At 43.6% G+C, this 144,179-nt stretch overlaps 4 protein-coding genes across 9 annotated transcripts; 2 read left to right on the plus strand and 2 right to left on the minus strand.

Annotated features, from left to right (window-relative positions):
• The first annotated feature begins 5,860 nt into the window (after positions 1–5,860).
• TNNC2 (troponin C2, fast skeletal type) lies at positions 5,861–30,711 on the plus strand. 2 transcript variants are annotated; one of them, XM_075277439.1, is made up of 6 exons: positions 5,861–6,008; positions 28,369–28,423; positions 29,495–29,638; positions 29,900–30,014; positions 30,114–30,250; positions 30,394–30,711. In XM_075277439.1, the coding sequence occupies exons 1-6, from the start codon at positions 6,006–6,008 to the stop codon at positions 30,423–30,425; spliced, it is 486 nt and encodes a 161-aa protein (XP_075133540.1). In that variant the 5' UTR covers positions 5,861–6,005; the 3' UTR covers positions 30,426–30,711. The 2 variants fall into 2 exon arrangements, with proteins under 2 accessions (XP_075133540.1, XP_075133538.1); XM_075277437.1 differs by lacking the exon at positions 5,861–6,008 and adding an exon at positions 27,795–27,941.
• An 11,746-nt stretch (positions 30,712–42,457) lies between these two features.
• Positions 42,458–65,209, plus strand: LOC142208747 (regulator of G-protein signaling 9-binding protein-like). 5 transcript variants are annotated; one of them, XM_075277430.1, is made up of 4 exons: positions 55,396–55,662; positions 56,984–57,064; positions 57,158–57,456; positions 61,126–65,209. In XM_075277430.1, exons 3-4 carry the CDS (start codon positions 57,192–57,194, stop codon positions 61,656–61,658), a joined length of 798 nt encoding a protein of 265 aa, XP_075133531.1. In that variant the 5' UTR covers positions 55,396–55,662; positions 56,984–57,064; positions 57,158–57,191; the 3' UTR covers positions 61,659–65,209. The 5 variants fall into 5 exon arrangements, with proteins under 5 accessions (XP_075133535.1, XP_075133533.1, XP_075133531.1 ...); XM_075277434.1 differs by lacking the exons at positions 55,396–55,662; positions 56,984–57,064 and adding an exon at positions 42,458–42,606; XM_075277432.1 differs by lacking the exons at positions 55,396–55,662; positions 56,984–57,064 and adding an exon at positions 42,458–42,565.
• Positions 65,210–72,364: 7,155 nt separating this feature from the next.
• On the minus strand, positions 72,365–78,131 carry UBE2C (ubiquitin conjugating enzyme E2 C). The gene is made up of 6 exons (XM_075278773.1): positions 77,912–78,131; positions 77,775–77,802; positions 77,605–77,691; positions 74,157–74,361; positions 73,564–73,623; positions 72,365–72,527 (listed from the first exon to the last, which is right to left on the minus strand). Exons 1-6 carry the CDS (start codon positions 78,010–78,012, stop codon positions 72,469–72,471), a joined length of 540 nt encoding a protein of 179 aa, XP_075134874.1. The 5' UTR covers positions 78,013–78,131; the 3' UTR covers positions 72,365–72,468.
• A 6,019-nt stretch (positions 78,132–84,150) lies between these two features.
• On the minus strand, positions 84,151–99,835 carry DNTTIP1 (deoxynucleotidyltransferase terminal interacting protein 1). The gene is made up of 13 exons (XM_075277436.1): positions 99,688–99,835; positions 95,619–95,689; positions 95,415–95,511; positions 94,369–94,467; positions 94,225–94,290; positions 91,254–91,310; positions 91,109–91,170; positions 90,052–90,097; positions 87,021–87,079; positions 86,857–86,917; positions 84,645–84,716; positions 84,496–84,551; positions 84,151–84,373 (listed from the first exon to the last, which is right to left on the minus strand). Exons 1-13 carry the CDS (start codon positions 99,769–99,771, stop codon positions 84,265–84,267), a joined length of 939 nt encoding a protein of 312 aa, XP_075133537.1. The 5' UTR covers positions 99,772–99,835; the 3' UTR covers positions 84,151–84,264.
• Between the last annotated feature and the right edge of the window lie 44,344 nt (positions 99,836–144,179).

Here is a 144,179-nt window from a genome sequence, read left to right on the forward strand (position 1 = left end):
GGCTGACTGTCATTGCACGGAATGTTTTAAGACACATTTCTTTAGCCTTAGACAATGGGGAAAATATCTAAACACTGGTGTTTTGTGTGTCACTCTTAATAAATTTCTAGGTCTGAAACAATATGTTCCTGGATTTTTAAGAGGCTCCAGCCTTTTAATATTTCAGGCGCACCCTGGTACATCAGAATTGAAATCTATATAAGTCAGGACCCAGAGATTTCAGATATAACTCTGGTGTATTCTGTGAGTTATGGTAAATTTGCTGGGCCGAGGCATCCCTGTCTGGCCTGCCTTGATCTTCATCCACTTTTGTAAAATGTGGCGAGCAGAAAGCAGAAAGAACAATGTGGTAAATCTTTGGCGCACGAAAGGGTCATGTATGTGCCACATTTAGGGAGTATTCACGTGTAGGAATTTGACGCTGAATTTGTCAAGCGGAAAATTTTTGCTTCAGGAATTTGAAGCTGATTTTTTTACACTGAATTTGAAACGGAATTTGACACTGAATTTGGAGAAGAGTACCACTGTATTTTGCCCCCTTACACCCATCTATGACACAAGTCTGGCGAAGATGGATTAGTAAATTCCTCCCAATATGTGTAACCCATTGTTCTCGAATTGTGAAATCAAATTTTATGTAATTACTACAGTATATTGTAAAATAGGATTTATAAAGCATATATAAAACCTATAACTCATGACATCATCAGTGTATTGTCATTCATAGTTACCTTAGAGTATAATAAGCAGAGGTGCAGTAATAAACAGTTACACTTGTGTCAAAGCATCATGAGGCCCCATGTGATCATTGAGGGCCAATCACAGGCCTTAGCAGAGGACCCCAAAGGACCGCCAGATGTTGCAAGGGAGCCCGGAAGAGGTGGAGGAAGGTGAGTGTAACTGCATACCTCCCAACTATCCCGGATTCAGTGGGACAGTCCAAGATTGTGGGTATTGTCCCATGGTCCTGGTCGGCAGGAGGTATATCCTGATTCAGCTCATCTGATGAAATGAATACAGCGATGAAGCAGGAGCTGTCCGCGGACAGCCACTGCTTCATCACTGTGCTCCTGTATGCACCGGACCTGGGTGCTGTAGACGCCATGTGATGACATCACTCACATCGCGCCTGCAGCTCCGGTAACAGTCCAGAGAGGCAGACCTCAGACAGAGCAGCAGGGGAGAGGTAAGTATCAGTGTTTTATTATGTTAATCTGAAGGGGCAAATAGACGGTGAACATTAAACTGGAGGTAGATGAAATGTTGACACTAAACTGTGCGCAGATGGAGGCAGGTGCATTAAATGGGGGGGTTGATGAAAAGGGGACATTAAACTGGGGTTGGTGAAGGAGGAGACATTAAACTGTGATCAGATGAAGGAGGAGACATTAAACTGTTATCAGATGAAGGAGGAGACATTAAACTGGGGTGATATGAGGGAGGAGACATTAAATTGGGGACAGATGAAGGGGGACATTAAACTTGAGGCAGATGTAAGAGGTATTAAACTGGGAGCAGATGAAGGGGGACATTAAACTGGGGGCAGATGAAGGATGGCAGATAGAGCATGATATTAAACTGGGGGCAAGTTGGAAGGGGACATTAAAATGGGGGCAGATGGAGGTGGATGTTAAACTAGGGACAGATGAAGGGGAACATTAAACTTAGAGCAGATGAAGGGGCATTAAACTGGGGGCAGATGGAGGGGGCATTAAATTGTGGACAGGTGAAGGGGGGGCAGATAGAGCATGACATTGTACTGGAGGCAAGTTGAAATGAGACATTAAACTGAGGGCAACTGGAGGAGGACATTAAACCATGGGGGTACCTGGAGGGGGACATGTCCCCCTCTAGTTGCCCCAGTTTAATATCCCCCTCTAGTTGCCCCCAGTTTAATGTCCCCATTCAACTACCCCTACATTTTAATGTCACCCTCCAAATGCCCAAGTTTAGTGTGCCCCTCTAGTTTCCCCCAGTTTAAACTGGGGCACCAGGAAAGCGACTTCATACTTTGTTGTATATTGGAGATGGACATTATAATGTGGGGGCCTATAATTTGTTACTGTAGGAGCATTATACTGTGTGGGGACACATAGAAAAATGGATTGGAGTGGGCAGGGTCAACATATAAGTGGATGGGGCTAAATTTGCCCCAGCACGCATGGCGTGCCGCATGTACTGTCCCTCTTTCTGTCCTTTGAAAATTGGGAGGTATGTTACTGATTACTATGTGTCCGCTCCTTTCCTGGGCCTTCACTTACTATACTCTGGGGTCTAAAGAGAAAAGTTCAAGTTACACCTAAGTATACTTATATAGAAAGTAAGCAGTTCCTTGTATTATTTTTAGCGGAGTTAGACATAGAGAATAAATTTGCATTTATTGCACAAATCTTGATTTTGGTGAACTTCCCATTTTCTTGACTTGTACACATTGCTGTCAAATCATTACTACTGAAACAAGAAGTAAGTTTCACATGAGCCCCATATTCTATGTACAGAGTCTTAGGGTGCATTCACACTGAGTAAACGCTAGCTTATTCTGAACGTAAAACACATTCAGAATAAGCGGCGTCTAAAGCAGCTCCATTCATTTCTATGGGAGCGGGGATACGAGCGCTCCCCATAGAAATGAATGGGCTGCTTCTTTCACTCTGTGCAGTCCCATTGAAGTGAATGGGGAGTGCCGGCGTATACGGCAAGCTCTGCTCATGCCGGAGCGTACACGCCGGCACTCCCCATTCACTTCAATGGGACTGCACGGAGTGAAAGAAGCAGCCCATTCATTTCTATGGGGAGCGCTCGTATCCCCGCTCCCATAGAAATGAATGGAGCTGCTTTAGACGCCACTTATTCTGAACGTGTTTTACGTTCAGAATAAGCTAGCGTTTACTCAGTGTGAATTCACCCTTAGGTAACAGATATTTTTCCTTTGGAAATAGCAGTGTTTTCTATCGATTGGTTGAGGATGACTGGTATTTGGCAGGCAGGCTGTCACTGCACTCTTGTAATACAAGATGGACATGCCGTTAGCCACAACTATGTAACTTCCTCCATGACCCTTGTAACACCCACACTCAGGTCTGAAATATATCTGACACCTGTCTTGGCTGAAGTCTATGTATATTAATCTAGAGCCGTGGTCTCCTACCTGCAGCCCTCCAGCTGTTGTGGAACTACAACTCCCAACATACCCCAAAGGCAATTTACATTTATTTTTAATTTACCTTCAATTGCACCCGCTGTTACTCACGGTTATGACTGGCACGCCATAGGATTTGCTCAGCGACCTGTTCTGCCATAGCACAGAGGGTGCCAGCTCATATCCTTAGATACATGAGATTTCACTGTATAGTAAAAGTCTCCATCTATTATGGGTCAGTAACAATGTAACTGGAAAGCTTCTAGCCAACATGTAGCTAATCCCAGACATACAGAAAATAGTTTTTGCTGCCATCTTTAGTACTACAGGTAATAACAATAAACTTGTGTGTATTTCACTGTTTATGCCATGTTTTGCTTCTAGGCAAGTATAGCATCTGCTGAGCGGCCAAAACCTAAGGGGGGCCATTTTCAATGAGCTGCTGAAATTTCCCCACTGTGGGACTATTAAAGGATTATCTTATCTTATATTATAATAATGATAACTATATATGATAGAAAAGGGTGTAGAAAATTGAATACAGCACCATTCCATTTCTATGTAGCCCTATGGGTAATCCCACATTCCTAATTTGCAACACTACTGTACAGTATTCCTGTGCTGTTACATCATATTGGCATTATACTTGCACTGAGACATTGTAATGCCTGCACGTGATATCATATGTTTCTTATTGTATGCAGTGATGTCACTGTGTACACGGTGAGCTTTTATTTGTGTGTCTTTCTGATATCAGTAGTGTACTGTACTGTATATTGCCACTATGGTGTGACATCACATTGTGCTTTATCTGACTACTGTGTCATCATTATGTGTATTCTCCCTGTACTGTGATATCACTGTGCACATTGTCCCTGTATTGTGATATCATTGTGGCAATCTCCTAGAACTGTGACATCACTGTGTGTATTATCCCTGTACTGTGACATTGCTGTGTGCATTATTCCTGTACCAAGACATCACTGGGGTACATATTCTCCTCATACTGTGACATCACTGTGTGCATTATCCCTGTACTAAGACATCACTGTGTGCATTATCCCTGTACTGTGACATCACTGTGTGCATTATCCCTGTACTGTGACATCACTGTGTGTATTATCCCTGTACTGTGACATCACTGTGTGTATTATCCCTGTACTGAGACATCACTGTGTGCATTATCCCTGTACTGTGACATCACTGTGTGCATTATCCCTGTACTGTGACATCACTGTGTGCATTATCCCTGTACTGTGACATCACTGTGTATTATCCCTGTACTGTGACATCACTGTGTGTATTATCCTGTACTGAGACATCACTGTGTGCATTATCCCTGTACTGTGACATCACTGTGTGTATTATCCCTGTACTGTGACATCTCTGTGTGCATTATCCCTGTACTGTGACATCTCTGTGTGCATTATCCCTGTACTGTGACATCACTGTGTGTATTATCTCTGTACTGTGACATCACTGTGTGTATTATCCCTGTACTGTGACATCTCTGTGTGCATTATCCCTGTACTGTGACATCACTGTGTGCATTATCTCTGTACTGTGACATCACTGTGTGCATTATCCCTGTACTGTGACATCACTGTGTGCATTATCCCTGTACTGTGACATCACTGTGTGCATTATCCCTGTACTAAGACATCTCTGTATGCTTTATCTATTGTGATATGACTGTGTACATTCACCCTGCAATGTGATGTTACTGTGTGCACTGTCCCTGTACTGTGACATAACTGTGTGCATTATCTCTGTACCGTCACATCACTGTGTATATTATCTTTGTACTGTGACATCACATTGTGCATGTTCTCCGCATTGTGACGTTACTGTGTGCACTCTCCCTGTACTGTGACATCATGGTGTATATTATCTCTGTACTATGACATTACTATGTGCATTCTCCCTGCATTGTGATATCACTGTGTGCATTATCCTTTTATATAAGGGAGACTAAACTAATCACAAGCTGAACTTGCTACCTGACAAAAGACCTTTCTGCCGGCTGACTGGCATTGTGCGGAATGGGAATGTGTGTAGTAGCTGCAGTAGTATGTTGTAGTAACTTTTTCTTGTATACAGAACATTAGATGAACTAAAAAGTCATTGTACAAGCAGGCAGTGAATATACTGTATGTAGAGAGGATGTATGCTCTTCTAGGAGGTAGAAGGTTACCTGATGCTGCGTTCAGAGTGGCACTGGATATTTAGTATTAAGACCCTACAGTTATCTCCTCTCTGTTCTTATTCCCTTGGCACTGCCCGGTGTGAGATGCCAGTCTATGTGCCTACAAGTCTTTTAACTTAGATTGTACCATTGCTGGTCACGTTTGCAGCTGCTTCTATTTCTAATCTGTTGCCTGGTGGAAGGGGCTGTGGGGTCATCTGATACTTATTCTTCTCTGGCCCTCCAGCCCTTGTCATAAATCCGGGGGATACAGCTCTGTCAGGGGAGGGCTTGCTTACAGAGAGGGGGGATGGCAAGTACTGGAAATTCCCTTTAACTATTTACAGTGAGAAGAGTACCATGTGTTCATACTTGTCACTGACCCCTCCCTCTTTACCTGGCCTTTTATTTTTGTGTTGGCCCCCCTCCCTACAACACAGACTAAATTTGGTCAAATGCCTGTCCCTCCAATCAGTGGTCAGCTGGCATAGGATTGGAAGTGGGGGGGTGTAGTTGTTAGTGGCATCCAATCAGGGGCGAAGTGGGAGCAGGTGTGTGAATGGGCACAGTACAAATTACAGGCAACTCTTTATAGAGAAAGCTTTGGGTGTCTGTACCGAGGAGCTAGCACATACCTCTGCCTGTCCATTCTCTCCGCAGGCATCGGGGTCACCCACCAGGATGGTAAGTGAGCAGACACCTTTGGATTATACCCATGGGAAATCAATGCTGGAGTGGTAGGGGGTAAACATGGCAGCGGTGTCCAGAGTAACATGCCTGGCAGTAATGAATAGTCCACATGGGCTCGGTCATTAGTCATTGCTGAAATAACTCTCGTCATCAAGAAACTTTGCACGGCCCCTGAGGGTGAAGGATGGAAATCAATAGTCAATAATGCACAGGGTCACGCTGAACAATGTTCACACTGTATTTCTACAATTCCTCGTATATAACGCATACCCTAGAATGTTCTCCCATGTTACGGATATTTCTAGAGGGAACACTACTCTCTGGAGATTTTCCATCCAGCTGACCTTTATAGAAGAGCAACTTGTCTCAGATGGAAATTATTTTCTGACTAATGCAGCCGTGACTTGAGCTCCGAGAGTGGAAGTTTATTGATTATGGAAGGATTTGGCGTATCTAGTGTCAGGGACGCTTCCTGCTGTAAAATGCTAAATATTCCAGGGACAAGAACTGTTGATGTTTGCCGCTGTACCATACTGTACAGTCTGAATGCATAAGAAAATGTGCAGATGTAGCAGAGCTGAATTGGCCACTTCACACTTTAATGCAGTGTCATTTGATAGTTTGCTACATTGACTACGGTTTAAAGAGGGAGCCACGTTTAACTTGACTTTTAATGCGTTAAGTAAACAGTTACTAATCTCACATTGCGGAAAAGCTGGGTTCTTTTGTTTCTATTATGGAGATTTCGCTGCGTCTTATTTTTTTGAGCCAAAGCCAAGAGTGGATTTAGTAGTGGGGAGAAGTAGAAATGCCTCCCCTATATTTCCCATTCCTTCTTTTTGGCTTTGGCTCAAAAAACCCCCCCAAAAAACGCAGCTTATCCACAACATATGTAAAAAACGCTGCGTAAAAAAACGCAGCAAAGCGCTTACAATTTCATGTCGATGAGGAAATGCAGAGTTTCCATGGGTAAAATTAACATGCTGCGGTCTCGCTTACTTTGCTGGGACTTTAAAAGGTAGTTTTTTTTATTTTTATGCTGTTTTTCCGCAATGTGTGGCCTCAGTTTAACTCAACTTTTTTCCATTGCATTCAATAGCTTTTGTTGTGAATGATCACAGTGCAGTTATCAGATTCAAGTTGAAGATGGCTACATCCGTACCTAGGATATCACAAGGTTTTGTGATGACAAACTCAGCTCTGCTATGTATGTTAAATTTAGAGCTGATATTAACATGAGGCTGTAGGCAGAGTGAAGGCAACGTGTGTGTGAATTACGAGTGTGTTTATGGGGTCACATGGGGGATTTTTTTGCAGAGCCTGGTGCCCGGGTTGCAGTATGTACATAGGGTATGTATGGCAGGAGAGGAGGGGATGCATAATAGATATAACACATGTTATAAGTATTATGGTATTGGGGTCACACATGGTGACTAACGCTAGGTCCACACCTGCGCTTGGATTTCCATTCTTCAGGTCCTTTTTGGTCGCTTCCACTCGAAAAATGGAAACCCAATCCGCTTAAAAAGCCGTTACCTGCCTGATTTAAGGATTTTCTCTCTGTATTTTTCACGTGGAATGGGGGACGGAATCCCTGAACGGAAACAGTGCACGGGTGTAAATCCAGCCTTAGCGGGTATTTACATGCCGCAGCAGGCACAAATACAGCTGTGTGTGTACATGTAGCTAGAAGCGAGTGATTAGAATGCAGATCTAATGAGAGGAGGTCAAGACTTGGGAGCGAAAGGTTGTATGATATGAGGATACGAGGTGACAACATTGCAACTGCCATATTATGTGCGAAGTATGTGATAGAAACGATCGGCGTCTGACACATGGGCAGGATTGATGTTGTTTTGTTGCATTGTGTTATTATCATTATGTTTATATAAAAATACTAAAGTTCGATATAAGAACAATATTATTCATTCTCACATGCTGTTACTGTTAGTAAAAGATCATGGACACAGGCGCACCCATAGAAATGTGGCATCTCACTGTATACCTCCAATACAAGCATAGACATTCTTTCTGTAGGATTCTATATGTTCCTCCTCTAGATGACATATTATAGGATCATATTCCCCTAAACAAACTGCTTCTAATATGGTGTATGTTGTACTGTGCACATGGGCTACCTGCATATGACCCTGTTGTGGACAAGTAGTCTAAGCCTACATTCACACAATAGTGAATAATGGTCATGTGACGTTATTTTAATGGTCCATTGTAATGGACCAACAAAATATCACTCGTCCTATTCTTGTCCATTTTCACAGACCCCCTCGTACATTGAAATATATGGCAGATCTGTGAAAACAGGTGCACCTTGGTGGCAAATGGCCATGAAATATGGATGATTTTCACAAATTTGATTGTTAATGAAAAATGAACAAGTGATGGCCGTTTTTGTAACATCCATCACACATCTGACGCCTATAGAACATATTGAATTCAGTGTATCTATTCACATGTCTGTTTTTCACAGCCATCAAAAAATCTGACATGCTATATTTTTGTCCGTTTTCACAGACACATGGATTAAATAGAAATGAATGGATCCGTTTTTAAATGATACAGAATAGATTGATGTCCATTTTTACTTCTGCTAAAAACGGATCAGTGGGTTGGGTAAAAAAAGAAAGACTAATGAAATGCATCCGTTTTTCTTAACCGACTATTAAAAAATTGATGCAAAACGGATGACAGTCAGCCATCAAAAGTGGAAAAATGGAATGGATGCAAAATGGCCATCAAAAACGGATATTAACATAGTTTTTAATAGACGTTGAATCCATCAAAAACATCACTGTGGTGTGCATAAGGCTCTAAAGAGTGCGTTCACACGATGTAAAGTGGAGCGTGATCTGGCACGTCTACGCGTGTCAGCAGTTTGTGCGCTCAAAAAGATCCCATTGATTTCAATGGGAGTTACGAGCGTATACGCCGCGTTATTTTGCGCCTGTAATTTTGCGGCGGCGTATACGCTCGTAACTCCCATTGAAATCGAAGGGATCTTTTTGAGCGCGCAAACTGCTGACACGCGTAGACGTGCCAGATCACGCTCCACTTTACATCGTGTGAACGCACCCTTAGGCTGCCTTCACACGAAGTAACGTGCTGCGTGATCTGGCACGTATACGGTGTGTGAGAGTTTGTGCACCGTATACGCTCCCATTGATGTCAATGGGATTTAGGATCGTATACGGCGCGATATTTTGAGGCCGCAAAATCATGACTGCAAAATAACGCGGCGTGTATGATCCAGGCTCCCATTGAAATCAATGGGAGCATATACGGCGCGCAAACTCTCACACACCGTATACGTGCCAGATCACGTGGCACGTTACATCATGTGAAGGTAGCCTTAGACTATAATCACATGATTGTGGAAAGAAACAGTCATCAAAAACGGGTGAAATTGTCAATTTTTTGACAGCGGTTTTGCGTCTCTCTGGGATCTATTTTCAGGGATCCTTCATTTTTCAGTCTATTGAGGGATCTGTGAAAGTGGACAGATATAAGACATGTTCTATTTTTGACGGTCTGTTAAAATGGACCGCCAAAGAAGCAGACATGTAAATAGTAGAGATGAGCGAGTACTGTTCGGATCAGCCGATCCGAACAGAACGCTCGCATAGAAATGAATGGACGTAGCCGACACGCGGGGGGGTTAAGCGGCCGGCCGCCGTCAAAGCGGAAGCACCAGGTGCATCCATTCATTTCTATGAAGCGTGCTGTTCGGATCGGCTGATCCGAACAGTACTCGTTCATCTCTAGTAAATAGACACCTTGAAATCAATGTGTTCTAAAAAAGTGAGACGACCATTACAAAAACAGCCATCACACACCCATTTTTGACGTTTGTGTGAATATAGACTAAAGTCAGCCATGCACAAGATGTAAAATTTGGCAGAATTTTTCACCATTTTGGGCAACAGTCGTTTAATAAATAACAGTCAATAATTGTTTTATGGCAAACTTCTCTCTGACAAAAATGGATCGCTTGGGTTGGAAATTGCCAGCTGTGGGTTGGCTGAAAACATGTTTGGGCCAGGGTCATTTACCATTTTGTGTAGTCATTTTTATTTCCTAACTGCTAGGCTGTTCAGTTGGTTATGTTGATGGAGGGATCATTCATAAGAACAATCCCACCATTGATGGATCTCAGCATCTTGGCCAACTTTTTACTAATGTGCATGGCCAGCTTTTTGCTAGGTTCCCACTGTACATATTCCAGCAGATTAGCCACTGTGGACTTACTGGCGGCCAATCTGCTGTGATGTACAGTAGCAGCAAAGTGGATGAGATGTAAATGTCATCCTATCCTATGGTAAAAAAGCCTGCCGCGCAATGTGACCTGCACTTGAATTTAAAAAAAATGCAAAAACCCGACATATGTGAACCTACAATTACCAGACTAATCCTGGCAGAAAGGATTGACAGGTCACTGTTGTCGAGGTTGGTATCACTCACAGGTAGGATTAAGGGTTGGTGGGCTCAGGGGTAAAGGTTCAATCAGATGGTGAGAGATACATGTGAATGTGTTGTGAGAAGCTGATGGTTCCGTGTGAAGGTTCTAGGAGGTATCATCTTCCACTCAGACATGTGCACGCTTTCCAAGTAGCACAGCTGCATTTTACAGACCCTCCTAAGCTCACCACCTTCTTCTGGCCCTCGTCCACCGCAGTGACACATTACTTCCAGTACTGAGACAAATGCACATTGAAAAGTGAGGAGTCACTTCAATGAGATCTATCTTCGGCACAGTAAAAGATCCCATTAACCAAAACCAAATACGATCCATCTGGAAGACAAAAGGGTCAAAGTTATACTTAGAAACATAATGACAAGCCCTTTTTATTGTGGATTTTTCATGTTTTTCCCCTTTAAGTATTTTGGCCTTATTTTGGTTTACTTTATTTTTTCCTTTTTTTTTTTTTTTTTTTTTAGATTTTTTTTTTTTAAGTTCTAGGTTATGTGATACGATACATTTCCTTTCTTCTAGGATCCACTATTGCTCAAAATAATTCACTAATCCTCTACAGTGTTCCCTGAGACATTATACTATGTAGCAGTGGCCACCCCATATGTTATATCACAAAAATAGTCTCTCTTAGAAGGAATGAAACTTAAAGAGGACCTTTCATCAGATTGGGCACAGGCAGTTCTATATAATGCTGGAAAGCTGACAGTGCGCTGAATTCAGCGCACTGTCGGCTTTCCCGATCTGTGCCCCGGGTAAAGCGCTATCGGTCCCGGTACCGTAGCGCTTTACAGTCAGAAGGGCATTTCTGACACTTAGCCAGGGACGTCCTTCTGCCTCGCGGCGCCTATTGCGCTGTGCTGTGTGAGCGGGGAGGAACGCCCCCTCCCCTCCTGATAATACTGGTCTATGGACGAGCTGTGTGAGCAGAGGGAGGGGGCATTCCTCCCCGCTCACACAGCACAGCGCGATAGGCGCTGCTGGGCAGAAGGGCGTCCCTGGCTAAGTGTCAGAAACGCCCTTCTGACTGTAAAGCGCTACGGTACCGGGACCGATAGCGCTTTACACCGGGCACAGATCGGGAAAGCCGATAGTGTGCTGAATTCAGCGCACTGTCAGCTTTACAGCAGTATATAAAACTGCCTGTGCCCAATCTGATGAAAGGTCCTCTTTAAAGTGGCCCAGACTTACTAATGGACAGGAACTACGTCAGATTTATCACAGTGACTGATGTTGGATGATAAATCTGGCGTATCTTCACACCGTCCAGTCTACATATATACCACCTTTTAGTTAGCTCATTTTGAGTCTCAATTTGTCTATACTTTTAGGCCGAGGCCCCACGTTGCGTAAACATGAGAGTTTGCCCACAGTGGAAAAAAAAATCCAGCGTTTTACAGTCACAGCAAAGTGGATGAGATTTTAGCAAATCCCATCCCCACTTTGCATTAAAATACGCGCCGCGGACCCGTGGCGATTTTCAAAACTGTCACAGTTTTGGAAATCGCAGTGTGTAATTATACCTCCGAAAACGCCAACCTTTTCCCTATAGGTATAATTGAAGCAGAAAGTCCGCAGAGCGAAATTCTGTGAACTTTCTGTTAAAAGTGCTACGGGAAGAACCGTAAAAAATGCTTCCGGACGAGGGATTCACTTTGCAGGTATGGTGTAGCACCTTATTTTTTGCTGCAGTGTTTCCACCGCAGCCAAAATGGTGCGTTTTTACAATGTGTGGCTTCAGCCTAAAGTGGACTTCTCTGTAAAAACATCACATTTTTAGATATCTGTCTTATACTGGGTGAATTCACATGCTGCAGCTTTGTTGCAATAGTTTCTGCGACCATCTTGGGATGATTTCACACAGCTGTTTTTGTGGTGAAAGCCAGTAGTGGATTAGGAACAAAAAAGGGAACTATAGGGGATAGATTTTAGACCTCATGCACATGAACAATGAAAAAACGGATACGAAAAATACATCCGTTTTTCCAGAGCCATTTTTGCATCCATGGGCCATCCATCTACATGGACTTGAGTCTATTGACGGATCTTTGAACACAGACTAAAATGGGAGATGTCCTATTTTTTGACTGGTGTTCAAAAACCAAATTTATGGACCGCCCCAATAAACAATGTGTGATGGTTGTCATAAAAGTAGCTATTTATCACTGTAGTGTGCATGACGCCTTAAGCTATGGGATGTATATGCTGTAGGCTTTCTGCCGTGAAACAATGGGCAGTAAAGGGGATGGGACCTAAATCCTAAATTCTTATTCACACTGTGCAATAACTGTGCAGCATAAATTGACCTGCAGTGCAGATTTTCTGCTTTGAATTTGTTCCACGGATTTCATGTCTCGCAACACCTAGGGTGAAATCTTTGGCGTAACAACACCAATGATGCTATAAATTCTGTGTCAAGAAATGCACCAATTTTTTGATGCTACAGGTCTAGATGTGGATTTTTTGATGTGAAAAATTCACATTGTATCAGGCTTTGCCTCCAGAACTATAACAAAAACTGCAGTGACTCTTTATCTAAGACTGCTGTGTGTGAAAGTGTGAAACCACCCTGTTATGTCAGAAAATATTGGCAATAAATTGTCACGCATTAGCTAGGCCCACATATACTGTCTCTGTTGCCCATAGCAACCAATCACAGTGCAGCTTTCATTGTCCATAAGCAGAATATGAAATCAAAGCTGCACTGTGATTGGTTGCTATATGTAACAAAGGCTGTGTCTTCATTATAGAGCCCCATAATGGTGTCTAATCTGCCGTGGGTACATTTATTAACCATCTGTGGCAGAAGGTAGCGCTCATGGCGCCATACGTGCCTTCGGCAGACTGACTTACAAGATACCTTCATGGACTACTATATCTTCAGATAATGTGGTCATATGAGACAATTCAGTCGGCCGTGTGTGGTCCAGGTAATATGGACAATGTGAAAGACCACCTTCGACTTGGCTGAGCCAAACTATAACACCGTGAGTTGTGGCCCAAGCATGTGTCTGCCCTCCAGTAGTCATAATATGCTGTGAGTACAGGGCAGTATACCTGGAGTCAGGTTGTAACTTAAAGCATCATAGGTCAACATGATGGAGTAAGTTTGGTTCAGTCGAGCTGCGGTCGGCCCTGACCGATCCTTGACAAGTAATTTCGGTGGGCTCTATATTTACAGTTGCACAAAAATAAGACCACACACAGAGAAACACACAATTACAGGAGAAGCGAGTGGTCTGGACCACATAAAGGCGGGCACGCCTAAAACCCCTAAACATGTCCTTTAATTATACCACTCCCTGCTTAAGCACACCTTTAACCCTTTCATTGTCAGCAAAGCCATCAAAAGAAAAGCTCATTAGATTGCTGAAGAACTAACAACTTAGACACATAGGGGGATATTAATGAAGACTGGTGTAATGAATTCCAGTCTTCATATCCCTGTCGTCAGTGCAGGAGCACAGTGTACGCCACTCCATCAATGTGGCGGTTTCTCCGCTTTTAGCTGGCATAGATTGTAGTGATCATTTGTGTCAGTAAACTGACGTAAATTATATTATTTGTTTGTTGCGACCCAAATTTTGCGACCTTTTTTTTACCCCAGATATCTGGAATAAATGAATAATAATTCTTCCCCATGGAGTCTACCATCACACTGACATCTTCACTATAGATCTGCTCCTGCCTCCATGTGCATTCTGACAGCAACCTGATAGCCCCACAATGAAACAGTGCCATCTGCTTTGTGCTTTGATGTCTGTGCGGGGTAGGAGAGGGGCAGGGGTATGGGGCGGTGGGGTATGCATCTTATGTCTGTCACTTCTATTCCTAGTGAGGGACAGCTGCTTTTTACACAAGGCTGAGAGGGAACAGGTGTCGGCTCCTTCTCTTATTTATAGCTGGGAAGAAGAACACTAGGAATCTTCTTAAAGACTCTTACATTATCAACCTATATAATGACCAGGGGAGTATATTACCAGCGCTCTAAATAGTATACAGGCAGAAGCTTCTCAAATGTATACATCTCATAATAGCAACTAAGGGAAGATAATGTACTGCATATATAAATAGATCTATATCTATCTATCTATCTATCTATCTATCTATCTATCTATCTCCTATCTATCTATCTATCTATCTATCTTCTATCTATCTATCTATCTATCTATCTATCTATTATCTATCTATCTATCTATCTATCTCCTATCTATCTATGTATCTATCTATCTATCTATCTATCTATCTATCTATCTATCTATCTATCTATCTCCTATCTATCTATCTATCTATCTATCTATCTCTCATCAAACTATCTATCTATCTATCTATCTATCTATCTCATCAAACTATCTATCTTCTATCTATCTATCTATCTATCTATCTATCTATTCAAACTATCTATCTATCTATCTATCTATCTATCTATCTATCTATCTATCTATCTATTCAAACTATCTATCTATCTATCTATCTATCTATCTATCTATCTATCTATCTATCTATCTATCTCATCAAACTATCTATCTCCTATCTATCTATCTATCTATCTATCTATCTATCTATCTATCTATCTATCTATCTATCTATCTATCTATCTCTCTATCAATCTATCTATCTATCTATCTATCCATCTATCTATCTATCTATCTATCTATCTATCTAATCGTATCTATCTAGCTTTCTAACTATACAATGAATATCTCCATTCTAACAACCATGTATATAAACATATATGTGTATGACGGATATTCCAGACTGTAGTAATGGAGGCTATGTGTAAATTTTTCTAGTGATCTGTCCCAGTTTACAGCATTTTCAACACCTCTGACATATCTGTTATATATATTATAGTAATTTTTTTTTATTCTTCATGAAATAACAATTCTACAGCATCTTTTCTCTGAAATCTTGTACCGTTCCTCTGTTATTCCTCTTAGAAATGTGGGAAAAAATTCAAAACTAGGTGTCATCTCTCTTGTCCCTATCCAATCTGCACTGCCACTGTTGACTGGGCAGTGTAAGCCCTCGTTCACATCTGCTTTTGTATTCCGTATGGGGAGAGTCTGCATGGAGACACCCCCCCCCCCCCGAACGGTATACAAACGTAATTGCAAGCGCTGTGCTGTAAAAGCACACAGACCCCATAGACTATAACGGGGTCCGTGTGCTTGCTGTGCACTGCCCGCACAAATCATGTCCGCATGATTCATGTGGGCAGTGCATGCCAAGCACTCGGACCCCACCCATTATACTCTATGGGGTCCGTGTGCTTTTACAGCACAGCGCTTGCAATTGCGTTAGTATTCCGTTCGGGGGGTCTCCATGCGGACTCTCCCCAAACTGAATACAAAAGTAGATGTGAACAGGGCTTATGAGTGCACAAGTACACACCACCAACTATAAAATATCCAGTTGTCAATTTAGTCATAGATTTCCAGGAGGAATAACGGAGGAACAGATGCTCTGAAATGATTATTTTACAAGCAATACAAGTAGTAACTAAAATAGATATGTCTGGAGTCTGATTGGAGGGAAATTCCAAGTGTGAAATCGTAACCTAAGTTATGTCATAAATTATTGGCCTAGCGGGATCTCAGCAGGTTAGGTAACAAGATGTTAATACCCGAAAATGGATCTGGTCATTGAGTGTCTATATCTATTTCTAATTGCGCAATAAGACCAGATCATTAAAGGCCCCAGTGTTATATGACAAGAAGATATATTGGGACGCCAGCTGATGATAGAATATACATTATACAAGTCACATGCAGAGTAATGGGTGTCGGTTGCAGTGTCCTGTATACCTACAGACTCAATTGTACCCATGGTATATATTTATTCCTATCTGCGGTGGTAAAGAAGACCCTGCTATCAAAGTGGCCTCAGCGGGTGGGGACTTAGCAATATATTTGCTTCTTTGGTTACACAGGTATAGTGAGCAACTTATCCATGTGAAGGTTACATGAACATGAACGGGTGAATGTGCCAGGCCCATTGTAAAGAAACACAGATGTCACATGGATGATGCTGCCAAAGCCTCCAGGGATCCATAGTTTTGGTTCAGTGAACTCAGGCCGTGGATTCTGAGGCAGATTCAGCGCCAAAAAATTGTGTGAATGGCCCCTTTGTGTGCTAGCCATGAGAAACGCAGCTAGAACACTGATAATTCTCACATTTACGTACATGGAGCCTTAACCTGGTACTACAGCTCAATCCCGTACTCAGTCAATGGTAGGAAAAACGATAACGGGAACACTGGAGTGCTAAAGCCCCTTCATTGTGATGATCAGTGGGTTCCTTGCGGCCAGACCCCCATACTAAAATACCAATGGCCAATCTATATGATAACCTCTTGCAAAAGGCTTTTTGTGTGTGCCATGAAGATTGCCTTAGGAACTTGACTATAATCGATATCTGTCAGTTAACATGAATATATATCAAAATAGTACCATATATACTCGAGTATAAGCCGACCCGAATATAAGCCCCTAGACCCCTAATTTTACCACAAAAAACTGGGAAAACTTATTGACTCGAGTATAAGCCAAGGGGGAGAAATGCAGCAGCTACTGGAAAATTTCAAAAATGAAATTGGTCAGAGTTTTTGGGTGCAGTAGTTGCTGGGTGCTGGGGAAGGGGAGGGGGTGTTTTGGTCGTGTGTCTGCCCCTTCCCTGAGCTTGAGGACTGTTTTTTTTTTCCCCCCACTTGGAATTCAGTCTGGCTGAATATAGGGGATCTGCAGTGCTCCTATTAACCCCTTCCCGACGGAACAGGAGCACTGCAGATCCCCTATATTCAGTAGACACAGGGATACCTAATCTGTTTGTGTTTCACAGTCATTTTCTACTTTGCATGTATTCTAGGGAAAAGAGGGATTTAGAACTTTTATTTATTTATTTATTTTTTTAAAGCTTCTTTTTTCCCCCCACTATTTTATGGGAGATTCTATACATTGATATTGCGGCTGGTCATAGACCCCCCCCCCCCTCCTAAAAATATATATATATATATATATATATATATATGTTTTGTTTTTTCTGACTCGAGTATAAGCTGAGGGGGGCTTTTTCAGCACAAAAACTATGCTGAAAAATTCAGCTTATACTCGAGTATATACGGGTAATTTGTAAAAGATCCTGCCATCTAGTGCTTTCAGCTCCTATGCACACGTATGTATTTTTATGGTAACAAATAACCTTGGAAAGTCTGATCCTTTAGGGTAAGTTCACACAGGGTTTTTTTGGTCCGGAGGCCGCCTCAGGTTCCAGACCAAAATACGGGTAGCTGCGACTGGATGCCAGTGAAGTGCACCGACATCCAAACGCGCACTCCGCTCTGGATTAGACCCAAATAAATGGCCCTACTCGGGAGGGGGCGTCTTCAGGCGGATGTTGCGAGACAAATCCGCCTGAAAGAATGAGCATGTCACTTCTTTTTTCTGGGAGCCGGAACAAAAGGCTCCTGGTAAAAAGAACTGCCCGGCTCCCATTGATTTCTTTGGGAGCCGTCTTTTTGGTCAGGACTTTGAGGCGGATACAGCCTCAAAATCCTGACCAAAAACCCAGTGAACTTATCCTGAGTCATCGTCTGTTCCATCTCCATCTACTTGATCAAATGTGTATGATGAAGGAGGTGTCACTGCAGCATTAGGGTTAGTGCACACGGAGTTTTATCAGCGCCAAAAAACTCTGTATTGAAGGAATAAAAAAATAAAATAATGTAGAGGGGGGCCACACGGTGGCTCAGTGGCTAGCACTGCAGCCCTGCAGCGCTGGAGTCCTGGTGTTCAAATCCCACCAAGGGCAAAAAACCATCTGTAAGGAGTTTGTATGTTCTCCCCGTGTTTGCATGGATTTCCATCCCATATTCCAAAAAGACATACTGATAGGGAAAAATGTACATTGTGAGCTCTATGTGGGGTTCACAATCTACATTTAAAAAAATAAATAAAATAAATAATGTAGTTAGTTGTTGTGTGAATGGACATGTCTGTGAAAAAACAGCACAGACAGCACATGTGTGATATCTGTGTATTGTCCGTGATCCATGCACTTCATTAGTGACCATGTAAAGCAATAGGACCTGTCCAGATTTTTGCCTTTGAGCTCACTGCCCCCTGTAGGGAAGGTTGTGTGTATGGTGCCATAAGAAAAGAATGGGCCAATATGTTAGCCCCTAGTCTACGTCCATAGGGTACCAGTTGCCTATGTAGATGCTCCCTCTGCTGGTTTTTATTGTAACTGCAATATCTGATGCTTTTCTTACCTTACAAGCAAATTCTGTTGACCTATCGTCTAAAGAAAACTCACACACCACTAACATAACCCAGTAATTGTGGCAAAAAAAAAAAAAAAGAAGCCAAAAATGCAGTGTGAGAACCCAGCTTAAAATCTGGATGGTCCGCTGAACGTGTATGGTTCTGCATAGCTAAATGACTGCTGCCCCCTAGTGGTTGACATTTTGTATTGCAATACTGTTGCTATTAACCCCTTCCCGCCGATGGCACTTTTTGACTTCCTGACCAAGCTCAATTTTTCAAAAATGACATGTGTCACTTTATGTGGCAATAACTTTGGAATGCTTTAACTTACCAAAGTGATTTTGAGATTGTTTTTTCGTAACACATTGTACTTCATGTTAGTAATAAATTTTGGTTGATATGTTTTGTGTTTAAAGAGGATTTATCACCAAGCACATAATACTAAACACCATACATAATTTATTCTCGCTGCGTCCCTGAACAATATGGCATTTTGTTTTCTAAATCCTGCCCATCCATTCAAAAGATATGATCCTTACATATAAAGTAGATATACTTGTATGCAAACTAGTTCTAGTAAAGATAAAATAAAAGGTTACCGCCCACTTGGAGAATAAGAAGCTACCATATAACCTACCAGGGGCCGTATCTTTTGCGCAGATGGGACAGATTTATTAATAAAACAGTCCCCAAATTGATAGAGGGCACAGCAAGAGTCAAATTATGTATGGCATTTAGCATTTTGCAGTTGGTTACAGGTCCTCTGTAACCCTTTCCCGACATGTTGGGTATTTAAACATGGCGGCCTCTCAGGAGCAAGTCAGCCATCATAGCTTCCAGTTTTCTTCTATATTATAATCTACAATCAGAGCGCACAGCTAACGCCTTGGTCAAAGATGACCAGGACGCAATTTTCTGGGCGCCGCCATTTTGGAGGATTGGGGTCATGGCAGTTGGGAGTCTATGGCCCCCATATTTGTCTACCATAGAGTGCCAATATTTTACAATGCAATGCATTGTATTAGTGATCAGGCCCCTTGGTGTTCAAGATGCCTAAGGGGTCTAAAAAATACAGTAAAAATATTTTTTTTTAAAAGAAAAAAGAAACAAAATTTCAATTTCCCCTCTTTTCCTAGAACACATATAAACAAACACACACATTAGGTATCCGTGTGTCCGAAAACGCCCGCTCTACAAACTTATAAATATATTTTTCCCTTAAGGCCCCTTCACACGTAGTTTACGCTCCGTTTATTCTGTGTACGCTCGGTGTATTCTGTACATTTAACACGTGTAAAATGTAGTTAGCCATTGAGTTCAACGGCATGTTCATATAACGTGTGTCTGCACGTGCGCAAAAAGACGCGCGTTACACGAACATGCCATTGAACTCAATAGCTAACTACATTTTACACGTGTATTTTTACACGTGTAAAATGTACAGAATACACAGAGCGTAAACTCGTGCGAAGGGGCCCTTATAGTGAATGCATTAGCAGGAAAAAAAAACAGAAGACGCATCGCCATTTTTCCACTGTTATGCTTCCATATAAATTTGGATAAAAAGCGATGAAAGCGATAGACATTCCCCAAATTCCCCAAAGTACATCTGGCCCTGCAAAAAAAAAGGTGCCCTGTGCATTTTTTTTTCTTATATTTTTTCTTATTTCTTTTGTCATTTTTTTTTTTCTTTCAGTGACATCTTTTGGCTACATTTAGGGGGGTGCCATACACAATACACACAATAGTTGTTTTCTAGGATGGGCAATGCTTATAATGTGCAACATTTGGGACTAAAATGGATAGGGAAATGTAATTATATTGTAACAATTTACTCTGTAGCATATCCAAGGTTCTAGTTCAGTCTTTCTCAAAGTGGGCGATAACGCCCCCTTGTGGGCGCTGGAGGCCTATAGGGGGGCAGTATAGGGCACAGAGAAGATTGGGGGGCATTGAAGCGGTTTAGGGGGGCGATGGCTAATTTAAAGGGGTGGTATCATAACAATGATTCTATCTATACTGCTTGTTAATGTGGATTTAAGACTTTTCCTAAATACATTGCTTCAGCAAAACTGCTTTGTTTGTCCACTATCTTACTTTATTCACTTCATTATGGACACTAGCACCTGGCCCCCTGCTCATTGCTGAGGGAGCCACATGACGTAGCTCCCTGCTGTGTGGGGGTGGCTGAGTGTACGGAGCCAGCCTGTGTCTGCACCACACATACACATCACATACACATCACCTAGCTCCCTGCTGTGAGATAGAGGGGGGGGGGGGGGGTGTGGAATAAGTGTTGCTTTCTTATATAAAGCAGTCTAAATCCTACTGGGCTAAAGGACCTGGTCTCTCTGTTCACTAGGATAAAGCTTTATTATATAGAGCAGGCTGCTAGTGGGCAGAGGAGCCAGGTCCTTTAGGAAACTCCGTACAAGGTAAATCCAAGTCTACAGGACCTTTTGATGACATCACAGGCCCTTCAGTCATCCCATAGGATCACACTATGTGGTGGGCGGAGCTACACACTAATTTGGGGGTAGGGCTAATTGACGCGAGCAAACAGGAAGAAAGAAGATTTTTAGGCAGCTTAGAAGGCAGATCAGCTTCATGAGGCTACCCCTTTAGAATTGTTTTTTTGCTTTTAACACAAACTTTGCAGATTTGCAAATCGGTTGCAGATTACCGAACACGGTGACTTACGGCTGTTTTTGAGTAAATTCGAGCCTGATATTAACAAACTTGTTAAAAATCATCAAATTCATCCTTCACATTAGATTAGTTTTAAAATTAAAATTGAAATGTTTGTTTTAATAACATGAATAAAAGTTTTCCTAATATTACAAAATGGTGTTTTACATTACTCTCATCAGAAAGTCTTATTTTCACATGACACACATAATTTAATTATTAACATAATGACTGCGATTGTGATTCTTAAGATGTAGTAAAGTCAAAAAATTTGGTGGGGGGGGGGCGCTAGAAAATAATTAATTCTCGAAGTGGGCGGTAGACAAAATAAGTTTGAGAATTTCTGTTCTAGTTTGACATTTGACAAAACATATATTGCCACCTAGAGGTTGTAGCTGTGTACTGCAGTACAGTATATAATTGGCCGTATACTTTTCTCAGGTTTTCCCTACTGAGTATAATTGGGGTAAAAATTTAATATTAAGAATTTGCATCATAACACCTTGAAAAAAACCCACTTTTTTTTGCTTTATATTTAAGTATTGTTTTGTACTCGACATTGGATTCACAGTTACCTAGACTTAGCTAAGGATCCTTGTACATGGCACAGACCCTGGACAGTGCTATAAGGAGCCCTGAAGGACAAATAGGATACAGTGTTTTCTAGTAGCAGCTATTACAATATCATTCACATACTGCACAAAAAATCTACAGCATAAAGGATCCCTATTATGGATTTTTTAAAATATTTTTACCTAAAGTTGTAACTTCAAGCTCCTGGGCCCCAAAGGCGTAAACCCCCTACCTACCATTCAGAACAGTGGTAGGTAGGGGCCCCATAGAGGGACCTTTGTGGGGCTAATGTAGGTGTCGTGATTATATAATGCATTTCAATGAAATTGTATTAGTGATCAGACCCCCTGGTGTTCAAGATGCCTAGAGGGTCTAAAAACTACAGTAAAAATAATAAAAAAACAGTAACAAAATAAAAAAGATACATAAATACAGTGAAACACATACACATTTGTTATCCCTGTGTCCGAAAACGCGCAGTCTATAAACTTATAGGTAGTAACTGCAACCTCTGCACCCCCCTATAACTATAGCTATGCCCCTGTCTGTAGCAATTCTGAAACTTGCAGGAATTATTCTATAATCTCTGTGTTTAGTGTTGTTTTTGCTGCTGCAGATTTTCCATTGCAGAAAATCCAGAGCATACAATTCCCATGTGAACATACCTTTAAGGCTATAGCCCCACATTGCGGAAATGCAGAATAACAAGAACTCTGGTGACAGCTGTAGCCTGGTGCCATTGTATCCTGATTTTGCAGACATCTGTATGTATTTGCCTTGGAGCTTTCCCTGCTGTGATGTTACAAGTTTGCCTTCTTAGTTATATCTATTTCTGGGACATCTGGATGGCCACCATTATTGACCCCCATTGTATCTACAAAGGGGAAGTCACCCCTAGTCTCCTGAGTGACACACGCGCCTAGTTATACAGTGACGCACACCCTGCTCCCATACTGTTAGATATACTAACCGACTAGCCATTCAGAATAAGGACAGCTGAATGTACAAATGAGGGATGTATCGAAAGACTGAATGCTTTCATTTGGGGGGAATACACCTTATATGGATTGCTTTACACCTTCAGGTTGTGCTGTGTTTTTTGAGCTGAAGCCAGGAGTGGATCAGCAGGAACGAGAAATATAAGGCCTTTTTTTTATTATTTCCCATTCCTTTGAATCCACTCCTCAGTTTGGCTTTTGAAAAAAAAAAGCAAAATCTGCGCTCAAAAAGCAACAAATATATTAAGAATGTTTTTTAGGAACATGCTGCATTTTGACCGCAGTGGAAATGTCGCAGCAAAAAAACCTGCATCTTACATTCCCATCCACACATTGGAGAAAAAAATCTGCACTGGACACGCTATGATTTCAAAAACCTTTATGTTTTTGAATATCACGTCATGTCAATTATACCTACAGAAATGCCGGCGTTTTCCATATAGGTATACTAGGGACAGAAAGCGCTGCGGAAAAAAACACTTTTGGGTTGCTTTTCTGCTATTTTCCAGAAGGGGGCAGGGTGGAGTCGTGATGTGGGTCACCGTCTCACTTAGATATATGATCGCGAATGACGCATGAAATCTACACCAAGCTGGCACGGAGTTCAGCATGACCCCGCTGGAGGATGCAGCTGGTTTATGAAGAGGAGCGCGCCTTGTTACTAAACATAAATCTCCCCCATGCTGTTTTCCCTCTGCGGACTTTCTGCTTCCATTATACCTAGAGGGAAACCACCAGCGTTTCTGTATGTATAATTGACATACTGCAACGGTTTTGGAAAATCGCAGTATATCCGCTGCACATATTCCACTTCTGATTAGGCCCGAATGAATAGGCCTAAACAGGAGCGTGTCTTGAGCCGCGGATGCCACAGCTGAATCAGCCACGGAATCCGCGGCAAAATACGTCATCTCACTTCTTTTTTCCGCTACTAGCTAAAAAAAAAAAAAGAGAGAGGCTCCCATTGAAGTCAATGGGAGCCATTTTTGCAGGCGGATTTTCAGGAGGATTCTGCGTCAAAATACACCTGCAAAAAACTCTGCGTGAACATACCCTTAGGCTGGGGCCTACATAGTTTCTGCCGTGTTTTTTCCCGTAGCGCTTTTTGGCTCTTAGCATCAAAGATATAGGAAAAATGCTGAAAATTCTGCAGCTAAAATTTTTTGAAGATGCAGCTTTTCCGTGGCTCTTTTATCCCCCACAATATGTGGATGAGATTAATGAATCTCTTTAACTTTGCTAGTTCTGAAAAACAAACATGTTTCCGCAGCAGCCAAAAATGCTTCATCTCTGAAACATTGGGCCTTAGCCATACACATTGCAGAAAAGTTTTTTTAACGTTTTTAAATATTTTTTTTTGTTTCACATTTTGAGTAACTTTAAAAGGAATGGGAAATGTACAGTATAGGGAGCTCTTAGGGAGCCTTCACACGGAGTTACGCTCCGCTCATAAAACTCGTTCAGAATGAGTGCGTAAAAAACAGCTCCCATTGATTTCTATGGGTGCCGGCATACGCGCATATCACATTGAAAGCAATAGGGAAAAAAGCCTCCCATTGATATCAATGGGGAGCGTACATTCAGAATGAGTGGAGCGTAACTCCGTGACCAGGCTCCCTTAGGCTGAGTTCAGACAGAGTTTTTTGTTCAGTATTTTGAGGTCGCCTCAAAATCCTGACCAAAAAGACGGCTCCCATTGAAATCAATGGGAGCTGGTCCATTCTGTTTTCTGGGAGCCGTTTGTTCCAGCTCCCGGAAAAAAGAATGGACATGCTCATTCTTCAGTCAGCTTCGCCTCGCGACATCCGCCTGAAAACACTTCCTCCTCCCGACTAGGCCAATTCATTTGGGCCTAATCCAGAGCGGAGTGCGCGACTTGATGCTGGTGCACTGTGCCAGCATCAAGTCGCAGCTACCTGTTTTTTGGTCCGGAAACTGAGGCAGCCTTCGCCTTAGTTTCCGGACCAAAACCCCCCATGTGCACTCAGCTTTATACTTCTTTGCTATCTCATCTTGCTAAATTCATTCCTGGCTTAAAAGGTCTATTCACACGGAGTAACGTGCCGCGTCACCTGGCATGTATACGGCGTGTGAGATTTTGAGCGCCGTAAAAGCTCCCATTGATTTCAATGGGAGCCTGGATCGTATACACCGCGTTATTTTTCTAAAAAAAACCAAAACACAAAATCTGCATCATGTGGCCTTAGAGAAGCTGTCTTCTATCTTCATGAGACAACCCCTGTAAAGATCAGCTGGAGCCATATACATGTCTGCGTGCCCTCTATGCCCTATTATGTCACTGCTTGGTATTTCACACCAATAAACATCCATTGACTTTTTAACTCAGACGACCTCTACCGCTTGAATATGGCAATATCCATGTGTTACTAACAATAAGTCAGTGACCACATAGATGCTATATTTAGGTGTGTATGCAATGAACAAGACAGTATAAGTATGTAAATATTATACTGCACATCCCATGTAGAGCATGATGTGACTCCTATAGAAACCAATATATGTGACAACAGATCCATATAAGTATACAGGATTCCATTCTTAATCTCCAGAATCCACTTTGGATATTGACCCCATTGCTTTATACTGTATATATGTTGGACAGCTAGGCCTCAGTGGTGGTAGTGAACACCCATAATATAGATACAGATAGTACCTTCCTTGATGAGGTTGTCCAGGATTTAGGTTTTTATGGCTTCCCCCTAGGATAAGCCATAAATATGTGATCGATGAGGGGGCTGACAGCTGACATTAGTAGGGGCTGTTAGGCTGAGTTCACACTGGGTATTTTGGTCAGGATTTTGAGGCCTCAAAATCCTGACCAAAAAGATGGCCCCATAGACTTTAAATGGAGAGGCAGGGCACAGAGGTCTCAGGACTGCCATTGTATTGGACCCCACAAATCATACATGTATCTCCTATACTGTTCCTGTTCCCTGTGACTTTTCCAGCTTTTGCTGAGGATGACATTGATATTCCGTGAACATCCCCACATCTGATCACATTTATCCGATTTACATAAAACCATATTGAACGTCTATTCAGATATATGCAAATCAGCAAATCTTTTCAGCCCGTGAATTTACTTACTCTGATTACATTCCTGACGGTAAAGTCGTCAATGACTAAATCAGCAATTTATTATACATTTGGCTGACGAGTTTTACTTTTACATTTTTCTAATCAAAATCTTGTAGATTTATTTCAATAATTATAATCTCTACACCTGCCATCTAACCTACTTTCTAGCAAGATATTCAGGAACTACCGCTCCCATACAGTGCAGAAATGTGATCCTTCTTCTCTATGATTCTCGGCTTTCACACGGCAGCGGTCATTTTAGATGACTCATCCGAAACAAATCACAAAAGTTGAAAAAACTTTCATGCACTTTCAATAGAATATGGGGTAAGAACATGTGGGTAAGACCACATGGTTTTACTCATAGTGGGTAGAGTATGGGGTAGAATATGTGGGTAAGACCACATGGTTTTACCCATAGTGGGTAGAATATGGGGTAGAATATGTGGGTAAGACCACATGGTTTTACCCATAGTGGGTAGAGTATGGGGTAGAATATGTGGGTAAGACCACATGGTTTTACCCATAGTGGCCACGTGATTTTGCAAGTAAAACTGAAATATTACCTTCAAAACTGTGGGCCAGTGGCCACCATGGGTGGACGAGTTTTAGCACCTGGACTATGTATACTTATCCTAAGCTTAAAGTTGTTGTCCAGTCCTAAATCAATTTTTCATACTGATGACCTATCCACAAGATAGGTCACCAGTATGTGATCTGTGGGGTCCAACATGTGGATCCTGCACAGTTCAACTGTCCCAAAAGTCAGATCAATGGAGGGTGGGTAATGTGCAGGGTCTCCTAATCAAGTCATAGGAATGACGCACTTCCCTGTACCCACCACTAGGGCGGTGAAGGGGTCTGCTGCACCACTTTTATTACTTGCTCCTCTGTTCGGGGTACTGGTATGGGAACCCAACTGAGCACGTACTGATGACTATCCTGAAAAACTGATTTGGGGCCTGAAATGAAATTAGAATTGTCTCAGGTATCCATTTTTATCCTTCCCAACCTAACCCCAAAATTTGCTGGCTTCTGCACAAGGTGAATATTCCTCTTAATTGTGGGCCAAAAGATCTTTCGGCAATCAAAAATTTCGGCACGTTTATGTAGGGTTCTGCTAATAATAATTAGTTCTATTGTCTCCGCTGATATAAGTTTTGCCTGAGGTGCCCATTTTCCTCCCGTCCAATCCCATTAAAATTAACTGAGCTGAACATAAATTTTACAAGAGGAATTGTCCATCGTAATTGTTGGCCAAAAGATCTTTCAGCAGTCTACAGCCATCTTAAAAGTGTACTTAAGAATCTAAACAAGGTATACTTAGCTGGCCACAGACGTCAATTAATTTTTAGCTGATAGATCTTCTGACAACCTCTGATCCCCATTAACGTGCACATTTAGTATATATTAGTTTCTATTGAGTTACTGTCAGTGATCTTTGCTTGGTTTGTCTACACTGATCTGGATATAAAAGAAGCTAGCCATACAGATTATGGAGAAAACAAGGCATTCTGGGTCCTTGGGGTCTGAGCTGAATTCTAAATGTGTTTTTTCGAGAAACCTGCTCTGTCTGCAGAGTGTATATTTAGTAGTTTGGCAGCGTCCAGCATCTCCTTCTCTGCCAGTCTTAGGGGGTTCATATGTGAGAAGGTAATACTATCCCCCTCTGAGCTCCTCTCCCTATAAGGAGCCTTGAAGAGTCTGCTAATTATACCAGCTCTTATCTTCTGGGCACCAGCAGCAACCACTTGGGGTTCAGTCATCTGTGGACATAGTGCTGTGACGAAGCTCTGTGTCCTCAGCCACCATGGCGCAGGTCAGTCTGCATTCTTCAGGTGTCACCAGCCTTGCTCAAGAACCTTTGCTTATGAGTTATTCAGCTATTATTTTTTTATTTTTATTCTTTTATTACTTTACTTTTTGCTGCCTTGGTTTTTGGGCATGGGTGGGATTTTTGTCCTTTCACCTCATATCTGGCAGTGGAAAATTTGGTCTAAGCTGCCAATTCCCGTGGATACGTAAAATATCTGGATTGCGTTTTAAAATGTGGACCGACTTAAGGAATATGAAAAATACCCGCACCAGTAGGCCCTACTCCACCACTCCGTGTCTTACCTTGGAGGAGTGGAGTACAGTTTTAGTTCTTTCTTCTGTAGCCCATTCTTCATGGATGGATTAATAATGGTTGGGGAAGCCTATCAATGGTCACCAGCACTCATATCATACATTTGTTTGGTTTACAGCCTACCGACCAGCAACAAGATGCGAGGTCCTTCCTCAGCGAGGAAATGATCGCTGGTAAGAATTTTTCTTTGCTTCTTTGACTAGAGTCATATGTTCACATATGTTTTCATGTGGTTATTAGTACAAATGTGCCTCAGCTGTCTACAAATGGGTTCCTCTTGCTTGGAAGGATCTCTGATTTGGCTGATATCCCAAGTCATGTTTCACGGCTCTTTGTTGGGTTGGACCATGACTAGTTTACTTCCTTCTGGAGTAGAGCATTGCTAGCTCCAGTTGGCAACTCCGTAAGGATAAACAGTATCCCTATATTAAGATATATATATATCATCTATAAGTATAGGTGCATGATTCTATAATATCCTATATTGGTTTTGACATTCAAGCTCTGAGCTTTAGAGAAAAAGTCTTCCGAGGCCATAATAACTAAGAAAACTACGTAAATTTAGCCTGTAGCTTAAGACAAAAATAGCAAAAAAAAGTGAAATAAATATGTAATATACAACTTATTAGGATAAACACCACCATCTTTGCTTTTTATGATGCATTAGACTGTGTTCACACAGTTTTTGAAGCTATATTTTGCAGTTTTTGGAATACTTATAGAGATTTCTTTAGCTCTCAACTTGTGTTTGGCTTCAAAAACTGCATGAAAAATGGCACCAAAAAGTGCATGTTTATATTCAGCCTTAAATTTTTTTGTATATCCAGTATTAAAATTGTAAAATGGTCAGAACAGGATATGAAAAGTGGCAGAAAAATTTAGAAATAATACTCAAAATTCATTTCAAAAAGTGACAGAATGACCGAAGAAATATTCCTAAAAATTCACTTAGACAATATACAAAGCATCAACAAAATTGAGTCACAATTCGGGAACAGTAACGGAAAGGTGGTGGCCAAAAAGGAGGCAAAAATGTCCAGGACTAAAGATGCAAGGGAAGAACGTAGCTAGTATACTGTATGCTGTAAAATAATATTATTGGAAAGGTGGAATGTAGACCAAAGGTTGAGCGAAAGATCTCCAAGCTGAGGACGTGTAACAAATGAAGGTTTGAGAAGATATGTTGTGTATGTGATACCACCAACGGTGACAGAGATCTTCATGTTGTTTTCTTCTTTCAACAGAGTTCAAGGCCGCCTTTGATATGTTTGACACTGATGGTGGCGGTGACATCAGCACCAAGGAGTTGGGTACTGTCATGAGGATGCTCGGACAGACCCCAACCAAAGAAGAGTTGGATGCCATCATTGAGGAAGTAGATGAAGATGGTGAGTTTAGGCAGAAATGAAAGAAAGGTCAAAATAATGAAGTCCTCTTTCTCTTATCTATGTTACTATTGGACCATTATTTTTGTAGGAGACATTAATCTTGTAGTCTGTATGTTATCAGCGTATGATCACTTTACGAGGGTGATCCACTAATTTTTGTGGGTGATTCTCTAGTCGCTAATAGCTATGACGTGATACTTGTGTTATAAAGATAAAGACTGTTGGGTAAAAGGATGAAGAAATAATGATGGCATCTTACAGGCAGCGGTACCATCGACTTCGAAGAGTTCTTGGTCATGATGGTGCGCCAGATGAAAGAGGATGCGCAAGGAAAAAGTGAAGAGGAGTTGGCTGAATGCTTCCGCATCTTTGACAAGTGAGTATCGTCTTTCATTACCAAATACATGAGGCATATAAGTAGATGCTGTCTCCATTTTCCCCGACCTGCTTACTGATGGATACTCTTTCCTCTTAGGAATGCTGATGGGTACATTGATAGTGAAGAGCTGGCAGAGATCCTCCGTTCCTCTGGTGAGAGCATCACAGATGAGGAGATTGAAGAGCTGATGAAGGATGGAGACAAAAACAATGATGGCAAGATTGACTTTGATGGTGAGTTTGGTAAACCTTGCCTATTTTAGGCAGAATCCAGGTCATTGACATGTCATTGGCATGATATGACACTGGCATCGTACCAACTCATGCCATACCTATTACACATTACCTGATGTACGCTTGTCTTCTTCTCTTTGCAGAGTTCCTCAAGATGATGGAAGGTGTACAATAAGCTGTTGGACATTCCTTAGGAGCGTTTTGACGCTAGCTTGTACATTATACCGGTCTTACTTGTTCTTCCTGGATGGAGTAATTTCCCCCTGCTCTGTCTAGCAAATCTCCAAAATCCTCTATGTCTCAGCTTTGTTCAACGAATACCATCTACATCGCCTGCGGAGAATCTCGTCCGTTGTTCTCACCAAGATCTTCTGCCTTCTACAACTTTCTTAAGTTCTTCAAATTTCAGGTGTTATTTATAAAACTGAAACAACCATTAAAAGTCTTAGTGAACCTTTCAACGCTCTGGGCTGCATTGAAAACCCTCAGTATGCTAATACATAGTGGATGAGCGCCTCTTTTGGGCACAGTAGGCATTACAGGCTACCGTCATCATTTGTTTTCATTCTTTTTTTTTTTCTTCACAAATGCAATGCAAACTGATAAAGTGATAAATTATTTCTAAAAGAATGAAGTGATGTTTGCATGTTATTGGTCCAAAATGTTACCGTCCATTGTATCTGCAATTGTCATCTACGGCTGACCATTCACATTGGAGGAATGTCGGCCAAATCCATCAACTTCGACCAGTGATGTCTCCCTGTCCAGGAAAGAATGATCGGGAATGTTGAATTTTAACATGCCCAATCTTTTGGTCTCATCACAGAGGTGAGGAGAGTCAGGAGGAATAGATATTGGTTGAAGGAACATTCAGCGACACATTAAGGTCTGCACCTACAAATCATACACCTTTTAACCTATCTTGGGATTAGGGTAAAAGTTTTTTTTTTCTCCCTGAAATAGTGCCACTATTGACCAGGGACTTTGGCTGCTATTCAAGCTCACCTCCATTCAAGTCAATCTGGGTGAGGTGCAATGCCAAACACAACCTGTGGACAAAAGTGGTGCTATATCTCAGACTCTTATCCAGGTCTACTCCATTGACTTGGTCACCACCATATAATATAACACTGAATTTGCTATTTCACTGCCATTTTGATGGTTCAATTACCATCTCATTACAAGCTTGGAAATATTCGCTGTGGTTTTAGAAGAGGAGCAGAAAAGGAGCTTAGTCTCTTTCATCTTTCAATAAAAAAAAAACTTTATATTAAAAAAAAAAGGGTTTTATAAAAATCCTCTCTAATCGTACTTTAGTGTAAGTCCATTATCTGCCATAACCAGGCTGAAGAGAAGCTCAGATGACGTGGGTGGCCATGGGAATCCTTGCCTTATAAGTGTGTCCTATTAGCAGGTAGGTTCTCTGGCTTCTTTAGAAATACATTCGGAGGATTAGAACTTCACATTAATTGGAAAAGATCGGATCAGGGAAAGTTAATGGAAAATAATTTCACATCAGTAGTGAGAGGAACTTGAGATAAGAAGGCTCTAGGTAGATCCATATCTGTAATATGGTCCATAGTCTAGGAAATCTATAAATAGCCAAACATTTTAATTGATAATTTAATGATTTTCTTTTTTCGTGCAGCATTTGTGGACTTTTTCAGAATAACGCAGACGATATATAAGATGTCTAGTACCTAGAGCACAGACTTACATAAAAGAGGGCATAGCATCGTGCAAGAACCCGCTCTCTGGCGTAGGTTCACATTACCCCTTCTAGTCCAATGATCCAGTTCTCGACTAAAACTTACATAATGAGTGAAGTCAAGTAGAATACTGGGCGCTGGCAATGTACTGATATAGGGTGGAAATTTTGGGTGGTATCATATAATATAGAGAGTGGCCAATCCTTCCCTTCAAGTATCTGTATCCCAGTGCAAAATTGTGCCTGGGTCTACCAAGCAAAAACTTCAATTTGTTGTATATGTCTATATCTATATCACATATGATTTGTAATATATTCAATATAATATAGTGATATCTACATGACTATATCACTAATATGCATCATTTTTGTCCACACTTGTCTCTTAAAGGGGTTGCCCAGGGATTTATTTTAGGGCTTATCCTTTAAGTAGGCCATAAATATCACCCAAAAGTTATTATAGGTGTATAGATATCTTAAAGGGAATGACAAATATTTTTTATGGCTTATCTTAAGGATAAGTGCAGCTCTGCTCTTACTATACTGTATGCTATACTGTATACAGTGTCATCTACAGTGTCTATACAGTGTCATCTGCTTCCTGCTCCATGCGTCGTATACTACAAGGGCCCGACATCCCTCCCAAACAGCTGATCCATGTAGAAGCCAGCTGTCAGACCCCACTGCTCAGATATTTATAAAAAAAAAAAAAACCTTTAACCCCTTTAAGATGTCCATACACCAGTAACAGCTGCTGCTGAATGCTCACTCCTTCTCCCACATTCACAGTATGCCATTGCTCCTCCTGAACACCAACCCCATACATACGAATACTATTCTTCCTAACCCCCAACGTCCCATATACATGCACACTAGATGGAGAATATTTATAAAGACTGGCATATTGAACGTCAGTCTTCATATTCCCAGGCAAAGGTGTAACTCTCCTAAGAATAAAAGCCCCCCATAATACTGTAAAATAGCCTTCCAGTCCCACAAGGTTCAGCTGACAATTCTGTGTATGGGGGCCTTTATAATGCTGATGTCAGGTGAAAGGTCTGTCCTGCAATACCAGTCACTGCCTGAGGACAAAAGAGGCGCTGTTCCTGGAAAAGGCAAGATACTTTTATTCTAATCTTAGACAACAGAATTACAAAGTGGATTTAAGAATTAAGGGAATATTCACATGTGGCAGATTTGATATAGCCATGTCTATAAATAGAAACCAGTTCCTTTTACGTGAATGGGCTCGTGTTGGCAAGCACATGGATTTCTGCAGACCAATGGAACAGTCGCAGAAATGTCCACAATGTGAATTAACCCTTAAGAGGGTTTGTTCTCCCTTAGGACCCATTCATATTTCACAACTGAGTAGTAACACATGACGTTTTACAACTAAGAACGTCAGCTCCTCATAAATTTTTAATGGTAAGAATTCTTGGACCGTCAAGGTTTAACAACCACTATTTAGTCAAAACTATGAGACGCGCCACAAACAGCGGTAGGTACGGAGGGTTTTCTGAGAGTAAAATTGGAATCCTCACATGTCTCCAAATAAGGCCTGCACAATTGTGTGCGATGATGGATGATTCATATGTGCAAAAATATCAATTCAGAGAATGAGCCACGTGCCAGGAAATACATTTCTATAAAGATCACCACTAAAGGTCGGCTAATCCTAAAATATAAGACATTGTGAGTACAGCTGCTCATTATACCGCCACATATATGCGAAATATTCCATACCTTGAGAGCTCTTGACACTCTATTTGCATGTGAAATGTAGAATAATTTCTGAGATTTTGTGGGAATTCTGTATAGATCACAATACACTGGAAAAATGTGGTGCACGGAAGTATCTCAGTTGTCTTTTAAGCTAAGGCCCGATTCACATATACGATCGGTATTCCCTTCAGGGAGTCCACTTGGGGACCCCCGAATGAAAACCTATACGCATTACAAGCGGTTAGCTAAGAAACCACATGGACCCCATAGACTAAAACGGGGTCTGTGTGGTTTCCACACAAAACATGCAGAGAGAAAAGTGGAGCTTGCAGTATAGGTTTCCGTTTGGGGGGTCCCCAATCGGAATACCAAATGCAGATATGAACTGGGCCTAAGACTGGATATTATGGGCACTTCTAAATGTATGGCTCATGTCAGCCTCTGCCCTCTTCCCAGTGTTTCCCAACCTTCTCAGACTCAGGGCACCCCTGGAAAAAATTCACTCAGGGCACCCCTATCAAATATTTTTTACTAAAAGACAAAAAGTGTCCTAAGGATGCAGATAATGTTGCATGAAGACGTGTGACATCATCCTCCGAATCAGAGTGTCGTGGCCTCCTGGTGGGTTTCCATGGCATCTCTGGGGGAGGGGGGAACACTGCTCTACAGCACTGGGATAATGAAAAATGAAGGAAGACACTTCCAATGGTCACACATGTAACGGCTGAAATACTTGGAGATATAGAGTTCCTTTCTTTTCTTGTTCGTTGATAAAATTTGGGTCAGGGTGAAAAATCTTATTGAGGTGTGGAAATTCTGGTGTGAAATACTATACTATAACCAACTGGCCGGGCAATCAGCCATACATATCATTGGTGCAACTTGTTCAGCTACACTGGGGCCCAGTAGATAGGGGGGCCCTCTATATCTTACAATCAGTTTCCTGTAAGGTCCGGAGTGCCCTACTGTCTTGTGCTGTCTGTGTTTGCTCTTGCAACTGGTAATGAATAAAGATGCAAGATGGGTGCTACAAAGGAAAGACATTATTTGCCGTGGTCTCAAAAATTCTAAAGTTTGGCCAAATTATTAGGATTATCCAAAGTCTTTTATCCACGAATGGTCTGAACTTAAGCTGGCCATACATTTCTATCCATTAGCTGTCGGACATTCAGCTGAAAACTATTAGGGCCCCTTCACACGGAGGATACTCTGCCTGATTCGGAACGTGTAAACTTTCTGAATCAGCAGCGTTTAAAGCAGGTCCCATTGCTTTCTATGGGAGCCGGCATACGTGCGCTCCCCATAGAAATGAATGGGCTGCTTTATGGGCCCTTACTTCTGCCCATACATACACATGCTTGGTTAGGCCTGGGTACATGTGTGGACTTATCTACATTCAGCACATATTTCACATATCCAATTCCTCATCCATTCATTCCCCCAAAATCTTTTATTGGGGGAAGATTCTGGAGGCCCCATAAACATTAGACAGCAGGTTGGTCTTACCACAATTGGTTCTTCTGATATTAATATCATGTGAATGGCCAACTTTGATCTTCAATGGAAAGGATTGAAGTTATGGGGCAAAAAAGACATGGCGGGCAAATTGTCAAAATAGGAAAGATTGTACTTGTATGATGGCTGTCTCCTCCACAACCTCATAAATAATAACAAATGGTAAATGTCTATAAAACTGATATACTTGTAAGTAGTCACAGAGACTTTTTGGCCACTTAGTACGATCTGAGGACACTTGTAAGAAGACGAGTCATACCTCAGAAGGCCAAGGAGAACATTTCTAAGTGTACTTTCTTTAGCCTGGTAAAGTTCATTACAATAGTGACGTAAAGCTGTAGCTAAACGCAAATCAAGACCTATCATATGTACTTAATGGCTGACACAAGACGCCACAATGTGTATGTCATAATGATCAACGTGGCAGATGTCATTGTGATTAACATTCTTGAGAATGACAGCGTGCCCTCATCATGGTTAAATATGGCGCACGCATAGTCTTGGTGGCACATAGAGGTTAGACAGGTGTCCGTCTCCTTGCGTCCCCTAGAGAGTGACAATTATAGTCCTCCGCACTGTTAACATTGTGATGTATGTAAAGAACTCCTCCATGAGCGTCCCTATGGTTCTATCCGCTCTTTAGTTGATCCTCAAGAAAGAAGACACTCCTTTGAAGCTAATGCTAATCTTGCCTTAAAAAAACTCCCTCGAGATAGAATCCAGTGCTTTCAGCTTGTAGGAATAAGCTGCAAGATATAGAAGTAATAAATGACAGCCTCAATCCGTATTAAAGGCCAGTCATCGAGTGAAATGGAATTTTAAGTCTCTGTCTGGTTTACATTCGATATAGTGTACAAAAACTTCATGAGCACAAACACCAGATACAGCTATCGGGACCTATAGGGGGCAAAATACTTCTAATAATAGCTACCATTTGTTTTATAGCTACCAGTCTTGTCTGGTCACCAGGCAATATCCTAAGGATATTCTAATCCCGAATATTCCTTTAAAATCCAGTATTTATTATTCCAGTAATTACAAGTTTTCCCATATTCACGGGTTAGAGATCCCAAATACCCTGTGTGAATGGAGTGACAAGTGGCGCTGCTACTCCTGTGCATTCATTTGGATTCTCTCTGGTACTCCCATAGAAAATGAATGACACGGCAAGCATGTATCTCTTGTTCTGGAATGGACCCATTGGTCTCTATTGTTTGGTTCCCTTTGGAATGTACCGTATATACTCGAGTATAAGCCGACCCGAATATAAGCGGAGGCCCCTAATTTTACCACAAAAAACTAGGAAAACTTATTGACTTGAGTATAAGCCAAGGGGGGGAAATGCAGCAGCTGCTGGAAAATTTCAAAAATTAAAATGGTCGGAGTTTTTGGGTGCAGTAGATGCTGGGTGCTGGGGAAGGGGAGGGGGTGTTTTGGTTGTCTGTCTGCCCCTTCCCGGAGCTTGAGGATTGAGTCCCCCCCCCCCCTTGGAATTCATTCTGGCTGAATATAGGGTATCTACAGTGCTCCTATTAACCCCTTCCCGACAGAACAGGAGCACTGCAGATCCCCTATATTCAGTAGACACAGGATACCTAATGTGTTTGTGTTTCACAGTCATTTTCTACTTTTATAAGTATTCTAGGGAAAGGAGGGATGTAGAACTTTTATTTATTTAATTTTTTTATTATATTTTTTTAAAGCTTTTTTTCCCCCAATATTTTATGGGAGATTCTATACATTACTATTGCGGCTGGTCATAGCACAAAAACTGTGCTGAAAAATTCGGCTTATACTCGAGTATATACTATATCTGAGTGCTCAGCCATACACTGGTCACAGCGATGACCTATCTGAGGTCGTGATTTGCTCTGCACTCACATTTTTTTGTTGACAGGGACCATGATGTAGAGACTGGTGGGGTGCCTGGGAACAGACATACCAGAAATAATGGGGGATTCGTGGACAGTGTATGTTTTTTTTTTTTTTTAAAAAGTCTATTCTTACCTTATTTGGAAAAAAAATGTTACCCTCCATACAACCTCTTTAAAGGGGTTGTGCCACCAAAGCAGGTTATAGCTTGCTAATTAGTGGGGGTCCATACACCATCTCTGAGAATGGAATCCCATCTCTCCCTTGTGAATGGAGTCGTGCCTGCATTTACATTGCCAATTCATTCATTTTCTATGGAACTGCTGGAGGTTACAGATGTATGTCAACCTCCAGCATTGTTATAGAATTGCAGCAGCTCCTCTTGTTGCTCCATTCATATAGAGCACACTTATGGATTACTATAATACCCCTTTACTGAGGGAATTGGTACAATGGCAGTACAGCGCTGTGGAATTAATAGTACTCTAAAAATAAATCCTGCATTATAATATCACATAGCACACAATAAGTTATGTATACATAGTGTCTTTGCAGAATTATACCCAGAACATACAAGATTGTACATATAGGGGGTACAAAGGTAGCCCCCCTGCCCTACAGAAACACCGATGTGGGTTATAGTACACATTTTACAATAGGGCCCAGTAGCTTCCAAGTAGACTTCATAGTCCTCTCCTGGTCTGCAAGTGGTTAAATGCTAATATCCTAATAATTACGCCTTGGCTAGTAAATTACATTTTGGGTCTCGTTCCTCCCGGATGCATTGTCTTCGCTTAGAATAGTCTAATTTCCCAAACATACACTGAATGTTTCGACAGATAACCATCAAACAGATGTGCATCGAGCCTCCAGCAAATGATAGTCGGAAGGATTTCAGCAAAGCTTTATCATAGGATATCAAGTCTCCTTGACATCTTACCTCTAAAATGTTACGGAAAGATCATGGCTGAGTAGAAGTAGAGGAGTGATTTGTGATGGCTGGAGGGCTGGCCGCGTTACAGCGCTGGTTACATAAGAAGCTAATTAGGCATCTAATGGGGATGTAAACATGGAGGCAGACTCGCTGAGGTTCACCGCAAATCTCTCATAGCGTTGCTCGGAGGATAAGAGCTTCTCTGATGTCATTTTTCCACATTTCAGTAGTGCTAAACAAAATAAGATGCTGATGATACTCATAAAGCGGTGGGAGGCCCTGGAGAGACAGGGCTAGTTCAGGTCAGTCCTATCCCTTATTTCAGGGCCGTTGTAACATATTAGTGGCCCCATTCAAAGGACCCACCCTCATAATTTAATGTTCCGTCAAATGGCCCATATTATCTAGTGTTCCCTCACGTAGCTCCCATATAATGCCAATGCTCCATTAGTGGCCATTTAATCAATATATTTTTTACTAATTAAAAAAATAATTTTTTATCTCACTCTGTTCTGACGGCGTTGCCCGCAGGCTCTGGCGATAGTAATGTCTTTGGCTTGGCATTCATTGTGCCTCCTTGCTGTAGACATAACCTGCCAAAGCCAGAGACAGCGCTCTGTGCTCCACCATAGTATTCAACATTATATGCATCCTAAGGACGCAGGTAGAGTTAAAATTGCTACCTGATCCCCTGAGACAGCACCTAAAATTCGATTAGGCTGAGGGTGCCCCATTACCATAGTGTCTAATGCAGATGCAACGTTTGACTTAGGGTAAAAGTGGCCATGTGCACTACAGTCAGGACCATTTTAACACATATAAAGGGTTTCGCCATTAAAGGATCCTATCATTTAAACACATTTTTTTCTGGTTGACCTGTAGGAATAGCCTTAAGAAAGACTATTCGTCTCCTACCTTTGGACGTCTTCTCCGGGCCGCCGTTCGCTTGAAATCCGGGTTTTCGCCGGTATGCAAATGAGTTCTCTTGTAGCGCTGGGGGCAGGCCCCAGCGCTCAAACAGCACTGTGGGCATCCCCAATGCTGCGAGACAACTCTCCAGTGCCGCCTCCATCTTGCTTTCCTTTCCCAAAGTTGCAGTAAAGAATTCTGACTGTCACTACTTTGTCCATCTCTTTTACCCTGACGCCTCCTATTCATGATTTTTGGTTTGATTCGCTACATATAGTACTTTATGTTGTAGTCAGGGTTGTTTTAACTATAGGGTAAATGGCGCATCTGCACTGGGTCCTATGGTAGTGGGGGCCCTTCAGCCAACTGGATCCAGTGAAACAGTCCTGTATTCCGGGTGCTGTTCTGTGCAGTAGGTAGCAATTACAACTCTATCTCCATCCCAGGACACAAATAAAGTGGAATACAATGGTGAATCATGGAGCTATCAGCTCAGGGCTCCATCATTAAGGCAACTTTGTGGGAATGTAGTAAAACTGAGTATAACTTTTCTTTTTAATTTGTATATATTATATTCATTGAAATGGGTCACTAAGGACAAATTAAAATATGTGGAGGGGCTAAGGAAGGGGATTAGTCTTACATAAGTGTCCTTAAAGGGATCCTATCATTTAAACACATTTTTTGTGTTGTAGTCAGCAGCTCTGACTACAACATCAAGTACTATATGTAGCGAATCCAACCAAAAATCATGAATAGGAGGCGTCAGGGTAAAAGAGATAGACAAAGTAGTGACAGCCAGAATTCTTTACTGTAACTTTGGGAAAGGAAAGCAATGGAGTGGGGCACAGCCATAGCATAATGCGGTTTGACTTGGGGGGAAACAGTAGGGCTATCAATAGGGTTTTTTGAGCAAGGGAGTCAGATGCATAGAAGGTTAGTGACTTAGAGGGGTGGAGCAACTGAGTTTCAGGAGAGAGGGGGAAGTTAGGCTAACAATGTTGTAACACCCACCCATGTGCTATGATGCTAGCTGTTGGGAGGTTGTCCCTGGATCTTGGGGGTACATGTGGTGGGGTAAACGGGTTCTTTGGAGGCAGATAACACAGGACAGTTGGTGCAAGAGATAAAGGCCAGGCAGTGAATAAGGATTTGGAAAACAGATTGGAGTCCCTTGGGGGGCATGCGTTCACAGGGACTGGATGGAATGATTTATGGTAGCCTTGGGTCAGAGAGAGCGGCTAATGGCAGTGATGATGGAATTAAGGACATGATACCGGTTGATGATGGAGACCGCCTTCAAAGACACCATTGACCTCAATTTGGTTTGCGGCTGAGAGTGTGATAACTTGGATCAATATGCAAACAGAACAGAATCAATAAGGAAAAGATCTGCAGTTGTTTATCTTCAGCTTCCATTGTAAGACTTATTTTCACTATAATTTGCGACTTTTAAGACATTTCAAAATGTTAAGAAAAATGGATTTTAGCAAGAGGAGTCATATAGTTTTAGAAGGCAATATTGCAGCATATTGTAATTTCTAAATTATGTCTCAAGACCAGATCCCCCCTGTAGTTCTTCTGAACCAAACTTAGATCACTATGGGGTTCTAGCTTTACTTGTCGTAATTTTTGACCAAATTGTTATCAGCCCTGTCTAAGCCATATGGTAGTCTGGCATATAAATCTGGATTTGGCCAGGAGAATGCTTCCCATACAAATGCATCATGCCAGCCATAATGTTGGGTGGAAGGATTATTTTTGGCTTGCACTGAGCCCACTGGATAAGGCATGCAATACTGATTATTGGCATGAGGAGCCATGAAAATACTACACTGTATCCTGGAATGAAAGAAAGCGTTATTTATCTTCATTATAATCTACCAGCTTGTTTTTCAAGTGTTCTGGGCATCAAATCAAAAGCAAGACGTCTTGGAACAACCAGTAGAGCGAAGCGACTAAATTATGAACGGGTATGGAAAATCTCATTTAGGAAGACTTAATGTTTAGTTGGAGTATCTGTTATCACAATGGTTGAGTTATGCGACTCTTCTCAGTATTTCTTAAAGGATATCAGGACAGAAAAACAACTTTGCAAAATTCTGGAACCAAATAGAACCTTGTTGCTGAGGTTCAGGATCATGGGGGAAGGGTCCTATAGAAGATTGTAGAGACTTGGCATCAGAAGGAAAGTGCACTGGCATATAAACCCTTTAAAGAGGACCTTTCATGTCCTCCGGCACGGTTTTATATACTGCTAGAAAGCCAACAGTGCGCTGAATTTCCCGTTATATGCCCCGATGCATTTACCGTTAGCCCTTCACTGTCAGAAGGGTGTTCCTGACAGTCTAGCTGGGAACTCCCCTCATGACAGTACTTTGTGTAGTGCTATACTGTGAGTGGATGTTTCTTACCAGGGGGTCTCAAAGGTCCCTCTGCTACATAAAATATACCACTATTCTAAATGGCACAAGGTAGGTAGGGGCCCAATTAAAGATGTTGCACTAGTAGAGGTGGATCCAGGGATATAGCCATTGGCTGAACAAGTGTCAGCCAACAGGTATATGATGTGAATGACCAGCCTAACAAATACAAGGAAACTGTGGATAGCTGTATGCTTCTCCTGCAGGTTATATGTGGTATTATATTATATCCATTAAAATTAATGGAAAACCATGTAATGTATGGTCATGTTGGCTCTTTCAGAGTAAGGGATGGTACTTATGTCTGATCTGATTCAGGAATAATATCTGTCCCTGTGGTTCAAAGCCAAATTAAAGTGCGACCCTTCTGTAGACGGCTGTTTCAGGTTGGATTGCTATTGCTTTTGGAAGTGCCAGTTTGCATACACCTTTCCCATGGGTCATTGCTTGAAAAATTTGTCTTATACATCCGCTGGGTCTCTTCAGTGAAAACTAGTACCCGTGCCTCTTTTTAAAAGCATGTCACCAAGCCAACCTGTGTCCTACTATTTATGGATGAGGGGTGAAAATAACAAACCAGATGAGAGTTTCTCAAAACACATCTCCCTCTGGCCACTACGTCTCCTCAATGAGAACCAATACTCCTTCTGAACCAAGGTGTAAAGGTGAGTTTTTAGTAAATGATTGGTGGAAAGTTTTCCAAAATTAACCTTTGGATACTTCCCATATTGGCTGTCACAGTGCTGAAAATGGAAGTAAAATATGGGGTAAAAAACGGAACATCTTAGTCCTCAATTAACTGTCACCGAAATAACTCAATTGTTCAATCACTCTCCAAGAACAGCAAAAAGACGCTGTATGCACATTATTTGAAAGATGTATAGCGCCCCCCGGCTGTAAGATGTTCTGCTCAACATGTGTGGGATGGTTAGAGGCAGGTGCAGCGTTTAGAGATTTTTTCTCAGAGGAATGTGAACTATTCTGAGCCTGCAGGCCTACATGTCCCTCTTCAGCTTGTTTATAATTAGGGAGAGTCAGCCCATAGGGACGGAGGAGGGGGACGTGTAGTGTCTTCCCAAAATAGATACATTCCATGTGGGGAGAGAAGCAGAGAACAGAGGGAGGGAGAAGAGAAGAAGGGAGCAGGAACACAAACATCCCTGAACTAGGAAAAGTTATCATCTCCACCAGCAATAACTGATATATGGCCGCAAGGGAGAATATGATAGGTAGGACCGCATGATATTCTACAAATTGGGGCAAGGCGAAGGTCAGTTCTTTTTAGGCTCCTGGAAAAAATCTTATTTGTCTTGTCGTTTTCTCCTGAAATAAAGCACTGCCTTCTTAACACTGATATTTGCATGTCACCGAAAATCCCAGAGATGACGGCTTTATGACTGGCGTAATGGCTGGAGCTAACTATGCATTGTCTTCATACGGCCAATGTTTCCATTACACGCACTGGCGAGGACTAACAAGTCACTATTGCCCCATGCAGACACAACTGTGTTTCAGGCTGTAGAAAAGAGCCACAAAATATGGTGCAGGTCATATATCTGTCTGTTTTTGCATCTCTGTCCAATTATTCAAGTGTAAGCGTCAGTGATAACAGAACAGATGGCACATGCAGGGGCGTAACTACCATAGAGGCAGCGGAGGCAGCTGCCACAGGGCCCGGGCCATTAGGGGGCCCGGTGACAGCCACTACCGCTGCGTTTTTGTTTTTTTTAAATAGGTCGTTAGGGCCCCTATTCACTTGCCGATCCTGGCTGGGCCGGGATCGGCAAGTGACACCGCAGGCCCCACAAATACTATCATTATACTCGGGGGTCTTTGCAGACTCCCGAGTATAATGATCGGCGGATCGGGAGAGGTAAGGGAACATAACAAACAGTGTTACTTACCTCTACACGATCCTGCCAGGCCTCCTTTCTGACGTCACATGAACCCGGCCTGCGTCCCGGGTCATGTGACGTCTGACGTCATTTCATAAGGACGCCAGCAGAGAAGACAGCATAGGAGCCGGAGACAGGTAAGAAACAGTAATTTTTAATGTTTTTATTCCCCCGGGTCTCCGATTATTATACTCTGGGGTCTAAAAAGACCCCAGAGTATAATAATTGTTTATGGGTGTCCACTATGGGGTATAATACTGTGTGCAGGGGCCAGTAAGGGACATAATACTGTGTGCAGGGGCCACTATGGGACATAATACTGTGTGCAGGGGCCACTATGGGACATAATACTGTGTGCAGGGGCCACTATGGGGGATAATACTGTGTGCAGGGGCCAGTAAGGACCATAATACTGTGTGCAGGGGCCACTATGGGGGATAATACTGTGTGCTTGGGCCAGTAAGGGACATAATACTGTGTGCAGGGGCCACTATGGGGCATAATACTGTGTGCAGGGGCCAGTAAGGGACATAATACTGTGTGCAGGGGCCACTATGGGGGATAATACTGTGTGCAGGGGCCAGTAAGGGACATAATACTGTGTGCAGGGGCCACTATGGGGGATAATACTATGTGCAGGGGCCAGTAAGGGCCATAATACTGTGTGCAGGGGCCACTATGGGGGATAATACTGTGTGCTTGGGCCAGTAAGGGACATAATACTGTGTGCAGGGGCCAGTAAGGGACATAATACTGTGTGCAGGGGCCACTATGGGACATAATACTGTGTGCAGGGCTTACTAAGGGACATAATAGAGTGCGGAGGAGGGGGTCGGTCGAGGTCTTCGACGTCGGTGTCGGTTGGCGGGGGGAGCCCCATGTCAAAAGTTCGCCATGGGGCCCCGCCATTCCTAGTTATGCCACTGGGCACATGCATTGGTATCCGTTTGCCTGAATGTAAAAACGGACTGGTATAGGACCTGCGCCATATTTTATGGCTCTTTTCTATGCCCTAGTCCAGGCACTGTAAAAACCATGGATGTGTGTATGGGCCTGTAGAAAAGAATGGTCGGCACATTATCTGCAATAGTGGACCCGTACATGTGGATAATTTACTGAAATAAGCTATGGTTGTATGCATGATGGCTAAGGTGATATTCATACATCTACATTTTGCTGGTGTGCGATGTTTGTGATAATCATAGACAGCACTACACACTACGGTTGAGCCAATCTTGAGATTTCAGGATCAATTTTAAAATCCGATTTCCGATCATTTTCCATCCGATCCCGATCGTGAAATTTACTCGATCGCTGATTGGAATCCGATCTTTTCCGATCCCGATCGCTCAACCCTAGTTACTTTATGTTTATGGAGTAGGGTTGAGCCGATCTTGAGATTTCAGGATTGTTTTTAAAATTTGATTTCCGATCATTTTCCATCCGATCCCGATCGTGAAATTTACTCGATCACCGATCAGAATCCGATCTTTTCTCATTCCAATCGCTGAACCCTACTCCACTCTACTTATTTGCAGGTCAACTTTTTTTTAAAACATTTAAAGAGGACCTTTCACCACTTTTGGGCACATGCAGTGTTATATGCTGCTGGAAAGCTGACAGTGTGCTGAGTTCAGCGCACTGTCGGCTTTCCTGATCTGTGCCCGGTGTAAAGAGCTTACGGTGCCGGTACCGTAGTGCTCTATGGTCAGAAGGGCGTTTCTGACCATTAGCCAGAGACGTCCTTCTGCCTCGCGGCGCCTATCGTGCTGTGCTGTGGAGCGGGGAGGAACGCCCCCTCCCTCTGCTCACACAGCTCGTCCATAGACGAGTATTATCAGGAGAGGGAGGGGGAGTTCCTCCCCGCTCCACAGCACAGCGCGATAGGCGCCGCGAGGCAGAAGGACGTCTCTGGCTAATGGTCAGAAACGCCCTTCTGACCATAGAGCACTACGGTACCGGCACCGTAAGCTCTGTACACCGGGCACAGATCGGGAAAGCCGACAGTGCGCTGAATTCAGCGCACTGTCGGCTTTCTGGCAGTATATAACACTGCATGTGCCCAAAAGTGGTGAAAGGTCCTCTTTAAGCTACGGTTCCATGTAGCGGGCCGCAGCAACAAAGTGTTGTGGTTCTTTCTGCAGCGCTTTTTACAGAAAGTCCACAGAGGTTCCTTCTGCAGACTTCCTGTTTCTATAATACCTATAGGGAAACCGCTGGCGTTTCTGTAGGTATGATTGACATGCTGCGATTTCCAAAACTGCGACAGATAATCTCTGTCAGTGCTTGCAGCCCTATAGAAGTGATTGGAGTTTCGGTCATGCGAACACACTTTTGCACCATTCTCACATAGGCTTTAAGGGTAACTTTTGGTCCCCTGTTCTCCCGTCTCCTGGGAAACCTGGTGATTGTGCCCCCATCAATCAGATACTTATCCCCTGTCCTGTGCCATAATGGCACAAGCCCTTTAAATCCAATTTCACACAACTGTAATGTGGACGCATCTTTTCAGACAAGCCTATCACAATTTCTAACGTAAACCCTTAACCTTCCTCTGTCCCCGCTCCCACATTTCCCCACATGATATGATGTCATCTCAGGATAACTTTATCTGTCCAAGCTCCATCCACATGTTAAAGGACATGACTGTCGACGGCTCATAAAGTTTTATGTTTGTGTATTGACAGTCACCTCTATTACAGAAGTGTCTGACCTCTGTATAAGTAATACCGCCCCTTCTACCTCTTGTGTCACCCCCTCTACCTCATAGACTGTAAGCTCTTGTGAGCAGGGCCCTCAGTCCCATTGTGTGAAATGACTTTCTTTGTAATGTATCTTTCTGTCTGTATTTGAACCCTACAAATTGTACAGCGCTGCGGAATATGTTCGCCCTATATAAATAAAATTTATTATTATAATTATTATTACAATAAATGTGCCGCAGGACTTCCCGCTCTTGAAAGTAAGTTTTGGGACCTGTAGTGCTGCTCTTGTATCGGAAGTCCCAAGGGGTAAAGACACATAATGGGGCATATTTACTCTTGCCAAATTTATGATCATTTATGCCAGTTTACTGATTTCTGAGATCTACGCCTACTATAACCTGGTATCAATTTCGCTGCAGGCACTTGACTCGGTGGACTTTGTACCTAATTTATGCTGTGGTGTGCCCCTTCTTATATCTCAAGTGCATCCTCTGCCAGCACAGGAGATATGAAAACTGGCACTGTCTTTATAAGGCTGAGGCCCCATGATGCAGAAACACAGCGTTTTTTGTTGCTGATTTTGCTGTGGTTTTGTGAGCCAAAGTCAGGAGTGGCTACAAAAGGAATGGTCCTATAATGCAATTGATCAAGTATGACCGCGCTTATTAGGAGACCTTGAAACCTCAGGAAATTTCAATTCAAGCCGAGCTCTTGTTGCGCCTGGTAGGGCGCAAAATAAGAATATTAACCAAGTATAATAGGCAGCGTCCACCGACGACGACTCTTGGGTCGGAATATATGATGCAAAATATAATGGGGAAATAATTCCTCAATATATAAACCAGCCACGCGCTCCCTCAGTGTAGACAAATATTGATACACGGATATGTAGACAAGAGAAGATTTATTGTAAAAGATGACGCGTTTCGGGGTATTTTTGGTACATAGAGTACCAAAAATACTAATAATAATAATAATATTTGTCTACATCGAAGGAGCGCGTGGCTGGTTTATATATTGAGGAATTCTTTCCCCATTATATTTTGCATCATTACAAAAGGAATGGGAAATATTTAGGAAGTTCTTTTTATTGCGTTCCTGTAATTCCTAAGGCTAAGGACCCATGTTGCAGAAATGCAGCTTTTTTTTGTTGTAGCAGATTTTGTTTCGGTTTTTTAAGCCAAAGCCAGGAGTGGATTCAAAAGAAATGGGAAAAACTTACGGTTCTCCTGTCTGCCAAATCCACTTTTAGGTTTCCAGCCTGAGATGTAATGTTTAGTGCTCCATCTACAATAAGAAAAAAAATGAAGACACTTTACATTTAGTTTTGATTACAAATAGGTTGAGTAGTGTATGCAGCTCCCATGCAGACTGATAGACTACAAATAGAGTGAATGTCCAGCGAATCCCATCAGCACAGAATATGCGCAGCGGAAATGCTGTGATTTCCAAAACCGGAACGTTTTTGGAAATCGCAGCATATCAATTATACCTACGGAAACGCCGGCGATTTCCCTATAGGTATAACTGAAGCAGAAAGTCTATAGAGGACACCTGCGCTGCGGGAAAAAAGCAATGCATTTCCGCCATGATTTTTCCCACTGCGCTTTTTCGCTACAGCCCGCTACGTGGGGCCTTAGCATGAATGTGCTGCCTGCTGGTAACAATAATCCTACTCTAGCGCTACCATAGATAATAACAGAAATATTCATTATTGTTGGCATCAGTCGGATCTAGACTGGCAGTCTGTCATCTGTGCCATTTGTAACGTCTGCAATGTTTTTCAGCAGACTGCCAAACGTGCAATGCATTAAAAAACATCTAAACGGCTGTTTCCGATATCGAAATGTCTCTAGGCCCTGTATATTCTGTTCACGCTCTTTTAAGTGGCAGCGGATGGCGTACGGCAATACATGAATGATGGAAAGATAGTTTTTGTGTTGTACCGGTCGCAGTTATGGAGTTGTAGAAGGGGTTAATAGCCGCCTGGTTGCCAGGTAACGCTGGTGCGAGAAGCAGCAGGTCTCTCCCATGCTCCCGCGTTGCAGAGCCGTATACTTCGTCTCCCACAAGCTGCATCTTTTTCCGAAGCTGAAAAGTACACTTCAATGGAAAGAAAGAAAAGGGAGGGGGTGTATAGATTTATGGAAAAGGAGGAAATCCCCTAAGGATAGGCATCAGTAGCGTTCAGGGACTCTGATAGACAACGTACAGGCCTGGACTTGTGTGCTAAAATAAGCTACAGATGTCACCTCCAAGATGTATCAGTCTGTTTACCTGAAAATACTGCAAGGAAATCACCAAGGGGCAAAGCAATGTCTTATCCTTAGGGTAATGGCATCAATGGCATCAGGTTGGTTGGGAAGGGGGGGTACAACTTTTGGTACCACAATGGATCCGCTGTTTGAAGGGGCCATGGGGCTTGTGCAAGTCTCTTCATTGTTTACGCTCATCTGTATACCTGTATGCTGTACATATAGTAGCGGTGGTGCAGGGTATGGCAGCTCCAGACAATTCACTTTCATACCCCCAACTATGTATAGAGCGACCAAGATAAACAATGGAGAGGCCATACTGTTTACATAAGCTCTGTCAACCCTTTGAACAGCTGATCGGCAGGGGGACCACCACCAATCTAAGGGTACGTTCACACAGAGTATTTTGCAGGCGGATTTTGAGGCGGAATCCGCCTTAAAATTCACCTGTAAAAATGTCTCCCATTCGTTTCAATGGGAGTCACTCGCTTTTGTTTCCCGCTATTCAGCTAGCGGTAAAAAAAGCGGCATGCTCTATTCTCACACGGATTCTGTGAATGAGTCAGCCACGGTGTCCGTGGCTCGAGACACACTCCTGATTAGGCCCGCACCAAAGAGCCATACGGCGGAAAAGGTTTCCGCTGTGTGAACTTACCCTAAGGGTCAGTTCACACGTGAAAACCGCCTAGCTTATTTGTGCGAGGTAAAAAACCTCGAGGAGTTTTTTTGACGCTGTTTTTTGCATTCCACGTGGTTTTTGACGAGGTTTTTGACGCGGTTTTCGCTAGCGGTTTTCGCTAGGTTTTTTTTTTCCTATATGTGCTATAGAAACTGCAGGCGAAAACCGCGCGGTTTTGTGTGCAAAAAACCGCGCGGTTTTTTACCGCGCGGTTTTCGCCTCCCATTCACTTCTATGCAATTCTTCAGGCGTTTTCCGCCTGAAGAAAGGTCATGTCGCTTCTTCAGGCGGAAAACGCTAGGAGGAAAAAAAAAGCTAGTGGTCTACATAGACCACCATGTTAAAGGAGAGGTTTTTGAAGCGAATTCCGCTGTCAAAAACCTCCCCTTTGCCCACGTGTGAACTAGCCCTAATAGAGATGGCCTATCCTAAGGTCCTCCTAAGATGCAGCCGGTTCTCCCAGGTTCTGCTGACCCGGTTGTCAAAAATACAGCTGGATCACAGAACCAGGGAGCAGAGGAGTCTTGAGTTCCCCCTGCTGATACACTCCCTTTAAATTTTGAAGCTCAGTCTATTGATACATTGAGCTGGATTAGATTTGGGAGCACTGCTGTATTACTATCTATGGAAATGACAATACAGTTCAGTGATAGCTCTATGGACTTTATTCATTTAGTCTTTCATTTACATTTGGTTCAGGGGGTATTGGACCTGATTGAAGAGACACAGCTGTGTTTGGAGACTTATTTTTCAGGCAATGCTCCAAGGGAAAGTATATAAATTCAGTCATCTGTAGACAGCTGTTTCAAGGTTCTTGCCCCTTTCATCTGCTCAGTTGGGATTCTGTTTTTCTTTAAAGAGACACAGCGATGTATGGCAAACTGGCAGATTAAAGACATTAACAAGCTACTAATAATCCAACACAGGTCTGGATAGTAGAGCCTAAGGCACCCCTGAGAGACCGCTGCAAAGCATGATGGACTTTGCGGATTGGGACCCAGGTTACGGTATATGCCAACATTGGTGTCACAAAATAGGTGCAGATGGGGAGTAAAGGCCAGATTGGTTAACCTACAACAGACGGGGTATAACATATAAGCTGGGTCAAAATGAGGAGAGCACAGGGGTATTCAAAATGAAAGCAGAAGAATAACAATATCAAGCCAGGGTCAAGTCCAGGAGTAAATAGATAAAGCCAAAGTAGCGAGAGATGGGATAACCAGGAAAGCCAAAATCAGTAACCAGGAATACAACCGAAAAGCAGATAACTTCTGAGAAGCAGGAGGAACTTGAGGAGCCGCAATGCCTGGTATAAATACCACGTCACAGGTTACCATTGGACATTGAGGGTGGCTCATCACTATGGTTGGCTCTGTTTTTCAAAGCTCTGACTGGCTGCAGACCCAGCCACAGATTGACTGGTAGGTATAGCAACCTTAATGCAATGGCTGTGAGCAGTGCTGTACTGAAAAGTATGATGGTTACAACTATGATTAAATATTCAGACTCCTAATAGAAACCTTTTACCCCCTTCTCCCGAGTTGCTAAATCTAAGACACGTCATCCTGCTGTTCAATAACCATGCTATATACTGATGATGGGCGTGAACCCGGAAACAGCTGTATACAGATGTGGTCTGCATTGGCTTGTATATGTTTGTTTATATAGTTATCTTTAGGCAAGCATAGCTGATATGTTGTATCTTTTTTTTAGTTATTTTTACAACAGTAGCTTACCCTTTACTATTCTCTCATCCACGATGATGTGCCGAGACAACAGTTTTTACATGTATATTCTCTCCAATAACATTTATAGACGCTCATAGCCAACTTAGGTTTCTCTGGTGAATTCACATGGGCAGAAATTTTTGCAACTGCACCATTCATCTGAGCAAAGCCGGCAGAAATCCACGTGCTAGCTGCCAATACAGACCCTAAGGTCAGGGCTAGAGAGACTTTTTATAGCGCTACTGATTGATTTTAACAATTGAGTGAAAGCTACAACCTACAATATTGTACACGAGGCAATGGCAGCCGTTGCTCGATACTTAAAATCAATTTCCTAGCACTATAATGGTCTCGGTGTGGCCATGGCCTTCGGTAGATAAACAGAACTGATGTGAGTCTATACTCCAGGATGTGGCTCGTACTTTTACTTATTTTGTAAAGTAAAAAATGATTTTCTCTCCATTTACTTCTACATGAATTCCAAAAACGGATGACCTAAATTGCCCTGTTATTTTTGGAACACAAATAGAAGTGAATAGAAAGAGTTGTGCATAGAGGGCCATCACTCCATTCACAGCAAGACAGGGAGTTAAGGGGTCCGCATTCTGGAGATAAGTGCATGTCCCAGAGGTGGCATATATTTGGCGCATAAAGTCATATGGGCACATACAGTATACATCTGAATTATTTTTTCATATTGCCCAAATGTGATTTTAAAGGGACATTACAAAAAAACTGAGCCTGTGAGTAATATAAGGTAATCATATAACTTAAAGGGTTCCTATCATTAAAACTCTATTTTTTGTCCCTAACACGTAGGAATAGCCTTAAGAAAGGTTATTCTCCTCTTACCATTAGATGTCTTCTCCGCATCGCCATTCTGTATAAATCCCAGTTTTTGGCGATATGCAAATGAGTTCTCTTGCAGCACTGGGGGCGGTCCCCAGAACTCAATCAGCACTGGTGGCGTCCCCAATGCTGAGGGAAAATTCTCCAGCGCCGCCTCCATATTCTTCAGGAACGGGCTCTTTTCACGTCTTCTTCTGGTACTGGCTTTAAACTTCTAGGTTTCGGACTGCGTAAGCGGCCATTTTCTTGTGGCCGGTGGACATGCGCAGTCGACTTTGCCCTACGCCCAAGGCCTAAAAGTTTGACCGCCAGCACCAGAGGAAGATGCCAAGAGATCCCATTCCTGAAGAAGATGGAGGCGGCGCTGGAGAGTTCTCTCGCAGAATTGGGGACGACGTCCCCCAGTGCTGCGAGATAACTCATTTGCATATCGACAAAAACCAGTATTTATACCAAACGTCGGCGCGGAGAAGACATCTAAAGGTAGGAGAAGAATAACCTTTCTTAAGGCTATTCCTACGTGTTAGGGACAAAAAATTGAGTTTTAATGATAGGATCCCTTTAATGACATCTTTATTGTGAAGTTATGTGCTCTTCTCCAGAGCACTAAGCTACTCCTCTGCTACTTTTATGCACACAATGGAGGGAATTTATTAATAATAGTGCAAGTCACGTCTGAATTATTAGGAAGTTCCGGTGTACATTCCAGTTGCCTGGTGTAAGTTATAATAAATTTGTCTCACTGTGGTGTCCCCACCCTGGCCCGTTTTGCTTTCTGCCCCGCTCTGCCCACTTTCTGCAAAAACAAATGATGTGGATCATCTGTGGTTCAAGAAATGGTACAGAAAGGTTAATAAACCGAACCCACTCTCCCGAATTTGTGGTCGCCTTAAAATGCCATTATATTGCAGAGTTATATCTATGACAGGGCCCTCATGTTTCATGTGCCATTTATAATACTGCCGCTACCAGGGCACCTATAGGAATCATGCACATGATCAGGATTAATTATGGATTTGAATCTGCACCAAAATCTGCCATAGTTGGTGCAAATTTTCCATGTGGATTTCCATGCATATACATGAGGATTTCGGTACAAATTTTTATAACTCCTGAGATTACCCAATGGGCTCTGATTGGAAGGCTCTGACCCCTGTTTGGGTTTATAGCTATTCATTATCTTTTATCTAGTATCTTTTATCATAAGGCTACCGATGGGTCCCTAAAGTTTGGGCAGATTTATTATGCATTGCACACCAGTTTTCAGGCATACAAGGTATAAAAAAAATACATTTTTTTAAACAAATCTTTTTTTTTCATTTGCACAAAAATTTGCTACTTTTTCAATTCTGTGCTGCCCACACCAAGTTTAAAAAGGGGGCATGGTGAGGGCATGCAAGTGGTGGGACCATCAGTCCAACTAGCTTTTTCCTCATTTGTGCCATGCCGTACACAATGCTGGAAATTGACATTCTCTACATAATTTTTCCTGAGGTCAACTGGACCAGTAGAGGGTGCATCTCATTTATCGGGTGGTGTGTGCCTTGTCATAAATGAGTCGGGGCAATGTTTCCCACCATGAACCCTGGGGAATTGCATGTGGCCCTATAGATTTGGGGCTTCCTGCTGACCACATATTGAATGGAGATTTTGCTTTTTTTTTTTAAATTGGCCAATACCCGTAGGATTAAGTCATGTTCACATCTGTAGAAGAATCTCCATTCATTCAGAAAGCCCAGACAAAAAAATTCTTGGAAACCGTAGTTTTGCATCCAGCAATTTCAGGAAAGAAATGGACACCCTAGGCATCCCATTATAGTCACTGGGTTCCCTAAGGATCCGTTGCTGTCCGTAATTTGATGGTTCCTTTTTCCATTCTTTTGGTCCTGTGATGGACCAGAAGAACAGATGAGACAATGCAAGCGTGAACATAACATTATCTCATTAGGTAATGGCCAGTATTAACCCATACTCACCTCTCCTCGTGAACACTAAGGGTATGTTCACATGGTGATGTTCACAGAGGTGATGTTGAGCCTCAATACCAGTGGCTGATTCTGCTTCCCATTGTTTCCTATGGGAGACAGAGACTGGAGCAGGACACTGATATAATATGCTTCCTGCTCTATCTTGCTGTGGATTCTGATATTGGTCATTTATGTGAGTCTAATAAGTGGTGGAAAGGCATGGCGAAATACTGACGATCTGCTTTGGCATACCGCCATGGGGAGCCAGAGGGCCTGGAAAATGATGAGGAATATACAGCGAAAATCTGCCTCAAGTCTTCATTTTTTGCTCTCCAAATTGGCCCATAGGGGACATTATACTGTGTATGTCTAAACTTTTTTTTTTTAAATAATGTATAGCGGCATTAAATTTGTCATGGGGTCGCTACGGGATCAGTATAGTGTGTGTGGGGGTACTATGGGGGGCTTATACTGTGTGGAGGCATTAGAATGGGAGAGACCGGGAGAACGCTAAAGGGCAGTATACTATATGTGAGGGCAATAAGGGGGCTTTGTCCTGTAACTGGACACTATACCTTGAAAGGTAGTACTAGGGGTATTAAACTATGCAACTGCACTAACTGGACATTATACAGTGTGTGGGGGTAATCAAGATTATTTTAGAAAGAATTTGGTAGGTAAAACACTATCTGTTAAAGTGTGTGTGGATGGTATTAGGGGGCATTGTACTGCTTGGGGCACTAACAAGGCATTATACTGTGAAGGGGCATTAACTGGACATTATACTGTGTGTGGGGGTCAAGTTAGGGGACATTATACTGTGTCTGGGGGCACTAACTGGGCATTATACTATGTGTGGGGTAGTATTAGGACTGTCATTCTGTGTGGGGGCACTAACTGGGCATTATACTATGTGTGGGGTAGTATTAGGAGGTGTCATTCTGTGTGGGGGCACTAACTGGGCATTATACAGTGAAGGGGCACTAACTGGACATTATAATGTGTGTGAGGGTAATGTTAGGGGTCATTATACTGTGTCTGGGGGCACTAACTGGCCATTATACTGTGTGTGGGGTAGTATTAGGAGACTCCATTCTGTGTGGGGGCAGTACTTGGGCATTATACAGTGAAGGGGCACTAACTTGATGTGTGTGAGGGTAATGTTAGGGGTCATTATACTGTGTCTGGGGGCACTAACTGGCCATTATACTATGTGTGGGGTAGTATTGGGAGGCGTCATTCTGTGTGGGGGCAGTACTTGGGCATTATATTATGAAGGGGCACTAACTTGACATTTTGTGTGTGTGTGTGTGTGTGTGTATGTGGGGCGGGGGTCTTTTTAGGGTCATTGTACTGTTGGAGGCCACTAACTGGACATTATACAGTGTGTGGGGTAGTATTAGGAGGCGTCACTCTGTGTGGGGTCAGTACTTGGGCATTATATTATGAAGGAGGCCACTAACTGGACATTATACAGTGTGTGGGGGTAATGTTAGGGGACATTATACTGTGTCTGGGGGCACTAACTGGCCATTATACAGTGTGTGGGGTAGTATTAGGAGGCGTCATTCTGTGTGGGGGCAGTACTTGGGCATTATATTATGAAGGAGGCCACTAACTGGCCATTATACAGTGTGTCTGGGGTTACTCAAGTCTATTTCAGAAAAATCAGTAGGTAAAACACTATGTAGTAACGCGTGTGGGGTTAGTATTAGGGGCATTGTACTGTGTGAGGGCAATATAAGGGGTAACATTTTGGTTGGTTCCTTAAGTGGGGCACATTATGTATGTGGGGGCAATATTGTTGTCCTGAGACAGAACTGTGCTTGGGGCAAATCTAGCCATGCATTACCCAGCCATGCCACCTGAGGCTGCCGGCAGACTACAACCCTCACAGGCTATCGGGGGTAGTTGTAGTACAGCACTGACAAGCCCCGGTCGCACAGCCTTGGCCGTGTCTGGAGGTGTCGGTGCCAGCACGGAGGAGTGTGTGGAGATGCCGCCGCCTCCTTCCTCCTCCCATAGGCGGCTGAGGAGCGGGCGCTGCGGCTCGGGAGGCGGGCCCTATGCTCGGTGCTGTGTATTTCCCACACTGAGGGACGGACGAGCTCCTCCGGGGAATCCGGCTCCATGAGGCTTTAGTCAGCACAGCAGCTGCTTCCTGCCATTATCCTATTACACACGCAGCCTGAGCCTCACACTGCACTAAGCCGCGGCCCACGGAGGGATGTGACAGGAGACGGGGCCAGGTAAGTGCCAGGCCGGACACTACTCTGCCAACATGGACAAGATGGGCTGAAATGCCACCCTGAGACTTGCACAGCCGGTGCCCATGTGTGGAGGAGAATAGGGTCTGCAATGGGACAGGCATGGCTATAGGAGTCCAGTGGTGAGCAGTCATCTGTGCCACAGGTAGGATGGGCGGCATCTGGGACAAGTCTTAATGGTGGTCACTCCCAAATATTCGCCTTTAGTGCCAAAGACCTGCAGATACGCAAGCATTGACTATAGGGTCCCAACTAGTGCAAAAATTTGGGCGCTGGGTGCCCATGCAGTATGCATACATCTATAGGGGCGTCTTTACTGGGTTTATATCCTTCTCTCCGATGAAGAGCGCCCATAAATAAGCCATTGCTTCTCTAGGAATGAAGACCAGACACCCCCTTATCAGGTTTATGGGGTCCCACCTGTGCGCTTTGTTACATAGCGTAATATGCCGCAGATGTGTTTGCTCCGGCAATTGCAGCAATACACATATGACAGATAAAGGGGCTTTCTGATAGTGATGGACCCCTGTAGTGAAGCCCTTGCATGGAGTCACTACATCTATTATATTAGGGAATTGCATAATGGGCAATAATGCTACTGTAATGTTTCTGCTCCTTTAAGGCTGGGTTCACATTACTATACACTTAATGCCAAACACATGCCAAAAATATATGTAAATGGAGTCACAGAAAGGGCATCCGTTTTACATAGACTTCAGTGGTAAAAAAAGAAAAAAAATCTGCACTGCAAAAAAACTAGACATGTCCATTTTTTTTTCTTATTAAAGTCTGTATAAAACCTTTCTGTGACATCCGTTCGCACCTGTGGGGTTTGCAGAAATCCGTGCACTTGCCGCCGTAATGACCCCATTTTTAGTTGCAGAAATTTTTGCAAAGCATCTGCCAAGTGTGAATATATCCTAATTATGGAAATGACTGCAATCCTGAAGCCCTTTCCCTGCTAATGCTGTTATGCACGTAGCCTGTATGTTATGAATGAGTCTGCCCCGGGGGCAGGTGGGCATTGTGCCATAGTAGCGATCGCTTCTGTTTGCAAATGGAGCGATAATAATGTCATTCCCCAATATAATGCTTAAGGTGGCACCAAACCACAGTGCCGTGTGATACTAGACAGCGACTCTGGAATGGATGGCAGAAGGTAAGGGTGAGGTCAGTGGGCAGATTAGCAGCCTGTATGTCACTGCCTTGTAAATATAGTAAACTCATCAATGTGAGATGTCAACAAGCTGGCTGCAAGTCACCACCGATCCTCGTCCTCATTATATGCCCGGCTTTGTTAAAGGCAATGTTTATTGATTCCTGTGGAGTGATGGGTTGTGTAAAGAGCAGCGCCTGACTACAGATACCCACGCCAGTGTCTTAGGTAAATGCAGAGACTTATACAAAGCTTTTAGAGAGAGTTGTTGACTTCAGGTTTATTTTAATATATGTTATTTCTTCTTGTTTTGTTTGCCAGGTACCCCGTATGCCAGGAAAGGTAGGAATTAAGCATGTCAGCCCAGGAAGGTGCCAGCCCGGCACCGCCTCACTTGCACCCCATCACCAGAACATTAACACTGCGGGGAATACGTGGGCACACAGCGGAGAGCAGCAGTCAGGGCACAGTGGCGGACTGCAAGAAAGCTCATAACTCATTAAATAAGGTGACAGCGTGTTATCGGCAGCTGGTGATGTGTGTCGGGGGTACGTCGGACTGCCCGCGGCTACGGGAGGAGCTGGAGGAAAGCAGGAAGAAAGCCTTTGAGATTAGCACAGGTGAGTGCGTCCTAGTGGGAAGACTAGAATGTGCAAAGGAAATGCATTGTCAGCAATTTCTATATCTAGATATATTTCTTGAATCCCTCCTTTTATAAGCTGGCACTGCTCCATTGTACCAAAATATCGCTGATATAAATGAACCATAAGTTCTATTATGTGGAATCGGAACACTACCTGTAAAACTGATATACCCGAATTTACTATTCTTTCTACGCTAGTAAAGATGTGGCACTTTAGTTTCTGCCCCCTGTTTGGCACTTTTTAAAAAAAACATGAGAGTGGGGCAGAGATCAAGGTTGCCTTGGCCAGTCAAATTTAATAGAACTCATGCCAGAAAAGTATCAAAGAGGACCTTTCATGTCCTCAGACACATGCGGTTTTATATACCGCTAGAAAGCAGACAGTGCACTGAATTGAGCGCACTGTCGGCTCTCTTGCCCTGGGGCTGGAGATATCGGTGCCGTTATGATGGACGTGTACTCTCAGGAGGGAGATTCCTAACAGCCCAGCTAGACTGTCAGGAACGCCCTTCTAAAAGTGGACAGATATCGGTAATGGCCCCATATATCCAGCCCCGGGGCACATAACGGGAAAGCCAACAGTGCACTGAATTGAGCACACTGTCAGCTTTCTAGCGGTGTGTATATAACCACACGTGCCTGAGGACATGAAAGGTAGTCTTTAAACCCTTTGCCAGTCCCTGAGTTAAAGGAAGCTGAGCTACAGTAATTCTGCCTTCCACTATACAGTGTGCAGAGCTTTGTGTTTTCAACTCTGTATACTGTATAGTACGGGGATCAGATGTAGCTCTGAACAGCTGCTCCGTGCAAAGACCAGATGTGGGACAACCCCTTTAATAAACCCCCCCAACACACGCACACTGTGTTATTTGAGGGGGCGGTGCATGACACACGACTAGGGGGAATTTCTGAAGTCAGTTTTGCAGGACTATGCATTGCCGTTTATTAAATGTCTCACAAGATTTGATACATTTGGCTCATTTACGTCTTACACTTCTATCCTATCTATCATAAGATGTTACTTCATTTTCTACACCATCTCTATAGCCCCCACCCCCTACTGAAGTTAGATGGCAACAATTTTTCAAAAAGTTGAATTTGATAAATTTGGAAAACATGGGCTTGACAAGCCACTGGTGTAAAATAGTTCCAAGAAGTCACAAATCTCTGCTTTTTAATACCGGAAATCTGGAGTGCATGACTTCGTAAATTCCCCCCATTTCATGAACCTGTGCATTCGTGAGAGAGGTGTTAACCCTACTGCCCCCCACCCCGCTGTGCGGTCGCTGACAGGCTGCTGTATATAGGTGCGTACAGGGCAGCGGATTTATGGGAGCTGCTGGGTGTAGTAGTTTTAGAATAACTGGCTTGCCGAAAGGTTGCTGACGCTAGCTCCTGACTGCGGAGGGGTGTGGTGAGTTGCCACCCAGGAGTGTGTATAGATAATACTCCCTCTGCTGCTCCCTCTATTCTCCTTGAGAGGCATCGTCCATAATTGGTTTCAGTCTAGAAGAAAATAGAGGAGATCTTCAGAATTTGGTTTGAGGATCGAGAGTCTAGTTTCCATTTTGGAGATCCTTATGAACATATTATTCTTCTGTTCACTCAGGTCAGGTCCTAATTATAATATATATTGTCCTAGGCATCAGTCATCCTACCCCGCTACTGTACTGAGCCATGTGTCGACAGGGGATTTGCACGCACGGGATACTTATCCTTAAATGCTTATTGCTCTATTAAAATGATTTCATTTCATTCCATCTCGCAAAGATATGACGGTGTAATGATGGCTGCCGGGAAGGATCCCTCGGCATGTTAATATTAATAACAGCTGGAGACTTTAATGGAATATTTCCCCTGATGGCTAAGAAAATTCAGAATAGAAAGATTTCAGTAGTTAATTTTGGTTTATGACGTAATGGCTTCTGAACAAAATGTTATCAGGCTAGGGAGACCCCCAGAAGTGAAGCATTAGGGGAGTGCGTAGAGAGCAGTTTCCTAATATATTGTTAGTAGTGCGGACTTATATAGTGCAGCTATCCATAAGTACATTGCTAGGGCTACTGAATATACGGACCCCTGACCTGAGTCTGGGGGCTGTATATTACATCTGATACACAGATGGATTGGTTAGTGGGGTGCGAGGTAAGCTCTGTCAGCATGCTTAGGAAGATGCCCATGAAATACCAATAGCAGGGTGGTTGCTGACAAACAATGATGACATCACACCTCACCTCTCAATTCATCTAAATAGCAAATCGGTGGTAGCGCCGTGGCACTATATAGTGGATGCTGCAGCAGACTATGAACCGAAAGAGGAACAAGCAAAACCTGGGCACCTACGGGTACTGATACTGTTCCTTTTCCCCTTTGCTTTTTTCTCAAACATGATGCCAGATGCCATAGCGCGGCCTCCCCTGTGAACACGAGATATGAGGGAGGAGGTAGAGCGACTTGGGGGGAGTGTCGATCACGTGATCAAGGGTTGTAACCAGCCCAGATCCCATGGGCTCGGCTCCAGAAACCTTTTGAAGGAAGGAAGTATTCAGTCTCCCTAGAGAACCCCTTTAAGGGTTTGAAGGGAATAAGTTGCTGCCACATGTAGGTGACTTTTCATCACATAGAACAGAAAAAATTGGCCATGTTGAAACCCAAGAGCTTGATCCTAATTTCCAACATCTGCAATTGGAGGAGCATCAAGAGGACTCCATTGCACATTAGATGGTGGGGCTTTTTGCCACCATACACACAGTCACATATTTCTGCTGCATCAGATGCTCCAAGTATTTGTGGTACTACTTGTGAGGCAGAATAGATGGAAAGTTCTCTGTATGTAGAGCGCTCTTGGGATAATAACAGAGAGACAGATCTTGAGAGACAAAGTGTGATTCAGAGGGTGTGGGTGGACAGACACCATGTAGACAGATCCATAGATAAAGTGGTGGAGCGCAGAAACAAGAGAGTAGTATTAAATAACAATGGCGTAGTGTTGGGAAGAAGAGGAACATGTAAGTGCTACTAAATCTAAAAAAACCCAGCCTCAATTATTGTCTACATAGACAACGTGATGGTGGAGGTCTGCAAGTCAGGCTCTATGTGGGAGTGTAGTAAGATATCTGATAAAATATGGCCGCTTATGGCCATCAGTCATGGACTTCTAATACATGTGACACCACCTTACAACATCCCTATTCATGGCAAGACTGGACAGATTTCCGCAGGGCTCTGAAGATGAATCGGGACCAGCGTTTGGTGTCAGAGTTGGCAAAAAAGTGATCGAGTCCGACTTCAAAATAAAATAATTATTTGAAATTGTATTATAGATTTATTAATGTTGTGTAATTATTTAGATGTCTAGCTTGTTCCATATTTACTTTCACTAGTTTTTCCCTGAATTAGAGAATCTTTACCAGATCTGTCTGACCATAGTTATGGCGATTTGTGAACAAGTTGGAGCAGGGGTGAAAGTCAGGTTGTAAAAAATAGAGAAGTCGGAGTCTATGTTTTGGCCTCAATCCCTGGCGACCCCAAAGCCACAACAGGGGAAATTTAGTTTTACATGGTGTACCTGGTCATTGAGCAGCGGCTATATTGAAAAATATATAATTTGTGACGTGTAATCTGATTTCTGTCTATTCGCCAACAGATCTGATGAACACCTTGATGGTCCTATTAATGGAGCAAGAGGTGACTCAGGAGGACAGAGTGGAGCTAGAACGAACATGGGTGCTATTCCTCTCCACCCTAGAGCTCTTCCAGCAGGATTTGTGTAAAGCACACCATCTTTGCCAACTCTTTCCTATGCATGGACGACGGAAGAGACTTGTCAATACTGGGGTTATAGGTAAAACATCAGAAGTCGCCTATAGAGCACGCAACATAAAATCACCCAGTAGCACCAGAGTACGGGAGAACGCCCAAAGAGGCGAGAGGCCCTGCTCCCCGGATCTGGCTGGTCAGATCGAACACGTGGAGAGAATGCTTCATGATATGCAGATGAAGGTCAGCATCCCCATATGGACAGTGGAAGCCACCGAGGAAGCTTGGGCAGAGATCAGCTCAAATTGTGACCTAGACGAGGGCTCGGACAATGAAATTCTGGCCGGAGAAGATATTTCTAGCAGGGGCTGTTGCGCTCAAAGGCAGTCACTGGCTCGGCCACTATGTATGGTGTCGTAACGTACATCTATTGTTGAGATCTCTGTGAAAAAGCTGATCATGGCGGCCAAAGATATGTGAATACAAGAGGGTATTGAGCGGTTGGCGTCTGCTCTCTTTTGTTTAGCAGATGTTGGGGTTCACTTTGTGGCATGGAGTGAACTCTTGAGCCACTTCACTGGTTAGGACTCGGAACAATGCAGAATTCCCATATCTGCTCATCCTGCGGTTTTATGGGACGGATCTGATTCCACGTTGTGAGGACAATCAATTGACGGCGTATACATCTATATATAGTCACCACTTTGGACCTTTGTTTTTACTACTGGTGTGAACTGAACAATCTAATCCATTACGAGGCATGCTTGGAGTCTTCCTCAGGGTCCATACGTAATGAAGCACTTACTGGAAGACGTTCTCAGTCTGTCTCTATAATGTTCTTTGTTAATCACTTCTATGTTAAAGACGACTGAACCGGTTCTTGGCTTTTATCCCACGTGTCCCCTTCCATTTGTGCAAGCATTAGCGTTGCGTCTGTGCTAATTGAAAATTTACACTCATTGCGGTAAAAAGTTTCACTTTTAATACTATATCAGGGAATTGTGCAATTTCCTTTATGTATGTTATTATTGGGATCACTTTCTGTAGACCTAAGAGCATTCTGATAATATCCGGAAAGGATTTTTGGATTTGACTCCTAGGCAAGGTACCTGTTTATGTACAACACCATTACAGTGCCACGCAGTGTCCAGGTTATAGTATCTACTATCTAGCTCTAGATAAATTCTGCGTGCGTGCATATAGTGCGATAATAAATCGGGCAGTTCAGCATAGAGGTTTGGGGTCTATTTGCCTCAATGATGGTTCATTGGGATTATGGGACAACTGTATTATCTGTGGTGACCTAAAGTAGCTGCGGAGTTAATGGTAGTGACCTCTTATGGTAGTGAATGGGTAAATATCAGTATCCTGGTAGCCTAAGACAGTGAAAGGGTTAATACCTGCATCCCTGGTGGCTAGGGCAGTGAAGAAGATAATGTCTACATCTTTGTTGACCTACCACAGTGAAGGAGGTTAATGTCTACAACCCTGAACCTCTGATGACCTCGGGTAGTGATGAAGCTAATGTTGACTGCATCCCTGGTGGCCTAGGACGGTAAAGAGGTTAAGGTCTGCATTTCAGGTGGCCTAGGGCTGTGCATGTTCTAATGTCTAAATTTCTGATGGCCTGGGCAGTGAAAGAGGTAATGTCTATATCCCTAGTGGCTCAGGGTTATGAAAGAGCTAATGCCTGTATCTCTGGTGTCCTGGGTCAGCGAAGGAGCTAATGTCTACATTCCTAGTGGCCCGGGCAGTGAAGGAGCTAATATCTGCATACCTGGTGGTCTGGGGCAGTGAAGGAGCTAATATCTGCATACCTGGTGGTCTGGGGCAGTGAAGGAGCTAATATCTGCATACCTGGTGGTCCGGGGCAGTGAAGGAGCTAGTTTCTGCAACCATAGTGGCCTGGGGCAGTGAAGGAGCTAATGTCTGCACACCTGGTGGTCTAGGGCAGTGAAGGAGTTAATTACTGTATCTTTGGTGTCCCAGGGCAGTGAAGGAGCTAATGTCTGCAACCATGGTGGCTCAGGACAATGAAGAGTTTGATTTCTATAACTCAAGTGGCCTAAAGCAGTGAAGGGAGTGATGTCTACATTTCTGATGGCCAAGAACATTGGAATGAATAAATGTCTGTATCTCAGGTGACCTAGGACTGTGAAGGGGTCTAATCTCTGCATTATTTTTACAGTCACCTGAAACTATCTCAGGAACGGTGTCTACCTGCAGGCATAGTCTGTTTTACACATAGTTAGTGCACATAGCGGTATGGCCGTCTAGACAAATCTATCTGGGTAGACAAGATCATGGGCTTGACGATCAAAATGTCTTCAAAAAATCTAGTATAGAAGAGGGTTTTTTTTTTATTTTACTCCTCCTTAACTGGGGTATTGTGAATCTTAGAGGCATGCCCAAATTTTTGAAGAACTTTTTGATTTTCTGGCAGCACCTGCGACTTCAACAAATTCTGTAATAAACTTTAACAGATTTAGGTTCCTTTTTGGGAAATCCTGTGCTAATCCTTTTTATTGCTCATTGCTTCTGCCTGAGTACGGGGGAGTACTAGTGTAATAAGGAGAAGCTGAGGCTGGGGGAAGGGTTCACTTCAGACTCATCTCTCTGGCTTATGGCTTTGAAATGTGGTACTGGTGTCATATGAAGGATAAGATTCTCATCCTTCATATGACACCAAGATGATTCAACTGGGCATATCTCTGTACCACAAGCATATTTCATGCAAGACGCAATGAGGAGTTCTGCTGTTAATAGGAGGGGAGACAACTCCTTAGGGAAATTTCAGCACAGGATTTCACAGAAAGGAGCCAAAATCAATGAATAAAGTATATAAGAGAAATGATTGATGACACAAACGCTGCAAGGAAACCAAAAGCTGTTGGAAATTTTAGATATGATTTAAAGGGGCATTTCAGGACTTTTATATTGATAGCCTTTACTTAGGATAGGTCTATGATATCAGATTAGTGGGGCCCAGACTTTTAGTAGGTGACCCTACTGATCAACTGATTGAACGGGCCTTGGAGCTGTGGAAGAGGCGCAGCTTTGTACGTACCTCTGTTATGTATGTCACTTTTGTAGATTTGGAGAAAAGAAGCCATGAAGTCGTATGCAAATTAGACAGTTGGTGCACTGGGGGTTTGCCTTGAGTACCCGGAGCACTGGTCTTGCCACTCTCTCCATCTCTTGCCTCTACCACCCCATACAGTTAGAGTTGATCCTGCCACTGTGATGACCTACTTTAGCAGTGCTCCCAGGACTGAAGGCCGCCCCCAGTGCACCAACCGCAGCTGAATATACTTGGTGAGGTGATAGACTCCCTTTAATTGAAGGTAATGGCACTACAGCTATTTTTAATTTACTTGAATGTGACTGTAGTAACCAGGCAAAGCCACACACAATGTATAGAGCTGTGGAGTGCTGTGGCCATTTTACTTAGCTGATCGGTGGGGGTGCCAGAAGTCTGACCCTCACCTAGCTGATATTTTTGACCTCTCCTAAAAATAGGTTATCCGTATCAAAGCCCCAGAATATCCCTTTAACAATCACAATGATATTTGATATGAGCTAGTTAAATTGTTATATCCTTCAATTGATTTTTCCACCTTTTTGTGACAGATATAACCTGCAGCATTTCTTTTGTGATAGCACTTTTGTATATTATTATTTTTTTATTTTATTTTACAGAGAATTATTTTCCTTATTGCACCCTTATATCTTAGAGGGAGGGGGAGATCCATTTTATACATTGTGTTTTTTTTGTTTGTTTTTTTTTAAACTTGTTTTAGGAGCGATGTGCCCTAATGTAATATTCCACATGGACCACTGTAGAATGAAGCTGGGTGGTTCTTAAGAACTCCAAATATCAATGTTTTATCAAATAACTGTAAAGCACATTTTCATGGACCTCATTGTGCTGTCCCTCTGATATCCCTTCTGCAATGTATGAATAAATGACAACTGTGCATTACCAGTCACCGTCTTAATGTGTAAGTGATCAGGACTCTCAATATCTCTCCTAGGGGTTCTCTCAGGGTTTACTCAGCTTTATACTCAGAATTTCTGCTTGAAATCATATAACCCTATATATCACAGAGCTCAGCTTCTCTCCTCTATCATATAACCCTATATATCACAGAGCTCAGCTTCTCTCCTCTATCATATAACCCTATATATCACACAGCTCAGCTTCTCTCCTCTATCATATAACCCTATATATCACACAGCTCAGCTTCTCTCCTCTATCATATAACCCTATATATCACAGAGCTCAGCTTCTCTCTTCTATCATATAACCCTATATATCACAGAGCTCAGCTTCTCTCCTCTATCATATAACCCTATATATCACAGAGCTCAGCTTCTCTCCTCTATCATATAACAATATATATCACAGAGCTCAGCTTCTCTCCTCTATCACGTAACCTTATATATCACAGAGCTCAGCTTCTCTCCTCTATCATATAACCCTATATATCACAGAGCTCAGCTTCTCTCCTCTATCATATAACCCTATATATCACAGAGCTCAGCTTCTCTCCTCTATCATATAACCTATATATCACAGAGCTCAGCTTCTCTCCTCTATCATATAACCTATATATCACAGAGCTCAGCTTCTCTCCTCTATCATATAACCTATATATCACAGAGCTCAGCTTCTCTCCTCTACCATATAACCCTATATATCACAGAGCTCAGCTTCTCTCCTCTACCATATAACCCTATATATCACAGAGCTCAGCTTCTCGCCTCTATCATATAACCCTATATATCACATTGTTAAGCTTCTCTCCTCTATCATATAACCCTATATATCACAGAGCTCAGCTTCTCGCCTCTATCATATAACCTATATAGCACATTGTTAAGCTTCTCTACCTCTATTATGTCCTGTTCAGATCAGGCATGATGGCAAACCTATGGCACGCGTGCCAGAGAGGGCATGTTGAGCCCTCTTTGTTGGCACGCACGTTGTCGGTGCAGGATTCCCCGCTAGTGAGCGATCTCTTTCAGCTGTATATGCAGATGTACATACAGCTGAAATCTGTCAGTGTAGAAGACGGCTTACACTCACGGCAGAGTATGACCTCTGCCGTGATGCAGGAGTGATGACGTAAGTCATCAATGCCTGCAGTCAGAGGAGCTCTTCATGGGACTGCACACTGAGTAAGTAGCATGTAATACTGTGTGAGGACCCACTGTGGAGTATATAATATCTTGTGGGGACCCACTGTGAAATATGTAATACTGTGTGGGGTCCCACTGAGGAGCATATAATGCTGTGTGGGAGCCACTGAACATACAATGGCACTCTGCTATAGTGGGTTTTGGTTTGGGCACTCGGTCTCTGCAAAGGTTCGCCATCACTGAGATAGGACAACACAAATAACCTGACAGGTTCACTTTAAAGACCTTCTGTGTTACACAAAGTAGTTGGTGCATATGATAAGAAGTGCTGTAGCCCCCCCCCCCCCAAAAAAAAATGTAGGATTGCATTGACCATGGTGCTCCTGTGTCCCATAAAGCTGTGGTTATGTTCGGAATGATATATTGACAGACAAGATTTATTATCAGACATCAGATTTATAGTCGGACATTTACGTAATTTGTCACGAGTTTGAAAGAAACCTAAAATAATGGTGATGCCGCCGCCATGGTTCCCGTGTGGGCGCAGTGTGCTCAGTCTCAGGTTATAAATAGAAGCATTTTATCAGTATTGATTCAGAATTAAAGGAAAATGTATGGAATTAGGTCGCCTAGAGCAGCGTTGTCACCACATGTGCCAGCATCAGGATAACCAGACAGAGGTGCACACATCACTTGGTTGTATATTGAATCCCGAAAAGTTCCAATGAAGTCCGGTACTAGACATTAAAGGGGGTTTGTGGGAGTTTTGATGAGCTGTCCTCAGACTAGAGTGGAACAATTTATATGGGGGGGGAAAATAGCAAACATTAAAGGGCTTTTCTGACCCTATATAATTTTTTCATATGGAAGCTGATCTGTGTGGGGTCCAGGTGTCAGCCATAGCCTTAGATTAATGCTTGTGTGGCCACTTACTGAAGCAAGAATGGACATTATTCTTATTTCCTGTGCCATATTAATTATGGTATTGTATAGCAGATTAACTAATTCCGGACCGCCCATTGACTTTGTATACATCCTTACAAGGTTAAGCAACTGCATGAAATAGTGCAGCTGTAAGAACGGGACGCCGACTGTTACTGCAACCAGTCCTTTGGGACCTTCCTATCGCTACGTCATCAATTTATGGTTAGTGGGTTCTGAAACCTAGGACTCCTATGAACTCGCTTCACAAGCCGCATGAAGCATGTGACCTCATGTTCATCGGTCATGTGGCCTGTTCGCTGCTAAGTCTCATTCAAGCTAATGGGGCTGAGCTGTGATACCAAGCACAGCCAATGGTACAATGCATGGCAATATGTTTAGTTTCCTCTAAACAGGCCACACGATCATTGAAACAGCTGATTGGCGAGGGTCTCGGATGTCACGTCCCCACCAATCTTCAACAGCCTCACAACAGCATAAGTGGTTTAGAAGCAATTTTGGACATCCTTTAAAGGGATTCTATCATTAAAATTGTATTTTTTATGACTACCATGTTGGAATAGCTTTAAGAAAGGCTATCCTTCTCCGGGCCACCGTTCGGTAGAAATCCCAGTTTTTGTCAGTATGCAAATGATTTCTCTCACAGCATTGGAGGCGGGCCCCAGTGCTGCGAGAGAACTCTCCAGTGCCACCTCCATCTTTGTCTGGAATGGCCTCTCTTCGCGTCTTCTTCTGGAGCTTGGTTCAAACTTCTAGGCCTTGGGCAAAGCCGACTGCGCATGCATGCCAGCCACAAGGAAATAAAAGGGAATATGGACACCGAGCAGACCGTAGTGTAGTATTTTTGTAAACGTTTAGGACTTGAAACAGAGGAATGACGCTCACCTTGTAAGGTTGTGAGCCCAAGTCACAACTCTGAAATCGCAATATAAGGAAACCGAAGGGTTAATCTTCGGGTTGAGGCAGCATGTTCCTAACACCACATGGGTGTATAAGCGTATACACAAAGGACCAATCCGGACAAATCCGGCAAACAAGAAAGAGTAAGTGTTAGTGGCCATTTTCTTGTGGCCGGCGGGCATGTGCAGTTTGAACCCAGCGTCGGAAGAAGATGTGAAGAGAGACTGTTCCAGACGAAGATGGAGGCGGCGCTGGAGAGTTCTCTCACAGCATTGGGGACTCACCCAGTGCTGTTTGAGTGCTGGGGACCGCCCCAGTGCTGCGAGAGAACTCATTTGCATACCAACAAAAAACGGGATTTCTACAGAACAGCAGTGCGGAGAAGACATCTAAAGGTAGGAGAAGAATATCCTTTCTTGAGGCTATTCCAATGTGGTAGACAGAAAAATTACAATTTTAATGATAAAATCCCTTTAAAGCGCTATATTCCAGTTATAAACAATGTTTGGTAAATGTATAGTACAGGTGAATATAAGAAACTTTGTAATATTGGGATTTATGTTTCTTGCTCCTTAACTTCAATCTGACTGCTTGTTTACATTATATCCATCACCGCCGTATTCAGCCTCACACATAGACCTTTATGGAGAAGGAAGGGTGGAGTAGGATTTTCCTGCCGGCTGGTTAATTGATTTATTTTTACAAAAAATATTTATCATCTATCATAGGCAGTAGGAAAAAAGGATCCCTGTTCTCGGGACTGGTAGGGGTCAGTCCCCCACTGATCAGATATTTATCCTCTAAGCTACAGATACACTTATGTGATCAAAAGTATCCGGCGGACACCTGGCTGAAAATGACTTACAAGTTGGTGGCGCCCTCCATCAGTAATGCTGGATACAATATGGTGTTGGCCCACCCTTAGCCTTGATGGCAGCTTCTACTCTTGCAGGCAGACGTTCAATCAGGTGCTGGAAGGTTTCTTGGGGAATGGCAGCCCATTCTTCACAGAGTGCTGCACTGAAGAGAGGTATTGATGTAGGTTGGTGAGGACTGGCACGGAGTCGGCGTTCCAAAACATCCCAAAGGTGTTCTATAGGATTCAAGACAGGACTCTGTGCAGGCCAGTCCATTACAGAGATGTTATTGTCATGTAACCACTCTGTCACAGGCCATGTAGTATGAACAGGTGCTTGGCCGTGTTGAAAGATGCAATCACCATCCCTGAATTGCTCTTCAACAGTGGGAAGCAAGAAGGTGATTAATACATCAATGTAGACCTGTGCTGTGATAGTGCCACGCAAAACAACAAGGGGTGCAAGCCCCCTCCATGAAAAACACGACCACACCATAACACCACCGCCTCCGAATTTTACTGTTGGCACTACACACGCTGGCAGATGAGGTTCACCAGGCATTCGCCATACCCACACCCTGCCATCGGATCGCCACATTGTGTACCGTGATTCGTCACTCCACACGTTTTTCCACTGTTCAATCGTCCAATGTTTATGCTCCTTACACCAAGCGAGGCGTCGTTTGGCATTGACCTGCATGATGTGTGTCACCCAATCACCTGACCACGTTTGAAGTCCGTGAGTTCCGCAGAGCGCCCCATTCTACTCTCTCACGATGTCTAATGTCTACTGAGGTCGCTGATATGGAGTACCTGGCAGTAGGTGGCAGCACAATGCACCTAATATGAAAAATGTATGTTTTGGGGGTGTCTGGATACTTTTGATCACACAGTGTAGATTTTCGTGGCATATTCCCATTAAGTTACTTAGTACCTGGATTGGCAGAGACGGATTCTGCCCAGACTTATTCAGTTTGACAGTATTATCATTTGAGGTGAGATATGAGACGCTTTATTCATGCTGTTCTTCCACCTGTTATATTGTACTGCTTGCGAGCAGCGACGGAGCCTGGATGGGAGCAGCACTTGCCTTTTCTAATAAAGAAGTAATACAATCTTTTATTTGACCAATTAAAGCCATTTGCAAGGTTTGGAGGCAGGAAGCATGTCCTGGGAGACTCCATTGGCAAATCATGCATTATACTAATTGAGATATTCTGGCTGTGCACACCAGGGAGAGACCATTACTATCAAAGTGCGCAAAAAGCCTCTCTGCTTCTAATACTGGGATATGGATCAATATTCTGCTTGAGTGGAAATAGCAATCTCCTCCCAAACCTGACTCATGTAAACAGTGACGGTCTAAAACACTAGATTAGATCAAGGGGGTGTCTAATAGAAAATCCAGAGGAAACCAAGGATCCCATTTAAACGGGCAGATATGGCGAGGTTATTAGAGATGAGCGAGCACTGTTCGGATCAGCCGATCCGAACAGCACGCTCCATTGAAATGAATGGATGCACCTGGTACTTCCGCATTGACGGCGGCCGGCCGCTTAACCCCCCGCATGCCGGCTACGTCCATTCATTTCTATGCGAGCGTGCTGTTCGGATCGGCTGATCCGAACAGTACTCGCTCATGTCTAGAGGTTATCATTGTGTCAACTGGATCGATCACTATGCCCACCATCTCATTTTCTTACTGCACTACTAGTTATATCCTAGAGCAGTTTTTTTTTTCTCCAGCCTCCTCTGATCCACTCTAGCGCCCCCGCGCTTCTTCTGGCAGAGGTCCTCACGGCATATGACCGCCAAGCCCAGTCAGTAGTTTAAGGGCCTCACTCAAATAGGTCGCCTGTGACATCCCCTGTCCTTTCCTTAGGCCTCAGCAATCATGTGCTACAAGGACTTTCGCCAGAACAAGAACCCAGGTAACAGACCACAATGGAAGATACCAGGAACAAGTGAGTATGGGTTCCACACAAACCAAAAACATACAGCCCTAACAGATGTACAGTGCTATAGTCCAAAAAGAGACAAATTCACTTACATGCCCTGCTAGTATCGAAGATGGGTGAGCGTCACCTAGGAGCTGTTGGTGTGCAAGATGTTATTCCCCCGTAGGAAACTTGTTCGTAGTAAACCATGAGCCAGTTTTTTCCCAGCACGAATCGGACTCCTGTGTTTAGGATAAAACTTAACTTTTATTGGTAGTTACATACAGCTGATAAAAGTTCAATGGTGCCGATGGGTTCAGTAGACCTTAGCCTATGCGTTTCAGAGCTGTAGGCTCAAGAGAGAGTGAATGAGAGACTTTAGTTTGCGTTTGAAGATGTACAAATTGGGAGTTAATCTGATTGTCCGGGGTACAGCATTCCAGAGAAGTGGTGCAACTCGGGAGAAGTCTTGTATACGAGCGTGGGAAGTTCTGATAATAGAGGATGTTAGTCTTAGGGAGCATTCACATGTAATTTCCTTGTGCTGATTATGATGCAGAATTCGCATCAGCATCCACGCGGAAATAAAGCCTCCGATAAACTTCAATGGTTTAGTTTTCTGCACACAGAAAACAGAACCCATTGAAGTCAATGGGAGGCTTTTTTTTTTTTTTTTAAAGCCTCCTTAGGGTCAGTGCACACAGTTTTTTGGTGCCAATTTTGACACTGAATCTACCTAAAAAAAAAAAAAAAAAATCAGCCTCCCAATAGAACTCTATTGGGAGGCTTTTTGAGACGGATTCAACGCCGTATTTCAACTTTGCATAAAAACACAGATACCCTTTAGTCACCAACCTAAATTATTCCCTCGGGGGAAGAGTGTACAGCAGTCATATCGCTGTGCATTGATAATCAGAGCTCCGACTATCCCCAGGAGGAGATCGACCCAGTTGGTGATCAACTCTGCATTTGCATGTGGTACGTGCAGATTAATTAAGTGGTTCTTAGCTAAATAATGGAAGATAGGTCATCAATTATGTAGCCTGGAAACTCCTTTGTTAGAAGAAGGCATGGTCTCCCCACGGCCCATAATTTATGCCAAAGCTGGTGTAATTCTTGGCCTGTTCCCATCTGGCACACGTGAGGTTTTTATCACCACAAGGAGGGGCAGGATATGGACCATTAATACATCAGTCACATCTCCACTCAGGCTCACAAGTGTTATACAGAGGAAACATAGGGGGTGCACAGGAACAAAGACACAGGACCACACGCTACATCAAGATGTAAAAATAGTTTATTAACTCCGCTTCTACCAATAAGACATGTAAACAGAGCTGACAAAAAACAATTATAAAACCACTTTATTTGTACAGACACAATCAGACGACTAGTATTAAGTTAAGCATATATTACAGCAGCCATGTACAGGGAGACACATACAGCCAGCACCTCAGATGTCCTTCTCCTTTACCTGCTTCTTGTACTGCTCGTGTAGGTGTTTCTTGTATGCTATAAGAAAAGAAAGCTCATCATGGATCAGAAAGTCTTGCCTGACCCTGGGCAGCAACCTGAGGGTCAATCACTTGGGTGACATCAGCCTTGGCTGTTATACAACCTTGGAAGGAGGCTGCAAGTATGGCTATTGCAAGAGGGAGCTCACATGATGCGGTTTTTATATTAAACATGGCTGGGCAAGCAAAGGATCCCAGTTACAAACCCTTGGTGCCAATTCAGATGGCCATGTGTAGTCCAGGACGCAGCAGCATTCAGACCAATAAAGCGCAACTTATCCAAACGTAGCAGTAAAGCTCTGGAAATACAGATAGCTCTGTCCTCCATCATAGGACACCAGAAGCAAGTCTGTACGTTTTATAGTGTCTGAGATAAAACAGTTTCAAGTGACCTTCCTCTACACAGCCTGTACGCCATACACTAAGGGAGCATTCACACCGAGTAAAGTGGCGCTGATTCTGCCACAAATCAGCACTGATAAAAACACTCCCATTGAGTTCAATGGGTTCTGTGCGGAAGACGAAACCCATTGAACTCAACGGGAGTCTTTATCAGCGGCGATTCTGCCGCGAGTTATTGTGGCAGAATCAGTGTCACTATACTCAGTGTGAATGCCCCCTAAGGTTAAGTGAGAGGCAGGAACAGCTCTCAATACAGAAGAAAGGGAAAAGGTGAACAAAAAAACAAAAACAAAAACAAAACCCCAGGATCTCACAAAAAGGAGACTAATCAGATACTGTTGGTCTTATTCTATTGCAAGGTCATCAGTATATACACGCATTATATAATTTTAATAATCTAGTGCATAAAATTTGCAAGTTTCATTGGGATTCTCTACAATGGCTCAGTTCTCCATTTATGCCATGTGTGATCCCCAGCCTAAATATATCCTTCTACATTATCTAATAGTTATGCAGCCCAGCAGACCCTCCTCAAAGAGCTGGAGCCAGGAGAAAGTTATACAAGGATTCAATACAAGCTTATGGCATTGTGTAAGGGAATGGGGCCATGTACATTTGGCTATAGTACTTACCTATCTGATTCTGCCAGAGTTCTGCAGCATGTGGATTCAACGGGCTCTCATTATTGGGCTCTGGGAAAAACACACAGTACAAAGGTTACAAAATGGACAAACAGGGATCTGCCAGCCTACAGCATGCTCTAGAAGGACTGCAATATTGGCAGATGCCCAAAAACAAGAGAACACTGTATTACACCCTCACTGGCAATGACCAGATTGAGACGGTCAGCGGTTGCCGCAGCCTTCTTCTTTCCAGGGAGTACCAGTTAGCTGCTTAGGAAACGCTGGCCTAGTCAGAAGTGTCTGCGCATAGACATTTATATTTAATAAATTAGTAAATCATTTACAACAGCATGACCTGAGAGATGAGCCACGCGATGTGTGCACAGAGCCATAATCACACAAAGACTGCCCATCCTCCATGGTATCAGGGAGCGATCCGCATCCTCCAGCACTAGATTACTTATTCTAACCCCAGAATTAAGGGTAACCCTGACATCCGATGCATTGCCATGAGCAGCCGTGCACTTTTTGTGTTTGATAAAGGATGATCACGGGTTAGAAGGGAGCTCTAGGCAACGCTATTACTAAGGAACAGATCTCACCTCCCAGAAGGCTCTGTACAGAAAGCAGGATGGTCCGCACATCATATAACGCTGACCATTTGTCCTTTAGTATGTCCAAGCAGATGTTCCCATGACTGTCTACGTTTGGGTGAAAGCAGGGGGTGATGAATTTCACAGTTGGAGCGTTGTAGGGGTAGCCGCTTGGAAACTCCAGAGAAAGCTTATATCTTAAATTCTCATAAACCTGTAGGGAAAACAAATTAAAATGTATATAAGGTGTTAAAAACTCCAAAAATACATACATGTGGGACAAGAAAAAAGGGAATAAGCCAACTACAGACTCAATTATGGTCAGGAAGGAGGGAGAGGGTCGCTTAGATAATGGAGACTAAGGGGATGGTAGGATGGGTACCCAGGGGGCTAACAAGTCCTGTCCAACATCAGCAAGAGAAAGGCATCAGCGTGTCATGGTGGATTTGTGGAAGGAAACACTTTGGTCATACAACTGGGACATCCATATACAGAATATCACCAGGGCCTGGATTTTTAGAAGTTCTTACATATCCAATTGTTTTTTTTTTTTTTTTTTTTTAAAAACAACTAGCCAGTTGTCACAGTGACAGTGCCCCGATTATTCATGGGCAAGCCACCATTGTTAGTCAGCACAGCACTCTCCATTGAAGTTTATGGAAGTTGCAGAAACAGCTGTTCCCCTAATACATACCAGCCCTGGGTCTCACATCGGAGACAATAGCAGCAAACCCTGCAGAAAGTTACTAATATACTGTATATTTCTCACTTTGATCACCTGGTCCCTCTAACGCTGGGTTCACACTAGCGCCCAGACTCCGTTCTCAGGTTTCCGTCTTCTACATGCAGAAGACAGAAACCTCTCATGCAGAGTCCGGCCGTGAGCGTTTTATGCTCTCCATGGCGAAACCGGGTTTTTTTAAACCGGACACAGAGTCCTGCATGTCCAAGACTGTGTCCGGTTTCAAAAACCGGTTTCGCCGCGGAGAGCATAAAATGCTCAACGGCCGGACACTTTTCAAACCCATTCAAATGAATGGGATTGAAACATGCCGTCAGGTTTCCGTCTCCTGCCCTGTTTTGTGCAGGAAACGGAAACCTGCAGAATGGACTCCCAGGCACAGATGTGAACGAGCCCTTAGTAGTACTGAAGAACCCATCAGTTACCCCCATATCTTCCTCATACCAAAGACCCTGCAGTGGGTGAGACACCGTCCTGCTCAGTGCTGCCATGAAAGGGCTACAGGCTGGTGTACTAGCGGTCTACTAACACAACAGTTCCTGGGAGTGACATGACACTAGTGTAGTCCTGATCACACATTCATGCTGGACATAGCTGGCCATGAACCACATGGGAAAGGCAAGTGGCTTGGAGACCAGAGACAAGAACATGATCATAATGATAGGGACAAGATTAGGAAGGAGTACCCCTCCCTGAGGGTGACAACTAAACTGAAGAGAGGACTCTCGAGTGGTTTAGGCTGTGTTCACACAGAGGAATTTGCTGTGTATTTGGGGGCGGATTTCTCCCCTGAATCTGGAGCAGACTCCTCCTGAAATCTGCCTTCCATTGTTTTCAATGGGAGGCAGAGATCGCAGCAGGACGTGGAAAAAAGAAGCGTCCTGCACGATTTTGCCCCCAATTCCAAGGCTGATTTAGCTGCAGTCTGTCCACGGCTCAAGACACCCCCCTCCACTTCTGATTAGGTCCATTTATCTGGGCCTAATCAGTAGTGGGATGCTGTGACAGAATGCCGATGCATTGCATCAGCATCCCATCACAGCTAGACCATGGCAAAAATGAATAGGAATTCCTCTTCATTTTTCACCGTGTGAACATACCCTTAGCTTTTCCAGTTTTTGGAAGTGGTATATTTGCATGATGGCATTGCTAGAGAAACAAGGAAAGAAAAAGAAGAATTGAAGAAAGAAACAGGAGACAAGTTTGAGTTTACATTCACACCCAAAGTCAGGTACAGTTATAGACTTGACGACATGCAGCCCCTCCCCCTCTACAGGTCTCCTACCAATGTCTGTATTGCCTCCAGCAATGCATTTTAGGTACATACAATAGCCAATGACTAGCTGCAGTAGTCACTGCCATGTCACTTATAGATTGAAGTTTTGTAATGACAGTAACCTCTATTACAAAATTGTCTGACCACTGTATAAGCAATGCCGCCCCTGCTACCTCTTGTGTCACCCACTAATAGATTATAAGCTCTTGTGAGCAGAGCCCTCAGTCCCATTGTGTGAAGTGACTATCTTTTTGTCTGTACTTGAACCCTACAAATAGTACAGTGCTGCGGAATATGTTGGCGCTATATAAATAAATGTATTATTGATCACTTATCCTACAAGTCAGTTGCCCAGAGAGGTTGCAGCCTCTTCATGGAATACTGAGCACAGCACTCTACATACTGTATTGTAGCGACTGTGTTGGGTATTGCAGCTCAGACCCATTCTCTTGATTGGGACCAAGTGACGTCATGCACAGGTAAGAGGTCACAGGACTTAAAGAGGACCTTTCACCACTTTTGGGCACATGCAGTGTTATATACTGCCAGAAAGCCGACAGTGCGCCGAGTTCAGCGCACTGTCGGCTTTCCCGATCTGTGCCTGGTGTAAAGAGCTTACGGTGCCGGTACCGTAGTGCTCTATGGTCAGAAGGGAGTTTCTGACCATTAGCCAGAGACGTCCTTCTGCCTCGCGGCGCCTATCGCACTGTGCTGTGCAGCGGGGAGGAACGCCCCCTCCTGCTCCTGATAATGCTCGTCTATGGCACTGCATGTGCCCAAAAGTGGTGAAAGGTCCTCTTTAAGTACTGTAGCCTCAGCTGATCTGCGGGCTTCCCAGCCATCTGCACCCCCATCACATATTGATGATCTAGTCTTAGGATTAAGTCCCAGAAACCCCCTTTAAAGCCAGGACTCCACATTGCAAAAACACTGCATTTTACATAACCTGAAAAATGGATGGGATTCAAGCTAATATCAACACATTGCAGAATTTTTTTTTTTTTAAATGTTCGCTATGTGGAGCCTTAGACCATAGTTGTCTGGAGTAGGTAAACACCCTTTAGGTTATGCTATATAGGCTGTGTTGGGCCTGTTACCCACTCATGCCATTTATGGTCCATCTATAGGTTGTCATATGTCTAATAGGTGTAGTTTCCAGGAGGGAGGACGGTCACTAAACCGTTGCCCCACTTCAGCCTCCGTGCCCTGCTATTTACCGAACCACAACCTCACTGTGAAGCCCATCAGCTTTGGTCGGGCTTTATGGGTACAGGGTAGGTCAGAGGTGGGCTCAGCACCCATCACGTATCCTGTAGACATGTTATAATTATATTGTGTGTGGAAACCCCCTTTAAGTCTTGTGCCGCCCTTTACCAGTGCATTATATGACACCTCACATGACCCAGTACAACCAGTTATATGGGGTGTGCCCGACTCACCGTCCCCGCAGCTCCATCAATGGTTCCGATCCACTTGAAGAGATTATCAGACTCGGGGAAAGCAGAGATCCCTTTATTTCCAGACATCTGAGGAGAAGACACAGCCTGTTACTCTCCATCACCCTGCACAAGATAGCAGCGGCTGTATACAGCACTCTGCTCACACTCACCATCAGCGTCATGAGCTCCTGCTGCAGCCTGGAAGAGAAGCCAGAACAGGATTATTACCAACACTCTGCCCCTAATAAAGATGGCCCCCACTGTATAACAGACAAGACACTGGAGGGGGCACCGCACCCGGACTTACCTCTTCCCCACAGAGCCCCGGGCCGCCTGAGCTCCGGACTCCATCCCTTTCCTAGCGGTGGCCGAAGAAGCCGCAGCCGGGTCTACATTCTGTGAGGCCATTAGTGTATGAGACAAAGGGTAGGACGTAACACACAGCCGGGAGCTCAGCTCTCCTCTCCGGGCACTGCACCACTGAACCTACCGCCCTCAGTTTGAACGTTTAAACCCCAAGTTCGTCAGCCAATCGCCAGTGCGGGAGGATTTGATTCAGCCAATCACAGAGCGTTGTTTCGACAGTCACCTAGGCGATCAGAAGCTGTGCCTCCGCCGCTGAACGTTTAAAAAGGCTGTCACTGATTGGCTGTGACGTAATACCCGCTGGCTCTGATTGGTGGAGATAAATGTCTGTTACATCGGCATTAACCTGCTCGTTACCGGAAATAAAACAGCGCTCCTATAAACTGCGTCTCGAAGCTTCTGCCCTATATATGGCGCTGATATAGTAGAGGAAGTGCTGGGGGCTGCCGGGTAATAAATGTATATGGTGGGAAAGAGGAGTAACCAGTACTGCTGCCCCTGGGGAATGGGAAATACTAAGAGCTGGCATACTCTTAAAGGGATATTTCACTGGACCTTTAATAAAGGCTAGATTAGTGGGGGTGCTATCAGTGCACCCTGCAACGATTACCAAAATGGGGACCTGGATCCCCCTCCTAGGTGCAAGATCACGGTCAGCAGGGGCTAAAAGGGCTATTCTGGCAGCAACAAGTTACCCCCATTCACACTATATAGACTTTTGTATGAGCATTGCTACCCCCCCCTATCGAATATGAGACCTGGGGTGTTTGGAGTTGGTCGACAATGCACATCACCCATTCATATCAATGGGAACCACCGAATGTAGTCGAAGTACAGCGCTCCTCTATCTCTAGCGGTTCCCATACAAACTGGGACTGATCAGCAAGTTACCCCTTATCCTGTGTGACCAGAATACCCCAGTGCCCTACCCCCTCCCCTTAAAAGTCTATGGTATTATGGAATCCACTGAGTGGGCCTTGATTTGTAGTCAGTGGGGTCTAGTACATAGGTGATGAATTCATCTTTACGCCAGGGCCCCATATTGCAAATGTGTCATTTTGCTAAAAGAAAACCCCAAAACTGTTGAATATTACAGTACCTGCAGAGTGGATGGGATTACTTCAGACTGACAGCCACTAGGTATCTTCCTTACCTCTAATTTGCTGTCTACTGCTTGTAGTAACGGATAGTCTCTCTTTACCATCAGAGACACTGAGGCAGATTGTAGAAAGGGGCTTTGCTTTCACAAGCACTGGTCTCTTCTTCTCTGTGCAGCCCCCCTCTTTAGAATGATCAGCACTGCATCTAATACTAACTCGTTCCTGTACCCATCCAAAGCCAGCTATAGTATGCTGGCTCTATCTGCAACCACAACTATCCTGTATGTCCTAGACATGAAAGGTGCGTTATATAGGTATCACAACTGTACATACTGTATCATGTACAGTATGGCGAGTGAAACAATGTAGCAAAGCTATGCACTTAACTTTGTTACTTTAGCATACAGGTCCCACACATGCAATGCTATAATAGTAATGCCAGAACAGACACATGTACATCGAGACCGATTGTATATGACATGCAGATATATATATATATATATATATATATATATATATATATTGTATTTAATGTAGATTAATGAGCCCCATACAGAGCTCACAACGTACGTTTCTTTTTTTTTTTCTTGGAATATAGATGGAAATTCACGCAAACACGGAAATAACCTACAAACCCCTTCCAGATGATGTTCCTAGCAGGATTCAATCCCAGGACTCCAGCATGGCAAGGCTGCAGTGCTAACCACTGAGCCACCGTATTGCTCCTGCAGATACAAAATTCTGTAGCTGCCTTTAAACTGGAGGAAATGTCTAATGGGAATTAAGGGACAGGTATTCCTAGCATATAAGGGATCCTACATTTCTCACACTGGATATTTGCTCAAATATACAGCAAAACTAAGTGCAATAAGATTAAGGATCTATGAGGGGGCAGAGGAGGTAAATAACTGCAATGAGTAGCATGTAAGCAACAAGCTCATGCATTTTTTTTCAGACTTGAGTGAAATGCCAGGTATGCGTTAATGAGAATATGTTATCTATTTAAAAAATAAATCCTAAAAGTCTTTCAATTCCAATTCTTCCCACAAAGCCTAAAATAACTTGTAACTTCCTGTCTCCTGTAAATGGACCATGATCCATAGGCACAATGGTTTGGAGTAGATCTTATTGACTTCTATGGCAGAATTTTCTCGGCATGCTCTGTGACTTGAGCAGAGGTCATTGTGTAGAGAGGGGATTGGTAGTCACCTATTGTGACTGGTGGATTCTGTGCCTTGTCTACTTACACATGATAGCTGCAATCTTCACTGTGCTTTGAAATGAAGTGACTGTTGCAAAGAAATTTCCTACAGAAAACAGGACGTCTCAGCATATTATTTGGCCTTGCAGCCAGAGTCAGAATTGCAGGGTTTTTAGGATTTTTTTTTTTTTTTTAAACATAGCAAATCATATGAAACATTTTTAAAAATCTCTCTATATATTTCAAATACTGAACATAAACCTTGATTAATAAATAGGTCACTTTCCAGTGACACATTCCCTTTAAAGGGGTTGTCCCATCACAAGGATCCTATCTATACTGCTTGATAATGTAGATGTAAGACTTTTCCTAAATACACTGCTTCAGCAAAACTGCTTTGTTTGTCCACTATCTTACTTTCTTAATTTTTTTTTACACATCCCTTGACTTATCTGGTCATAAGTCAAGTGATGTATCTGCTGCTCTGAGGGGGGAGGGGAGGAATAGCAGCATCGCTCCTGCCGCTGCTGACTTCACCTGTGCCGGCGTCTACACTCCCCGGCATCCGCCTCTCTATTACAGCGGATGCCGGGTCTGTATTACATTGTGAAGGCTGTACGTCCGATGCCTAGTGCATCGGCAGCGCACACACAGGGCCAGCGGCATAGAAGCGACGACTTCTCGCCGCTGGCTTTGCATATGTAACCCCACCCACCAATGACGCAACAAAGCTGGAAGACAGAAGAATTTACTGCAGTGAAGACTAGCGAGTATGTGACGTGGGAATATCCCTTTAAGTTATGAGCTTACTTTGTAGTGCTTTAACTAGAGCGTCTCCATCTCAGATAGTGTCAGTCCAGCACTCACAGTGTAAAAAGTAAGAGCCGGGCTTTGCATCAACTAATGGAAGAGGCAAATTAAAGTTTAATGACTGCATTTAGGGTGAGATATTGGACATGCGAATGAGCAAACCCTAAGGCTACATGCACACATTGCAGATTAGCCATGCATTTTCTATCAGTAAATCTATAAGGAAACCCTGTATATTACAGTACACGTAACGTACATAACATCTTAACAATCCTCATCTATATTACCTTCTAGAGGAAGCCAAGATGCTGTGCAGCATATCAAATTGTTTTGTGGATTTTCATTCCTTTCAATCCCCCACTCTTATATATATGGCTGACTGCAGTAAAAATCCTCTAATTTAGTATAAAGCCAGTGACTGAATTCCTATGGAGATAAATAAGTCACAAGCGATACATCTAATTATGCAATATTAATTCTACAATATAGTTACAAATAGTGAATCATTTTATATTGAAGGTGGAGTCGTAAACTTTTTTCAGACTCGACACCACCCAAAATTGGTGCCGACTCCAACTCCACAGTCCTGCTGCAGACTTAAGGTGGTGCAAAAATTCCACGGTGGCTCTGTGGTTCGCACTGTGGTCTTGGGTTCAAATGTGCATGGAGTTTGTATGCTCTCCCTGTGTTTGTGTGGATTTCCTCTGGGTACTCTCGTTTCCTCCCATATGCCAAAATATACTGATAGGTAAGTTGGCTACCTGTAAAGCAACTGACCCCTGTGGATGTTGGGGACGAGTGCCTGTACGGAAGCCACTAACTCCCCTACTCCACAACACTCTCTGTGCATTGACGCCCTTGTGTTAGAAAAGTGCATGACATTGTTAAAGGGATCCTATCAATGAGTACCCTTTTTTTCTGACTAACACGTAGGAATGGCCTTAAGAAAGGCTATTCTTCTCCTACCTTTAGATGTTTTCTTTGCACCGTCGTTCGGTGAAAATCCGGGTTTTCTTTGGTATGCAAATGAAATCTCTTGCATCACTGTGGCGTTTCCCAGCGCTCAAACAGCACTGGGGGCATCCCCAATGCTGCGAGAGAACTCTCCAGCGATGCCTACATCTTCTTCAGGAACGGCCTCTCTCTGTGTCTTTTTCCATCTTGGCTTTCAATCTTCTAGGCCTCGGGCAGAGCTGACAGCGCATGCCAGTGGCCACAAGAAAATGGCTGCTTACACTTGCTTACTGTGTAAACAGCCACAACAAAATGGCCGCTTACACCAGCTAAGGGTGCATTCACACTACGTAACGCCAGCGTGTATCACAGCCGTACACGCCGGCGTTACAGCAGGGCTGCCGAACACTTCCCATTCACTTCAATGGGACTGCTCGCAGTGAAAGAAGCAGCCCATTCATTTCTATGGAGAGCGCTCGCATGCTGGCTCCCATAGAAATGAATGGGAAGTTGTTCGGCAGCCCTGCTGTAACGCCGGCGTGTACGGCTGTGATACACGCTGGCGTTACGTAGTGTGAATGCACCCTAACAGTGTAAGCGGCCATTTTCTTGTGGCCCGGGCATGCGCAGTCGGTTCTGCCCGAGGCCTAGAAGATTGAAAGCCAAGATGGAAAAAGACACAAGGAGAGGGCGTTCCAGAAGAAGATGGAGGCATCGCTGGAGAGTTCTCTCGCAGCATTGAGAATGCCCCCAGTGCTGTTTGAGTGCTGGGGAATGGCCCCAGTGCTGCGAGAGAACTCATTTGCATACTGTGAGAGAGTGAAGGGTGTGGTCTGGGAAGACAGGTATGTCCCAGCTAGGCAGCTAAAGGGTGTTTGGTAAAGGCCCACACCAGGGAGGTCAGCTGACTAATCAAGGCCTGATAATAGTCTGTGTGTGAGGACTAGGAGCGGTGGCACCACACTGAAAGATGACCTGTCCAGACCAAATCTACAGAGCAGGTACTGTGCCACCCGTTGTTGTTGCCAAAGTGGGAGTCTGGTAGCCAGTCTCCTGTATAGTCACGGAAAAGTTCTGTATGTTTAAGTTAGTTCTCAGCCGAGAAGGTTCTTGTTTTGGTTATTTGAGTCTTTGCAAAGGCAGTTCATGCACTACAAGTAAATAAAGCCTGAACTTGCGTGCAATCCAGTGTCTGCCCTGTTTCCTGCACTGCTACAAGCATCTACCTGAGTGATTCCCCACAATACTGAAGAAAACCTATATTTCTACCGAACAGAGAGAAGACATCTTAAGGTAGGAGAAGAATAGCCTTTCTTAAGGCTATTCCTATGTTTTAGTCAGAAAAAAAGGGTATCCAATGACAGGATCCCTTTAAATCTCATCTACACTGTTGATTTAGTATAATACTGAGGATTTTCTGTGGGTACTTCTCCCTGGGAGATTTTTTGCCGAAAATTGGCAGATAAAAAATGCTGCAAGACTTTTTAGTCTGGCAGTTTCAGTTTAAAAGAAAGGATCCCATTATAGTCAATGGGATCTGTCGGGCACTATTGGTGTTCGCTGTTTTAGTAGTCACTGTGTCCATTGTTCTGATCATCTGATAAACCAGAATAACGGATACACTGTGTTCACATCTGTGCCACTGTAATAAACAACACAAGGGTGTAGCACTCAGCCTCCAGCATAGGTGGGCAGAAATACTCTTGAATAAGAAGATACATTAAAGGGTTATTCCCATCCTGGCCAAACATGGCTTCCTTTTGACCACTAGGTTGGACGGCACAGAAATAGACAAAACCAAAGATGGAGCTATGAAAGGTTGAGATGAGAATATCCCTTTAATGGTGCCGTCCTAGGACATTACATTCAGTCCAGACAGAAAGTGATTCTCTTTTATGACACATACACCAGTGCTGATTTTTGGAGCTAGCAGAGAAAGTTACACATGAGCGCCCCTGACTGGTCATTCACAAATAGATCATAAAAGGGGTCTTATACTATATGGTCAATGTCTCAGTTTGGAGACATTAAGCATTTGAAAAACCTGCCGCATAGCATGAAGATCACCACCTGTATCTACGTAAAACATGACAACGCTAGGTTTTGTTTCTCAATGGTCAGCCATGCTTTATTATACAGTTCACACGTCATGTAAAGTAGAGTTAAAATTGGATAAAGAAATTTTAAAAGGTAACCCCATAACAAGCCTATAGACCTGTGGAGAGTCCACTAGTCCTGCTCTGTTCTCATATGCTCCATGTACTTTCTCATCTTCTCAATCACCCATGGAGGGGCAGTGAACGGCTTCAGCTCATCCAACCGCAGCTCTTTGTTGTCTCTAAAGAATAACAAGTAAGATCCAAGGATCAAGTCAATGAAGATACAAAAGCAGCACACATAACGTAAAGCAGGGCGCTGACATTCTGCATCTTTTGCATAGTCTTATAGGACTGTCAGTACCTGTATTCATCCGTAGCTGACAAATCAAGGATATCTTCTTCTAAAAGGAGATAAACCTGCGAGATAAAAAACATATAAGACATAGCGTGAACATTCAGGTCCCCTTGTAGTAAAGTGGTTGGCACACACTGATATTAAGCACTACTTACCATTTTACCTCCTGTGGCTCTCATGTACTGTTTTTCCGTCAACCACTGTTTGTCCTGTGGATCGACTGAATACTGCAATGGAACAAGACGATTACTGAAAATCCACCGCTGTGGGGTTTATTTCCATCATGTTATTATAGGTAACGTTAAAGGGGTTGATCAGGACTCTTATTTATTATGTATATTGGGGATAGGTAATCGATATCCAATGGGTATAAGCAGCCCCTGTACTATACAGGGCACAGAGCTGATAGTAGATGGTTCTGTGCCCTCAGCTGTACTCTGTGCAGGTACTGCAGCTTGGATCCCATTTGGGCTCGTTCACATGGGGCAAGAGGAGGTGGATTCTGACGCCGAATCCACCACCTCACAATAGAGGTCTATGTAGACCGCTAGCTTCCTTTTTACCGTAAGCGTTATGTTCCGGCTCACGGTAAAAAGAAGCGAGCTGCTCTTTCTTCAGGCAGATTCCGTGGCTGAGTCAGCCCCGGTGTCCGCCTCGCGACAGCACCCTCCGGACTAGGCCCATTCATTTGGGGCTACTCTGGAGCGGGAAGCCGTGACTGTCTGCTTCCCACATCAGAATCAGGACCAAAATACACGGTCCCGTGCCCCATGTGAACTATCCCTTGAAGTCAAAGGGAATAGAGCTGAAGTAACAGCATCCAACCACTATATAGGGCAGGGGTTGGCAACCCTCGGCACTCCAGCTGTTGTGAAACTACAACTCCTACCATGCTCCATTCACTTCCATGGAGTTTCAGGAACATCAAAGCAAGCATGCATGCTGGGAGTTGTAGTTTTACAACACCTGGAGCACCGAAGGTTGCCTACTCCAAATATAGGGCATGGAGTCACCTGCTTCTGGCTCTGTGCACTGTATAGTACATGGACCAGATATACCCATTCTCAGCTGATATGTGCATTGGTCCCCTACTATCAGATAGTGTCCTATCCTAAAGTAAACCTTGGACACCCCCTTCAAAGGGGTTGACCACATTCTAATGAATCTTCACAAATGGCCTAACCAATGTGTACTGGCTTATGAAAATGTAAAAGGGGTCAGTGGCATACTGAAGCTCCCCCTCCATCACCTTTATTAAGACTAGATACCACAGCATTCATAGCACCCAAGATGGCGATGGTCATGTATTTTAGCTACGTGACCACCTTCCTGGCTTGTTTGTGCCTATGTCAAAACTGTTCAGCACATGCACAGATACATATAGCACAATCTCCTGTATCTGAGGAGGATACCGCTGCAAATACAGTGACGTGTAAATGACATGACTGCCATCTTGAACGCAGCAGTCCCTTTGTCCAGTATTCACACAGAGGACCCAAGGGCAGCTCAGGGGCTTCAGCATGTATACTGTGGCAAGGAATGAGTGGGATTCAGAGTTTCAAATGCCAGTACACACTGATTTATGCCATCAGAAAGTGACCAATCCCTTTAAGCATAAGGTAACCTGTTTATATAGTACAGCTAGCAAACGGAACCATTACACGTGGCTGTAGTGGGTTCCCTCACAACATAAAAAGTGACCTGTGATTATGACACTGAGCTACTATTTTGTTTCTGGGAGAGCTGGGTAGTATCCTATAAGGACAACATTACACTTTGTTCTGGGAGTGCATGCTAACAATCCCAGAGTAAGTTAAGTAATGGAGATTATATGGCTTATAATCTAGCGTTCATACAGACATATATTACAGACACATTCTCGTATAGTCCTACTATATGGTCCAGAGCTCCATTGCAGTTCCTTCCACATCTAATGCATAAAAGGGGTTCTCTTAGCTTTAGAATAGATCATTAATGTCTGTTTGAGGGGTTTGACAACCAGGACCCCCCATGATCACTGAATACCAAGCACAGTGCTGTACATTGTGTAGGGACTGTGTGTAGTATTGTAGCTCAGGCCCATTCACTTGAATGAGACTGTACAGCTGCAGCACAATGTAAACACTTATGTAATGGGTAGAGAAGATGTCACAGAAAGCACTGCAGCCTCTTCAAACAGCTGATCTCTGGGGTGCTGGGTGTCAGGCCCCCACTGATCTGATATTGATGACTTATTCTAAACATAAGCCATCAATATATTAGCCCTGTAAAAGCGTCAGTGCTCCCTATGAATGCTGATATTTAGGTTGCCACTAGAGGGGGCTCCAGAATATGGATTACTGGGGCTACCATTCAAGTGTAGCATACCTTAAATAGCTCTGGGTGCTTCAGATAAATTCGACCCCTGGTCCCCCCCATTCCTAAAGCCCTAAAGGAGGTAAAAAGAAACACTGGTAAACACACACACTTATGTACGGTATATATGTATCATAAAACTGAAACATATTAATCTAAGAGTCCGTTCGTCTTACTTATTAGCCCGTGATCCCAGTACAAAGTTGGTTGTCTCATTCAGTCTGGCTGGATCCCACTAGAATATAATAAAACAAGGTGTTTTCTCATAATTACAGAAGCATTTCACAGAACATGCTCACAAGGAATCATGTGAAACAATTACCCAGGATTATAAAAATAGTTATTTTCTTCCAAAAACAGCGCCACTCCTGTACACAGGATGCATACAGTATTGCATAAATATCAATGAAGCGCAGCCGCTATACCAGATGAAACCCATGGACAAGTGTGGCGCTGTTTTGAAAGGAAAGTCACTACGTTTTACTAGTCCTGGAGAAAACAGTTATAAAGGCTGAGAGACAGATAGTTGTGGGCCAAGTGATATCAATAAGTAGCTGGTTTTGGTCAAAATTGTGTCTTCTGCTACCAGAGAAGTAGTGCTGCTAAAAAGAGGAAACAGATGGCGCGACCACTCTTCTGACTTTTCTAGGAAAGCCCCTGATATTTTTTGCTCTGAGACTTCCTCTTTTATAGGACATTATTTCTATACCCATATTTAGTATCCGTCTTCTCCCAAGAAACTAATGGAAATATCGACATTAATGGTGATGGAGATGAGGGGAAGGAGGACTCCAAGCTGACTATAAGCAAAGGTCTGGTAAGAGAGCACTTAGCCAAGTTACAGGAAACCAAGTCCCCAGGACCAGATGATTTACACCCTAGAGTCCTGAAAGAGATAGCAGAGGAAATAACAGAACCCCTTGCTATAATCTTCGGTAAGTCATGGGAAACAGGAGTGGTCCCTTTAGATTGGAAAAGGGCAAATGTTGTCCCCATCTACAAAAAGGGGAAAAGGGACGATTCAGGAAATTACAGGCCGGTAAGTCTGACCTCGATAGCAGGAAAAATCTTTCAGCAAATTGTCAAGGAACATTTACTTCGGTACCTGGATGGGAAGGCATTAATTAACCAGAGCCAGCACGGCTTTATGACCAATAAATCTTGTCAGATTAACCTGATTTCCTTCTACAACAAAATCACTGAATGGTTGGACCAAGGGAATGCCGTGGACATAGTATATCTTGACTTCAGTAAGGCATTTGATAAAGTATCACATAACCTTCTTATTGAAAAAATGATTAAGTATGGCTTTGACAAAAAATCAGTTAGGTGGATTCACAACTGGCTAAGGGAGCGTTCACACTACCGTCGGTGTCCGACATGTAGTGTCCGCTCCTAGTGTCCGCTCAAAATCTGTCACGGACACTAGGAGCGGACACTAGATGTGTCCGTGACACCTGTCATTCACTTTAATGGGCATCGGGTGCGTTCTTTTGCACTCCGTGCCCGTCCTTTCCTGTCCGCAAGAGAAGATGTCCGACTTCTCAAGCGGACAGAAAAACCCTGCATGCAGGGTTCCTCTGTCCGCTTGAGAAGTCGGACATCTTCTCTTGCGGACAGGAAAGGACGGGCACGGAGTGCAAAAGAACGCACCCGATGCCCATTAAAGTGAATGACCGGTGTCACGGACACATCTAGTGTCCGCTCCTAGTGTCCGTGACAGATTTAGAGCGGACACTAGGAGCGGACACTACATATCGGACACCGACGGTAGTGTGAACGCCCCCTTAATGATCGGGCACAACGAGTAATACTAAATGGCTACACATCGAACTGGAAGAAAGTCAAAAGCGAGGTGCCTCAGGGCTCTGTTCTGGGCCCAGTACTTTTTAATATCTTTATAAATGATCTGGACGATGGAATTATTGGGGAACTCATAAAATTTGCAGATGATACGAAGATAGGAGGAATAGCCAACACTAGAGAGGAGAGAGAGTGTATTCAAAAGGACTTAGACACACTGGAACAATGGGCTGAGGCGAACAAAATGGTATTTAACAGGGACAAATGCAAAGTTCTACATCTGGGTAACAGAAATGTAAAAAACATATATAGTATGGGAGGAATAGAACTAAGTGATAGCATAGGGGAAAAGGACTTGGGCATAATAGTAGATCACAAATTCAACATGAGCCAACAGTGCGGTGCTGCTGCAAAAAAGGCTAATAAAATTCTGGGATGTATTAAGACAAGCATTGAATCTAGATCAAGAGAGGTTATTATTCCGCTGTACTCTTCCCTGGTCAGACCACACCTGGAATACTGTGTACAGTTCTGGGCGCCTCAATTCAAGAAAGACATCGATATATTGGAGCAAGTCCAGAGAAGAGCAACCAAAATGGTGGAAGGTCTGCAAACCATGTCCTATGAGGAGCGGCTAAAAGAACTGGGATTGTTTAGTTTGCAGAAGAGAAGGCTGAGGGGAGATTTAATAGCAGTCTACAAATATCTGAAAGGTAGTCACAGTGCAGAGGGATCTACCCTATTCTCATTAGCACAAGGAAGTACAAGAAGCAATGGGATGAAACTAAAGGGAAAGAGATACAGATTAGACATTAGGAAAAACTTTCTGACAGTGAGGGTAGTGAGAGAGTGGAATAGGCTGCCACGGGAGGTGGTGGGCGCTCCATCAATGGAAATCTTCAAGCGGAATCTGGATAAACATATAGCTGGGATGATTTAGGAAAACCTGCACTTGCAGGGGGTTGGACCCGATGGCCCTTGAGGTCCCTTCCAACTCTACCATAAGAAAAAGAAAAAAAAAAAAAAAGAATCGATGATCGATTCATGAGCTACAAAGTCTTTTTAAAGGGGTTGTCCAAAGTATGTGATTTGTTGAGGTCCAACACCCAGACCCTGCACAGATCAGCTATGCTAGCAGCCTACAGATGGGAGGAATGTACAGCACTGTTCCTATTCAAGCTACCCTGTCCACTGCAAGTGCCACCTGTCCACTAGCAGCTTCCAGCTCCCAGAGACAGCTAGAACAGCTGATCTGTATGGGGTCTGGGTGTTGACCCCGAGAGATGACAAACTAATGAACTCTCTTGTCAACAGGTCCAGTATGAAAAATCAGTTTGGACCTGGACAACACCTGCCGAACATGTGTATCTCTTCACCCCAATCCACGTATACTTAGCACTGTACCTTTGGACCTTCACGTCTGATAAGATCACCAGTCTTGGGTTTTAATCTGAAAAAAAATTAAAGGAGTCAATACTTTAGTCAGTTCAGATATAAACTGCAACAAGTATAGCATGTCGTATGCCAGTCTTGATCTCCTCTGGACTGGAGTAACAAGTACTTAGTTTATTAAGAGACATAAATGAGCGTATCTCCTGCCCCTCAACAGAGTATAATGTCCTATTGTGGCCCCTCCACACAGTATAATGTCTCATAGCAGCCTAAATACAGTATAATGTCCCACAGTGGCCCCTCCACACATTATAATGCGATGTGTAGGTCCACTATGGGACATAATGTCACACAACAGCCCCTCCCTCCACACAGAATAATGTGCAATAGCAACCTTCTAGGTAGTATAACAGCCCTTAGTGGGCCCCTAAGTGAATTTAAATAAAAAAATAAATTTTGAGGTTCATCACCCACAAACTACTATTACACTCTGGGGTCTCTTCAGACCCTAAAGTAAAATAAAGGGAGACCAAGGGGAGGTGCGTAAAAGGAACAGTCTGAAAAGACCCCAGAGTATAATACTTCTTAAAGAAACCGCCAGACGAACTTCATGAATATTTGTGAGGCGAATCTCGGAAGGTTAGCCCAACAAATACTCCACTACAGTAGACTACCATTGGCTGTCACAATAAACAACAGTATCAGTGAATGCCTATGCAAGTCAGATTACAATGGGCAAATACTTGCTGCTGGGCCAACCTGGGTTTCTGTGCTGTGGATAGAATCAGTCTCCTTCCCCCTGTGGCAGCTGATAATATAATCCAATATACTGACATGTACTGCAGAGGTTCTGCTCCTGACCTGACAGAAAGGACAATACTCTATTTTTTATTGGTAGCTATGAACAGAGGAACATGTCGCCGAGCATTAACGTATAAACTACCCCGTATTGTTAAAGGGTTAACTCCTAGCCATCTACGCTTTCCCTTCCTTTCTCCTGCACGCTCTGGCGGGACATACCCCATACATTACATATATAGTGAGGATGCAGCTTACTATTAATACTCACGATGTAAGTCCTGAGGAATTCCGCTCATTTAATGAGCTCGGCCCTGGGGGACGTCCCTTTCTCTGTAATACAAAAATGATTTAGAGATCCCCTCTTTGTGAGGGCATATTTAGTGTATTTAGTGACCTTTCACGCTGTTCATCACCTTTTTGGGCACTGGGCTCCTCCGCAGAGAGGATTCATCTTCTGCTATTCTTGATCTCTAGAGTACAAAACAGAACAAAGAGAAAGAGAATGTAAGGAACGCTGCAACACCTCATCCGCTCAGCTCTCCTGACCGTCTGTGCTAGTTATAGATGAGCGAGTACTGTTCAGATCAGCCGATCCGAACAGCACGTACGCACGCATTGAAATGAATGGAAGCACCTGGTACTTCCGCTTTGACGCCGGTCGGCCGCTTAACCCCCCGCGTGCCGGCTACGTCCATTCATTTCAATGTGTGCGTGCTGTTCGGATCGGCTGACCCAAACAGTACTCACTCATCTCTAGTGCTAGTAACTGCTTGTATCCTTGTATGAAATAGCAATGTTCATATACAACTGCATGGTGTTGTTCCTCCTGGTAGTATATGAATATACTGGTTGTTATAATCTGCCATGGCAAAGGGGTGTATCCCTACACAGTCAGACAATGTGCCAAGAGTGTCAGACTCTGGTAGGATAGACCCTTTTCACAAGGGGAATAGTAACGCCCAGATGTCAATTTACTCACACATTTCTAGGAGGAATAACATAGGAACAGCACAAAACACAGTTATAGCAAAACATTCTCCAGAATTGTTATTTTATGGGAAATAGAAGTATTTAGCAGATGATGATGCCGTAGCCTAAGGATAGGACATCGATATCTGATCAGTTAAGGTCTGACGCCCAGGACTCCCAAAGATCAGCGGCTTGAAGCGGAAACAGCACTCAGGTGAATGCTGCTTCTCCTTCACAAGCCATTGATGTCTTGTTCATTTGTCACAGTCCTATTCAAGAGAACCTGAATTCTGGGGTCCCTACAAAAAAGTTGATCTGTCGGGGTATCAGCCCCCCACTGGTCAGATATTGCTGTCATATCCTAAGGATATGTCCTTAATATTCAACAGACATATCAGGAGAAGCCACAGGTCATCTTTGGTATCAGACATGCCAGAATTCTTTACAGTGTACCCCAAAAAAAGGTTACTGGAAAGCTGCTCTTGACATTGAAGGAGGACAGAAAGTACATTGTGTGCCACATTTCTATTGCTCTGAAAGGGGATAGATTCTGACAAAGCGGAGAATTGCTAATATGTCATCATTTCAATAAGTGATCCATAACAACAACAGGAAGAGAATGTTAAAGGGGTTGTGCTGTTACGGACACTTCTCCCCAATCCAGAGGTCAGGGGATAACTGTCCCATTACTCAAGGTCAGAACACTGGGTTCCCCAGTGATAAGGAGGACGGGTTACCTAAAAGTCTCCCTAAACCCTCTCTGTGAATGGAGTGCCCATGGACTTGTGTAACCGTTGCTCCATTCACTGCTATGGGGCTGCCAGGATTATAATGACCTGCAGCCTCAAAGAAGTGAATGGAGTGCCGTCACACTGGCGTAACATTCGCAAAGTGGCTTCAGGGAGACTTTCAGTCTTCTATCCATCTCATTGCTGAGGGACCCAGTGATCGGACTCTTATCCCCTGTCCTGGAGATAGGGAATAAGTGTCCATAATGGAACAACCCCTTTAACAGCATAAAATGTATGCTAGGAACGGTAGACACTATCCTATGAGTGGTCAGACTCTATATGAATATGTTGTCATGTCAGTCATAGATGGTTTGCTTAGGAAACACTGGAGTGAACCGCTCCAAAAGACCACCCCCTTCTCCAGACCATAATCCCTGTGACAGACTCTCACTTCCTCCATCTACTTTGAGAAGTCGCCCCCTATAAGACCAAATTTTCATGTAATTTTGGCTGGCTGTCTCATAGAGGTTTCACTGTAAAAACCCTGATATAGATCTATTTCTTGTGGCAGCGGCTCAAGTGCCAGGGGGAAGCAGGTGTGGGAACTCGGATACCCTTCAATACACGTGCTGTGTACTGTGCCCAATTTCTATGAAGGGACAGAGGCAATTGTGATGGCAATTATAAGATAACATTCATAAGATACAAGAGCTGCAAACAAAGCCTGAATTCTGCAGAAGGTGATGAATATCTCAGTGTCTGCTTTACCTCAACTGCTCCTGTCTTAAGGTAATAATGGATTTTCTGGAATGCCATAATTTATCCTTAAGACAGGTTATTAATTGAAAATCAGTGGGTGCAACATTTGGGACCCCCTGCTGATCAGCTGTTTGAAGTGGCTGCAATGCTGCTTCCACTTCAGTGGGAATGTGATGTTCATCAGTCACATGATCATAGCTCCGTTCCATACAACTAACTGAATGAGCCGAGCTGTGATACCAAGAACAGTCACTATGCAAATGTATAGGGCTGTCCATGGCAAGTACTGAAGAAGCTGCAGCACTCACCTGAACACTGCAGCGTCTTCAGGCAGTTGTTCAGTGGGGGACTTTGGTGTTGGACCCCAGCTAATCATCAATTAATGATCTATGCTAAGGTCAAAGAGTTATCTGGACACATGTATAGGCAACATAATACAGCTACAAGTCCATAGCAATAGTAGCCAAAAAACATACTTTATGAATGAATAAACCAGACACATAGTTTATAAGTCTACTGTATACATAAGGAGTGTACGCCTGCTGTATATATGTGAATACTCAGCAACATATCAATCACTTCTTAAAGGGATGGGGAGCGCTCTCCTGCTGAATATACTGGACTCATAAACTATGTATCTGCTGTTTCAGTCAGCTTTGCCAGTATGTACCCTGGTGCCAGAGATATTGGTGCCATTAGTTCCAGCACATATATCCCTCCACTGTCAGAAGGGCGGGCCTTACAGCTCAGTGTCATTGTTTTTCCATAGCTTTGTACCGTCACATGTCACTGTGCTCCTCACAGCTGAGTGATGATGCTGAACTTCAGGGAACATAGCTTTCTAGTGCTATATAATACCGCCAGTGTCAGAGGACATGAGAGGTCCTCTTTAAAACTTCAGCTATAACTAATGCTATCATTGTACCTTAATGGTGCCCTCTATCACAGGTTTTACTACCGCTTTCTCTCGGTCTGCAAAGAGGACCTTTGCCTGCATAAAAGAATAAGACAATGGTTATTAGGGGAACACACTGGTCTACCTTATGTCAGGACTAGCTTTATGTATTACCTGCTCCAGACAATTGCGACAAGTCTCTCGAATCAGCTGCTCTGGGTCCACCTGATCCCCGACATTCTCTCTCACATTTATTGCAGCTTTCTGAAAGAACTACAGGTAGAGGATAATTGTAACATGATATGCAAGACTATAGAGTACTACACAATACATGCTAGCACCAAAACAGAGAGGGACGCTAATTTTGTGTCTGTATCTGCCGTTTATTGTCACATGGTTGCACCCTAGCAGTGAGCGGCCAAGTACTCAACATGTGTGTCTTACAACATAACACTCACACATGGGGGTTGTGAGGGGTGACTCTACATAAATTAATGGGCTCTCTGAATAAGAGGGCATATGGACATCATAAATGGTGGTCCTCATCCCAGATCCCTTCTTTTTAAGCCAGTAAAGAGAGTTGTTGAATTCTGGCCACTGGTCAAAGCATACAAGAGCAGCTCAGTCCCATTCATGTGAATGGAGATGAGCTGTAAGACAAAGTACAGTCACTATGTAACGTACAGCACTGTTCTTGATTTATCCCAAGCACTCCGGCATGCAGAAGACGGAAAGCACAGAACGGAGAGTAGAACGCAGGTGTGAACCTAGTGTCACCAATATATAATTCTGAAAAACCCCTTTCAGTTTTTACCCCATTTAGAGCCTGTCTAAATAACCTCTTTGAGGCTGGGTTCACATCTGTTTAGGCTCCATTTGTATCAGTCATAGAACATATCCGTTTTTCTCTTCTTCTGGTCCTCCGATAGACCAGAACATAATATTACAGCATGGTTCTCCCTGCCAGGACAGATCTAGCTTTTCTACTGGCCATACCCTGTAGTGTTTTGTACTATATATGCTAATCACCATCTCCTTGTGTAAGGCGTCTGTCTCTAGCACCACTGACTCTGGAACCATCTGACAACTTTAACATAAGGAGCTGGTTACATGCCAATCCCGTTGACTGCCATCTCTAGAGACCATCACCTGATGACAGACCTTCATGTATTATGCCCTGTGATACACAAGAGTTAGGCAGGATATCAGACAATCTTTACCTTCATATATTTATCGAAAACACCTTGAATTTCCTCATTGATGCTCGGCTGCAGGACGGCACGCAGCAGGTCCATGGAGACGGCAGGGTCAGTGAAACTGCAAATCAAAGGGAATACATGAACTATACAGAGGGATCGCAGGAGCAACAGAGGGAAGTACAGACAGAATAACACCAGAGACCCATCTACCAACGTAATACATACCTGACTGCAACGTGAGCACGGCGCCCCCTACGTTGCACTTGCCGATGTTTAATCATAATATTCCACGGGCTCTGCAAAACATAAAACAAGGAGATCTTAGTGACAGGATTGAAATATCGCAGGAACCAATGCAAACAATTGTTAGGGCCCAGGCCTTGTTGATGTCTATGACAGTTCTTACTAAAGTCAAGTTGGCTCTTAAACGCTAAAATATTTTGTAAACCATTAATATAGGACATTTTCCATGTAGTCAAATGAAACCAGAGGCAGTCACCATTTAATGTTCCTTAAAATATTTTTCATATTAGGAAACTGCATTGAACAGTGATGGAAGATATTAACCCCTTCCCGCCGCATTTTCATTTTTGACTCCCCTCCTTTCAAACTCAATAATTCTTTTATTTCTCCGCTCTCAGAGCCATATGAGGTCTTAATATTTGCAGGACAAATTGTTCTTCATGATGCCGCCATTATTTATTCTGTACAATGTACTGGGAAGCTGGAAAAAAATTCAGAATGGGGTGGATTTGAATAAAAAGTACAATTGTGCAACTTTTCTTACGGGCTTCGCTTTTACTGAGTTCTTTGTGCAGCCAAAGTGACGTCACCTGTATTCTATGTTTCAGTATGATTCCGGAAATACCTAATTTATATGGTTTGATTTACATTTTAACCTCTTAACAAAAATCCAAAACTATGCCAAAAATTTTTTTTTTTCTAAGTCGCCATATTCCGACACCTGTAAACTTTTTATATTTCCATGTACAGGAATGCATAGGGAGTCTTTTTTTTTTTTTTTTTTTGCAGGGTCAGGTGTACTTTTCAGTTTTACCATTTTGGGGTATTGCTTTTTTTGCTTTTTATTCAACTTTTTATCACAGGCAAAATGGTTTGGATCAGAGGTGGTTTGGCACTTTTGATTTTTTTCCCGCTATGGCGTTTACTGTATGGGAAAAAATATTTTTGTAGAGCGGGCGTTTTCGGACACAGGAATACATAATGTGTTCCAGAGTATCTAAGTACTTTTATATGCGTTCTAGGGAAAGGGGGGTTGATTTTAATTTTTAATAAATATATATATTTTTTATATGAACACCATAGTGAGGGAAAAAATAAAAATGGACAGGACAACACAACTCCTGGGTTTGAACCCTGTCAAGAACACCATCTGCAAGGAGTTTGTATGTTCTCCCCGTATTTGCATTGATTTCCTCCCATTCTACAAAAAAACATACTGATAGGGGGAAAAATGTACATTGTGATCCCTATGTGGGGCTCACAATCTACAAATAAAAGGGGCAACATGGTGGCTCAGTGGTTAGCACTGCAGCCTTGCAGTGCTGGAATCCTGGGTCCGAACCCTGCCAGGAATAACATCTGCAAGGAGTTTGTATGTTCTCCCTGTGTTTGCGTGGATTTCCTCCCATTCTACAAAAGACATACTGATAGGGAAAAAAAGTACATTGTCATCCCTATATGGGGCTCACAATCTACAAAAAAAAAAATAAAAATGGACAAATGGTTGTTTTTCTCCTATAAAAATGTAATAAAAAGAAATCAAACCATCAGACTTTCCCCAAAACGGTATAAATAAAAACAGCATCTTGTCCCACATAAAGAGACGCCATACCCAGCTCAAACACATAAATATGAAAAAGTTACAGGTGTCACAATATGGCGACACAAAGAAGTTTTTCCATTCTGCAGTTTTAATTTTTTAAAAGGAATCAAAACATTAAAAATTCTACATAAATTTCATATTGCCTTCATACTGATCCACAGAATCCAGGTAACATGTCATGCTTGCCACATAGTGAATGTCGCAGAAATTAAAGCCATAAGAAATTTGTGCAAATGCTTTTTTTTTTTTTTTTTTCCCAGTTCCATCTCAATCTGAATTTTTTTCCAGCTTCCCAGTACATTTCACAGGATATTATAAGGAGCCATTACAAAGTACAACTTGTCGCAATCGATAAGCCATCACGTGACAGACTGAAAAATGAAACCACGGTGGCTCTTAGAACGTGGGGATAAAAAAAACGGCAATTCAAAAACGAAAATTGGTGCGGTACAAAAAGGGGTTTTCTGTCGCAAATTGAATTTTCAACTTGATGACTGATCTTTAAAGGGATTGTCAGGCCACAAATCGAGTTTTCATACAGCTGACCACAGGATTGGTCATCAGTTTGTGCTATGAGGGGTCTGATACCTGGATACTGCACAGATCAGCTGTTCTAGAAATAATATACAAATAATAGAAGCAGTGCTGCAGTTCACCGTAACCACCGCCATTATTCTCTGAATAGTGGTGCGGCATCCACCACTCATCCACTATCAGCTTCTGTCACCCCGAGGCTGAAAGAACAAGCTGATCTGTGCAGGGTCCAGGTGTCAGATCCCACAGATCATATGCTCATGACCTATGAAAACTCGATCTGTGGCAGAACAACCCCTTTAAAGAATTTTCAGTACATCAAAGAGGTTTTTCATACTGATGTCCTATCATTTGGGGGTCTGACATCCCCAAGATCAACGGGTCATTCAGTGGACTGAGACAAAATCAGACAGCTCTGTCCACTGTGCAGTGGCTTATTCACTAAGGATAGATCTTCAATATGAAAATCCCTTTAAGTTACCCATTTAAAGGGTTATTTCAGTAATTTCAAGTTAAGCTATATATACAAGACAATACATCTGATCAGTAGGGGGTCTGACCATTGGGACCCTGATGATAACTAGAAGTAGATGCATGAAGTAGTAGGTTGTGTACGTGAGCTGCAGCTCCATTCCTCTCTATGGGACAGACAGAGATTAACAGATACATGAAGGACTCCCTACATTCAGCAGGTTCTGTAATGGGGGCTCAGGACCCCCTCTCCAGTGACTATATTGTGCTGGTCTTTATTATCTTCACATTACCCACAGCCAGATTGGATAGCATAATACAGGTAGCCATGTCACTGACATATACAAGGGCAGCTCCATACACAAGCAGACTGGATAGCATACATGCAGGTAGCCATGTCACTGGCATATACAAGGGCAGCCCCATACACAGGCATACATGCAGGTAGCCATGTCACTGACATATACAAGGGCAGCCCCATACACAGGCATACATGCAGGTAGCCATGTCACTGACATATACAAGGGCAGCTCCATACACAAGCAGACTGGATAGCATACATACAGGTAGTCATGTCACTGACATATACAAGGGCAGCCCCATACACAGGCAGACTGGATAGCATACATGCAGGTAGCCATGTCACTGACATATACAAGGGCAGCTCCATACACAGGCATACATGCAGGTAGCCATGTCACTGACATATACAAGGGCAGCCCCATACACAAGCAGACTGGATAGCATACATACAGGTAGTCATGTCACTGACATATACAAGGGCAGCCTCATACACAGGCAGACTGGATAGCATACATGCAGGTAGCCATGTCACTGACATATACAAGGGCAGCTCCATACACAAGCAGACTGGATAGCATACATGCAGGTAGCCATGTCACTGACATATACAAGGGCAGCCCCATACACAGGCATACATGCAGGTAGCCATGTCACTGACATATACAAGGGCAGCCCCATACACAGGCAGACTGGATAGCATACATGCAGGTAGCCATGTCACTGACATATACAAGGGCAGCCCCATACACAGGCAGACTGGATAGCATACATGCAGGTAGCCATGTCACTGACATATACAAGGGCAGCCCCATACACAGGCAGACTGGATAGCATACATGCAGGTAGCCATGTCACTGACATATACAAGGGCAGCCCCATACACAGGCATACATGCAGGTAGCCATGTCACTGACATATACAAGGGCAGCTCCATACACAAGCAGACTGGATAGCATACATACAGGTAGCCATGTCACTGACATATACAAGGGCAGCCCCATACACAGGCATACATGCAGGTAGCCATGTCACTGACATATACAAGGGCAGCTCCATACACAGGCATACATGCAGGTAGCCATGTCACTGACATATACAAGGGCATCCCTGAGCTATCACACCGAGCCCCTGCCTACTAACCGGGGATGATCGGTCCCCGGGGTCTCCGTCCTCCTCTCCGCCACTCTGGCCTTTCACCTCAGAATCGTTACTTGTCCCCATCATTGATTTCACAGTCAATCCCGGACATCACAACATCGGCGCGCTGACGTCATCCAGGAGCGCCCTCCTCCTGTAACCACGGAGACGGCCGCGCGCTTCCTCAGTGTCAGTGTAGTGTGCTGCTATAATGTGTCACAGACGTGTCTGCCCGGCTAGCTCTACCTCACACTTACATAAAGTCTAAATACATGAAGATTTATTAAACCTTTGGCCCAAAAAAACAATTTGCTTTTTTTTTTTTTTTAATGTTTATTTTATTCACCTGGGGTCATTTTAACACATTGGTAGGCCAATTGCAAAGGTTTCATCACTGCCCCTTTTATAAATACCAGACCTGCACAAATTATAGTGGCCCGTCAGTGGCTCCCACATGGTATAATGCCCCTTAGAGGCTCTCATACAGTATAATGGCTCCTTAGTGGTCCCATATAATATAATGGCCCTCAGGGCTCGTTCACATCTGCGCCCGGTCTCCGTTCTGCAGGTTTCCGTTTCCTGCACAAAACAGGGGCAGGAGACGGAAACCTGCATGTTTCAATCCCATTCATTTGAATGGGCTTGAAAAGTCTCCGGCCGTGTGCGCCGGTGAGTGTTTTATGCTCTCCGCAGCGAAACCGTTTTTTTTAAACCGGACACAGAGTCGGATATGCAGTACTCTGTGTCCGGTTTAAAAAAAAAAAAAAACGGTTTCGCCACGGAGCGCTTAAAACGCTCACCGGCGCTCACGGCTGGACTCGGCATGACAGGTTTCGGAAACCTGAAAACGGAGTACGGGTGCTAGTGTGAACCCAACGTCAGTGGCCCATCACACGCTTACCTCCCAATTTTCATAGGACAGAAAGAGGGACATGGCAAATTTAGCTCCTCCTACTTCTAAAATGACTCTGTCCATTCTGATACATTTCTTTTTGTGTTCCTCACACAATAACCCTAATATTATATGCTCCCACGTTATAATGTTCTCAAATTGACCCCACAGTATAAAGTCTCTCTCCTGGTGCACCCCCAATTTAATGCCCCCTCCATCTGTCTCACTACTGACCTGACTAGAATGAAGTTGCTGTAGGTAGGTTCATGGTCTCGGTGTATTCTGTAGTTACTATAGGTAGGCTCATGGTCACGGTGTATTCTGTAGTTACTATAGGTAGGCTCATGGTCTCGGTGTGTTCTGTAGTTACTATAGGTAGGCTCATGGTCTCGGTGTATTCTGTAGTTACTATAGGTAGGCTCATGGTCTCGGTGTATTCTGTAGTTACTATAGGTAGGTTCATGATCTCTGTGTATTCTGTAGTTACTATAGGTAGGTTCATGGTCACGGTGTATTCTGTAGTTACTATAGGTAGGCTCATGGTCTCGGTGTGTTCTGTAGTTACTATAGGTAGGCTCATGGTCTCGGTGTGTTCTGTAGTTACTATAGGTAGGCTCATGGTCTCGGTGTGTTCTGTAGTTACTATAGGTAGGTTCATGGTCTCGGTGTGTTCTGTAGTTACTATAGGTAGGCTCATGGTCTTGGTGTGTTCTGTAGTTACTATAGGTAGGTTCATGGTCTCGGTGGATTCTGTAGTTACTATAGGTAGGTTCATGGTCTTGGTGTGTTCTGTAGTTACTATAGGTAGGCTCATGGTCTCGGTGGATTCTGTACTTACTATAGCGGTGTATTCTGTAGTTACTATAGGTAGGTTCATGGTCAGGGTGTATTCTGTAGTTACTATAGGTAGGCTCATGGTCTTGGTGTGTTCTGTAGTTACTATAGGTAGGTTCATGGTCTCGGTGTGTTCTGTAGTTACTATAGGTAGGTTCATGGTCTTGGTGTGTTCTGTAGTTACTATAGGTAGGCTCATGGTCTCGGTGGATTCTGTACTTACTATAGCGGTGTATTCTGTAGTTACTATAGGTAGGTTCATGGTCACGGTGTATTCTGTAGTTACTATAGGTAGGCTCATGGTCTCGGTGTATTCTGTAGTTACTATAGGTAGGCTCATGGTCTCGGTGTGTTCTGTAGTTACTATAGGTAGGCTCATGGTCTCGGTGTGTTCTGTAGTTACTATAGGTAGGCTCATGGTCTTGGTGTGTTCTGTAGTTACTATAGGTAGGTTCATGGTCTCGGTGTGTTCTGTAGTTACTATAGGTAGGCTCATGGTCTCGGTGGATTCTGTACTTACTATAGCGGTGTATTCTGTAGTTACTATAGGTAGGCTCATAGTCTCGGTGTATTCTGTAGTTACTATAGGTAGGCTCCCCCCTGGTTGTTCGGTTGACCGGTTCCTCTGTTGGGACCGAGTGGATTGTACCCGTCTTCAGGAGGTGGCGGGTGATTCTCCGCTCCTTCCTTTTGCTCAGCTATGTAGCTCTCATCCTGACCTGCGCCTCTCGTGGTTGGAGTATGCCCAACTTCAGTCCTTTCTGAAGCAGTTTTCGCTCACTTCTCGCCTCTCTTCTCCACCATTAGCTCTAGAATCCTATATTGGGCGTCAGACCCCCCTCCCTCGTGCCCTTTCGCTATTGTATGATGTTCTCCTCTCGGATGTCACCGCGGAACTCCCCCCCTACGTCGCCGCCTGGAATGCCGACCTTCCTGTGAGTTTGTCATCTGCGGATTGGGACAGGTCCTTCTTGCTTTCTCATAAGATGGCCCTCCCGTGTAGCGCTCAGGAGAGAAATTATAAAATTCTGTCCCGGTGGTATAGGTGTCCAGTGCTTCTTCATAGGATTTTTCCTGCTGTTTCGGACTTATATTGGCGCTGTGGCTCCGCTAGGGGTACTATGTTGCACATATGGTGGGACTGTGACGTTCTGCGCCCCTTTTGGGACGCGGTGTTTTCTTTGTATTCCAGGGTCAGTGGGCGCTCGGTGGCTGTCTCTCCTCAGCTGGCACTTCTGTCGGTCATCCCTGGCAGGCTGTCAGAGATTAAGAAGGACCTCCTGGGGCACTTTCTCACGGCCACCAGGGCCGTTATTCCAAGACACTGGCGCAGCCCTACCCCTCCCTCCCTGCTTGAGTTCCTCCAGGAGTTCCTTCTTATTCAGCGGATGGAGACCTTGTTGGCGGAAGACTCTCCTGCTTATTCCAAGTTTGAACTTCGTTGGCGTCCCTGGGTTATGTTCCAGGAATCGTCTGCCTTCTCTACTGCCTTCGCATAAGTGTAGCATGGCCGTCTGTCTTCTTCTTCCTTTCTTCCTTGCTTCTTTTGTTTTATTTGTGGTTTTTTCGTCTCTGTCTTGTGTTTGTTTGTGTGTTTCATGTCTATTCCATGTCCCCTTTTCCTTTTCTTGTTGGGCTGTATTTGGTTTCTGCGGAGGGGGGTCTTTTTGGCCTCCCAGTCCGCTGACTTATATGCTTCTTCATTGTTGCTCGACTTCATTTCTGTTACTCGTTTTGTATTTTATTGAAAAATCTTTAATAAAACCCGTTTAAGCATACTATAGGTAGGCTCATGGTCTCGGTGTGTTCTGTAGTTACTATAGGTAGGTTCATGGTCTCGGTGTGTTCTGTAGTTACTATAGGTAGGCTCATGGTCTCGGTGTATTCTGTAGTTACTATAGGTAGGTTCATGGTCTCGGTGTGTTCTGTAGTTACTATAGGTAGGCTCATGGTCTCGGTGGATTCTGTAGTTACTATAGGTAGGCTCATGGTCTCGGTGGATTCTGTAGTTACTATAGGTAGGTTCATGGTCTCGGTGTGTTCTGTAGTTACTATAGGTAGGCTCATGGTCTCGGTGGATTCTGTAGTTACTATAGGTAGGTTCATGGTCACGGTGTGTTCTGTAGTTACTATAGGTAGGCTCATGGTCTCGGTGGATTCTGTAGTTACTATAGGTAGGTTCATGGTCACGGTGTGTTCTGTAGTTACTATAGGTAGGTTCATGGTCTCGGTGTGTTCTGTAGTTACTATCGGTAGGTTCATGGTTTCAGTGTGTTCTGTAGTTACTATAGGTAGGCTCATGGTCTAGGTGTGTTCTGTAGTTACTATAGGTAGGCTCATGGTCTCGGTGGATTCTGTAGTTACTATCGGTAAGTTCATGGTTTCAGTGTGTTCTGTAGTTACTATAGGTAGGCTCATGGTCTGGGTATATTCTGTAGTTACTTAAGGTAGGTTCTTGGTCTCGGGGTATTCTGTAGTTACTATAAGTAGGTTCATGGTCTCGGTGTGTTTTGTAGTTACTATAGGTAGGTTCATGGTCACGGTGTGTTCTGTAGTTACTATAGGTAGGTTCTTGGTCTCGGTATGTTCAGTAGTTACTTTAGGTAGGTTCATGGTCTTGGTGTATTCTGTAGTTACTATAGGTAGGTTCATGGTCTCGGTGTATTCTGTAGTTACTATAGGTAGGTTCTTGGTCTCGGTATGTTCAGTAGTTACTTTAGGTAGGTTCATGGTCTTGGTGTATTCTGTAGTTACTATAGGTAGGTTCATGGTCTCGGTGTATTCTGTAGTTATTATAGGTAGATTCATAGTCTCGGTGTATTCTGTGGTTACTATAGGTAGGTTCATGGTCTCGGTGTATTCTGTAGTTACTATAGGTAGGTTCATGGTCTCGGTGTGTTCTGTAGTTACTATAGGTAGGTTCATGGTCTTGGTGTATTCTGTAGTTACTATAGGTAGGTTCATGGTCTCGGTGTATTCTGTAGTTACTATAGGTAGGTTCATGGTCACGGTGTATTCTGTAGTTATTATAGGTAGATTCATAGTCTCGGTGTATTCTGTGGTTACTATAGGTAGGTTCATGGTCTCGGTGTGTTCTGTAGTTACTATAGATAGGTTATTATTATTATCTAACAATAAGATCCGCACAACACACATACAGTGCCTTGCAAAAGTATTCGGCCCCCTTGTACTTTTCAACCTTTTGCCACATTTCAGGCTTCAAACATAAAGATATGAAATTTTAATTTTTGGGGGGAAGAATCAACAACAAGTGGGACACAATTGTAAGTGGAACAAAATTTATTGGATATTTTAAACTTTTTTAACAAATAAAAAAACTGAAAAGTGGGGCGTGCAAAATTATTCGGCCCCCTTGCGTTAATACTTTGTAGCGCCACCTTTTGCTGCGATTACAGCTGCAAGTTGCTTGGGATATGTCTCTATCAGTTTTGCACATCAAGAACTGAACTTCTTGCCCATTCTTCCTTGCAAAACAGCTGGAGCTCAGTGAGGTTGGATGGAGAGCGTTTGTGAACAGCAGTTTTCAGTTCTTTCCACAGATTCTCGATTGGATTCAGGTCTGGACTGTGACTTGGCCATTCGAACACCTGGATACGTTTATTTGGGAACCATTCCATTGTAGATTTTGCTTTATGTTTTGGATCATTGTCTTGTTGGAAGATAAATCTCCATCCCAGTCTCAGGTCTTTTGCAGACTCCAACAGGTTTTCTTCCAGAATGGTCCTGTATTTGGCTCCATCCTTCCCATCAATTTTAACCATATTCCCTGTCCTTGCAGAAGAAAATCAGGCCCAAAGTGGACTTCTTCTTTCAAGGAGATGATTTTTGGCGTCTATTGCTGATGTGCGATTAAAAAAGGAACCAATCGACCAAGACGTCTATACGTGAGTCAGGTACAAAGATCCTGTACGAAGACACAGCTGACTAAAGTATTGTCCCATATACCTCTGTATGGCCTCGATGAATTAGTAATGTCACAGCTGCTAAATATGCTGCATGCTACATTGCCAGGCTGCCATTTCAGAGTTTGCCTCAAGCACAGATGAACAGATACTCTCTACACAATATCTCATGTCTAATGGCTGTGGGTTTATTATTGACAAATAATTGAATAATTGTTCCGGTCTCAGCTACGTGAAGTAATAGCAGGGTGTCATCACCACACCCTGGAGACAATATGATTCACTGTTTTATTAAAAATTTCCATAAAGCACGTGAGATTAGATGACCGCAGTATGAGGACAACAATCTCATTACTAACCTAATTCACTTAGGAATCATTATACTGTACGAGAAATACGAAGAAATAAAAATCATTGAGATGACCAACCAAACTTGCTTTAAAAAGTGGTCTTTCAAGGGCGTCTGCTAAAAGAAGATGGCCATTATACAGTGGAGGTATTAGTGATGTCCACTGTTATAAGATATGCTAAGATCAATGACGCAAGATGACTAGTTTTAAAAAATCGACACATTTTTTTCGCTCACTTCTCGGTGTTTTTTTTGTCTCCTGTGATAAGATATCCCGCTGTAGCAGTGTAACCATTTGCAAAACTCCAGGTTAACTCTGCTACATCTGTGCCTGTATGGTGGAATGGATAATCTGTCACAGGTAATGGGCTCTGTATAAGGGGCTGTTCTTCTCAAGCAGAAGTTTTACTGTATTTATGAAGTGGCTTGCTAATGCAATTTTTTAATGATAAAGGGGTGTTCACACTACTGTTATAAATGTCACTTGCTCTCACTTATTGTAACATCTCTGCCTGTTCGGGTCACTGCACCACCCTCTGCTTGTATGCTGTGGCGCAGGAGGCGGGTGCAGTTTGGTTCTTGGATTAAAGTTTTTGGTCGCACTGTGTGAACTCGGCTCTAGTTCTGTGATTGCATTTGCACCACACCCGTCTTCTGCCTATGTTGCCTCTGTCCATTAAGATAAGATAAGATAAGATATTCCTTTAATAGTCCCACAATGGGGAAATTTCAGTGATACAGTTTCATAGATGGTACAGTAGTATATAACAAGAGAGAAACACATAGAAGCTCATGGCAGATAGAGAAATCCTAGGAATCATAGCAACTAAAAAAGAAAGAAACACAGACACACTGCAGGATCATTTAGTTCTCTGTGCAGATTGATGTTAATAATAATAATTATAATAATAATAATAATACAGCCGACTTGGTTGTAGGACACGAGGAGGGGGGTCACAGCATGTGGATATAACAAGCAGAAATTTTTGCAGAGGTGGGGGACATAAGCAGCTATCATGATAACATGTGGCAGTTCCTTTGGTAGGTGGTGAGATCTCCTGCTCACAGCTGATAGTTCGGTATCTTGCATCAGCACTAGAGATGAGCGAACAGTGTTCTATCGAACACATGTTCGATCGGATATCAGGGTGTTCGCCATGTTCGAATCGAATCGAACACCGCGTGGTAAAGTGTGCCAAAATTCGATTCCCCTCCCACCTTCCCTGGCGCCTTTTTTGCACCAATAACAGCGCAGGGGAGGTGGGACAGGAACTACGACACCGGGGGCATTGAAAAAAATTGGAAAAAGTCATTGGCTGCCGAAATCAGGTGACCTCCATTTTAGACGAATAGTGGATTTCAAATCCGGGTCATATGAGAATGTGAACTTTGTGACTATGAGACAGGGATAGCTGTACAGGCAGGGATAGCTAGGGATAACCTTTATTTAGGGGGGAATGTTATTAAAAATAACTTTTTGGGGCTCTATCGGGTGTGTAATTATGATTTTTGTGAGATAAACTTTTTCCCATAGGGATGCATTGGCCAGCGCTGATTGGCCGAATTCCGTACTCTGGCCAATCAGTGCTGGCCAATGCATTCTATTAGCTTGATGAAGCAGAGTGTGCACAAGGGTTCAAGCGCACCCTCGGCTCTGATGTAGCAGAGCCGAGGCTGCACAAGGGTTCAAGCGCACCCTCGGCTCTGATGTAGGAGAGCCGAGGGTGTACTTGAACCCTTGTGCACCCTCGGCTCTGCTACCTCAGAGCCGAGGGTGCGCTTGAACCCTTGTGCACACTCTGCTTAATCAAGCTAATAGAATGCATTGGCCAGCGCTGATTGGCCAGAGTACGGAATTCGGCCAATCAGCGCTGGCTCTGCTGGAGGAGGCGGAGTCTAAGGTCGGACCTGAATGGAGACTGGTGTGGAGCGATCTTAGACTCCGCCTCCTCCAGCAGAGCCAGCGCTGATTGGCCGAATTCCGTACTCTGGCCAATCAGCACTGGCTAATGCATTGTATTGGCGTGATGAAGCAGTGCTGAATGTGTGTGCTTAGCACACACATTCAGCTCTACTTCATCGGGCTAATAGAATGCATTGGCCAATCAGCGCTGGCCAATGCATTCTATTAGCGTGAACTGAGTTTGCACAGGGGTTCTAGTGCACCCTCGGCTTTGCTACATCAGATTGCTACATCTGATGTAGCAGTGCCGAGTGTGCATCAGATGTGTAGTTGAGCAAAACTGACTCAGCACTGCTAAGTCTCTGCATTCGCATAGGAATGCATTGGCCAGCCTTCGGCCAATCAGCGCTGGCTCTGCCGGAGGAGGCGGAGTCTAAGGTCGGACCTGAATGGAGACTGGTGTGGAGCGATCTTAGACTCCGCCTCCTCTAGCAGAGCCAGCGCTGATTGGTCGAGTTCCGTACTCTGGCCAATCAGCACTGGCCAATGCATTTCTATGGGGAAAAGTTAGCTTGCGAAAATCGCAAACTGACAGGGATTTCCATGAAATAAAGTGACTTTTATGCCCCCAGACATGCTTCCCCTGCTGTCCCAGTGTCATTCCAGGGTGTTGGTATCATTTCCTGGGGTGTCATAGTGGACTTGGTGACCCTCCAGACACGAATTTGGGTTTCCCCCTTAACGAGTTTATGTTCCCCATAGACTATAATGGGGTTCAAAACCCATTCGAACACTCGAACAGTGAGCGGCTGTTCGAATCGAATTTCGAACCTCGAACATTTTAGTGTTCGCTCATCTCTAATCAGCACTATTGTCCTTTTAACCACAAAAAATGCCCCAAATGTCCTTCATCACAAGCCGTCCTCCTCCTCCTTACAACAGTGTTCTACTGCCCCAAGGAAGTCAGAGACCATCCAGGTATACATGGTGCTGCTCTCTTGCCAAGCTTCCATAACTCCTGGGGTAGGTGGGTGATGGTAGGTTCCCAGGTTGTAACAGTGTCCCACGTGTCCACAGTAATAGAAAGAAATACCAGTCAGCTGTAGCATCTTCACACATCAGCAATTGACGCCAGAAATCATCTCCTTGAACGAAGAAGTCCGCATTTCCATGTAGGTTTCTCTTCCATGCCGCATGTTGAGCCATGCTGTCCTAGCTGGGGGGATGGTAACAGGCACATGTGGAAACCAGCTGAACCAGGTCTTGAGTCCATGCTTTACAATGGAAACAAAAGGAACAAAAAAAAAACTCCACAGGGTCTTCCATTCGATTTATAGTTGCTAAATTCATAGTGCTAGATTGCTTGGTTACCGTATTCTTGAAGATACAGAGAAAAAGAGTGAAAAAGGAAAGAAAAGTTTGCTCCCAGCTTGGAGCACTGCATCAAAGGCAGCCAGCCTCTCAGGGGGCGGCGCCTAAAAAAAAAAAAAAAAAAGTGGTTAATCTGGCCTTGCCCTGTGATTGACAGCTACCTTTCTGTGAACTCCATGGGCGGGTTCTTCCTCCCTATTTAGCCTTGGTTCCCATTCACACCAGGGCTTGTTATTGCCGTGCGCATACCTATAGGTATAATGGAGGAAGAAAGTCTGCAGAGGACTCTCTGTAAAAACCACTGAGGGAAAAACTGTGATGCATTGCCACCGCGTTTTTTCCTGCAGCGCTTTTTTGCTACAAGATGCTACGTGGAGCCTTAGCCTAAGGCTGAGGCCCCACTTTGCAGAAACACAGCTTTTTTGTTGCAGATTATGTTGCGTTTTTTTCAGCCAAAACCAAGAATGATACAAAAGGAATGGGAAATATATACAGTGTTGGCCAAAAGTATTGGCACCCCTGCAATTCTGTCAGATAAAACTCGTGTTCTTCCAGAAAATGATTGCAATCACAAACTCTTTGGTATTAATATCTTCATTTATTTTGCTTGCAATGAAAAAACACAAAAGAGAATGAAAAAAGTCAAATCATTGATCATTTTACACAAAACTCCAAAAATGGGCCGGACAAAAGTATTGACACCCCTGCAATTCTGTTAGATAATACTTGTTGTCTTCCAGAAAATGATTGCAAGCACAAACTCTTTGGTATTAATATCTTCATTTATTTTGCTTGCAATGAAAAAAACACAAAAGAGAATGAAAAAAAAAAGTCAAATTATTGATCATTTTACACAAAACTCCAAAAATGGGCTGGACAAAAGTATTCACACCCTCAGCCTAATACTTGGTAGCACAACCTTTAGAGAAAATAACTGCGCACAACCGCTTCCGGTAACCATCAATGAGTTTCTTACAAGGCTCTGCTGGAATTTTAGGCCATTCTTCTTTGGCAAACTGCTCCAGGTCCCCCCTGAGATGTGAAGGGGGCCTTCTCCAAACTGCCATCAAGAGATCTCTCCCCCACAGGTGTTCTATGGGATTCAGGTCTGGACTCATTGCTGCCACTTTACAAGTCTCCAGTGCTTTCTCTCAAACCATTTTCTAGTGCTGACCTGAAGTGTGTTTTGGGTCATTGTCCTACTGGAAGACCCATGACCTCTGAGGGAGACCCAGCTTTCTCACACTGGGCCCTACATTATGCTGCAAAATTTGTTGGTAGTCTTCAGACTTCATAATGCCATGCACATGGTCAAGCAGTCCAGTGCCAGATGCAGCAAAGCAACCCCAAAACCTCAGGGAACCTCCGCCATGTTTGACTGTAGGGACCGTGTTCTTTTCTTTGAAGGCCTCTTTTTTTTTTTCCTGTAAACTCTATGTTGAGGCCTTTTCCTACTTTTGTCTCATCTGACCAGAGAACATTCTTCCAAAACGTTTTTGGTTTTCTCAGGTAAGAGGACCTTTCATCAGATTGGGCACAGGCAGTTCTATATACTGCTGGAAAGCTGACAGTGCGCTGAATTCAGCGCACTGTTGGCTTTCCCGATCTGTGCCCCGGGTAGAGCGCTATCGGTCCCGGTACCGTAGCGCTTTAGTGTCAGAAGGGCGTTTCTGACAGTTAGCCAGGGACACCCTTCTGCCCAGCAGCGCTTATGGCGCTGTGCTGTGGAGTGGGGAGGAACGCCCCCTCCCTCTGCTCACAGTGCTTGTCCATAGACAAGTATTATCAGGAGAGGGAGGGGGGAGTTCCTCCCCGCTCCACAGTACAGCGCGATAGGCGCTGCTGGTTAGAGGGGCGTCCCTGGCTAAGTGTCAGAAATGCCCTTCTGACTATAAAGCGCTACGGTACCGGGACTGATAGCACTTTACCCGTGGCACAGATCGGGAAAGCCGATAGTGCGCTGAATTCAGCGCACTGTCAGCTTTCCAGCAGTATATAAAACTGCCTGTGCCTGGTCTGATGAAAGGTCCTCTTTAAGCTTTGAAGTATTTAGGACTTTTGATAGTGATCTTTTAGCATCACAGTGTCTTGGATAGAGATCCTTTACCATCACATAATCTTAGATCATATAATATAATCTAGGATAGTGATCCTATAGAGTCACATTATCTACGATCTTAGTGATCTTTTAGCATCATATTATCTAGGATCTTGGGTAAAGATCACTTAGCATCTCATTTTCTTTCCACTAATTTTGAACGGAAACCCGACGGACCCCATTATAGTCTATGGGGTCGCATGTACCTGCTTTTTAAGTACATAGGGATTCTGTTTCTCAGATCTTTCATTCTGAAATCTCTGCTATGTCTATTTTGAGATAGACTATAGTTCACATATATCAGACTAGCTGGTATCCGCGACTTCGTCTGCGGTGAATGTAGAAGTGGGTATATACAGGTGTGGGTAAGGTTTTCGTACTGTGTATAAGGGATGGGATATGAAATGTAACTTTGTATCTTGTTTTTTCTATAATTCAGAGAATACGTGAGACTTTTGTGTTGAATGTAATTTGTATTTGAGCTGCTATACGGTGTTGTGAGAAACGTTGCATAGTGACTTTGGGACAGAGGTATTTGAAGTTAACCCCTTCCCGTCGATGGCATTTTTTGATTTTGGTTTTTCATTTTTGACTCCCCTCCTTCTAAACCCCATAACTTTTTTATTTCTCCGCTCCCAGAGTCATATGAGGTCTTAATTTTTCTTGGGACAAATTTTTCTTCATGATGCCACCATTAATTATTCTATATAATGTACTGGGAAGCAGGAAAAAAATTCTGAATGGGGTGGATTTGACAAAAAAAATGCATTTGTGCGACTTTCTTAGGGGCTTTGGTTTTACGGCGTTCACTGTGCAACCAAAATGACATGTCCCCTGTATTCTGTGTTTCGTTACGATTCCGGGGATACCAAATTTATATGGTTTTATTTACATTTTGACCCCTTAAAAAAATCCAAAACAGTGTTCAAACATTTTTTTTTTGAAAAGTCGTCATATTCCGACAGCCGTAATTTTTTTATACGTGCGTGTACGGGGATGTATAGGGCGTCTTTTTTTGTGGGGTTGGGTGTACTTTTTAGTTCTACCATTTTCGGGAAATGTTATTGCTTTGATCACTTTTTGTTCAAATTTTTATCAGAATCAAAAGAGTGAAAAAACGGCGGTTTGGCACTTTTGACCATTTTTCCCGCTATGGCGTTTACCGAACAGGAAAAATATTTGTACAGCTTTGTAGAGCGGGCGATTTCGGACGTGGGGATACCTAACATGTATGTGTTTCACAGTTTTTAACTACTTTTATATGTGTTCTAGGGAAAGGGGGGTGATTTGAATTTTTAATCCTTTTTATTTGTTTTTATATTTTTTTTACTTAAACTTTTTTTTTGCATTTATTAGACTTCCTAGGGGTATTGACATGGGTGGGTGGTGTCGCGGATTGTCAGAGCGGTGGGGGTCGGCAAACATGGCTGCTCCGGAACGTTAAAGAGCCTCCTGGAGTATCGTTAAGGGGAGGGGCAAAGTGGTAAAGTATATGTATATGTGATTGTGTGGGGTTAGGGGCGAGGCTGTAGAGGGCAATATGAATTTTGTGGCTTGCTATGGTCCAAAGTGTGTGAGATTGCAGAGATGGTGGTCTGAGTTTGGGTTTTGTGGGGGTCCTGGCACAAACGTATGTGCGCTGTTGTGACGAAAAGTAGCCTATTGCGCAATCGAGTGTAGTGATTATGTTTGTGGAAAATTTCAGCCAAATCGGTCGAGCGGGTTTTGCGTGATTGAGGAACAAACATACAAACATCCAAACACACAAACCCACAAACATCCAAACTCACAAACTTTCACATTTATAATATTAATAGGATTACACATGTCTATAGAATTCAGCAGGATTAGGTTGATGCTGAAACTACAGTACTGTGTAAAAGTTCTAGGCAGGTGTGGGGGAAAATGCCCCAAACTGAAAATGTTTTTTTAAAATAGAAGCATTAATAGTTTATTTTTGTTAATTAACATAATGAAGTGAATGAACAAAAGGAAAATCAAAATCAATATTTGGTGTGATCTTTTCCCTTTGCCTTTCATCAATCCTTCATGGTACTTGCAGATAGTTTTTGGCAGAACTCGGCAGGGAGGTTGTTCCCGCCATCTTGGAGAACTAAACCCAGATCTTCTGTGGATGTAGGCTTGTTCCAATCCTTCTGTCTCTTCATATCATCCAGACAGACTGGATGATGATAAAATTAGGGCTCTGTGGGGGGCTTTATCATCATTTCCAGGACTCCTCCAGAGGGTAAAGGTCACACCAAATATTGATGGGATTTACATGTCTCTTCATTATTCGCTTCCTTTTGTTAATTGATAAAAAAAAACTATTCACCCTTCTATTTATGAAATCATTCTTACTGTATTCATATCAGCACAGTCAATATTTCTCTTTATATGTCCTGCATGATATTAGGGCTTTCTGAGAAGAGTGAACGTTAGCAGATACTCCTCTTCTTACTATGTGTATTGTATGGCAACTACATGGACATCATCTGCCACCTCAGGGAGAATTGCAAACTATAGAAGGAGTCTGCAAAGGCGATAACTGCTAAAATTGCAAAATATTAAATAATATAATGGTGAAATATCATGTTATTCCTCACGTACCAACATAAGGCAGCTTATCCTATAAAATAACCTAAAACGACAAATACATTAAAAGGGAGTTTATCACTAGAACTCAGGATATCAACCTAGCTCCACAGATATATAGTTTAGGGTCCATGTTTCCCCTTTGTGAATTGGACCGTCCCTTGAGATTCTGCTGTTTTTGGTCAAATGAGCTCTTTGAAGCAATGAGGGCAGTCATTGCTCCAAAGGGGTAAATGGCAATGCCCTTGTTGCTCCAAAGGGCTCAATTGCATATTGACAAAAATGATGATTTCTCGACCCTGATTCACAAGGAGAAAACACCATTTGATTCAGGTGACCTTATCCTATCTATCCTTGGGGATGAGTTGATACACCGGGGTTCTGGTGATAGACTTCCCTTAAGTAAAATGTTTTATTTGTGCTTTTTTTTTGTAGAGACTGAAGAGCCGAGAAAATGTCCCCCAGAAAGGTTCTACAATTCCAGTGAGACTCTGTCTTCACTCTGCGAGAATGACAGTAATTGCACCGACGGCAAATTATGCTGTTTAGACAATGGAGTCAAATTCTGCAAACCACCTGCTAAAGGTCAGTACTTGTGTTCGAAACGCGAGTGTATAAAATTGTATTAGGCTAAGGCCCAGCATTGCAGAAATGCTGCTTTTTGTTGCAGATTTTGCTGCGTTTTTTTTGGGCCAAAGCCAAGAATCCTTTTACTTCTCCCTTCTGCAAAAACCACTCTTGGCTTTGGCTCAAAAAGCCGCAACAATATCTCCAACATAAAAGGCTGCATTTCCGCAACGTGGAGCTTCAGCCTTAGACTAGATGCATCCAATTTATCATGGTGGCGTGATGTTGTAGTTAGTACATCATAAAACACCTTTGTTGTATTCCAGTTCAATTTTTTACCCCTAGGAAAACAATCACCATGATAACTATTATACTGACAATTATTGAGCAACAAAGTAAGTGAATATAAGGAAGAAAGGTCTAGTACAGTGATGGTGAACCTTTTAGAGACCGAGTGCCCAAACTGCAACCCAAAACCCACTAATTTATCACAAAGTGCCAATATGGCAATTTAACCTTAATAATGAGCGGATCCTCAATTGCACACAGTTACAAACCTGCAAAATATGGTCATACGAATGGGGCTTTATAGAGCTTTCTAATCCACTGTGACCCCATACAGTATAATCTGCTTCACAGTGATCCCCACACAGTACAATCTGCTCCACAGTGGCCCCCACTCAGTCCAATCTGCTCCACAGTGACCCCTTCACAGTATAATCTGCTCAACAGTGCCCCCTACACAGTACAATCTGCTCCACAGTGATCCCCACACAGTACAATCTGCTCCACAGTGGCCCCCACTCAGTCCAATCTGCTCCACAGTGACCCCTTCACAGTACAATCTGCTCCACAGTGCCCCCCACACAGTATAATCTGCTACACAGTGGCCCCCACACAGTGTAATCGGCTGCACAATGGTCCCCACACAGTACAATCTGCTCCACAGTGACCCCTTCACAGTATAATCTGCTCAACAGTGACCCCCACACAGTATAATCTGCTGCACAGTGGCCCCCACACAGTATAATCGGCTGCACAGTGGTCCCCACACAGTACAATCTGCTCCACAGTGACCCCCCACACAGTATAATCTGCTGCACAGTGGCCCCCACACAGTATAATCGGCTGCACAGTGGTCCCCACACAGTATAATCGGCTGTACAGTGGTCCCCACACAGTACAATCTGCTCCACAGTGACCCCCACATAGTATAATCTGCTACACAGTGGCCCCCACACAGTGTAATCGGCTGCACAATGGTCCCCACACAGTACAATTTGCTCCACGGTGGCCCCCACACAGTATAATCTGTTCCACAGATGGGTGCACAAAGAGAGGGCTCTGAGTGCCACCTCTGGCAACCGTGCCATAGGTTCGCCATCACGGGTCTAATAGATGTATATGTTCATCCTAGAATGCCATTTTATATGATGGCTGTGAGGGCCGTCTACTACCAAAGACTCTCTGCCCACATCCCAGACTTCATATCTGCAGATGAGAAGAGGAAACTCTACATTCTACTGGGAGAAGAAGAGGCCACTGTGGAGATTGCTGCCCAATATGTGTCAAGCTGTCACCAAACAAGAGGAAGATGAGACTCCACGGACTGTTATATTTATCCACCCCACCCCCACCTCCCCATATAGCGGTCACCAACTAAGAGGAAGATGAGACTCCATGGACTGTTATATTTATCCACCCCACCCCCACCTCCCCATATAGCGGTCACCAACGAAGAGAAAGATGAAACTCCATGAACTGTTATAACCCAACCCCCCCCCTACCCCCACCACTCACCCACCCGAATCCAACTCCCCCCCCCCCCCACACCGCCCACTTTACTAGATTTGGCAATGCCAAATACCTATTCGGACTTGCCAATAAAGCTTTTTTGATTTGATTTGATGATATGATGTAATACTCAATAAAACCATGAAAATCGTTTGCAAATATATCATATTATATCTGGTACTGATCCTGGGTTATAACCCGTAGTATACTCAAGAGCTGTATTCATAATTCTGCAGACTTAATTAAATTAAAAGGAATCTGTCACCAGAACTCGGCATATCAATCCAAGCCAGCAGATAGGTTAGGGTCAGATGATTTTTTTTTAGATTTTTGGTTGCTACACAATACACTTGTTATTTCTCAGATTTTTCTTTACCTTTATACAGAAAGGGAAGGCTCATGCTCCAGAGACCCCCCTGAGACCGGCACTTATCCGCGCTCTAATGACGGTTGTTCTTCTGACAGTGAGTGCACTCCCGGATATAAGTGTTGCTTTGGCAATTCTTCATTCGTCTGTATGCCCACTGCTGCAGGTAGGTTATTATCGCCAAATATAACATATTTGACATCACCCTTCTTTTTTTTATCTTGATGCTTTATTGTTCACCTAGCATTGACAATGTTCCCATGACTGTAAATTATATGACTATTAACTCTTTAAAAGGAGTCTGTCACCCGGTTGAACCGTATTAAACCAGCAACACGGTTAGATAGGTTAGGCTCACCTGAATTTAATTCACTCTACTCCTTAAAAATGCATGCGCCCATTGCTGAGATATTAATCTATGTCTTGATATGCAATATAAGATATAGAATATTGCTGCACACACTTTTGAGGTGAAGAGAAGAATTTTATTTTCAGATATTTCAGTGATAATAACGATATATCACAATCAGTATCAATGCCATTTTTGTAGATACAAACTAAGGTTAAAGGTTAATTCTATCATTAGAATTCCCTCTTTTATCTAAGTAGACGTAGGGATAGCCTTAAGAAAGGTTATTCTTATCTTACCTTTATGGTTCTGATCCGCCCGCCATTCCTGAGAAATTTCTTCTTTCTTCCATATGTAAATGAGTTTTCAGATAGCACTGGGGACGTCCCCTGTACTGTCTGAAAACTCTCCAGCAACGCCTCTGTCTTCCTCTCCGGTCTTCTTTGCTGGGTCATTGGCCGCATCTTTAGTCAAAAGCACCGACTGCGCATGTCCGTCGGCCATTTTCCTGTGGCTGAACAGGAGAGGCCACATGAAAATGGCTGATGGACATGCACAGTCAGCGCTTTTGGATGAAGACATGATGGGAGCGTGAGAGAAGAGGCGGTTCGGAGACGAAAATGGAGGCGTTGCTGGAGAATTCATTTACATATGGAAGAAGGAAGATATTTCTCAGGAACGGCAGCGCGGATCAGAATAATAAAGGTAAGAGAAGAATAGCCTTTCTTAATGACTATTCCTACATGTACTTAGTTAAAAAAAGGGAATTCTAATGATAGAATCCCTTTAAGATGAGAACGTAGATCCAAGTAATGCAACATTTCAGTCAGAAGACCTTCATCCGGCGGAGGAGAAGTAAATAAAATGGCGCTTACTTACTCCTCCTCTGCTGTGTAAGCAGATCCCGCCAGATCTGGTCAGGTACTACAGTGGTTAAAGAGTTCTATGTGAAAGCATACGGTGTCTACTTATAGACATTTTTGCTAACTCTACCCGAAGACTCATGGACAATTGGGAGAACAGACAAATCTCCCGGATGCTAAATACACTCACCACTCCACTTTTCTGCTTTCCTCTTTGCCATCACATATAAAGCACATATCGCATATAAAGAACCCTCCAAACCACCACTATCTCTTTTATTGTACTTATTGTGTTTGTGTATCTTTGCCTATTGCGCTAAATTCTGAATATTAACTTTTTTTTTCATTAGTCAAAAAGGGTTTCTGTGGAAAAGGGCGACTGTGTTTGGTGCCAAAACGCGATACTTGCCCTAATGATGCTGCATGCTCGGGTATTCAAAAGTGTTGCCCATATAACTGTACAAAAGTTTGTATGAATCCATTGGATGGTAAGTATTGATCAGTTTTAATTTGTTAATAGGTTTAATGAATCAGTGCTTTTTTTCACATTTTACAGCTTATTTTGTCTCGACACAATTGACAAAAACGTGTCAAGAACCCATTTGTTCATTTTTATTTCATTTTTACATTTTCAGAGAGATCTGGTAAATGTCCAAGTGAGGCACCCGAGGACTCAGAATCACCTGAAAGTCCAACAGACCCATGTAACACTGATGCTGACTGTAAGGATCCCAATAAGTGCTGCAATACAATGTCGGGAAAGCGTTGTAAAGCTCCAATTTATGGTATGTCCTAAACTCACTGGAGGAGGGGAATTTATTGACCTATTTAGGCCAGTTTCCTGGCAGAGATGGGTGTAAATGTATTAAATCATGACCCTTCTTGCACCAAGGATGCACCACATTGCTCTTTCTGTGCCCCATTTGCCGCTTTTTACCAAAGTCAGTGGAGCGAAGACAAGGGCGATCTGGGTTGGGAACTTTTCAACCCTACAAATTTACTATATAGGGGGCCTGTAAAAATTCAAATCACCCCCCTTCATCATCATCTGAAAATACCCACAATATTAAAATATAAAAGTAAGGCAGTGGCGCAACTAGGAATGGCGGGGCCCCTGTGGCGAACTTTTGACATGCCCCCCCCCCCGACCGACACCGAAGACCTCGACCGACCCACTCCTACACAATTCTGTGCGTTCTATTATGCCCCATAGTGGCCCCTTAACACAGTATTATCCCCCATAGTGGCCCCTGCAAACAGTATTATCCCCCATAGTGGCCCCTGCACACAGTATTATCCCCCATAGTGGCCCCTGTACACAGTATTATGTCCCACTGTGGACACCCATAAACAATTATTATACTCTGGGTCTTTTCAGATCCCAGAGTATAATAATCGGAGACCTTGGGGAATAAAAACATAAAACACTACTGTTACTTACCTGTCCCCCGGCTCCTACGCGGTCTTTTCCGCTGCCTTCTGCGCTGCTGTCCTTGTACAATGACGTCGGACGTCACATGACCCGGGACGCAGGCCGGGTTCATGTGACGTCAGAGACGTCAGGAAGGAGGTCTGGCAGGATCGTGGACGGGTAAGTAACATGTTTTTTATGTTACTTACCTCTCCCGGTCCGCCAATCATTATACTTGGGGGTTCGAAAAGACCCCCGACTATAATGATAGCAGTGGTAGCAGCTGTCACCGGGCCCCCAATGTCCCGGGCCTTGTGGCAGCTGCCTCCGCTGCTATGGCGGTAGTTACGCCACTGAAGTAAGGGAAAAAATTGAAATGACTCGATTGCTTCATCTCCTCAATCCCCCAAAAATAATAGAAAATGATCAAAATGACACCAATAAAAACTGCAGCTAGTCCAGCAAAAAAGAGAGCCCTTACATAGCTTCATAAAAAAAAAAAATTCCCATTAAATGACAAAGAATTAGGAATTATCTCCATATATGTCATTGTCCCTTCAGATAATGGGCTTCCAAGCTCTTCCAGTTCCTACTAAACCCTCCAAAGATACTTAGATCAGTCAGATGACACAATATGTTCTTATCACATTAGCTGTGTGTTTTGTTTGCACATTGATAGAAATATCAATACAACTTTTTGTGGTGTCTCTTGCCAGGCCGCACATACTCTAGATGTCAAAGCCTTGTTATTTTAGATGTGGATAGATAAAATGTATTTTTAGTTTTGTTGATTTGTATATATTGTGTATACAGAATATACTGTATAGTCTATAATAAAATATCTGTGTCACGTTTCTTTTTCTCTTTTTGTCTCTAGATGCCTGAGCAAGAGAACATTGATATACTATATGTGTCCTATACACAGATCTATGAGCGACGCTTCTTCTTTTTATGTTAATGCTTTATATGGCTTCATAACTATTAGTATAAAGTGCTTGTCTGGGTTACAAAATATTCAGCTACCCTACCCAACTACTCTAGATTACTAGTGTTAGGAACCAAATACAATATATAACGGATAGTTAGTCCCGGGCAATGAGACTCCCCTGCACACCGAGGCAAAACAGTTCTAAGTGTCCAACGCCCTCCAAACCGGAGCGGAACAAGGCCCCAGAGGTCTTCGCCAGAGCCCCTGATGGTGGAGATGGACTGGTAACTTCTGGGACCCAGAACCGCAGCTGTCCAGAGGGCGTCACACACACAGCGCACCCCAGATTACAGCGGAACCAGAAAACCCGAAAACCACTCACCTAGGTGGGTGAAGAAACAGATGAAGCTGGACAATAGAGTTGAGTGCAATCACAGGAGTTTGCCAGGAGATGACGGATGCACCGCAGGGTAGTCATACAGGCCGGGTGGGTATTCAGGAGGCCACATAGTTTCCAGGGATTAGACAGGACATAGTCAACCAAGCCGGGTCATACACTGGAGGACACGAGGTACAGAGTCGCGGGTCAAGGAGGGGTGGTCTTCAGACAAGCCAGGTCATACACTGGAGGTCACGTGGTTCAGAATCGCAGGTCAACAAGAGGAAGTCTGTAAGGCAAGAAGGATCATACACAGGAGGCCAATTATAGGAACAGTAGGAGTCAGGAAAAGCAGGTCAGGGACAGGCAGGAGTGCAGGGTGAGAGTTGCAGGAAACCTGAATAACCAGCGGCAAGCCGGAGCCCAGAGTCAGGCCTACATAGCCTCCAGCTCTCTGTCGACCCCCTGACCCCGGAAGTCCAAGGTCCGGTCCCAGGAGGAGACTGGCAACCCCCACAGACTACTATGGAGGTTCCAGTCCTCCTCCTGAAGGATCCGTAATCACCAGACCAGCGCAGTTAGTAGAATGGATCGGCAGCCTCCATCATAGCGGAAAAAATGGATTTTTCAATGCAGACAACCTCTTTAACAATATAAAATGCATACTTTTTCTATAGATGTATATAATTTTTAAGCTGGCCATAGACATTAGATAGACATAAACTGTCAGATGTTTGGTTATATGCCACAGGTATTTCCCTACTGATCAAGCTATAGGGGATATAGAAGTATCATTCACACTCGGACCCTGCTGTCTGAGAGTGTCTAAAGGCTCCTTAAAAGTATACCTTGGTTCCTGGAGGCAAGGGACAAGCAGCAAATATTCTTTAACAGTGCCCGGAGTAACGCACAAACATAATATAACACTGTACTAAGCTAAGCATCCATATATATATATATATATATATATATATATATATATATATATATATATGTGGGGGAGTTGATAAGAATAGCTGTTGTGTGTGACCAACACTAATCTGAAGTATATAGAAACATTTACTCCATAGCAGATACCTGCAGAATTTCGACCCATAGTTATCTAATGTCAGTGACCAGCATGTCAATCATATTTAGTCATATTTATCATCCTTGTTCACGCTCTTGCATTACTATATTCTGTTCTCATACATAGGACCAAGAATCAGAATTCCTTTAGCTTTGTTCTATGATTACACTTGGAACCACTTTTGCTTATTATCTATACTTGGTGGATTTTCAAGAATACATAAAAATAAAGCTTCTTATAACCACAGAAGAACTGTTTGTGTGAAGTTTTGTGAGATGATCCTTATTGGCCATATATTTTAGAATTTCCCTATATCAGATATTATAGCTACTGTATGTATACAAGCGTACATTAGGACCAACAGAATGATTTTGGGGAATTACAACCATTAGTGATCTACACAAGTGTGTTGTCCTCTGCCTAAATAGAGGTTGTTGTTTTTTTTAGCACATTATAACACATAAAGGATAGAGATCCTTTAGCAACACATTATGTAGGACCTTGGCTAGTGATCCTTGAGCTTCATATTAGATAGTACCTTGGATAGTGATCCTTTAGTGCAATTTTTTTCTAGGATCTTTAATAGTATTCTTAGCATCAAATTATGTAGGAGCTATAGATATCTTTGAGCATCATATTGTTTAGGAACTTGGATAGTGATCCTTTACCATCATGAGAGGCTTAGACAGGGTTAGGGGGATATCATCACTCCTTGGGGAGAGACCACCATATAGGTGTGTGAAGACTTATTAAGCCTTTAGCACTCCCTAACCCTGTCTAAGCCTCTCACCTCTACCAGGTTAGTCTTCTCTACACTGGGCTGACGAGATGCAATAACATCGAAACGGCTGTCCTCGGTTGAGAGACTATACCTGGTAATAATCCCAGCATCATTGCAAAACAAAGGCCTCTTGGAAGGTCAGCATGATGTTAAAGGGAGCAGCCTTTATTGGGCTATATCACTGAGATTCTGTCTTCCTAATTACATCAGGGAAGACAGGCTTGCACATTCCAGTGAGCGCCCTCTATTGGTTTGCAACACTGAGGCACCTGATTTCCTAATTACATCATGGAAGACAGATTTGCATATTCTTCCCATGGGCCTTGGATAGTAATTCTTTAGTGTCACATTATGAAAAAACTTGAATACTGATATCCTTTATCACATATAATGTGCACATGAGTATAAATTAAGGAATATTAAAACTCATTAAGGAGTGGTATGAGCACATAAAAGCAGATTGTTGCAGATGTCTTCAGATTCCCGAAAAAAAGAGATTTCCCACACTCCTGCAAGAGAAGACAAATATCATGGACCCCAAATCCACTCCCCCCTCCATATTCCTGCACTCCTCTTCACCAGGTGCCACTGCAGATAATGTCCCTGTGTCAGGAGGTTGTCTGCAGTGACTATTTAGAGATAATATGGTGTTTGTATTAATGGACAGTCTGGTTTGTGGTCCGTATTAATGGGATCGTCTGGTCTACGGTCATTATTTACGTGTGGTTCGAACTAGGATCTATAATTTAGAGATAGTCTGGGCTGCATTCGCCATCATTTCAGGGAGACTGGAGGCTCTTTGTTTTGGGTGTTTGGTCTGGTTTCTTTATGGTTGCCATTGGGTTGGGAGTGGAAGCCCTCTCCCTCTAAATCCACTTTGTTGCCACAGTTGTTATTGACAATGGCATCTAAAGGGTTGAAAATCTGGGTTGTAGGGCATGTAATCCTGGATACTAAGAGGTAAAGCCCCTGAGTGAGCACTGTAATAATTTGATTAAATTGGTTTTCTGTCCCTAATTAAAATTTTTATAGTGATGATCTGTTGACAGCAGCATCTGGTACACGGACACTGCTAGAACAGATGATCCGAACGGGGTGTGGGCATCAGACCCCAGAGATCACATACTGGTTATCTATTCTATGGATAAGTCATCAGTATAAGAATTCGATTTGGGGCTGATAAAAATCAAGCCAGGCTTTTGTGGGGCTTTGAGAGATGTGGTACCCAATAATACTACTTATAGTTTGCAAGCAAGGATCCTGAAAACTATGATGAATCCATAAAGTATGTATATTGGAACATTGATTACAAGTGTAAGCACATGAGTGTGCAATGCTACTACCTATTTTGAATAGGAAACAGGGATATTAAATGTTCTACTTCCTTGTGTCTTATGCAAATGATGGTGCATTTTGCAACCTTGCTGAACATGTCTGTCATTAACATGACCTAATTTCTATTACACAAAGCTACTGTTTAATAAAAGTAGTTGCGTCAGCTTTCGATGACTACCACAGTGACTATACAAAGTTGAACTTCTTAAAGGAGTTGTCCACTTATGTCTTTTTGTTAGAAGGGACCCTTGCTGAGTATAGTTTATAGACCGTTTTGACCTCGAAACGTCAGCTGAAAAAGCTTGTACGGGCATGAAGAACCTTTTTTCAGTGCGAGGGACGAGGAAAGTGTCCACTTGGCCACTCATTCCTGGATTTTCCCTGCCAGCATTGACTAAATTGACAGGACTTTCCCATTTTGCATAACAGAAGAGACCTGTCAATCAAACCAAATCAGTAAGATGTCAATAAGGAGCCATCCAGGGGACCAACAAGGTAACATGAAGCTCCTGGGCCATAATGTAAACTCTGTACCAACTATAATGTATAATTTACACTACTGGTATCCTCATATTATGAAAAGACACCTTCTAGGCCCCCAAGGCTCCTGGGCCCTCAAGTTAAGGGCAGGTTCACAGCAATAATTAGGGCTAGTTCACACGTTAAATGCCCGCGCGGGTTTTGACACAGAGAGAGACGCGGCGAGCCGCGTCTCTCTCTTGTCAAAACCCGCCCGCCGCGACCATCGCTGTCGCGGCTTAACCCTCTGCTGTCGGCTCAAATGAATGAGCCGACATAGGAGGGAGCTGCGGGGGGAGGAAGCCGCGCGACTGAGACAGCGCGGCTTCTGCCTGAAGAAAGGACATGTCCTTTCTTTTCTCCGCTAGCAGCAGCTCGCCGCTAGCGGAGAACAGAAGCCCGGCGGTCTCCATAGACCACCATTATAAGGGGAGGTTTTGGACGCGAAATCCGCTGTCAAAAACCTCCCCTTATACTCACGTGTGAACTAGCCCTTAGTCATAAAAACCAACACCAATGCCCGAACTCCATTTTGCAGGTTTCCATTTTCTGTCACAGAAAACGGAAATCCAGCATTCAGTGTCCGCTGGTGAACGCCCGTGAGCGTCTTCTGCTCTCCGCTCTGAAACAGTTTTTTTTTTTTTAACCGAACACAAAGTCCTGCATGTCCGACTTTGTGTCTGGTTAAAAAAAAATATGGTTTCGCCGCGGAGAGTAGAAGACGCTCACGGACGCTCAACGGTCGACACTTTACAAACCCCTTCAAATGAATGGGTTTGAAAACTGCCTGCCGGTTTCCGTCTCCTGTCCAGTTTCTCGGGCAGGAAATGGAAACCTGCAAAACAGAGATTGGGCGCAGGTGTGAACCCGCCCTAAGCCCCTGTAGAGGACACTTGTCCCCATACCAAGCTTACCAAGCTACATACCAAGCTACATCATGATTTTCTCTAAAATGTTATATTGTTTTAGAGTTCTAGCGGTTTGTAATAAGGGAGTTCCCTAATAGGATTCCTTTAAATGTTTCACTAGGTTTCTTGGTGATGGAGCTTTGGATTTCCCAATGATTGGGTTTGTCTTTTTCACCTTACTATGTGAGGCTCTGTCATACAGAATGGTGGTAGGACCAGGTATATGGTATCTACTTCACTTGGGTTCAAGAAATCTTCCTTGAGTTTGTCAAAATCTTTACTGAAGAACAAGTGAGAACTAGAGATGAGTGAACACTGTTTGGATCAGCTGTTCCGAACAGCACGCTCCCATAGAAATGAATGGAAGCACCTGGCACGTACACTTTGCCGGCGGCCGGTCGCCGTGCCAGGTGCTTCCATTCATTTCTATGGGAGCGTGCTGTTTGGAATGGCTGATCCGAACAGTGTTCACTCATCTCTAGTGAGAACCTCTTGGTGTGGTAGATCAGCAGGTTTTGCGAGTTAAGTTGAAGTTTTGTAACCACAGTTCACATGGAGATCTAGCAAACATTTCATGGAAATAGCAATTAAACAGGTACAGAACAGGTTAGAAAATCCCATTGATTCAGCCATTTCTCTGTGTGTGCAAGGACAACGCCCATATACAGGTTACTACTGACTATATATAAGAGCCAAGTGCTCCAAAGATACCTTACATCTACCATACCATCACAGAGACAAGGATGAATCGCCTTCAAGTCTCGTTCCTGGGGATCTTTCTCTGTTTTGTTGCCCTAAGTTTATCATCAGCTGGTAAGTTATGAACAGGAAGGACAAATAGACATTATACGGTATATACTATGATGTATGTGGCATGTACACTAGGTCTTATTAGGTAGGACCTAGGACAAAGATAATTTTGAGGAGCCCAAAAACATAACGTGTGCTGTTGATGTATCTGGTGTACTGCAAGACCAGATAATCTAAGACCTGAGACTAGAATGTCATATGATATAGGAAGATGGATTACAGTACGGTAATTCATCAGTCTATTATGCAGTATCTTATAGCATCATATTATGTAGAATAGTGATCTTATAGCATCATAATATGTAGAAGCGGTACTAATAGTGGGTCACAAGGGGAACTATGTTCTCTTAAGGCCACTGTTCGTAATGCAGATCCTTACAGACTATACAAACTCTGTTAAGGCAAGGGGAGTATCAGTGTTTGTTATCTTTACTCACCTCCCCTAGGCCTCCACTGAGGAGTATAATAACAGATCTATCCAAACACGTTTGTCGAAATGAATCTTGTGAGGTTTGCCCAACTCTACTCATGACCTATTCTTTAGTTAGGTCATCAGTATTAAACATACATTAGGGAGCAGAAAATCCCTTTACTATATACTCCTCTGGATTTAGATGTGCCACAATTATTAACAGTGGAAGGCAAGAACCAGAGGTTCAAGATGAAGTGGAAAAACTGCGCTCCCTGGTTGTTGATAGGTAGTGACACAAAGACCAATTGTCCACATATGGATTTATTAAGAAACAAAAGCACGACGCGTTTCGGACCTTCAAGGGTCCTTCTTCAAGTGCAAGAACAAAGCTTGACACGTCAGGCTAGATGCATAGCTGCTCAGGCAAGCTGACGTGTCAAGCTTTGTTCTTGCACTTGAAGAAGGACCCTTGAAGGTCCGAAACGCGTCGTGCTTTTGTTTCTTAATAAATCCATACGTGGACAATTGGTCTTTGTGTCACTACCTATCAACAACCAGGGAGCGCAGTTTTTCCACTTCATCTTGAACCTCTGGTTCTTGCCTTCCACTGTCTTCTCTCCGGGATTCCGGTACATCGTGGATTCTGCTGCCACTCTCACCTGGATTGTTTACCAACTTAAATCCACATTGGGGTTGTGATATCCCACAACCCTTCAGGTGAGAGGCCAACTGGTCTAAATTAATATTAATGAATATTGTCTGCCACCATTTTAACAGATCTACTACGCTTAGAGCGCTCGGTCTTTTTCCTCTCTTCACAATTATTAACAGGGTCATTCCTGGTAATATTTGCAACATTTTTCGGGCCAGTCATGAGCCAGAAACTGAAATCTGCACAAACTATAAGTTGGCTTCAGCGACCCTGCCCCATACCACTCTTGAGAACAATGGCACAAGACCATTCAGAAATTTACAAAGTTTTGTGTAACCCAATCGTGCACTGAAACTGAAAAAACCCCAGAAGACAATATGCATAGGAAAGTAAATCTGCTTCTGTATCTATTTGTGAAAAATGAGATTCACTTGTGCACCTCATTGTTACTTTTTTCTAGAGGCCAAGCCTGGGAGATGTCCCCCACAAAGGTTCTATGTTGAGAAGACAGAGTCTCAGCCTAGAGAGTGCGAAAGTGACAGTCAGTGCCCAGGAGACAAAAAATGCTGTAAAGATAATAAAGCCATGTTCTGCAAACCACCTGCTAAAGGTCAGTATGTACCAGTATATTGTAACATGTGGTAGAGATCTACATTGTTCAAGGACTTGTACCAGGATAAGGAGAACATGGCTGCTTTCTCCCAGGAACAGCGCTACACCTATACATTGGTAGTGTCTGGTATTGCGGCTCAGCTTTCCTGTGAAGCAATCTCTGTAGCTGACCGCCATACACACACATGAGTTTGTTCACCATACAACCCCCATTAGTCACTTGCTGGCTCATCTAGTCAGAGCCAGCTGTACAGTCAGTAGTCTAGACATTAAGGGCCGATATACATTTGTTCATCCAGAGACCATGGCCATCTATTTGTGCCTGTGTGAACTGTTTGCCCATCCACTCCACTAGTTGTCTTTCACATTCATATATGGGGTCAAACTCAGAAATTGACTTCCACTCGTGTGGTCACTCACAAATACAGACATGCACACATATATAGACTGACCACTCCATGTGAATGGGGCACTTTAGATTGATCCTGCTATTCTTTATGCAGTGTCACCCAAATGGCCACTGGTAGTAGTATAGTACCATATTTATAGGGGTTCTTCAGGAAGGGCTTCAACACTTACTTCCTCCATGGTTCTATTTGTGACAAAACACAGGTTTCCAGGCTGGTTCTGTCTCTGGGCCAGGTGATGGATCCTTAAAGAGGACCTTTCACCATTTTGCACACAGGCAGTTCTATATACTGCCGGAAAGCTGACAGTGTGCTGAGTTCAGCGCACTGTCGGCTTTCCCGATGTGGGCCCGGTGTGAAGAGCTTATGGTCCGGTACCGTAGCTCTTCTATGGTCAGAAGGGAGTTTCTGCCACTCAGTCAGAGACGTCCTTCTTCACAGCACAGCCAATCGCGCTGTACAGAGAGCCGGGAGGAATGCCCCCTCCATCTGCTCGCAGTACTCGTCCATAGACGAGCATTATCAGGGAGGGAGGGGGGAGTTCCTCCCGGCTCTCACAGCACAGCGCGATTGGCTGTGCTGTGAAGAAGGACGTCTCTGACTGAGTGTCAGAAACGCCCTTCTGACCATAGAAGAGCTACGGTACCGGACCGTAAGCTCTTCACACCGGGCCCACGTCGGGAAAGCCGACAGTGCGCTGAACTCAGCGCACTGTCAGCTTTCCAGCAGTATATAGAACTACCTGTGGGCAAAATGGTGAAAGGTCCTCTTTAAGTCGCTCTGCCTCCTCTTCATATTTACTGCTAGTTACCTGTACTATGAGACTGGCTTTAGTATTATAATGAATCAGTCTGCCAGCCTGCACAGTGCATTAAGAACTATAGAAGGGGTAGAGAGACTTGAGGGCCAGGTACTGGTCCAGATTATGTGACCCAGAGTGGGAAACCAACCCGGAAGCCTGTAGTTCATCACAAATAGAACCACCGTATTTTTCGGACTATAAGACGCACTTTTTTTCCTCCCAATATGGGAGGAAAATGTGTGTGCCTCTTATAGTCCGAATGCAGCGTGTGCAGCGTCTGTGTCCTGTCTATGAGGAGCAGCACGGAGAGCAGCACGGTGCCTGCCTGCTCTGCCCCTCCTTCCCTGTCTGTGTCGCGTGTTTGCAGGAGCGAGATCTGAGAGGCAGGGAAGTAGGGGCGAGCCAGACAGGTGAAGGAAGCGTGGTTTCAAGCTTGCCGAGAAAACCACGCCTCTTTCACCCGTCTGGCTCGTCCCTCCTTCACTGCCTCTCAGATCTGGCTCCGGCAATGAAACCACACAGACAGGGAAGGAGGGGCGGGCCAAACGGGAGGAGGAGGCGTGGTTTTCTCGGCAAGCTTGAAACCACGCCTCCTTCACCCGTCTGGCCCGCCCCTATTTCCCTGCCTGTGTGGCTTAATTGCAGAAGCGACATCTGAGAGGCAGTGAAGGAGGGACGAGCCAGACAGGTGAAAGAGGTGTGTTTTCAAGTTTGCTTAGAAAACCACACCTCCTTCACCCGTCTGGCCCGCCCCTTTTTCTCTTCTTACATAGCTTCAATGCAGGGTGTCTCTTTCCATCCATGGATGAGATTAGATAGAATAGATAGACAGACAGATAGACAGACAGACAGACAGACAGATAGATAGATAGATAGATAGATAGATAGGAGATAGATAGATAGGATAGATTAGATAGATAGATATGTTCAAATCACCCCCATAGCCCTACAATACATATAAAACAAAAACATTACTGTGAAACACATACACATTTGGTATCCCTGTGTCCGAAAGCCCCCGGTTCTATTTACATTGGTGAAATATTATATTATTAGGTTATTAAATATTTCACCAATTTTTTTTTCCTTAAAATTTTTTTTTTCCCTATTTTCCTCCTCTAAAACCTTAGTGCGTCTTATAGTCCGAAAAATACGGTAAATGTTAAAACCCTCTATGGAGAACATATTTAACTGATAGATAAATGAGTCACCTGTTCCATGTTTTTTTTAATGTAGATTGTGAGCCCCATATAGAGATCACAATGTACATTTTTTTTCCTATCCGTATGTTTTTGTAGAATGGTAGGAAATCCACGCAAACACGGGAGGAACATACAAACTCCTTGCAGATGTTGTTCCTGGCAGGATTCAAACCTAGGACTCCAGCACTGCAAGGCTGCAGTAGTAACCACTGAGCCACCGTGTTGCCCCTTGTTCCATGAGGTTTTATACTGTTATACTTTGTGCTGGTTGCTTAGGAGTTAACTAACCCCCAGAGCAGTTTATTTCTTGCTAGGTTCCCCCAACATTTAGCCAGTGATTGGGCCTGTTTTTATAAACGGGTGTAACTTTATGCGGTGTACCTATGCCCATATGCCTTTTCTCAGTCATTCAGTACTTTATATGATACATTATAGTTGGGGGGACCTGGCATAGATTTTGCATTTGGGCCCTGGAACTTCATGGTGCACCTCTAAGTCTATAGTTAGCTGCAGTTTGTGGATACTAGGATGTAGAAGAATACCTTTAGCTCTTTAGGTTAGCCTAGGGGTGGTTGAGACCACAACAGGCAGTCCTAAGTCACCATCTGCTCACACAATAAGCAGGGGAGTAACTTGAGAGGATGCAGTCGCATCAGTGTTTAGGAGCTTTGGGGGGCCCATAAACACTAGCATCAGTATTGAGATTGCAGTTTCCTTCTGGCCCATAAACCAAGTAGACCCACAGATTACCCTAACCACACTAAGGTGGATTAAACTCATTAGCACCCGTAACCATCTCTATCAAGAATTCTCTGTAGATATGAGGTAGGGGGCCCCTGACAAAAGATTGTACTGGGGCCCACAAGACTTTAGTTACACCACTGATAATAAGCCAAACATCTCAGTATCCATGGCTGAAACTTGTCCCAGGAGTGGTTATAAAGATAGGGCTAGGCTACAAGTATTGCCCAACTTTTAATGTCATGGCAGCCTCTATCCACTTACCAATTGTGAGCAAACAGATTCATAGAGTAACTAGAGGCACAATGAACAGACATAAAGCCCACCAGTCAAATAATACAAATGACATCATCCAATGAAACTGACATGAAACAATATGTGTTACTTCTACTCAACACTTGGTACTTTATTCACTTTTTACTATTGGATTTCTACCATTACCTGCCAATCCCCCTCCACGTTGCAGAAACACATCTTTTTTTGGTTGCAGATTTTGCTGCGTTTTTTTGAGCTAAAGCCAAGAGTGGATTGAGCAGAATGGAGAGATATAAGAGCTTCCTTTATATTTCTCATTCCTTTTGTAGCCATTCTTGGCTTTGGCTCAAAAAAATTCTGCAAAATCTGCAACAAAAAAAAGATGTGTTTCTGCAACGTGGAGGGGGACTGGCAGGTAATGGTAATGGCTTTTCCGCAACGTGGGGCCTCAGCCTAAAACGGAAAATTCATACCTAGTACCTTGTGTAAACCAGGAAAGATAACTGGGATACACAAACAAACCAAATTAATAGATCATACAAGTTTCCTGTACTGAATTTGGCAAGTGCGTTCACAATTTTTAAAAGCGTAAAAAAGAAAAGAAGCGATACTCACCTCTCCGATCCCTCACTGCTCCTGTTTCTGACACCTCCTGGATCCTCCCTCCAGTCTCTATTTCCTGGTTCCTTACATAACAAATAAACAACCATTGCACATGTGCAGCGCAGCGGGGTGTTTCGGCCTCAGTTTGCACCAGTGAGAGGTGTAGCGGCCACCATGACTATTCATGGGTATTACACGGGGCTTTACAACTTTATATTAAAATCATGACCCAGACTCACATCTTTAGAAAGCTATTACTATGCTATATAACACTATTAACAAGATTGCTGATAGTTTCCAAATAACAACTAGTAGGAAAGATTTGTGTTTTTGAATTTTTTATGCAATTCGACGTCTGTTTTTTTTTTTTGTGTACAGTAGAGAAAGGCTCATGCCCCACAAAAGCACCTATGATGGGCACCTATGACCGCTGTAATGATGAATGTAGTATGGACAGTGATTGCACTCCTAAAACTAAGTGTTGCTTTGGCACATGTGGACTTAAATGTACGCCCTCTGTTGGAGGTAAGTTATTATTCCCAAATATAACATATTTTACATGACCTCTTCTTTCCTTTATACATCATTGTCCAGGCAGCAGTTGCCATTCTATATACAATAAATTGACCCATTAAGTCATTAAGAGACCACATAACACCAGAAGCTTGCAGGGGTCCTCCTATAGGCATACTTACTGACTTTCCCAAAATGTCCTGTAGAAAGGGGACATTTGCTGGACTCCTGGAAGAGCAAAAAATAAATAAATAAATAAATAAATAAATAAATCACTTGGATGTCAAATATACTCACCTCTCCCCATCTTGCATTCCTCTTGTGGGGGCCACAACTGCAGACAACATCCGTTACATCAGGAAGGTGTTTATAGTGGTGCACAAGAGGGAAGAGAAGTGCAGAATTGGGGATAGGTGAGTAGATACTCACCTATCTCCTAATTTATCTGGAATGGTTATATGTATTTTGGGGATTGTCTGGTATCTATACTTTAGGGATACTCTGACTGAGGTCTGTAATTTTAGGTCACAGTTAAATGATGCTTTTTTATGATCCAACATATGCAAATCTCATCCCAACTGCAGGTCTAATGACCCTAAATACAATAGCATTAGACCTGCAGTTGGGAAGAGATTTGCATCTATAAGACTGACTGTCTGAATGCAGTCTTATGGCTGTCTGAATGCAATCTTAGGGATAACCTGTTCTAGGGTTTGCGTTTTAGGCATAATCTGGTCTGGGGTCTGTACAATGCATCTTTTGGTCTGTTGTCACTATTAGGTATAGTTTGATCTGCCTAATGGCGCAGCTCAATGGCCTGCTAGGTCCAGCCATGTGTATAATACTAGCTGCAATATACACAATGTACCTCACACATGAATATAGAGAAACATGTATACGCTGTCCCCTGAGTGTTACAGGAAGTGTTTCCAACCTTGGGCTGGGTTCACATGGGTTTTTTTGGTCTGGAACCTGAGGCGGAGGCCGCCTCAGGTTCCGGTCCAAAATACGGGTAGCTGCGACTGGATGCCAATGCAGTGCACCGGCATCCAGTCACGCACTACGCTACGGATTAGGCTCAAATGACTGGGCCTAGTCGGGAGTGTCTTCAAGCGGAACAAACCGGCATGCGGAAAAAAGAACTGACCGTCTCCCATTGATTTCAATGGGAGCTGTCTTTTTGGTCAGGATTTTGAGGCCATATCTGCCATAAATACCCCGTGTGACCTCAGCCTTAGATCTCTGTAACAGAGATGGCCAAAATGCCCATACCCTATAAACTGACACGATTTCTTATTAGTTCTGTTCATTATATTTATATGTTTTTGTCTCTCTTGCTGTATTCTGATTTTGAGCTTTTTTTTACTTAGAGAAAAAAGGATCCTGTAAAAAGGAAAAAGTTACAATTAATTGTGTGATGGCAGAACGCCCAGCTTGTACCGACGACACTTCATGTCCAAAAAATGAAAAGTGTTGCACACGTGGTTGTGGAAAGGCATGTATGCCGCCAGTAGAAGGTAAATACTTATAGGAGATAACAAGAGACGTACTTACTGTAATAAGCATCCATCCATCCATCCCTACATATTTATATATGTGCAGTGGTTAAATTGGGCCGGAAAATGGCGGTCAGCATTCTGCCATAATTTCTTAGTTTATACGGTATAATTTATACCATATAAACTAAGAAGTAGTTTGACCCAAAATGTGGAACACAATAAATGCAGTTACTTACCTCTCCCAGCTCCCGAAGGCTTCAAGCCTACTTGGTGAAGTCTCCGATGTCACATGGGCCGGGGGGCTTGCGTCCTTATGCATAGTGATGCAATCCCCCTGCTCACGTGACGTCCGGTGTCCCATGCACACTACACTGAAGATAGCCGACATGCTCTGCAGGAAGTGCTCCGGAGCCAGGGCGAAGTAAGTAACGTTTTTTTTTGTTTCCTCCCTGGGCCCTGGCTCTCTGATTATTATATTCTGCAGTCTCCAAAGACCCCAGAGTATAATAATGTTCATGGGTGTCTACAATGGGTCACATAATACTGTGTTCAAGGGGCACTTGGGGACATGTAATACTGTGTGCTAGGGACACTTGGGGACATGTAATACTGTGTGCTAGGGACACTTGGGGACATGTAATACTGTGTTCAAGGGGCACTTGGGGACATGTAATACTGTGTGCTAGGGACACTTGGGGACATGTAATACTGTGTTCAAGGGGCACTTGGGGACATGTAATACTGTGTTCAAGGGGCACTTGGGGACATGTAATACTGTGTGCTAGGGACACTTGGGGACATGTAATACTGTGTTCAAGGGGCACTTGGGGACATGTAATACTGTGTGCTAGGGGCACTTGGGGACATGTAATACTGTGTTCAAGGGGCACTTGGGGACATGTAATACTGTGTTCAAGGGGCACTTGGGGACATGTAATACTGTGTGCTAGGGACACTTGGGGACATGTAATACTGTGTTCAAGGGGCACTTGGGGACATGTAATACTGTGTGCTAGGGCCACTTGGAGCATAATTTATTACAATATTGAGGATAATAGTGTGTGCAGGAATGCTCGTGTCCACGGGGCGGGACCATCAATACATTGCATTATAAAACAGTAATACAGCACATCAACACAAAGTGTCATCAAAACAAGCACAACACTGTATATACACCAGTAAACGGGGCTCCATAACCTAATCTGGGCAGGGACTCTGTATATGACCATTTAAAATAACCCATCTAAGGCTATATTCATGTCTGCCTGAAAACTGCTGAAAAAATACATCAATGTGTCTGCTGGACTCTGTGTGTTATCGCTATTTTATAGGTCCCCCCTCTGTTGTTCTAGTCCTCTGCAGACCAGAACAGCAGAGATGCAACGTTAGTGTGAACCTAGCCTAAGGTTGATAAATGGAGAGGTTGGCCTTTTTTCCCATGGAGGCAGGTTATGCTGCTGCTGCTATGGGAGAGGACGTCTGTTGCACTGAATCCCAATATAGAGCCAATGCATTTTCAGCAGCCACCACTGGGGGAGCTCACTACAAAGAGATGTTTACACCTGCCATTGAGCTCATTGGTAGCTCTATAAATTCTTATGCACTTATCTCCCCCTACTGGCGGCTTTAAGCAACCCATTTTATCTCGTATTGCTTGAGAAAAGGAACTTTAGAGCCGTTTTTGGAATCTTTCTTAATGTATTTATACCTTTTTAATTTTTTCCATTTAGAAATTGGTCAAAGTTGAGCGAAGTGGAAAATTGCAATGTCTTTATGACAGTATACTTAAGACGGACTGACTGTAAGGCTTGGGCCCCATGTGGCGTAAATATTTTACAATCCCTGCAAAGTGGATGGGATTCTAGCTAATCCCCTCCACACATTGCATCAAGATATCTGCAGCGGAAATACTGCGATTTTCAAAATCGTCACATTTTGTGAAATCGCGGCATGTCCATTATACCTACAGAAACGCCGGCGGTTTCTCTCTAGGTATAATTGAAGCAGAAGGTCTGCAGAGGTTTCACATATAATTTGGAGACCTGAAGACCATGAACCTAAAATTGGGAGGACAAACCAGTTCTAAGTCAGCTACTCGGCACTTACTAAGCCTTTTTCTGGAATCGCTTAGCACAAGGTTTCCATACTGGAACCTGACTATCATTGGATCCCAAACAGAATAAGAATTTTCTGCTAAAGATTATACAGTTCAAGTCCAAATTAGTGGAGGATTCACCTTCATGACACCACTGCAAATGAAGACGACTGTGGCTGGATGTGTAACGTCAGTGGCAAGACATGTAAAGTGCCTAGAAATTATTCAGGGAGGAAGGGACCAACTGTCTGGATGGTGGACAAGGAAACTGTAGGAGCTGCTTGTGCCTGTCTAAGTCATGTGACCACTGTTCCCATCACCTCCCTACAGCAAGATCAGGGTGTCCTAGCAAGCGGGCCATTTGTCAAAAGACAATCCTTCTTCTCTCAGTCCTATGATGCACCTCTTCTCAAACTAGGCAAAATGTCTTTGCATGTTTTGTAAAAACATATCTAGTAGTCAGTAACCTTTAACTACCCAAAAGTAGCCTCTGAGAGCCTTTTTTTTTTTTTTATAGGGGAAGCACATTTGTGCCATCTTGTAAGCATTTACATATCTGCCTGAGACATAACTAGCTTGTCAGGTCTTGTAGCAATCCAATATTTTTATAGTATACTTATTTTATTTTTGCCAATGTATGAGTGAACTACATGTTTATTAATAATCCATGGGAAATTATAGGTTTTACATCCTTTTTTTCTCTCTTTATCTTTAGCTGAATACCCAGACAAGGGGACAAAGAAACAGACGTCTTAAACCAAGCCCTAAGAGCAATGCTTCTTCTATTATTCTTTATCTATTTCTTAATACTTGACTTTTGAGTTGTCAGTATGATGGGATTGTCAGATTTACAAAATCCATATTGAACTATCCTATTAGGAAATTCGAGATTATTCTGGACCTCCAAAGCAACTGCAAAGAACGTCTCTTACCATAAGGACTCAACACATTCTTGCATTACAAAGACATATCATTGATTGTACCCTATAAAAAGAACACATCTGATCACGGGGGGTCCAATAACCTCTGATCACCATATTTTCAAGGGACCCATCTGGCGGGTGATCCCTTTAATATTATAATATACCCAATGCTGTGAGAAAATCCTGTGTAGAATGCTTGTTGCTACAATGTATAGAAGTCTGAGGTCATATAGCACAGGTATTTCCATGGACAGAGTTTCAGGGGGCGTAGAGGTAGCTGGCACACCCGAACCCTGGTGCCTGAGGGTGTCAAAAGACCTCTCAAATTTCATCATGGTCTCTGCAAATGATGGTGTTTTATGATGTATGCTGTAGTTCTGCAAATTCTTTTCATCTTCAGTCTTATGGGGACACGCTGAAAACTTTTTACTGAATATCTTGTGGATTTTGCTACATATATGACATGAAATAAAGCTTATCTTAGTTTCAGGAGAATCTTTTGCAAGGATATGTGTGTTGATCCGTATTGGCCATATGTTTCATTATTTCCTTATACCTGACACACAAACACTAGGTCTTACTATCTTAGAATATCAGGTCGTTCTGTCAGCAATAGAAAGCTGAGCTTGTCTGTGCAGCTTGGGACGTGTCTGGACAAGCAGCATACACAGTAGCAGTTAAGTCTGATGAGAGCTCTGGAAGTCACAAGATGGTAAGTGCAGTACAGTGCGAGTCTATAAAGAAACTGAGGGATTTGAAGGGTCATCCTCTGGTTAAATTCCTTAGGAAGCGTTCACACTACTGCTGCTGCTTGTCCTGGGGATTCCGTCCTAAACCCCGGGGAAACTGGACAGGGGACGGCTTGCCTGCGGTCAGCTGTAAAACCTATTCAATTGAATGGGTTTTGAAAGGTGATCGCCGGTGTCCGTATGCAGCCTCTCTGCCTGGAAACCGTTAGTTTTTTTGCAAGGACGCGAAGTTGTGCATGAAGGACTTTGTGTCTGTGCAATAAAAATGGTTTCCAGGCCAAGAGGCTGCATACGGACACCAGCGATCACCTTTCAAAACCCATTCAAATGAGCTGTCCTCCAGCAAGCCGTCCCCTGTCCAGTTTCCCCAGGGTTTAGGACCAAAACCCAAGGGGAGACAGCGGCGGCAGTGTGAACACCCCCTTACAAAGGAAAAAAAAGAAGCCGAAAATAATACTCAAATCAATTGTTTTATAGTGGCTTGCAAAAGTATTCACCCCTTTAACTTTTTCACATTTTGTCACCTTACAACCACAAACTTTGTAATGTATTTTAATGCATGTAATAAAATGTATATTATTGAGATATTCGATGATAACTAGAGATGAGCGAACACTAAAATGTTCGAGGTTCGAAATTCGATTCGAACAGCCGCTCACTGTTCGAGTGTTCGAATGGGTTTCGAACCCCATTATAGTCTATGGGGAACATAAACTCGTTAAGGGGGAAACCCAAATTCGTGTCTGGAGGGTCACCAAGTCCACTATGACACCCCAGGAAATGATACCAACACCCTGGAATGACACTGGGACAGCAGGGGAAGCATGTCTGGGGGCATAAAAGTCACTTTATTTCATGGAAATCCCTGTCAGTTTGCGATTTTCGCAAGCTAACTTTTCCCCATAGAAATGCATTGGCCAGTGCTGATTGGCCAGAGTACGGAACTCGACCAATCAGCGCTGGCTCTGCTGGAGGAGGCGGAGTCTAAGATCGCTCCACACCAGTCTCCATTCAGGTCCGACCTTAGACTCCGCCTCCTCCGGCAGAGCCAGCGCTGATTGGCCGAAGGCTGGCCAATGCATTCCTATGCGAATGCAGACTTAGCAGTGCTGAGTCAGTTTTGCTCAACTACACATCTGATGCACACTCGGCACTGCTACATCAGATGTAGCAATCTGATGTAGCAGAGCCGAGGGTGCACTAGAACCCCTGTGCAAACTCAGTTCACGCTAATAGAATGCATTGGCCAGCGCTGATTGGCCAATGCATTCTATTAGCCCGATGAAGTAGAGCTGAATGTGTGTGCTAAGCACACACATTCAGCACTGCTTCATCAAGCCAATACAATGCATTAGCCAGTGCTGATTGGCCAGAGTACGGAATTCGGCCAATCAGCGCTGGCCAATGCATTCTATTAGCCCGATGAAGTAGAGCTGAATGTGTGTGCTAAGCACACACATTCAGCACTGCTTCATCAAGCCAATACAATGCATTAGCCAGTGCTGATTGGCCAGAGTACGGAATTCGGCCAATCAGCGCTGGCTCTGCTGGAGGAGGCGGAGTCTAAGATCGCTCCACACCAGTCTCCATTCAGGTCCGACCTTAGACTCCGCCTCCTCCGGCAGAGCCAGCGCTGATTGGCCGAAGGCTGGCCAATGCATTCCTATGCGAATGCAGACTTAGCAGTGCTGAGTCAGTTTTGCTCAACTACACATCTGATGTACACTCGGCACTGCTACATCAGATGTAGCAATCTGATGTAGCAGAGCCGAGGGTGCACTAGAACCCCTGTGCAAACTCAGTTCACGCTAATAGAATGCATTGGCCAGCGCTGATTGGCCAATGCATTCTATTAGCCCGATGAAGTAGAGCTGAATGTGTGTGCTAAGCACACACATTCAGCACTGCTTCATCAAGCCAATACAATGCATTAGCCAGTGCTGATTGGCCAGAGTACGGAATTCGGCCAATCAGCGCTGGCTCTGCTGGAGGAGGCGGAGTCTAAGGTCGGACCTGAATGGAGACTGGTGTGGAGCGATCTTAGACTCCGCCTCCTCCAGCAGAGCCAGCGCTGATTGGCCGAATTCCGTACTCTGGCCAATCAGCACTGGCTAATGCATTGTATTGGCGTGATGAAGCAGTGCTGAATGTGTGTGCTTAGCACACACATTCAGCTCTACTTCATCGGGCTAATAGAATGCATTGGCCAATCAGCGCTGGCCAATGCATTCTATTAGCTTGATGAAGCAGAGTGTGCACAAGGGTTCAAGCGCACCCTCGGCTCTGATGTAGCAGAGCCGAGGCTGCACAAGGGTTCAAGCGCACCCTCGGCTCTGATGTAGGAGAGCCGAGGGTGCACTTGAACCCTTGTGCACCCTCAGCTCTGCTACATCAGAGCCGAGGGTGCGCTTGAACCCTTGTGCACACTCTGCTTCATCAAGCTAATAGAATGCATTGGCCAGCGCTGATTGGCCAATGCATTCTATTAGCCCGATGAAGTAGAGCTGAATGTGTGTGCTAAGCACACACATTCAGCACTGCTTCATCACGCCAATACAATGCATTAGCCAGTGCTGATTGGCCAGAGTACGGAATTCGGCCAATCAGCGCTGGCTCTGCTGGAGGAGGCGGAGTCTAAGATCGCTCCACACCAGTCTCCATTCAGGTCCGACCTTAGACTCCGCCTCCTCCAGCAGAGCCAGCGCTGATTGGCCGAATTCCGTACTCTGGCCAATCAGCACTGGCTAATGCATTGTATTGGCGTGATGAAGCAGTGCTGAATGTGTGTGCTTAGCACACACATTCAGCTCTACTTCATCGGGCTAATAGAATGCATTGGCCAATCAGCGCTGGCCAATGCATTCTATTAGCGTGAACTGAGTTTGCACAGGGGTTCTAGTGCACCCTCGGCTCTGCTACATCAGATTGCTACATCTGATGTAGCAGTGCCGAGTGTGCATCAGATGTGTAGTTGAGCAAAACTGACTCAGCACTGCTAAGTCTCTGCATTCGCATAGGAATGCATTGGCCAGCCTTCGGCCAATCAGCGCTGGCTCTGCCGGAGGAGGCGGAGTCTAAGGTCGGACCTGAATGGAGACTGGTGTGGAGCGATCTTAGACTCCGCCTCCTCCAGCAGAGCCAGCGCTGATTGGTCGAGTTCCGTACTCTGGCCAATCAGCGCTGGCCAATGCATTCTATTAGCCCGATGAAGTAGAGCTGAATGTGTGTGCTTAGCACACACATTCAGCTCTACTTCATCAGGCTAATAGAATACATTGGCCAATCAGCGCTGGCCAATGCATTCTATTAGCTTGATGAAGCAGAGTGTGCACAAGGGTTCAAGCGCACCCTCGGCTCTGATGTAGCAGAGCTGAGGGTGCACAAGGGTTCAAGTGCACCCTCGGCTCTCCTACATCAGAGCCGAGGGTGCGCTTGAACCCTTGTGCAGCCTCGGCTCTGCTACATCAGAGCCGAGGGTGCGCTTGAACCCTTGTGCACACTCTGCTTCATCAAGCTAATAGAATGCATTGGCCAGCACTGATTGGCCAGAGTACGGAATTCGGCCAATCAGCGCTGGCCAATGCATCCCTATGGGAAAAAGTTTATCTCACAAAAATCACAATTACACACCCGATAGAGCCCCAAAAAGTTATTTTTAATAACATTCCCCCCTAAATAAAGGTTATCCCTAGCTATCCCTGCCTGTACAGCTATCCCTGTCTCATAGTCACAAAGTTCACATTCTCATATGACCCGGATTTGAAATCCACTATTCGTCTAAAATGGAGGTCACCTGATTTCGGCAGCCAATGACTTTTTCCAATTTTTTTCAATGCCCCCAGTGTCGTAGTTCCTGTCCCACCTCCCCTGCGCTGTTATTGGTGCAAAAAAGGCGCCAGGGAAGGTGGGAGGGGAATCGAATTTTGGCGCACTTTACCACGTGGTGTTCGATTCGATTCGAACATGGCGAACACCCTGATATCCGATCGAACATGTGTTCGATAGAACACTGTTCGCTCATCTCTAATGATAACCAACACAAAGTAGCAGATAATTGTGAAGTGGAAGGAAAATAATACACGGTTTTCAAAATAGTAATCAAATAAAAATCTGCAAAAGTGTGCAAATGTGCAAAAGTCTTCAGCCCCCTTATATCAATACTTTGCAAGAACCATCTTTGACTGCAATTACAGCTGCAAGTCTTTTGGGGTATGTCTCATCTGACCAGAACACCTTCTTCCACTTGTTTGCTGTGTTCTCTATATGACTTGTAGCAAACTGCAAATTGCATTTCTTTCTTTCAACAATGGTTTTCGTCTTGCTACTCTTCCAAAAAGCTACAGCTTAGTGGAGTCCATGACTTATAGTTGGCCGGTGGACAGATTTTCTCATCTAAGCTGTGGATTTCCGCAGCTCCTCCAGAGTGACCATGGGCCTCTTGGCTGCTTCTCTGACCAGTGCTCTCCTTGCTGAATCTGTTAGTTTAGTGGATGGCCATGCTCCTTGGGACCGTGCTCCTTGGGATGTTCAAAAGCTTGGGATATGTTTTTATAACCTACCTGGTTTAAACTTCTCCACAACTTTATCTTTAACCTGTTTAGTGAGTTCCTTGGTCTTCATGATGCTGTTTGTTCACTAGTGTTGTCTAACAAACCACTGAGGCCTTCACAGGACAGGTGTATTTATATTGAGACTACTTTGTGTTGGTCTACTACTTAAAATCTGAAACTCCAGGAGACTTCTATTTTTGCATTGTCGCAACTGAAGAAATATGTGTCTACTACCATCATCCTGAGTCCAGGTAATGGAAGAACAAGGCGTCACCAACTCCAAAGAAATTTTGTGTGCAGCAGTCAGTGGGAATTCATCCCACACAAGACAACAATTACTGAAGACACCTATGCATCACATTATTGGCATTAAAGGGGTATTCCCACCTCACATACTCATCAGTCTTTACTGCTGTAAAATCTTCTTTCTTCCTTCTTTCATTTGGTGGGCGGGGTTTCACATACAACCTGCTGTTTAGCTCCGCCCCCAAATCCACATGTAGCTCCGTCCACCCATATTGGACTATGAAGTACAGGCAGCAGCAACTCCATTCTGTGTTACATACCGAGACTGCCCATAATAATACCAATTGAATTAGCTAGCCTGATAACTGGGAGAACAGAAGAAATGAAAGCAGCTCCTCCATCTGAGTGCAGGACCTAGGTCACATGGTGTAGACACAGGAATAGCTAGATACACAGGCTCGCTCCCTGCACTTAGCCCCTCCTCCCTCCCCCCTGAGAGCAGCAGATACATCATTTGACTCAGGAGCAGATAAGTCAGGGCTGTGGCCACAAAAAATTGAATAAAGTAAGATGGTGGACAAACAAAGCAGTTTTGCTGAAGCAATGTATTTAGGAAAAGTCTTACATCCACATTAACAAGCAGTATAGATGTAACCCCCTGACAGGAGTTACTAATGGTTATTTGGCCATATAAGTGCCTTACATGTTATGATGGATTGTATATGTTGTCATGTTCATTCTGTATTCATTTGTGTAATGTTGTTAAGCTATTGTTCTCTGGTTTCACTTGTGCTAGTGAGCTGTGGTCTCCATAGCAACACACACTATAGTGAGTGGATCTGTAGCTGGAACAGGAAATAGTCATAGCAGAGAGAGGAAGTAGTATTCTGTAAGAGCCAGGGAAGGAGAAGCAAGGAGAAGTGTGGCAGTGGCCATCTTGTGTGTCAGACACTGTGCTGTGCGGATTGCCACAGCAGTAGCAGGACAGAGTAGCTGTGTGACAGCGCCCCCATCACTATCAGTAAGAGGAGAGGATTATACCAGGCTAAGCAGAGCTATAACCCTGGCAGCCTGCACCGACCTCTACAAGGTAACTGAGCCCCTGCAGTAAGCCAGAATCTGGATCTGCAGACATCCTAGACTCTCTGCTAATACATGTGAAGGTGTCATCCAGCTACAAGCCCCTGTGCCACAGCTCACTGCTACAGGACAAGTGACCAGCAGATGCCTGTTACAATAAAGCAGTGAGTACTTCTACTGATCCCGGCCTGGACATTGCCTTCCTTGCAGCTAAGCCCTGGCCAAATGCTCTTTGTTGGAGTAGAGCGCTGGCACCCACATCACCATCTCAGCCCAGGGACCAGCGGGTGTCTCAATACTCCAACTGGCGTCACATCTAACTGACTCTGCCTATTACCCTGTGTACCTCTCCTGGGAGTTCTGGTGCCTATAAGGTCACCATGACAGTCCAGCCTCCTGCACGGTTCTCCCGGGGTGGTCGCATAGATAGGATCCTTGTGATGGGACAACCCCTTTGAGTGAGATAATCAAAGCTCCCTGGGAAGTTGTTGGCAGGTGTGTTGCTGTTTCATGACCGTGTGCTAGCTCACAAGTCTCACAAACCACAAGTTGTTATCAAGGAATGCAGCTTCATGAAGCCTAGCCATCCACCTCATGTTCCAGATTTTGCTCCAAGTCATTACTCTCTCTTTCATAACCTTAAGGAATTTCTGCGTTTGCAACAATTTCCTCCTGTCACTTAGCCTAAAATAGTTTGTGACTTCCTTTTTTTTTTTTTTTTTTTCCTGGAAATGGCCCATGGTCTACAGTCATGGCCAAAAGTTTTGAGAATGACACAAATCTTCTATTGTCACATGATCTGCTGCCCTCTGGTTTTTATGCGTGTTTGTCAGATATTTTTTATCACATACAGAAATATAATTGCAATCATATTATGAGTAACAAAAGCTTATATTGACAGTTAGAATGAGTTAATGCAGCGTTGCAATATTTGCAGTGTTGACCCTTCTTCTTCAGGACCTCTGCAATTCTCCCTGGCATGCTCTCAATCAACTTCTGGACCAAATCCTGACTGATAGCAGTCCATTCTTGCACAATCAATGCTTGCATTTTGTCAGAATTTGTAGGTTTTTGTTTGTCCACCCGTCTCTTGATGATTGACCACAAGT

The sequence above is a fragment of the Leptodactylus fuscus genome, chromosome 6 (assembly GCF_031893055.1).
Source record: "Leptodactylus fuscus isolate aLepFus1 chromosome 6, aLepFus1.hap2, whole genome shotgun sequence".
Classification (NCBI taxonomy): Eukaryota; Metazoa; Chordata; class Amphibia; order Anura; family Leptodactylidae; genus Leptodactylus; species Leptodactylus fuscus.

Excerpts from the sequence above, each read along its gene's own strand:
- DNTTIP1 (XM_075277436.1), bottom strand. The coding sequence starts at position 99,771 with ATGATGGGGACAAGTAACGATTCTGAGGTGAAAGGCCAGAGTGGCGGA. Across the intron at positions 86,918-87,020 it reads CTGGGATCACGGGCTAATAA|GGCTTTAGGAATGGGGGGGA; the intron begins GTAAGACGAACG and ends TACCTCCTTTAG. Across the intron at positions 84,374-84,495 it reads TCAGCTACGGATGAATACAG|AGACAACAAAGAGCTGCGGT; the intron begins GTACTGACAGTC and ends GTTATTCTTTAG.
- UBE2C (XM_075278773.1), bottom strand. The coding sequence starts at position 78,012 with ATGGCCTCACAGAATGTAGACCCGGCTGCGGCTTCTTCGGCCACCGCT. Across the intron at positions 77,803-77,911 it reads CGGGGCTCTGTGGGGAAGAG|GCTGCAGCAGGAGCTCATGA; the intron begins GTAAGTCCGGGT and ends CTTCTCTTCCAG. Across the intron at positions 73,624-74,156 it reads TGTACAGAGCCTTCTGGGAG|AGCCCAATAATGAGAGCCCG; the intron begins GTGAGATCTGTT and ends TGTTTTTCCCAG.
- LOC142208747 (XM_075277434.1), top strand. The coding sequence starts at position 57,192 with ATGTCAGCCCAGGAAGGTGCCAGCCCGGCACCGCCTCACTTGCACCCC. Across the intron at positions 57,457-61,125 it reads AGCCTTTGAGATTAGCACAG|ATCTGATGAACACCTTGATG; the intron begins GTGAGTGCGTCC and ends ATTCGCCAACAG.
- TNNC2 (XM_075277437.1), top strand. Across the intron at positions 28,424-29,494 it reads CAGCGAGGAAATGATCGCTG|AGTTCAAGGCCGCCTTTGAT; the intron begins GTAAGAATTTTT and ends TTCTTTCAACAG. Across the intron at positions 30,015-30,113 it reads TGCTTCCGCATCTTTGACAA|GAATGCTGATGGGTACATTG; the intron begins GTGAGTATCGTC and ends CTTTCCTCTTAG.